Raw genomic sequence first — 144,179 nt, 5'->3', positions numbered from 1 at the left:
TTGTTCTCAGTATTTACAACCTACCTCCTTGGCTGTGTATGAAGCGGAAGTACTTGATGATGTCACTGCTTATCCAAGGCCTGAAACAACCTAGGAACAATATTGATGTATACCTAAGACCATTGATGGAAGATCTAAAAACATTATGGAACGAAGGGGCACAAATATGGGATGCGTACAAAAGAGAGAATTTCACGCTTTGGGCCCTGTTATTATGCATGATCAATGATTTGCCTGCACTACGTAACCTTTTGGGCTAGAGTAAATAAGTAGATACGGTGTGCCCTCATTGTTTAGATGGTACCGCGAGTATGTGGATGCCCCACTCGCGTAAAATAGTGTTCATGCGCCACCGTAGGTTCCTTAATAGGTATCACCCGTACCGCAACATGAAGGAACAATTAGACGGAACGAGGGAGTGAGATTTATGTCCAAGACACTATAGTGGTCAAGTGATGCACACTATAGTTAAATATCTAGATGTTGTGTTTGAAAAGGGGAGTAAAAAATCTAAGGATACATGTGGCATGTGGAAGAAGAGATCGATATTGTGGGAGCTACTGTATTGGAAGCACCTTGAAGTTCGCCACTGCATCAACGTCATGCATGTAGAGAAGAACATGTGCGAAAGCTTGGTTGGTCTTTTATTTAATATTTCAAGCAAGATGAAGGATTGCCTCAACACAAGGCTCGACTTGGTTGATCTGAAGATCAGGCTCCAGTTGGCACCTGAGCCCTCCAAAAAAGGTAGAACGAGGCTTCCTCCAGCCTGCTATAATCTGAAAAAGCCTAAGAGAACCGAACTATGCCGGTGCTTGCATGGTGTGAAAGTTCCATCCGGTTACTCCGCCAACATCTCGAAACTTGTTTTGATGCAAGATTTGAAATTAGTTGGCATGAAGTCCCATGATTGTCACATGTTGATGACACATTTGCTTCATGTTGCAATCCGAAATATCCAACTGACCTATCATCGAGACACAATCACCAAGCTATGTTACTTCTTCAACAAAATTTCTCAGAAGGTCAATGATCCCGAAGTACTTGATGTTTTATAGGATGATGTGGTGAAGACATTATGTCATCTTGAGATGTACTTTCCTCATCATTTTTTGATATCATGGTACATGTTATCGTTCACTTCGTGAGAGAGATAAAGATATGCGGCCCAGTATTCCTACATTAGATACTTGTTTGAGAGGTACATGGGAATTTTGAAGAAGTATGTATGGAATCGATCTCGTCCGGAGGGCAGCATCGTCTAAGGTTACACAACTGAAGAGGTAGTCAAGTTCTGCATCGATTACATGGAGCAGCTCATAACAATTGGTGTGCCCATGTCTCTCCATGAGGGGAGACTGGATGGGAAGGGGACCATAGGTAGAAAATCAATCATTGCTGACTTTGCCATGATATCTAAAGCCCATTTCACTATTTTGCAACACATGACTGTAGTATCCCCTCAAATCGACATGCATAAGGATGTGCTATGCAGAGAGAATCCATGTTGTACGGAGGCTTAGATCAGAAAACAGCACAACCACATATTCAACAACTGGTTGGTAGCGCGATTTAGTAATAATAGTTCAATAGAAGACAATATTGGCTGGTTAGCAAGATGGCCAAGTCACACAGTCATGACATTTGAAGCACACGACATAAATGGGTACACCTTTTATACCAGAGCACATGATAGTAAGAGCATGGTACAGAATAGCGGTGTGCGCATAGATGCCTTACAGGACAAACGTGGGGACTGTGCGTACTATGAGTACATAGAGGAGATTTGGGAACTCGACTATGTATGTTTCAAGATCCCCCTCCTTCGGTGCCGTTGGATCGCACTCTTAAGTGTTAAGGAAGACAAGTACGGAATGACTACTATCGACCTCGAACGTGCCGCATACAAAGATGAACCATTTGTACTCGCCAAGTAAGTTGTCTAGGTCTTTTATATGCAAGACCTGGCAAATCCAAAGCTTCACGTAGTCCTTCAGGGAAAAAGAAGGATTGTCGGAGTTGAGAATGTCGTGGACAAAGAAGAGTACAATCAATTTGATGAGCACCCTCTTGGAGATGGCATCGCCCTTAACAAAGAACAACTTGCGATCGGGGCCGCTTGCTATGTGTGCATCGATCATCAAGAAGGGCTGATTATTAAAGTTGTATGATGTTACTCGAATGTACTAATGAACCTATGTATTGCAATGTAATATGTAAAGATGAATTAGTTATGAATTTAATATTTAGGTTTAATATTAAAGTTATTTTTTTTTGGTTAGTTATAGTAACATGAATGATACCTACACCATGTGATAGTATAGATTTAATCATAAATTTACATACATTTTTTTTTCTCATTTGGATTTTGTATGGATTATTTATCAATTTTGCAAGTTTTAATGATTTGTCTGGAAAATCAATAATACAGACGGCTAGGTGTCGTATGTAATATTTATACATATGGTTTTTAATAAAAAGCCGTCTGTACTAATGATATTAGTATAGACGGCTCAGAGTTATAACCCGTCTGTACAATTTGTACATATGGCTTTTTATTAAAAGCCGTTTGCACTAATAATATTAATACATACGGCTAGGAGTAAAAAGCCATATGTACTAATACTCTATAAATACCGTTTCGTCTCCTCTCCACGCCGCACCAAGTTCTTTCCTTACAACCCTAGCTGCCTCGTCTCCGTGCTCCCCGGCGAACCTCCTCCCTCCCGGCGAACTCCCTCCCTGGCGGCCCTCCTCCCTCCCCGATGGCCCTCCCGGTGAACTCCCTCCCCGGGGGCTCCTCCATCACTGGCGTCTCCTCCATCCCCAGTGACCTCCCTCCCCAGTGGCTCCTCCATCCCCGGTGACCTCCCTCCCCGGTGGCTCTTCCACTCCCGGCGGCTCCTCCATCCCCGACGTCTCCTCCATCCCCAGCGCTCCTCCCCGGCTGGCCCCTCATCGATAACCTACCTCCCTGATCCTCTCTTCTTCAAGCACTCTCAAGTGTTTCATTGTGAGCTTTTCCTCTCCCTTCCTCTGGACAGTAAGTGGCTTGCAGATTATTGCTCTGTGATGAATGATTGTATTGAGGTTGGGCACAATATCTAAGTACAATAGTGTATAGTCCTGTGTATGGTAGCCCTAGATACTTGTGTTGGTGATATGGTCTGATATTTACTTGTGCACCGAGGAACATCTGTAGATGGCTATCAAAGGACTATCTGTTTTGTTTCCTGGTTGATTACTGTTGTGATTCAGAGGTAGTTTGCTATGTTGTTTCAGAATGCTTATATTGAGTTATCCCTTTAGCTTTGCTAGTCTCTACCTTTGGCTATTTAGGTTCAGTTTGTGCAATCTATTGGTCACAACAATATTATCCAGGGAGATTTTTGAACTGTGTCTAGGCTATTTCTTACTAGTTGAGAACTTAGATAATTGCCCGATCGATGATGTGTTCAACTGGACAATTAGGGTGCAGGACATCTAATGTCTTGGGGCCAATTGTCTGGAAATAAACTGAGAGCAATTTTAGTGAAGTTGTAGGACATCCTTAAGAATATTCAAATATCATTGTAGTAGGTAATTTTAGCCCTTACCATTGTTTTTAGTGAAGTTGTGAGTAAGCTTCAAGTTGATTACTAGTAAATGACCATATTTTGAAGTATCTTTCTATTTCATAATATGCACCGCTGGTTGTAGTAAAGTAGGCAATTTATCACCACAAAAGAAGTGTTGTCACGGGCAACTCAACAGAATAGTCTTCTACCATTTACGTGTTATGACTTTTAAAACACATATCTTGATTCCTTTTCTTTCCTCTATTTCTGTGAATAATCTTCTACCATTAGAACAAGTTCTTAATAACCATGTGACTTTTCCTATTTTGAAGATGGCGTATGGAGATGAACTTGAACTGCCTCTGGCCTCTTCTCCTCAACAGCAAGAAGGGTCACTGCTCAACAAGATGCGGAGGTCGCTTCTCAGGAGCAAACAGAAGAAACTCAGGCGCAGAAGCGAAAGCGAGGTGGCCGAGGTAAAAACCAAATGCCCGCGGGTCACTACACCATAACTCATGTAAATGAGGCAAGTGTGCCAACACAACCTCAACAAGCTCAGGTGGCATTCTGTAGAGCATGCGCCTCACTTGGATGGACACGGGTCAGGACAACCTACCCAAACTAGAAGGCCATGACGCAGAGTGAGAAAAGCTTCTTGTAGGAAACAATTAAAGCCCAATTTGACTTCCCTGAAGGATGCTCCTTGGTGGACGTGGCAAGACAGGCAATAGCCAAGATGGGCAAGGCATGGAAGACCTTCAAGAGCGAGCTGTATAATACATATGTGAAGCAGAATCTCGTCCTCAATAATATTGCTTATGGGTACTTGGCGGATCAATGGGTAGAGTTTGTGGTGAGGTGCCACTTGGATGAATTTGGACAGTAGAGTCAGGCTAATAAGGCGTGCCAGTTACGCAACACACACCCCTACAAGCTTGGCACTGGTGGGTACGCGTGCAAGGAGTTGGACTGGGACAAGGAGGATGGGCAGGCAGCTTGAGAGAACCGTTCCACACCATTTTCATAGATCCCAAAGAAACGGGCCCAGAACTGGTTTCGAGGAAGGGCAGTACGCTCGGCTGATGGTTCCGTCACCTTCAGGAAGCAAGAAACCGAGCAAGTGGCTCAAAGGATCCTACAACTTTCAGAAGAATCCACTCAAGGATCATTCCAACCATCTCGAGAAAAAGACATACTAACCTCGGCTCTGGGGAAAACAAAGAGCACCCAGGTTGCATGCGTGGCATAGGTGTTTCCGTTCCATGGAAGTTGGGATTTCCTTGATGACGTTGATTCATATAGGAAACAAAGGAGAAACAAAGTTGAGCGCGAAGCAGCTGAGCGTGAATGGATGAGAATGGAGATTGTCGCTGATGTCGAAGCAAGGATGAAAGAACAGATGGATATTCTTGCAGAAAGGATGGAACAATGGATCGAGGAGCAAGTACGGGCTATGAGGCAGCAGGATGCAGCCATGACACTTGAATCTCCACCAGCTCGGCACCGGAGCAGCTATGCATCTACACCAGATAACGCTCCAGATAACATATTCGATCAACATGACTTTCCTATTGGTGGATTTGAAGGTGACCCCCCCCCCTCGACGACATTCCAAAAGAGGTCCCAACCGAGAGATACCCCATCGACGATATAGAGGCAGCCACCAAGTGCAAGCTCCTACTGCCCACCACTGTTGGCTCCGATAACTTCATTGAGGTTGGCACAGGCTTGACGTTCCCATATGGCAGGGAACAAATAATTCACGGATTCCTGCTATAGCTTGGTTACGCTAGGGTGTCAGTGGACATGGTGTACAAGAATTGCACATCCCTCCCACTTCTTATTCCCCTAGAGGATGGCGTCAAGACACTTGGGGAGGCCGTCCACTCCTTCATCCAGTGGCCAAAGAAATTCATAACACTGGTTGCCCCTGCACCACCTCTGTAGCCTCTATCTCCAGTACGCGATAGTAGCGACTTCCCTTTTCGTCGTGCTCCGCCAAAGGTTAAATCTCCTTTTGCACCACATGAGCAATAAAAATTGTCCAGCAAATCTGGCAAACAGTCTGCCAAAATAGCACCTCCTGGAAAGCGCAGAGCCAGTAAATAGAAGGACAAGAGCAAGGAGGTAGAAGAAAAATCTCTATCAAACACCTACGTGGCAGGCCAACCGTTACTGAGCAAGAAAGTGTTAGAGTAATTGGGCTGGACAAGTATGATTTTGCACGACCTATACATGAAGAGGATCCATGAGGAGAAACATCTTTCTCCTCATGGTTTCAGCGCCAAGTACCAGCGGTAACATTTCCTGCAACCAGCTAGAACCTTCCTCGTAACCTTCGAGGATTTATTCCACCTCTACCGTCGTGACAAGCTGGACGTCGGTCTAATGAGATGTTGGGCATTATAAGTGTTATTAATCGCGGTCTATGCTTAATGAATCACCTAACTCATTGATATGCTCATTCATCTACATTACTCTTATGTGTAGACTTATGATTCAAGAAGCTAGGAGAGAGAATTCGAGAATTGGATTCCTCGACCCACAGGTCGTATGTGGGTCAACGATCACTTGGCCTCTGGGGGAGGTCGAGAAATACATCACGGAGGCTATGGTGGCTCTCTATGGATTGAAGGACCTTATTCTTTTACCGTACAACTACCGAGACCATTGGATGCTAGTTTGTATCTATACACACAATCAACACTGCATATACCTCGACTCGATGTACTACGACCCAGAGAGGTATTCAGATCTGATAGAGTTGTTGACAAGGGCGTTCACAAAGTATGTTTCGATGGATGGGCCACCAACATCAGTTCCCGGTAATAATTCCTCCGTCGTACATCAATTTACCGTTATAATATGCATTCCATAGAACTAAATTTACCATGTACAAATTTCTGCAGTGTCACAGGCAGCCGCAGGGCACCAACCTTTGTGGGTTCTATGTTGCCCAGTATATGCTGTAAATAATTGGTTCTAGTCCACCAGTATATCCGCCGGTTAGTGTAATTAAAGTATATTAAAATGCATTTTTCATCATTGTGCCTAACTATTTAAATTTTCTTCTACAGACATATAAATTTTCTACAAATAATCTCGTGAAGGACAGTATCACGTATATTAAAAAATAGCTCATCCATTTCATACATACGAAGATCATAAAGGAGAGCGGTGAATTTCATGATCCCAATAACTTTAAGAGCTAAGGCTTGTAATCTCAACAGAAGCCGGACAGTTCAATATATTGAAGATGTATTATAACTTTATGGCTAATGGTATAGAAAATGAAGCAAATGAACTCATTACTTCCTGTTAATCCAGTGTGCCGAAGCTAATTTGTTGGTTTATATATTGTCAAGCACGAGGTTGACTCAAGAATGAAGAATACTTTGTAAATGTTGTGAGGCTTTATAATATTGATATTTTACTTCTGTTTATGTGTATGACTTTGAATGATATGTGTGATATTGTGATATTTAATGAATGTCTACTGTGTGTATGGAGTTTGAATGCAAATGATAAATCTGTTGTTGTTTGAATGATACGTGTATGACATTTTACTGTTCTGTGTATGATGTGTCAGTCTACATTCAGTAATTTATAAATTCGTTACTATATATATGAATGTATAGATGGTTCTTGGAATACAACTATTTGTACAAATACTTTTTATAACAGCTTCTGTTCCATGTACAGACAGCTCGTTACTGGAGCCGTCTGTACTAGGGGAATATCACAGACGGCTCGATCGAGCCGTCTGTGATATTACATGGTAAAGATGGCTCGTTATCAGAGCCGTCTGTACTGGTACTAGATCACAGACAGCTCGAAGTTTTGAGCCGTCTGTGATATTCCCTTAGTACAGACTACTCCTGTAACGAGCCGTCTGTACAAACCTTTTGTACAGAAGGTTCAAAACCCGTCTGTACAAATTAGATTTATACAAACTCTTTTCTACAGATTGTTAAAAAAGCGTCTCGTATAGGGTTTTCGAACTATCTGTACAAATATTTTCTCTAGTGGTGTTTGCGTGCATGCAACACCACTATGCCATTCAATGGACCATTTTCTTGCTGATCTGCATGCAATAATTATTGGTTCCATAATGTGTAGGTTTTGGGGGAGAGAATTAATTAAGCTCTCTAAATGTGTGTGGGGGAGGGGGGGGGTCCAACTATCGATTTCAGCCGTAGGATCAAGGTATGTGGACGGTAAATATCGTTTGGATCTGCCACAACTTGTCTATTTTATAGGAGTATAAAAGTATAAATATAGATTATTGCAATGGTAATACACCATGGGTCACTTTACTATTATAGTCATATGGAAATACTAAATACTTTGCAGTGTGTAAGCTCCACACTCACGGAAGTTCTGACTACTTCGGAAGCCTACTGCCATGCTGGCAGCCCCATCAACGCCACACATGCTTGATTGCCCCAGCTGGCATGATTACGACTCATAGAGCATTTACAAACTGAGCTCATTGATCGGTTTGATAATTTTACAATATCTATGACATAGTTGCATTTGTCGTGCAAGTTATTGTACCTACGACACATTTCCCCCACAATAAAACGTACTTAATCGGGTTACAAACCCAAGCATTTACGACATCTAATACTTTGACCATGCTATTATTCCTGGACGGCCTTGTTCAACAAGCTTTCACGGATAGACCTCAATAATAGATCGGACACCAAGGACTGGTATAATTTTATAGTCCTTAAATCCAGCTTCGAAGAAAATCTTCTTCCATTCTTGCTCATCTCGTTCAACTCCATTGAACGCCATCATTAAGATATCAAACAAAACTTGTGTCTCTTTGTGCTTGACGTCCGACGGCCCTGATCCAACAACCATATCTATTATTATTACCTTTCCTCCAGCATCCCGTGGAGGGATGGCTTGCTTGCAATTTTTCAATATCTTGATGCACTCCTCATTGTCCCAGTCATGCAAAATCCACTGAAAAGAAGCAAGCATCAAATTAATCAGAAAATTACTAGAAATGGCTCTCTAGCTACCTTTCCATACAAACTACCTAATAGTCCAAGTTATTCTCGGCTTTGCATTTGATTGATTACTTGCGCGTTATAGGTACAGTGATGTCAATTGCATCATTACTTCGGAGAGTAAGAGGATCCGAATCCATCATACTTGTGTTAACTTGTATACTTCTTTCTGTACGTAACCGTACACCATCTATTATCAGTATGTCACTTTCCAATATCTGGAATTATTATTGTTCTTTTATTTGTCAAAAGTTGAAAATGAATTTTTTTTTATTTTTCGAGATTGCTAACTAGTAACGTGTTAGGTTTCCGAAAATTGTTGAACTAAGTTTTAGAAATTCTTTTTGGTTTTAGAAGTTGTTGAACTAGATTCAGAAATATTGTTGCGAGGAACTATATATGTTTCAGAAATTGTCGCCAGGTTTAACAAATTGTTGAAGTAGATTTCAAAACTTGTTGCCCGGTTTTCGGAATGTCATGGGAGTGCTTACTAGATGATTATCTTTCACCACATGGGGATCTACGGAACCATATGTTAGCAAGGTAATTAGGCAGTGACCTTCTTAAACAAGATAGTAGACATATCAAGACTAGAGTCTAAAAGAAACAAACGAACTAGACGATCAGTACCTTGAGGAAAACAGCATTTGCCGGTGGTATACTCTGGAACATGTCACCCGCGTTGAACTGCACGTTGCCATCAGATGGAGCTTGGGCAACAACGTGAGGGAGATCCAGCACGCTGCACTTCAAATGCGGGAATGCCGCCGCGATGGCGGTGGCAGCACTCCCAGATGGTCCGCCGCCGACGTCCACTAGCGAGTTTATCCCATGAAAGACCTCGCTGCACTCCTTCAGGACAATTGGCATAAGGAAGCGGGTGTCTGAGGCCATGGCGTCGTGTAGTGACTCGTTGATGAGAACAGCGTCGCTGTCAGACACATCCCAGATGGTTTCTCCTTGCGCCAGACCGAGCGCCGATAGATCCGGCGGCGCATCCTGTCGGAGCAATGTGCTCACGACCGTGCCGAGCGGGGATGCTAGCAAAGGACCGAGCATCATGCTCAGATGAGGCGTCAAGCTCGTCGAGCTCTCGTCGCTGAGGAGGAGGCGAGAGGCTGCCGTTAGCCTGTAGACAGCTTCGCACCCACCTGCAGACGATGCAGCTGGATGCTGGATGCTAAAGGTGCCTGAGACGGTGAGCGTGTTCATGAGGCGACGCAGGACGGGGAGCTTACTCTGGTTGAGATCAATCTTGGCGAGTATCTGGGGAAGGGTGGCGCTGCCGCCATGGTGGTGGATGGCGTCGGCGATGCCTAGGTCCAAGGCAACGGCCAGCACAAGTGACCTGATGTAGCCGAGGGAGTCGTGCCAGAGCTGAAGATGAGCTTGGAGCAAGTCCTGAGTGCTGTCCTCGGTGCGTGCCATTCTGTGTATCGTGGTGGTTATTTCTTCTTTGTGCTGGTTTGTGGCTGGATTTATAGGGTTTTGCTACGGTGCTAGCTGCCTAGCGCTCCATGTTACTACTAGTCTTTGCTCGGTAACCATTCTACTAGCTCTTTGCCTCTCCTTAACAAGGCATACTATGATTGAAAGTGCTCATGTGCAGTACGTGAGGCTACCACTCTACACGCCAACCTTATTTCAGCTAAAGGCGATAGTCAACCCTAATTTATCAGAACAGATGAAATATATGAACTGTTAGGATTTTAGTGGAAGTATCACCAGGATCATCAAGTCAAACACAAGATCAATACACAAGACACGATATTTTTTAACGAGGTTCGGCCAAGTTGCCTACATCCTCGGGGCATGACTACGGACACTCCTCCCCAACTGTTTCGTCTTGCCATGGTTACAACGGTGGTGCCTTCTATTTAAAGGCCCGGAATTAGAGTTCGACTACAACTCTAATCCTAGTCCCACCCAATTACAACTCAAGTCTATCTGTAACCTACCATGTACACATATTCGACACATATTCCAACAAACTCCACCTTGACGAATATGCACGCCAACTTGAGTCCGCCATGTGTGAACCTCTGTGTACCTAGACTTGAGCCGTCTATCTCTGCTGCTCATCCTGAACAGTCCGACGAGGATGCCTCGCCGCTAGGAACGTATTCCGTAAAATTTGCAGCTCCCACCTCCATGACTTTACCTTTCAGCTTGTATTGATGACCTCCCATTTTCTCACCTATCATTACAGTCTTGCCATCCTGCATCACATTCAAGGTCTTCTTATCTGACATCGCCTGATACAGCCAACCTTCTCCATGCAAAAATCCAAGCGATATTAGATTCTTCGTAAGTCCCGGCACATGCCGCATACCCTCAAGTAGCACTTCTTGTCCATCATACATCTTCAATTTGATATTGCCGACTCCCATAACACGGTAACCCGTGTCATCTCCCAAGCGAGCAAGACCAAAATCACCTTCAGAGTATGAAGAGAACCATTCCTTGTTTGATGTGTGCATGATATGAACTCGCAGAATCTAACAGCCATGCTTCACCACAAGACTTTTCACTTGATAGTACGAGAAGATCACCATCGCTATCCGAGTCATCTTTCTTAGAAATCACAATATTTGCCACGCCCTTCTTCAGTTCTGGACAATCTTTCCTTACATGTCCCCAATCCTTGCATTTATAGCACTGTGGCCCCTTCTTCTTCTTTTTCTTGTTAGTCTCCCTGCATCGATCACCTTTGACGAAAAAAGCATTTCCAACATTCCCCCATAATCTTGTTTTCTTCACGTTAGAGTAGCGTCGGGTGGTCATCCTCCTCTATAGCCATAAATAACGCCTTCTCCTGTTTCTTCGACTTCTCGCATTCCCACTGGAAGTGCCCATAATCATTGCACTTGTAGCACCTCACTTTAGCACCTCACTTTAGCCTTGTGCCCATTCTTTTTCTTGTTAGTCTCCCTGCATCGATCACCTTGTCGAATTTTTGATTCTTGTTGCCTCGTCCACCACTGTTGGAGGAACCTTCACCACCATCCTTTTGCTCCTTAGCCCTCCATTGGACTTTGGTGAGCAACACATGTTCAGCATTGATGTCGACATCATCGTCGTTGCCACGTAACCTTTCTTCGTACACCCGGAGCCTGCCGAAGACCTCCTTGACTGTCATGGTCTCAAGGTCACCGAATTGCTCGATTGAAGTGATGACCTGCAAGAACCTGTTTGGTGTGGCTCTAAGGATTTTCCTTACCACATACGAGTCCTTCATCTTATCACCGAGCCCACGAATCATGCTGACGATGGAATTCACCTTCATTGCAAAGTCATCGACCGATTCCGTGCTCTTCATTCGCAAGCCATCCAACTCTTCTCTGAGGGTTTGAACACGAGCATCCTTGATGCGTTTGGCACCTTGGTACATCATCTTGCTGCACTCACATGCCTCCTTTGAAGTTTCCTTCTCGGATACTTCCCACAGCGTCTCCTCTGGGATGCCTTGATAGATGGCGGCAAGCGCTCTTTGATCCTTCTTCATGTCCACATTTTCCTTTAGGTCATCGTGCTCGACAGCGTCCCAAATGCCTTGTGCACGTACGAACACCTTCATCTTGATCGCCCATATTATGTAGTTGCTCCTCGTGAGCATTGGATATTGTAGCGACACCAGTGAACTCTCTTTCGCCAGTGCTCCTAATCTAGACATCATCACCGATGTTGATTTGCTATCTCTGCTATCATTTGACCGCACACAACAGACCTCCTAACTTCTCCGAGTACGTATCTTCCGAGTACTTACAAACTTGCCAAGTAGTTAACCGAGTAAATCCGAGCTCGCTGAGTACTTAACCGAGTAATTCCGAGTTTCTTGACGAATTCCAGCTCTAATCTTCACCTAGGCTCTGATACCAATTATTAGTTTTGACATCCAGGATCGAATAATTATAAGAACATAAGAACACATGAGTTTCTGAGGCCACAAAAGCTTAGCCTTTGCATTTCCTCTTGATTCAAGCTCGCTGAGTACTTAACTAAGTACTTTTGAGCTTCTCGACCATATAACTTTATCGACTTTATTCTTATAGCCTTTCTCTTCTCCGAGACACATTATGAGGTGCCCCCCTCCCTTCATTATATAGCAGCCATGTACTAGACTCTGAATCCTACTCTGATACAATCATATTCCTACTCAGACTTTAATCCTAATCCTATTAGGATATTATTTTAACTTTGATATAGACTCTCATGCATACCAAAACTAAATCTACCATAAAACAAGATTAATTTCTAACAGTTTGAATGCCAGTGATTCCAGGGACGGAGAGACAGAGGGGCTATGAAGATCCTTGCCTCCCTCCCATTCCAACTGAAGGAAATTCTACGAGACCCTTCACTGAAAGACCCTTACGAGATACTGAGCCATCCCATCCTTCTCTGATCCAACGCCTAACACGTGCATCTAAGAGGAAGGAGGATGACATGTGGCATGCACAAGAAAGAATCTTTCTGTGAGATCGGGTCTTATACAATTTCCTTCCCACCCCAACCCCACACCCCTATTATACAATTGTTTGGTCATATACTTTAATACCAGATTATATATATATATATATATCTGTGTGTGTGTTTGTGTGTATATCACACCCTATCCAAACAGTAACCCACTCCTTGACATTGCCATGTACGAGCCATTCGTAAACAAGTTAATAGTCATCAAAACATATGAATGATACACGTATGTCGCAACCACCACCAAGTCAGCTAAGGTGATGATTGTACACTAACTGTAGCAGTCCAAGTTGATGCTATATACGGAATTGTTAATAATGGGTAGCATTTCACACGAAAGCACCAGCTCCCTTTTTTTTCCAAGCAACAATGTACTTGCAGCTTCTATTAATTCATGGCAGATGCTAGTTATACATAGCATCAAAATTAATCGGGAATACCCCTCACCGACAGACAATTGAGGTCGAGAAGTCTGACCAAGTCAACGAAATCTATATTATAGGTTCCAGTGCGAATTGCAAGCAGCAAGGCATGAAAAATCTACCACACGTTGTATCTATCATTGGCTAATATTGTGACAAGCACCTCTGCCTCTTACTGGCTCAATTTTTTTTACGTGGAAGATATGAGTAATTACTGAAAAGCTTAAACACTTCATATGGTGTCCTTAGAAGCACTACTATAGAACATTACATATGTAACGTACTATTATTATCGGTACGATATTAATTGATATTGAAAATGTATTAGTGCCGGTTTTTAAACTCCCGCGCACGAAAAACAGCTGAGAAAATAAGAACCGGTACTGATAGTTAGTGTCAGTGCCGGTTCCAGCTAGAATCAATACTGATAGTGATTGTATCAGTGCTAGTTCTAACCACGAACCGGTACTGATAATCAGTATCAGTGCCGGTTCTAGTTACGAACCGTTACAGATAATTGTTAGCATTATAGCTCATCTTAAAAAATTCATAACTTTTTCCTACGAAGTTGGATAGGGAAAAACTTTTTATAAAAATTATAGCTCTCGAGAGATCTACAATTTTGTAGTCGAATTTTTTTAATTTGAGGTTATTTAAATACCTAAATAATTATAATAAAGTTGCAGCAGTTGTCGATGACAGCTCATATTAAGAAACTTATAACTTTTTCACACAAAGTCGAATGTGGAAAAATTGCATATGAAAATTGTAGCCCTCGTTTAGATCTACAACTTTGTAGTTGATCACTTTTTTATTTGAGATTATTTAGATATCCAAATAGCTATTTAAATGTTCGGTCAGAAGATGTCAAAATAATTTATTTTGCTACTATACTCACGATCAGACGATAGCTGAGATGGTTAGAGGGGTCATGCGTACACATAGGCTGTGAGGTCTTGAGTTCGAGTCTTTGTTTCCTTATACGAGCGAATATTACGTGACTTTGTGAATATTATGTGTGGTCGAGTGGGCATCCTCTGGTCGTGAAAAAATAAATTTGGAATTTTTTTTATCTGAAAAACGTTGAATCGAGACCGACTATCAGTGTCAGTTTTTAGTAGTAAAGGGTTGTTTTAGTGTTTTGAATACCATATTTTGTTTTTCTTCATATATTAACATAGGATAAGATAAGATTAGTTACAATTGTTTGGCCATATACTTTTATATCCTGATTATATATCCGATTCGGGCAGTAACCCGCTCCTAGACATTGCCATAGATGAGCAAACTAACTGTAGCAGTCCAAATTGATGCTATATACGGAATTGTTAATAATGGGTAGCATTTCACACGAAAGCACCAGCTCCCTTTTTTTTCCAAGCAACAATGTACTTGCAGCTTCTATTAATTCATGGCAGATGCTAGTTATACATAGCATCAAATTTAATCGGGAATACCCCTCATCGACAGGCAATTGAGGTCGAGAAGTCTGACCAAGTCAACGAAATCTATATTTTAGGTTCCAGTGCGAATTGCAAGCAGCAAGGCATGAAAAATCTACCACACGTTGTATCTATCATTGGCTAATATTGTGACAAGCACCTCTGCCTCTTACTGGCTCAATTTTTTTCACGTGGAAGATATGAGTAATTACTAAAAAGCTTAAACACTTCATATGGTCTTCTTAGAAACACTGCTACAGAACATCATATATGTAGCATCCTATCAGTACCGGTTTGACAGTAATTAACATTAAAGATGTATCAATGCTGGTTCTTAAACTCCCGCGCACGAAAAACAGCTGAGGAGATAAGAACCGGCACTGATAGTCACTATCAGTGTTGGTTCTGACTGAAATCGACACTAATAGTGACTGTATTAGTGCCGGTTCTAGAAACGAACCATCAGTGCCGGTTCTAGCCACGAACCGCCACGGATAATTGTTACCATCATAGCTCATCTTAAAAAATTCATAACTTTTTTACACGAAGTTGGATGGGAAAAAACTTTTTATGACCTGCACACAAAAAGGCTCGGAAGATCCTCAACAGAACATTTGAAGTTTTTCATCGAAAATTAACTTTCTCCGATTTGCCTGAAATTTTTTTGAGACATAGTCCTTAATTTGAAAGTTAGTGTTGCACAGACGTTTCATCAATCCGAATTACCAAACTCACGATAAAAATATTTGAATTTGTGGTTTTCATCTTTATGGCTAAATATGTGGTTTTTTCAACAATTCCTACTAGTTTTACACTAGATCTAGCACTATAATTTGTGACCTTATGTGTGGTTCCTTCGACAGTCTTTATTGATTTATTTGTGTAGCTATATTTCTTCAAATAAAAAAGTGATCAACTATAAAATTGTAGATCTCGTCGAGAGCTATATTTTTCATATAAAGTTTTTCTCTATCCGATTTCGTGTGAAAAAGTTATAAATTTTTTAATGTGAGCTGTTATCAACCATTGCTGCGACATTATTATAATTATTTGAGCATTTAAATGACCTCAAATTAAAAAGTTTTCAACTATAAAGTTGTAGATCTCATTGAGGGCTATAATTTTCATCTCTATCCGACTTCGTGTGAAAAAGTTATGACTTTTTTAAGATGAGCTGTGACCGTGACTAGTATCAATGCCGGTTCGTGGCTAGAACCGGTACTGATACAGTCACTATCAGTGCTGGTTCATGGCTGGAACTGACACTGATGTATCAGTGCCGGTTCCAGCTAAGAACTGATATTAATAGTAACTATTAGTGCCAGTTCTTTACTCCTCAGTTGTTGTTCGCGCGCGTGAGTTTAAGAACTAGCACTGATACATCTTCAGTGCTGATTACTGTTGAACTGGTACTGATGGGGTGCTACATATGTGTTGTTCTGTAGTAGTGTTATTTATTAGTGGTCGATGATTATTGTTCTCCTTTATTATTTTTCTCATAATTGCCCATAATATTTCTATTGTAATTTAGATAATTATTCCTGACGGTAAAAAAAATAAGCGACTACAAAACACCAACAGTGTAATTCACATTACGAGACTGTATCATTTGAAAAATAATTAGTAAAATTGTCAGCGCAAATTGCGCGGCTAGATTTAAAACTACTATGGTTCATTGATGGACTCATATACCATTGTAGGAAAATTCATGGTTGCTCCTAATTTACATAATTGAGCTAAAATTGTCATGATAAATGATCAATAAACACCAATACGGTTAATGCTTTAGATTACCTAGTGTCCACGCATTACTTCTCGGACAATTGTGCAAGCTGCATTAACAAGCACTATCACTCAGAAAGATCCTATTCGCCCCAACTATGATATAACATCAATCTATGAGTTGAGGAGGGCCTCAGCGCAAGTAGCGCACGGGGCAGAGGGTGGGATTTTGCATGGAGAGCCTTAGCACGGGTGGCGCATGAGGCAAAGAGCGTTGCACTCAGGGCCACAATCGAGAGTGTGGTGTAGAGGGTGGGATTTGCATGGAGGGCCACAGCGCGAGCGGTGCATGGGGTGGAGTGGAGTTTTTACGCTCAACACACGGGGCTATGAGAGGTGCACGGGTAGTAGTTTTTTCATGGGAATCTTATCTGGGTGTCTTCGGACGATTTTGTAGGGCAATTGTTTTTTTAGCAGTCCTGGTAGGAGGGGAGGGAGGGGTGATACACGACGACATTCGTGCTTTATATTAGTAGAGATAAATCAATCCATGATGCACGACCACATTCTTGCTTTATATTAGTAGAGATAAACCAATCCTCATCCATGCAAACCAGCTGGCCAAATTTTCTGAATTTCTTGCACATGTATATTTGTATCCCATAAATTATTTCATCCCATGCAGAGGTTGACTCATATGTGTTCACATTTTCCTTCTAAATTTACTCTATTTTACCTCAAAGTGCATGCATCAACAACATTAGATATCAATTCCTTTTTTCGTCTTTTGTGTACATCACTACTACAAAAGCTAATTTTCGAGACACCTAGATTTTATTTCTACATGCGGTTCATAGGACCAACCGCCTGAGAAAGTGGCTGCATCCCCGTGCGGCTGAAGACCGCCTGTGAAAACTAATTTCCACAGGCGGTTCCTTATGTGAAGCGCCTATGGAAATAGCTCTATTTCCCCAAGTGGTTCACATAAGGAACCGCCTGTGAAAACACAGGTGTTTTCTTATGTGAATCGCTTGTGAAAATAGAGCTATTTCCACATGTGATTCGTCTCGAGGAGCATTCAGATAGGCTCTACTGTTGTCTGAACAGTAGAGCAGCTCAAGTGGTGGCGGATTTAGAAAATAGGGGGGAAGGTTTTATTTTTGAATTCCTTGGAAGAGCCAAATAAGGTATGTGTATCCCATCCCTAGCTTGTATTTTTTTTTAGGTTTAGATTTAGATTTAAGGCTAAATTAGGGTTTAAATGTGATCTAGAGATGCTCATGATTCTTGCAATTTAGATCATCAAATTAGCTCAAATTTGTTGCAATATTGATTTAATTGTGTAGATTCACATGATTTCTAGCATTATATTTTAAAAATGTAGCTAGAATTTGATGTTTTTTAGCCTTAGGAGGTTTAATCATGAATGGGGATTTTTTCTCTAGATCTAGATCTCTAGGGAGAGGGAGAGGGGGAGAGGGGAGAGAGAGTAATGAATTCACATTATTTTGAGCCATAAATTTACGCCAATATAGATTCAATTGCATAGACATATTATAATCATAACAAGCCGATTTTTTCCTTTTTTCAAAAAAATCTTTTTAATTCTGATTTTCAAATTAATTAATTGATGTATCTAATTTTGTGGTTGTAGTTAAAGATGGACGAGCATGGATGTACGATGCACCAAGATATGAAGAAATATACATCAAAGGACTCTCTGTTTTTATTGAAGTCACCAAGAAGGACGCTTTAACTAAGAAGACAAAGGAAATATAATGTCCATGTTCTGACTGCAAGAACCAGAAATTGTGGGACAAATCAAGCATAATCAAGTCACACTTGATCTTAAGAGGTTTTGTTGAGGATTACAAATGTTGGTCCAATCACGGCGAACAACGTACAAGCGAACCAAACGAAGACATTGCTGCTGATTAAGTGGATGGTGATGATGAGGGAGCAGTCGAAGGTGACACTGATGTTATGATAGATGATGATGCTGATTTTGATCTGGATGATGATGCTGATTTTGATCTGAAGGAAATGCTGCGCCACGCAGAACCGCATGTTTTAAGGGACACGAGAGGTTTAAATAATTTCGAGGCTTTACAGAAGGCATCGAAGGAACTTTTGTATGAGAAATCGAAGGGTTGTGGTAAGGAGTTTACGGTGTTGCATTCGGTGCTTGAACTTCTAAGGTTGAAGGCCAGCAATTGATGGTCCGACAAGAGTTTCTCGGATCTGTTGAGTCTCTTGGCAAACATGCTTCTGTGGCCTAACTCCTTGCCCACCACCACTTATCAGGCGAAGAAGCTTATCTGCCCGTTGTCATTGGATGTGCATAAAATACACGCGTGTCCGAACCACTGTATCCTCTACCGTAAAGAGTACGAAGCCTTGGATAGATATCCAGTGTGCAATGCGAGTCGGTACAAAAGGAATGATGATTGTGAGGACGAAGATGCTTCCGCCAACGCAAAGAAGAAGAAGGCTGGTCGTGACAATCTAGACACTTCTTCCAACGCGGAGAAGAAGGGAAGAAGTCCTGCGATGGTGATGTGGTACCTACAAGTGATCTCCCGCTTGCACCGTTTGTACTCAAACCCTAGGTACTCTGAACTAATCCGTTGGCATTCTGATATGCGCAAGAATGATGGAACTAAGCTTCGACACCCCGCTGATGCTAGGCAATGGAGAAAGTTCGATGCCATGTATCCAGAGTTCGCTGAAGAACCAAGGAATGTAAGGTTCGCATTGAGTACCGACGAAATGAATCCTTTCGGTGACATGAGCACCTCACATAGCACTTGGCCAGTGGTCATGGCCATCTACAACCTTCCTCCATGGCTATGCATGAAGCGGAAGTACCTTATACTATCCATTCTTATCCAAGGACCGAAACAACCTGGCAACGATATAGATGTGTTTCTGGAACCATTGATGGAAGATATGACGAAACTGTAGAACAAGGGGGTCCCGGTGTGGGATGAGTTCCGACGATAGTACTTCACGCTGAAAGCCATGATTTTTGTTACCATCAATGATTATCCCACCCTTTTTTTCCCGATAGGGACATGTTAAAGGGAAGTAAGGATGTGCAGTGTGCTTGGACAAAACCGCGTCTGTGTACCTTCCGTACTCGCAAAAGGTAGTGTACATGCGACACCGACGGTTCTTACTCAGAACTCACAGATACTGCAAAATGAAGAAACATTTTGATAACACGGTTGAGGAAGATACTGGCCCGAAACCTCACAGCGGGGCACTAGTGTTTCAAATGGTCAGTAGCATCAAGGTTGTTTTCGGGAAGCCGCCGAAGGGTAAAAAGAGGAAGAAAAGTGAGACGCTGACCAGCACACTGTGGAAGAAGATGCCGATTTTCTTTAAGTATTTGCCCTACTAGAAGGACTTGGACGTTCATCACAGCATCGATGTCATGCACGTTGAGAAGAATGTGTGTGATAGCATCCTTGGCCTCTTACTGGACATACCAGGCAAGACAAAAGATGGAATCAAGTCACGTAAGGACTTGGTGCATTTTGAAATCAGGTCAGAATTACACCCTGAAGACAGACCAAATGGGACACATTATCTTCCCCCGGCTAGCTACTCTCTGACACCTGAGGAGAAAAAGGCTCTGTGCAAGTGCTTACGTGGGGTGAGAGTCTCAGCTGGCTACTCATCCAACATTAAGAACCTAGTCTCGATGAAAGATTTGAAGCTAATCGGCATGAAGTCTCACGTTTGTCATGTGATGATGATGCAGATGCTCCCTATTGCAATCAGGGGTATGAAGCCAAGATACATAAAGGTGGTCATCACACGATTGTGTCACTTCTTCAACGTAATTGCTCAGAAGGTGATCGATGCTAAAAAACTGGGTGCTCTACATAGTTACTTGGTAGAGACTCTGTGCCAACTTGAGATGTGCTTCCCTCCATCCTTTTTCGATATCATGGTACACCTCTTGCGTGTTGCATCGATTACATAAAAGATTATAATCCGATTGGTGTACCTGTATCTCGACATAAGGGGAGGTTGTCTGGGAGAGGGATCAAAGGAAAGAAAAGATTCATCGATCATGATTACAAAGCAGTGGAAGAAGCACATTTCACCATCTTGTAGTAGATCCAGTTAGTGGCGTCGTACGTCGAGCAACACCTGAATGAGCTCTACACAAAAAATCAAGGCCGCTCGTATGATTGGATCTTAAAAGAGCACAAGCGTCGCTTCACCATATGCAAGAACCAAAACCTTCCGGATGGTGAATCTGTAGATAAAAAAATGTGAAAATATTGGCTTGTAGTCCATCAAGTTTAGTTACGTCATGGCAAGCGTATGACATTAATGGGTACACGTTTTATACCAAAGCAAAAGATAAGAAGAGCACGACCCAAAACAGCGGCGTTCGAACAGAAGCCTATGACACAACAGAGGAAAAGGTCACCTACTATGGGTTCATAGAAGAAATCTGGGAACTCAACTATGGAGTGAATCTGCAGATCCCCGTCTTTCGGTGCAAATGGGTCTAACACCCAAATGGCATGGCGGTGGACAACTACGGCTTCACAATTGTCGACCTCAGCATTGTAGGCCACAAAGATGACCCGTGGGTACTCGCTGATCACGTCGCACAAGTTTTCTATATAATCGACCCCGCGAATGAAAAGAAGCACGTAGTTGTTGCCAGAAAACAAAGAATTGTCGGAGTCGAGAATGTGGAGGATGAGGAAGAATACAATCAGTTCGACGACGTGCCACCTTTTGGAGATTCAGAAAAGATTAAACTTGTAGAAGCAACCCTCGATAGATCTGTGCTGCTGTACATGCGTCTGGATGGTGTAGGGAAAACAGTTCAAGGTAAATAGTGCCATGTTATGCGAATTATTTTCCAATGTGACAGAACCCTGAAATTTGTATAAAATTAGGATAAGGTTTAATTTGTATTGAGGACTTTTATGCATCATGTAAGAGAGAATTTGCTTTAATTTAGGGTATGTATATGCTTTAATTTAAGATGCTTTAATATGTAATAGAATAGTATTTTCCAAACAAGCAAAAATCATTTCACATGTTTCCACATGCGATTAACGTAAGAAACCGCCTGTAGAAATCATTTTCACAGGCGGTTTCTTAGGTAAACCGCTTGTGAAAATGGATTTTCACAGGCGGTTCCTTAAGACAACAGCCTGTGAAAATCCATTTCCATAGACGGCCTGTTTTGCGCCTGTGGAAATCGTTCATTTTCACAGGCCTTCGGTCGTAGACGGGTGCGCTAAACGCTTGTGAAAGGTGTTTCCATCCGCCTGTGTAGTAGTGTTGTGTAGTAGTGCATGCGATGACACTATACCATTCAATAGACCATTTTCTTACTAATCTGCATGCAATAATTATTGGCTCCACAATTTGTGGGTTTTAGGGGGAGAGAATTAATTAAGCTCCGTAAATGTGTGTGGGGGAGGGGGGTCTAAATATCGATTTCAGACGTAGGATCAGGTGTGTGGACGGTAAATGATCAGTCAGATCTACCACATATAACTTATCTATTTTATAGGAGTATAAAAGTATAGATATAGATATAGATTATTGCAATTATAATACACCATGGGCCACTTACTATTATAGTCGTATGGAAATACTAAATATTTTGCGTGTAGCTCCACACCCACTTAAGTGCTGACTACTTCGGAAGCCTACTGCCATGCTGGCAGCCCCATCAACGCCACACATGCTTGATTGCCCCAGCTGACATGATTATGACTCAAAGAGCATTTACAAACTGAGCTCATTGATCTGTTTGATAGTTTTACAATATCTATGGCATAGTTGCATTTGTCGTGCAAGTTAAGTATTGTACCAACGACACATTTCCCCCACAATAAAACGTCCTTAATCGGGTTACAAACTCAAGCATTTACAACTTCTAATACTTTGACCATGCTATTATTCCTGGACGGTACGTCTTGTTCAACAAGCTTTCACGGATAGACCTCAATAATCGATCGGACACCAAGGACTGGTATAATTTTATAGTCCTTAAATCCAGCTTCGAAGAAAATCTTCTTCCACTCTTGCTCATCTCGTTCAACTCCATTGAACGCCATCATTAAGATATCAAACAAAACTTGTGTCTCTTTGTGCTTGACGTCCGACGGCCCTGATCCAACAACCATGTCTATTATTATTACCTTTCCTCCAGCATCCCGTGGAGGGATGACTTGCTTGCAATTTTTCAATATCTTGATGCACTCCTCATTGTCCCAGTCATGCAAAATCCACTGAAAAGAAGCAAGCATCAAATTAATCAGAAAATTACTAGAAATGGCTCTCTAGCTACCTTTCCATACAAACTACCTAATAGTCCAAGTTATTCTCGGCTTTGCATTTGATTGATTACTTGCACGTTATAGGTACAGTGATGTCAATTGCATCATTACTTCGGAGAGTAAGAGGATCCGAATCCATCATACTTGTGTTAACTTGTATACTTCTTTCTGTACGTAACCGTACACCATCTATTATCAGTATGTCACTTTCCAATATCTGGAATTATTGTTCTTTTATTTGTCAAAAGTTGTAAATGGATTTTTTTTTTCGAGATTGCTAACTAGTAACGTGTTAGGTTTCCGAAAATTGTTGAACTAAGTTTTAGAAATTCATTTTGGTTTTAGAAGTTGTTGAACTAGATTCAGAAATATTGTTGCGAGGAACTATGTTTCAGAAATTGTCGCCAGGTTTTAACAAATTGTTGAAGTAGATTTCAAAACTTGTTGCCCGGTTTTCGGAATGTCGTGGGAGTGCTTACTAGATGATTATCTTTCACCACATGGGGATCTACGGAACCATATGTTAGCAAGGTAATTAGGCAGTGACCTTCTTAAACAAGATAGTAGACATATCAAGACAAGAGTCTAAAAGAAACAAACGAACTAGACGATCAGTACCTTGAGGAAAACAGCATTTGCCGGTGGTATACTCTGGAACATGTCACCCGCGTTGAACTGCACGTTGCCATCAGATGGAGCTTGGGCAACAACGTGAGGGAGATCCAGCACGCTGCACTTCAAATGCGGGAATGCCGCCGCGATGGCGGTAGCAGCACTCCCAGATGGTCCGCCGCCGACGTCCACTAGCGAGTTTATCCCATGAAAGACCTCGCTGCACTCCTTCAGGACAATTGGAATAAGGAAGCGGGTGTCTGAGGCCATGGCGTCGTGTAGTGACTCGTTGAGAACAGCGTCGTTGTTATCAGCCACATCCCAGATGGTTTCTCCTTGCGCCAGACCGAGCGCCGATAGATCCGGCGGCGCATCCTGTCGGAGCAATGTGCTCACGACCGTGCCGAGCGGGGATGCTAGCAAAGGACCGAGCATCATGCTCAGATGAGGCGTCAAGCTCGTCGAGCTCTCGTCGCTGAGGAGGAGGCGAGAGGCTGCCGTTAGCCTGTAGACAGCTTCGCACCCACCTGCAGACGATGCAGCTGGATGCTGGATGCTAAAGGTGCCTGAGACGGTGAGCGTGTTCATGAGGCGACGCAGGACGGGGAGCTTACTCTGGTTGAGATCAATCTTGGCGAGTATCTGGGGAAGGGTGGCGCTGCCGCCATGGTGGTGGATGGCGTCGGCGATGCCTAGGTCCAAGGCAACGGCCAGCACAAGTGACCTGATGTAGCCGAGGGAGTCGTGCCAGAGCTGAAGATGAGCTTGGAGCAAGTCCTGAGTGCTGTCCTCGGTGCGTGCCATTCTGTGTATCGTGGTGGTTATTTCTTCTTTGTGCTGGTTTGTGGCTGGATTTATAGGGTTTTGCTACGGTGCTAGCTGCCTAGCGCTCCATGTTACTACTAGTCTTTGCTCGGTAACCATTCTACTAGCTCTTTGCCTCTCCTTAACAAGGCATACTATGATTGAAAGTGCTCATGTGCAGTACGTGAGGCTACCACTCTACACGCCAACCTTATTTCAGCTAAAGGCGATAGTCAACCCTAATTTATCAGAACAGATGAAATATATGAACTGTTAGGATTTTAGTGGAAGTATCACCAGGATCATCAAGTCAAACACAAGATCAATACACAAGACACGATATTTTTTAACGAGGTTCGGCCAAGTTGCCTACATCCTCGGGGCATGACTACGGACACTCCTCCCCAACTGTTTCGTCTTGCCATGGTTACAACGGTGGTGCCTTCTATTTAAAGGCCCGGAATTAGAGTTCGACTACAACTCTAATCCTAGTCCCACCCAATTACAACTCAAGTCTATCTGTAACCTACCATGTACACATATTCGACACATATTCCAACAAACTCCACCTTGACGAATATGCACGCCAACTTGAGTCCGCCATGTGTGAACCTCTGTGTACCTAGACTTGAGCCGTCTATCTCTGCTGCTCATCCTGAACAGTCCGACGAGGATGCCTCGCCGCTAGGAACGTATTCCGTAAAATTTGCAGCTCCCACCTCCATGACTTTACCTTTCAGCTTGTATTGATGACCTCCCATTTTCTCACCTATCATTACAGTCTTGCCATCCTGCATCACATTCAAGGTCTTCTTATCTGACATCGCCTGATACAGCCAACCTTCTCCATGCAAAAATCCAAGCGATATTAGATTCTTCGTAAGTCCCGGCACATGCCGCATACCCTCAAGTAGCACTTCTTGTCCATCATACATCTTCAATTTGATATTGCCGACTCCCATAACACGGTAACCCGTGTCATCTCCCAAGCGAGCAAGACCAAAATCACCTTCAGAGTATGAAGAGAACCATTCCTTGTTTGATGTGTGCATGATATGAACTCGCAGAATCTAACAGCCATGCTTCACCACAAGACTTTTCACTTGATAGTACGAGAAGATCACCATCGCTATCCGAGTCATCTTTCTTAGAAATCACAATATTTGCCACGCCCTTCTTCAGTTCTGGACAATCTTTCCTTACATGTCCCCAATCCTTGCATTTATAGCACTGTGGCCCCTTCTTCTTCTTTTTCTTGTTAGTCTCCCTGCATCGATCACCTTTGACGAAAAAAGCATCTCCAGATGAACTCTCACCAGCATTATTCTTCCTCCTTTGTTCATGAGCAAACAACGCCGCAAGAATATCATCCACTTTGACTGCCTCTTTACCATACGTCAGTGTTGTTATCAAGTGCTCATAAGACCTTGGCAAGGAACACAGAAGAATAATCGTTTTGTCTTCATCATCAATTGTCACCTCCACCTTCATAAGATCAGCAACAACTTGATTAAAGACATTTACGTGCTCAGCAAGATCTGACCCCTCCTACATCTTCAGCCCATACAGTTTTTGCTTCAGATATAGCTTCCGAGTCAATGTCTTGGACATGAATTGATCATCTAATTTATCCCAAATCTTCTTAGGTGATGTTTCATCCATGACATGGTACATGATCTGATCGGAGAGACACAACCTTATTGTCGCCGCCACTTGTGCTTGCATCTCTTCCCACTTGTCATCATCTACCGTGACTGGCTTCTTATCGCTAAGAGCCTTCATGATCCCCTGCTGCGCCAGCAAGTCCTTCACTCTTATTTGCCAAAGCCCGAAGTTGCCAGTCCTGTCAAATCTCATCACCTCGAATTTGGATGCCATCGATGCCATCTGCTTGTTGCTGCAGACCGCCGAATCCCGCTCACATGTACTTCACGTGTGCTGAACGCGCCTCCGCACGCTCGTACCTGCGCCACGCGTGGACGCACCGCCACGCACACGCCGAACCATGCGTACGCCCGCCTCGTACACCGTCCGTGCACGATCTGCCGCTCTCAAGCCCTGTCGACAACCACGCCGCTTGCACACGACGAAATCAATCCGCTCGATCGCCACCCGCTGTTCACCGTCAACCACCACAAGCAATGGTTCACGAAGAGCCTGATTGCAAATCCCGTGATCCGTGAACTCCAAACCTCGGTTGCCTCTGCGTTCTGCGCTTCTTTTGCTGCACTTTGTTGCCTGGACCCCACGCCTCATATTTATGTGCAGCGGAGAGAACATTACGAATCCAACCAGAACTAGACTCCCAACCAACCAACCGTGACCGACTAGTACTGGAAAAGAGTTCGGATTTGATCCCGAACTGTATCGCTCAGCTTCATAAATTGAGTCGTCCGATCCCATCACTACCCGTGACTTCCCTTTTTTTTTATGCCGCCGAGAGCACCTCCTGCCCAGCCCGAGTGTTATCCACATCCTGCGCCCGCACGCCAGCAGCACCGGCCGACCAATCACATACACCTACATGCAGCCACAGCTAGCCCGCATCTGACCGAACTGATCTGGACTCCAATTTTTTATTCTCTCTCACGCATGCATGAACCAGGAGTCATTGGTTTTTCCCTTTTTTATTCTCTCTCACGTGTGACATGGCTCCCAGCATGCAAGATTCTGGCCCCAGCACATAACGTCAATGACCATGCAACATACATACTTGATTTTTTAATCCAAGTAATCCTAGCATGTATGACCGATGCATATGATGCATGCATCTTTTTTTGAATTACCGTGCCATACACATCTGACCGCATGCAAAACATGGGACCCACCTATCCACATGCAGCACGTGAACCTCCACCTGTTTCCTGTGTGTTTGTGGACTGCCGCTGCATTTTGCATTAACTCCTGTCTCCTGCGTGCTTCAGGATTTGCGCCCGATTCTGCCTTGCTGTGTGGCGCCGTCTCTGACCCGGACTCAGTCCCGTTGCATCACGTACTGTCCACAACTGCCCAAGCCAAACACGATTGCCTGGTCCGTCATGGCGCCGAACTCGCCACGCGCCTGGGCCGTGCCAAACTGCCTGGCTGTTGCTGCGCAACCCGTCCACAAGCACCCACGCTGCTTCACAATCCCGAACGTCTTTGCAACCTCCAAAGTCCACCATGACTTTCGCTACCGCTGTCGCTGCTCCACCTTGAGCAAACAACAGTCGCTCCGATCTAGATTGACCGCTCGTCAATCAGACCGTGAGTCGAAGCCGCCACCTTGTCCGCAACGTCTTCCAACCGCACCGTCGAATCTGGTCGTCACGTCTGACCGACCCCTATCGAGCAGCAGCCCCCAGCCGCTATTAACATGATCTCCACGTCTGGACGGATCCCCATTGATACAGCTCATCGGACGGTTCAAGCCACGCACGCTCGAAGTGTCCGAATCCACCGATCGAGTCGTCGATCGCCGCCATGCTCCACCTTGCACCGTCCTTCTACAGACCCGTGCAAGCTTTGCGCAGTGTGGAACATATCCTCGTACTTTTCCTTGATCTTTCTTCATAGCTCTGATACCACTTGTTAGGATTTTAGCGGAAGTATAACCAGGATTATCAAGCTAAACACAAGATCAACACACAAGACACGATGTTTTTTAACGAGGTTCGGCCAAGTTGTCTACATCATCGGGGCATGACTACGGGTGCTCCTCCCTAATTGTTTCGTCTTACCATGGTTACAACGGTGGTGCCTTCTATTTAAAGGCCCGGAATTAGAGTTCGACTACAACTCTAATCCTAGTCCCACCTAATTACAACTCAAGTCTATCTGTAACCTACCATGTACATATATTCGACACATATTCCAACATGAACAGCCTCAAACAATAAGGAAGATGATCAATACAAAGAAGCATAACAAGACACCAAAACACGTGGATTTGTTTACGCATTTCAGTATGCTACGTCTGTCAATGTTGAGCCCTACGGTGGCTTATCGGCACGAGGGTTTCTTTCTTTTTCACGAGTTAGAGTTACAATGATTCGGCCGTATAATTCTTTACCCTGGTTATATATCGACCCGACAGCTAGTCCTTGCTTTCCTGACATTGACCCTCTCCCTGACCACAACGTTTGTGTGTGTGTGTGTGTGTGTATATATATATATATATATATATATATATATATATATATATATATATATATATATATATATATATATATATATGTCTCAACCACCACCAAAATCAGTGAATTGAATGTGAACTATTATATCATGTTGATAAGGTGATATATGCACACTAACCGTAGCGCCAGAATATAAAAAACTGATGCTATATATGGAAGTGTTTAATGTACCATTTCACATGCAATGCGCCAGCTTTCATTTTGCTTATATTAATTTTTGACTTGATAGATACGCATTACATAAACAGATTAATTGGGAATCCTCCTCACCAATTACTACAGTCGGGTCGAACCCATTGTGGTAATGATTATCATAGTCGGTTTGAAGCTATAGAATTGAGTCAGATATAATCGCATTACTAGAGTTGTTTTAGGCCCAAAACCAACGGTGATGTTTGCTCTATTTCAAACGGTTCTGAACTAAAACTATCATCAGCTCTGTTGCCCATTTTCAGTCAGTTTTAGCCATCACCTGACCGAGATAAGGCATTATCATAATCGGTTCTTGGCTCAATGGTCATATTTGACAGCCCGACTATATAACCGATTGTTGGATAGCTGATACTACAGTATGTTTTTCAAAATGAACAATGATCACATTTTTTAAACTGATAGTGATCACATTTTTAGTATTAGTGCAGTGAGTTGCAATTTGCAAGCATCAATGCAGACATGAAAAATATACCACACGCCCTTGGCATCATTTGCTTACTATTGGGACAATCATCTCTACCTCTTAGCGACTCCAAATTTTTTCATTTAAAATATAAAATATGTAACTAAAAGATAGTCAACTAGTTGTATTTCTGTCCTGAAAGAGGATCTCATCTAGGCATATTTAAATTTTTAACCACCTCTAATTTATTGCCTAAACACTTCCGGCTGTCACCACATTACCTGTTATATATGTAGGTAGGTAACCGGCGATGCTATCGACAAATACAATAATCGTATATTTATAACTGTTACCTATATCACTAGTTTTTAATACGAGAAACCTTTCAGCCAATATTTTGGGTAGCTAATTATCTGGGAAAAATACCATTCTACAAATTTAAATGTTGCATTTACCACCCCAAAAGTCTAACTCCAGGAAAAATCTCCCATGAGGGTTCTTGGCCCATACCATGTCAGCATATTCTTCCATGATTTAACCTTGTGCGTTGCACATAGATTGTCAAGGTGGGAAGGGGGTAATATTGAGGGTATTAATCACCCATTAAAGCCCAACAGATAGATTATTTCATCTCAGTTCGCTCTACAAACTAAACCAAATGAGAAGTCTGGTTGGCCCTAATGTGTTGTTAAACCCTCTCAAATCTACTAAATAGGGATTAGAGGAGAAAGAAAGAGGGAGATACAAATATTCAAAGATCTAGCACCAATTCAAACTTCAAATTAACAAAATATTAGAGAGTCTCTAGTGGAACCGAAGAAAATCGTTAGAAATATCGCGCGGTACTATTAACTACTTTTCGGCCCGCACAACGGCTGCCAGCTAGCTTTATATAATAGATGTAAGTAATAAGTGACGGGTGATATGATCACCCGTCGCTTATTACTACTCATAAGTGATGGGTCATATTACGATCTGTCACTTATTACTGGATCAGGGAGACCCGTCACTTATGACTGGTGCTGGGAGAACCGTCACTTATGACCAGATTATAGGTGACGGTTTTAATCGTTACCCGTCACTTATGACTGGTGCCGAGAGAACCGTCACTTATGACCAGATTATAGGTGACGGTTTTAATCGTTACCTGTCACTTATGACTGGTGCCGGAAGAACCGTCACTTATAAACAGGTTATAGGTGACGGTTTTAATCGTTACCCGTCACTTATAGCATGTTATAGGTGATGGGTAATATTATTACCCGTCACCTATTACATGCTATAAGTGACGAGTATACACCCGGTCCTGACAAGAAGCGACATAAGTGACGGGTACTGTAATGACCCGTCATTAAATTATCTCTTTTATTCGTTTTTCACGTAGTGTATATTAACATAGGATAAGATAAGATTAGTTACAATTGTTTGGCCATATACTTTTATATCCTGATTATATATCAGATTCGGACAGTAACCCGCTCCGTGACATTGCCATATATGAGCAAACTAACTGTAGCAGTCCAAGTAGATGCTATATACGGAATTGTTAATAATGGGTAGCATTTCACACGAAAGCACCAGCTCCTTTTTTTTCCCAGCAACAATGTACTTGCAGCTTCTATTAATTCATGGCAGATGCTTAGTTATACATAGCATCAAAATTAATCGGGAATACCCCTCACCGACAGATAATTGAGGTTGAGAAGTCTGACCAAGTCAACGAAATCTATATTATAGGTTCCAGTGCGAATTGCAAGCAGCCAGGCATGAAAAATCTACCACACGTTGTATCTATCATTGGCTAATATTGTGACAAGCACCTCTGCCTCTTACTGACTCAATTTTTTTCACGTGGAAGATATAAGTAATTACTGAAAAGCTTAAACACTTCATATGGTGTTCTTATAAGCAATACTACAAAACATCACATATATAGTGTTCTATCAGTACCGTTCGATAGTAATTGACATTAAAGATGTATCAGTGCCAGTTCTTAAACTCTCCGCACGAAAAACAACTGAGAAGATATCACAATCAGTGTTGGTTCTTGCTGGAACCAGCACTGATAGTGACTGTATCAGTGCCGGTTCTAGATACGAACCATCAGTGCCGATTCTAACCACGAACCGGCACTTTTAATCAGTATGAGTGCCTGTTCTAGTTACGAACCGCCACGGATAATTGTTACTATCACAGCTCATCTTAAAAAATTCATAACTTTTTCACACAAAGTTGGATGGGGAAAAACTTTTAATGAAAATTATAGCTCTCGATGAGATCTACAATTTTGTAGTTGATTTTTTTTTTAATTTGAGGTCATTTAAATGCCCAAATAATTATAATAACGTTGCAGCAATTGTCGATAACAGCTCACATTAAAAAATTCATAACTTTTTCACAAAAAGTCGAATGTGGAAAACCTTCATATGAAAACTGTACCTCTCAACCAGATCTACAACTTTGTAGTTGATCATTTTTTTATTTGAGATTATTTAGATACCCAAATAGCTATTCAAATGTTCGGTCAGAAGATGTCAAAAGGATTTATTTTGCTACTATACTCACGAACGGACGATAGCTGAGATAGTTAGAGGGGTCATGCATACGCACAGGCTGTAAGGTCTTGAGTTCGAGTCTTTGTTGTCTTATGCGAGTGAATATTACGTGACTCTGTAAATATTAGGTGTGGTCGAGTGGGCAGTCTCTGACGCGAAAAAAAATTTGAAATTTTTTTCGGCCTGAAAAACGTTGAACCGAGACCAACTATCAGTGTTGGCTGGTAGCTCCAACCGGCACGGATAGTGACTGATAGCCAGTGACTATCAGTGTCGAGTAACTAGTGTCAGTTCAAAACCCATCACTGATGACGATTTTGAACCGCTACTGATAAGCTGTTTTGGTGTAGTAAAGAGAAGAATACAACTGCCACGGTTGGTGCTATATATCAGTCCAGAGCTTGCATATGATTGCATGGCGCACTGGGTCAGTCTAGAGCTTAGACCATCTCCAAACATATTCCCTTCATTTCGTTCACTTCCCGATTCCCTTTCTCGTTCCCATTCCCTTTATTTTCTCTCATCTCCAACAGCTTCCCTTGGAGGGGAATGGCGAAGGGGAAGGAGAGAGAATCCCGTCCTAAAAGGAATGACCTTGGGAATCCCTTCGTGATGGGGACCGTGAAGGGAAACCGTTGGAGCGCTGAAGGGAACGAAAATCCTTTCACGATGGAAGTTTCATCCTCGAAGAGAAACCATTGGAAGTAGTTTTATCATTGTATGGAACCTGTTTAACGTAATAATCGACATGAATGCTCTTGCTTTTAATGTAATCCCTGGTGGTTGCTACTTGCGCACACTACCATTAATTCATGATAGATATGTCAAACAGGAAAGCAATGAACAATGTAGCTTAGCAGTCTCGGCGAAGGGCGAGGTTCCCCCAACCAAACTATCATGTGTGTAGTTTTCTTTCATTCTTAACCTTTTAAAATCTTTGTGCGAGAGACACGGAACGTTCCTCTGTGAAGTTTGTGTTGGTTTTAACATCCAGGATCGAATAATTATAGGAACACAAGAATATAAGAACATACGAATTTTCGAGGCCACGATAGTTTAGCCTTTGCCTTTCCTCTTGATCCGAGCTCGCTGAGTACTTAACCGAGTACTTCTGAGCTTCTTGACCTTACAACTTGATCGACTTTAGTCTCATAGCCTTTCTCTTCTCCGAGACACATTATGAGGTCCCCTCTCCCATCATTATATAGGAGCCAAATACTAGACTCTGAATCCTACTCCGATACAATCCTATTTCTACTCAAACTCTAATCCTACTCCTATTAGGATACTATTTTAACTTTGACATGAACTCTCATGCATACCAAAACTAAACCTACCAGAAAAAAAGATTAATTTCCAACATTCCCCCTTAATCTTATTTTCTTCACGTTAGAGTAGCGTCGGGTGGTCATCCTCCTATGCAGCCATAAACAACGCCTTCTCCTATTTCTTCGACTTCTCGCATTCCCACTGTAAGTGCCCATAATCATTGCACTTGTAGCACCTCACTTTAGCCTTGTCGAATTTTCGATTCTTGCTGCCTCGTCCACCGCTGTTGGAGGAGCCATCACCACCATCCTTCTACTCCTTAGCCCTCCATTGGACTTTGGTGAGCAACACATGCTCAGCATTGATGTTGACATCGTCGTCGTTGCCACGCAATCTTTCTTCGTACGCCCGGAGCCTACCGAAGACCTCCTCAACTGTCATGGTCTCAAGGTCACCGAATTGCTCGATTGAAGCGACGACATGCAAGAACTTGTTTGGTGTGGCTCTGAGGATCTTCCTTACCACATACGAGTCCTCCATCTTGTCAATGTGCCCACGAATTGTGCTGACGATGGAATTCACCTTCATTGCGAAGTCATCGATCGATTCAGTGCTCATCATCCTGAAGCCATCCAACTCTTCTCTGAGGGTTTGAACACGATCATCCTTAACGCATTTGGCACCTTGGTACATCATCTTGCTGCACTCACATGCCTCCTTGGAAGTTTCCTTCTCGGATACTGCCCACATCGTCTCCTTTGGGATGCCTTGATAGATGGCGGCAAGTGCTCTTTGATCCTTCTTCATGTTCACATTTTCCTTCAGGTCATTGTGCTTGACAGTGTCCCAAACGCCTTGTGCACGCACGAACACCTTCATCTTGATCGCCCATATTATGTAGTTGCTCCTCATGAGCATTGGATAGTGTAGCGACACCAGTGAACTCTCTTTCTCTAGTGCTCCTGATCCAAACATCGTCACCGATGTTGATTTGCTACCTCTGCTATCCTTTGACCGCACACAATAAATTTCCTAGCTTCTCCGAGCACGTATCTTCCGAGTACTTACAAACTTGCCGAGTAGTTAACCGAGTAGATCCGAGCTCGCTGAGTACTTAATCGAGTACTTCCGAGCTTCTCGACAAATTCCAGCCCTAATCTTCACCTAGGCTCTGATACCAATTATTGGTTTTGACATCTAGGATCGAATAATTATAAGAACGCAAGAACACATGAGTTTCTGAGGCCACGACAGCTTAGCCTTTGCTTTTCCTATTGATCTGTGCTCGCTGAGTACTTAACTGAGTACTTCCGAGCTTCTCGACCATATAACTTGATCGACTTTATTCTCATAGCCTTTCTCTTCTTCGTGACATATTATGGGGTGCCCCCTCCCTTCATTATATAGGAGTCATGTACTAGACTCTGAATCCTACTCTGATACAATCATATTCCTACGCAGACTCTAATCTTACTCCTATTTAGATACTATTTTAACTTTGACATGGACTCTCAAGCATACCAAAACTAAACCTACCATAAAACAAGATTAATTTCTCACAGTTTGAACGCCATGATTCCAGGGATGGAGAGACAGAGGGGCTATGGAGATCCTTGCCTCCCCCATTCCAACTGAAGGAAATTCTATTAGATCCTTCACCGAAAGACCCTTACGAGATCCTAAACCATCCCGTCCTTCTCTGATCAACCGGCTGACATATGCAACTAAGATGAAGTAGGAGAACACGTGACGTGCACAAGAGAATCTTTCTGTGAGACCGAGTCTTATAAAATTTCCTTCCCACCTAACCCCACACCCCCATTATACAATTGTTTGGTCATATACTTTTATACCAGATTTTTTATATATATATGTATATGTGTGTTTGTATGTGTATATCCCATCCCATTCGAACAGTAGCCTACTCCTTGACATTGCCATATATGAGCCATTCATAAACAAGTTAATAGTCATCAAAACATATGAATGATACACGTATGTCGCAACCACCAACCAGAGTCAGCTAAGGTGATGATTGCATACTAACTGTAGCAGTCCAAGTTAATGCTATATACGGAATTCTTAATAATGGGTAGCATTTCACATGAAAGCACCAGCTCCTTTTTTTTTTCCAAACAACAATGTACTTGCAGCTTCTTATTAATTCATGGCAGATGCTAGTTATACATAGAATCAAAATTAATCGGGGATACCCCTCACCGACAGACAATTGAGGTCGAGAAGTCTGACCAAGTCGAAATCTATATTATAGGTTCCGGTGCGGATTGCAAGCAGCAAGGCATGAAAAATCTACCACACGTTGTATCTATCATTGGCTAATATTGTGACAAGCACCTCTGTACTGGCTCAATTTTTTTCACGTGGAAGATATGAGTAATTACTGAAAAGCTTAAACACTTCATATGGTCTTATTAGAAGCACTACTACAGAACATCATATATGTAGTATCCTATCAGTACCGGTTCGACAGTAATTGACATTGAAGATGTATCAGTGCTGATTTTTAAACTCTCGCATACGAAAAACAGCTGAGAAAATAAGAACCGGCACTGATAGTCACTATTAGTGTTGGTTTTGACTGAAACCGGTACTGATAGTGACTGTATCAGTATCAGTGCCGGTTCTAGTTACGAACCATCACGGATAATTGTTATCATTATAACTCATCTTAAAAAAAATCATAACTTTTTCCTACGAAGTTGGATGGGGAAAAACTTTTTATAAAAATTATAGCTCTCGAGAGATCTACAATTTTGTAGTAGAATTTTTTTAATTTCAGGTCATTTAAATGCCTAAATAATTATAATAAAGTTGCAGCAGTTGTCGATGACAGCTCACATTAAGAAATTCATAACTTTTTCACACAAAGTCGAATGTGAAAAAATTTCATATGAAAATTGTAGCCCTCGTTTAGATTTACAACTTTGTAGTTAATCACTTTTTTATTTGAGATTATTTAGATATCCAAATAGCTATTCAAATTTTCGGTCAGAAGATGTAAAAAGAATTTATTTTGCTACTATACTCACGATCAGACGATAGCTGAGATGGTTAGACGAGTCATGCGTACGCATAGGCTGTGAGGTCTTGAGTTTGAGTCTTTGTTGCCTTATGCGAACGAATATTACGTGACTTTGTAAATATTATGCGTGGATGAGTGGGTAGCCTCTGGTCGCGAAAAAATAAATTTGAAACTTTTATCGCACTGAAAAACGTTAAATCGAGACCGACTATTAGTGTCGGTTTTTAGTAGTAAAGGGTTGCTTTAGTGTTTTGAATACCATATTTTGTTTTTCTTCATATATTAACATAGGATAAGATAAGATTAGTTACAATTGTTTGGCCAGATACTTTTATATCCTGATTATATATCCGATTCGGGCAGTAACCCGCTCCTAGACATTGCCATAGATGAGCAAACTAACTGTAGCAGTCCAAAATGATGCTATATACGGAATTGTTAATAATGGGTTGCATTTCACACGAAAGCACCAGCTCCTTTTTTTTCCAAGCAAAAATGTACTTGCAGCTTCTATTAATTCATGGCAGATGCTAGTTATACATAGCATCAAAATTAATCGGGAATACCCCTCACCGACAGACTATTGAGGTCGAGAAGTCTGACCAAGTCAACGAAATCTATATTATAGGTTCCAGTGCGAATTGCAAGCAGCAAGGCATGAAAAATCTACCACACGTTGTATCTATCATTGGCTAATATTGTGACAAGCACCTCTGCCTCTTACTGGCTCAATTTTTTTCACGTGGAAGATATGTGTAATTACTGAAAAAGCTTACACTTCATATGGTGTTCTTAGAAACACTACTACAGAATATTATATTATATATATATATATATATAGCGTCATATCAGCACTGGTTCGACAGTAATTGATATTGAAGATATATCAGTGCCGGTTCTTAAACTTTTGCGTACGAAAAATAGTCACTGTCAGTGTTGGTTCTGGCTGGAACCGGCACTGATAGTGACTGTATCAGTGCCGATTCTAGACACGAACCATCATTGCTGGTTCTAGCTACGAACCGGCACTGATAATCAGTATCAGTGCCGATTCTAGTTACGAACCGTCACGGATAATTGTTACCATCATAGTTTATATTAAAAAATTCATAACTTTTCACACGAAGTTGGATGTGGAAAAACGTTTTATGAAAATTATAGCTCTCAATGAGATCTACAAATTTGTAGTTGATTTTTTTTTAATTTGAGGTAATTTAAATGTCCAAATAATTATAATAAAGTTATAGTAGTTGTCGATGACAGTTCATATTAAAAAATTCATAACTTTTTCACACAAAGTCGAATGTGAAAAAATTTTATATAAAAATTGTAGCTCTCGACCAGATCTACAACTTTGTAGTTGATCACTTTTTTATTTGAGATTATTTAGATATGCAAATAGCTACTCAAATGTTTGGTCAAAAGATGTCAAAATGATTTATTTTGCTACTATACTCACGATCCGATGATAGCTGAGATGGTTAGAGGGGTCATGCGTACGTACAGGCTGTGAGGTCTTGAGTTCGAGTCTTTGTTGCCTTATGCGAGCGAATATTACGTGACTTTGTGAATATTATGCGTGGTCGAGGGGACAGCCTCTGAGAGCGAAAAAAATAAATTTAAAACTTTTTTCGGTCTGAAAAACGTTGAATTGAGATCGGCTATCAGTGTCGGTTTTTAGTAGTGAAGGTTGTTTTAGTGCTTTGAATACCATATTTTGTTTTTCTTCATATATTAACGTAGGATAAGATATGATTAGTTACAATTGTTTGGCCATATACTTTTATATCCTGATTATATATCCGATTCGGACAGTAACCCGCTACTTGACATTGCCATATATGAGCAAACTAAATGTAGCAGTCCAAATTGATGCTATATACGGAATTGTTAATAATGGGTAGCATTTGACACGAAAGCACCAGCTCCCTTTTTTTCCCAGCAACAATGTACTTGCAGCTTCTATTCATTCATGGCAGATGCTAGTTATACATAGCATCAAAATTAATCGGGGATACCCCTCACCGACAGATAATTGAGGTCGAGAAGTCTGACCAAGTCAACGAAATCTATATTATAGGTTCCAGTGCGAATTGCAAGCAGCAAGGCATGAAAAATCTACCACACGTTGTATCTATCATTGGCTAATATTGTGACAAGCATCTCTGCCTCTTAATGACTCAAATTTTTTCACGTGGAAGATATGAGTAATTACTTAAAAGCTTAAACACCTCATATGGTGTTCTTAGAAGCACTACTACAGAACATCACATATGCGAGCGAATATTACGTGATTTTACGAACATTGGGTGTGGTCGGGTGGGTAGCCTTTGGTCGCAAAAAAAAAATTTGAAATTTTTTTCGACCTGAACAACGTTGAATCGAGACCGACTATCAGTGCTGTTTGGTAGCTTCAACAGGCACTGATTGTGATTTTCAGTACCGGTTCCATATCCGGGACTTATAGTCAGCGACTATCAGTGCCGAGTAATTAGTGTCGGTTCAAAAACCTGTCACTGATGACGATTTTGAATTAGCATTGATGAGCTGTTTTGGTGTAGTAAAGAGAAGAATACAACTGCCACAGTGGGTGCTATATATAAGAAAATTAGTTTGTACTCCCGGGGGTACACTATGATATACCACATAAATAAACTGGATATACTTCTTTATCACTATGAGTATACTTATATACTCATTCTAAGATGCTCCAATGTTCACTATGAGTATACTTATATACTCATTCTAAGATGCTCCAATGTAAACTACATGAAAAAACTGAAAACTTGAAAATGGCGAAGTACATATGCCCACGCACAAGTTCATTGTTTGTGACCACATTTCGATGCCCAATGGTCCAATATGTGGTAATTTCCCGGTGTGTGTGTTTGGCTTGAAACATATATAGTCCAGTAAATGTTGTTGATATGTTCAGGGTGTTATGTAGATCGAGGCACAAGCTCACAGCCGCATAGGTAAATTGATATGGTTACAATCTTAATCTCCTAGCCATTCTAATATCCAATTGTTGTACGATACTATGCTTTAAGATTAGATTAATTGGGTAGGGCAGTGGGGTAGGGTTATATAATTATATTAGGTATTAGTTGTGATGATGAATTGATGATGCCATAAAAAATCTAATTCTTTTTTGTTTCCAATTTCAATATACTTTGATAGCCTTTAGTCATTGACTTGTTTAGCCATGAAGAGGCTAAAGAAGAATAATAGCTTTTACAAGTCAGTTAATTCAACTTTTAGTTGTGTTGAAAATTCTAATGTGACCATTGATCACGCTATTGAACCGGACCAACTAGTGGATGTACAAATTCCTGATCAGAATACTTCTGTACCATCACAATGTCAACAAGTAAGAATTATAACTGCAATATTTGAGAATTGAGGGATTTAGGTAAACAACCTAAAATTTGGTAACTCCCTCTTAGGGAATAAGATGAAGCTATGTGACTTTATACATCCAAGGGCCTGTATCAACCAATCTTGATAATTGTTGTCAACGTTGGCGAGTTGAGCGCCCCTATATTCGATCCTTGGCTCCGCCCCTTGTTTTAGGAGCTTTGCTCTGCCTTTAATTGCTGCCATGCGGTGCCAACCATTCCTGATGAGGATAGTTAAATTTGGAATTGGGTCAAAGAAATACCATAAACTATATAGTCCCATGCTGCCTTTACTGCAACATTTCTGATCCATGTATACTGTATCCAAGTGGCCGCAATTTGACATCATGTCGATCTACTAATTAGTTAGCTGTTCTCTCATCGACTTGACGTTAATTTCCTAGCTCTAGTCTTAAGTGTGATTCCCGTTGCCGTGCCACGCTATGAAGCTATATTCTATAGCAATAGCGCATGCATGCGTCATGCATGACATACCGGTGCTCAAGTGCGCATGGTCATATAAAGAACCCCACCCTGGCCGGCTGGATCGAAGTCTATCAGAATTTGATCAGCTCAGAGCTGTCCTGTCCACCATACCAGCCGGCCGTCATGTCTCAGCAAGCTTGTCCACTGGCCTCCACGCAGTCGAGCTCTAGCCATGGCAATGGCCACGGCGATGCGGCAGCGGTGGCGGCCGCTCTTTCTGTCGCCGTTGGTGATCGCCGCAATGACAGGTAGACAACTAATTAACCACCAGGAGGACAGGAGTGTAAGTCAAGTTAGTAGGTCTCTACTTACGTTCTGCTTCTACTGATCAGTGGCGGACTTATAGGGTAATTTAGGTAGGTCTGAGACTATCTAAAATCTGATCTAAATTTTATTCAGTATGTGATCTAGTCCACAGTTCGTTCAAAACAAGAAAAAAAGTAAAAGTCTTATCGGGTGCCTACCTAACCCTATGGCACTTAGTCCGCCACTGCTACTGATCATGCTTACATTGTTAGAGAAAAATACTCACACTTTGAGCTCGATCCTCAAACGAATACGCCACAAAATTTATGGTCTTTCTTATGGTTATTTTCGAGTGGCCAGCCGTTATTGTTTTTTAGATTGATTACTCTCTAAATAAGCAATCAGAAGGGTGAATGATTGTAGAAGTTAAATTCAAATTTTATTGATTAACAATTCACTTTAATAAAAACCCTATTTAATCTCATATTCTACAAGCATATCTAAGCAGCTATGCTACCACGAGAATATCTAAACAACTATTAGCGACACATGCACATCATCTATGCGATTATGCTTAATCACTTTTTTTTTTGCCAATTTTATCACAAACCAAATTTTCATCACATATGATCTTACAGTTTTCTATTGGTATTTATTATTTCACATAGCCAACATTGTTTCTACTTTATTTTCAATACTTTCCAATAACAGTAATATATCAACGACAAAGGTTGTCAGCGAGGAGGTGAGACGATGGACATTGGAAAAGAATGGTTATCAGGAGCTTATTGCACCGTTGACCATACGTTAATAACTTAGGTTGTCCCACACTTGCTGGGCTTTAATTGTTGGTGTAATGTTTTCTTTTTTTTCACAAAGAATTAAACCCTATTTCCCTCCTCGTCATATGTAGGCCTGGGCGAGCCAGAAACTGTTAAAAGTTTGTTGTCCAAATTTTGTCAAAATAAGCTGTTGTTGATCTGATGGATGCATCAAAACTCATTAGTCAAACAATAATATATAGCACACATATGAACAAATCCTGCTCTGGCATACCTTCTCCTACGCACACACTTCTCTAACATTCACTATCTCTCTTCTCTCCGACCTATATCAGAGCGGCGAATGAAGCGCACAGTCCACCGCAGGTCAACAAGCTACGGCGGGAGCGGCGGGCCGATGGCCCTGCGTGTGTGCTGGCCGTCGGCACGGCGAACCCAGCGAACTGCATTCCGCAGGATAAGTTCACCGACTGGTTCTTCGAGGTCACCAAGAGCGATCATCTCACCCACCTGAAAGGAATCATGAAGAAAATATGTAAGATATATACACATTTTCATGTGATCAAAGGTTTATGTTCATTCGTAATTGCTCTCTTGTCTCGTGCTGCTCCCTCCGATCACACATATATACCATTTTAGTCTCCTCAATCATTTACTAAATATATGTTGTTCTAGGAATTTAACTTTTTAAGATAATTTTTCTCTACGTGTTCCAGATTTTAGTTTCATTGGTAACCCCGTAGTTATCAAATAATACTACTTCTCCATCGGTGTGGTGCATGGGGGAAATGAGAAAGTGTTTTCACAACGTTAATTGCGCACATTTACATGAGAGTAATTGAGAGTAGCACGCATGGTCATTCATCCTACTTATTTAATTATTGCGCTAATTTAAAATGTCATAAATCTATGATCGGAGTGACTATATCATAAATTATCACTCCGGTTGAAAGGTTTGACCCTCTAGATATATTATGGGTATGGTCCGTAAACCTGTTAGAAAACGACCGGCAAATACAGAACACATACATGGGAGTCACCGGTTTTACATCGAAAACTCATGTGGATACCAAAGGCGCACTAAGCCTATCTTCATATGCGGCTTACATCGTATAAAGACGAAATCAAATTCGCTCGGGGGCCTTTGGGCCCTCTGCTCTGTACAGATCCGGTCTCTCATCCAAATTTAAATGAATTTGGGTCATATATCAATAAAGACACGACTTTGATAGCCAAGTTGTATTCAGGGCCGTCCCGTAGAAATTGGAGGCCCTGTGCTAAACTTCTGAATCAGACTCTCAATTTAGCCTTTAAATTTAAATTTTTTATCTCTACTTTCATAAGATATGGAATAATTGAAGAAAATAAAAACGACATTCAAATGCACAAATACAAGAAAGAATAGCAGTAACCAGTAGTATTAGAAATTTATGAACCAAATCATAGTTAATTCAGACTATGCGTATAGGCAATAGAAAGCAACGAAACAATCTGATTAGAGTGGCTTTTATTTTTTATCTCTGATTAAGTATATACTTAAGCAAATTAATTAGGATTTAGAGGTCCCAATTATTTGGGGGCCCTGTGCAAGTGCCCATCCTGCCCCTGCTAGTGGACGGGCCTGGTTGTATTGCATTATTGTGTAGATCAAACATGAAAAATCTGGAGGAATGGAAAACAAACGCTCATCGCCACTGTCCAGGGAAAATCTTACCGGTAAATTTTATTTACCGGAGGTCACCGGTAAATCCGATTTCTCGAAGATATCAGATTTACCGGAGTTTTACCAAACAAATTCAAACAAATTTAAACAAAATTGAAACAAAATTTAAATAAACAAAATTCAAATATTACTGATAAGTGGTTTTTTACTGTGATCTAATCTTTTTGAAAATTTAAATAAACAAATTCAAAAAATTTACCGGTTTATTTTTTTTACCGGTACCCACCGGTAAACCCGGTAAACCGCCGGTTTTCGGCCGGTAAAGTAAACCCTGCCACTGTCTCGCCATGGATGCATGGCAGATATCTCCACTCAGCATGTTCTTGGGCACTCAAAACATTTCACTTTCATGTTCCAGGTGACAAGACAGAGGTCAAGAAACGCTACTTCCAAGTCACCGAGGATCTCGTCCGTGAACACCCGGAGTTCTTTGACCCTGATATCCCATCCATCAATACTAGGCTAGAAGTTGTTGCGGCGGCTCTGCCCGAGCTCGCTGCGAACGCCGCAGGGAAGGCCATCCGCAAGTGGGGACGCCCGACTGGTGACATCACCCACCTCGTCGTCAGCACCAGCTCCGACGCGCAAGTTCCCGGCGCCGACGTCCGCGTCGCTTCCCTCCTCGGGCTGAGCCCCACCGTGCAGCGCACCATGATCTACTTCCAGGGCTGCACCGGCGGTGCCAGCGCGCTCCGCGTCGCCAAGGATATCGCTGAAAACAACCGCGGCGCACGCGTCCTGGTCGCCTGCACCGACATACTCACCGTCATGGGCTGCCACGCCCCCGACGAGGCCCGCCCCGAGGGTTTCGTCGCCCACGCCATCTTCGGCGACGGCTCGGGCGCCGTCATCGTCGGGGCCGACCCCCAGACACCTGTCGAGCGCCCCGTCTTTGAGATGGTGTCTGCATCACAGGCCACGGTGCCGGGGACCGAGCGCGTCGTCACCGGCGACTTCGGCGCGACCGGCCTCAGCCCTCAGCTACAACCTCGCGCCGCATGAGGTGCCAGTGCTGGTCGGCGACAACATCGAGCGGTGCCTGGCCGCTGCCCTGGAGCCGCTCGGCATTGCCCGCGTGTAACACCCCGGGGACCAAAACAAGCCCGGAGGGTCACTAAGGCCAACCTACAAAATCTACCGAAAGCTGCGGGAAAATTTCAGCAGCACCTCCCCTAAAAGTGGAGGTATAACAGGCAACAACACCAGACAGAACAGATATAGAATATCACACTAGCAAACACAAATATCCTAGCAACGAGATACAAGCCTCGACCAAACAACTGAACCACCATCAAACTCATTATATACATTACAGGGCAAAAGACAAAATCTAACAGAGCATCAAGTTTAGCCCAAGAGAGAAGGTAAACGTGCAGGCGACGTGTAGCTACCCATCCCGCAAGCGATTGACACCTCAAAAGGAACCTGGAAAGAAAACACGGGTGAGATTCGAAAATCTCAGCAAGTGAAAGGTACTTTGCATAAGCTATTAGCCACAGATGAATGAGCTAACAATTCTAAATAGAAACTAGTAATGAAACAGACCGCCAACACTAGGAGAAATAATTATGACTAAGCAAGTCCAACGATAACATTAATCATTTAACATTCGGTTGGTATAAGCCTTCAGAGCCGCATATATATCTATATACAAGCTAATTAAAGGAAATAAGATTTGATGCAAATAACCCATTGAATTTCATAAGAAGACATAACCATGCACATGACATGCTCTCCTCACCCTTACCCCTCCTCGGGTAACGTAAGGGTGTGCACCGTACCCCTCCTCGGGTAACATACGGTACTGTACCGGTACGGTCGCGGCCAGAAGACGACGACAAACTTCCAATGCATGAGATGTATATGTATGACGTGCTTCAAGCATAACTATCATAACTTCCGGAATATGCTTGAGACTTCGAAATTAAACATTGCATAAAACAATAATGAACAACTGCATAATGGCATATCGTGCTTACTGCACTTCTTAAATCAATCATCGAGTAAACTTCTGGAAACGTAAACAACTTAGTAACCATCTCATCATCAGTTATTCAGATTCGATGAATGCATTGTAATTAAGGAATGTAGACAATCCAATAAGAGGTTAAAGCGTAGCCATTCACTACAATCACTTGTCTTTACCGACGATGAAGCCGGGCACTAGTCGTGACGTGAGGTTGCACCACCTGAACAAACACACCATTAGCACAACGACACCACAACGACGAAGTAGAAGAGGACGCACGCTAATACGCCAAAAGCACCTAAACCAATTACCGAAAAGGAATAACGTCAACGCCATCGGTACGCCTATATTTCGGAAAACTATACAGAAAACTGTATCACATGAAATATACTATTTCTAATTCAGAGTCGAACCAAAGCTCTCACTAATTAGACTTTACTCCGATGAACGAAAAGAATACTTTGACTCGGATATCGTATCTTCGAATCAATAACAATTATCGAAACGAAACAGACTATTGATCACATGAAATAATACGACAGGAATTGATTGATTTGATTTAATCCAACCACAAACGTCCAGAAATTACCGAGAAATCACCTGCGAAGGATTGACGACGAATCCGACGAAAATCCGAAATTTCCAATTTTTTTCCCTTTTCTTCTTTTTCTTTTTTTTTTCTTTCTCTTTCTTCCTTTTCTTACTGGCTTCTTCTTCCTGTGCTGGTTTTGCTTGCTTCTTCTCTGTCACTCGGTCAGTACACAGGGAGATCGGGAGACCACGGTGGCGCGCGGCAGCAACGCAGCAGCACAGCGCGACGGTGGCTCGGCAACGCGCGGCGCGCGCAGCAGGCGCGGTGGCACTCGGCGAGGCGCAGGGCGGCGCGCGGCAACGGCGACGGCACACGGCAACAGCGCGCGCACGCAGCAGCGGCGGCGGCGGCGCGCAGGCCGACGACGGCAGGCTGGGCTAGCCCGGCGGACGGCGAGCAGCACACACAGCGCACGACGGAGAGAGAGAGAGAGAGAGAGAGAGAGAGACGCGAGCACAAGAAGTGTCTGGATGGATCGAGCAATCCATCCGATACTTATCTTCCCTTTTTTTATATATATTTTTTTTAAACAACGAACGGTCTAAATTTATTGGGTTCGCTACGTGTCTCAAAGTGCCCGGAACGGACATATGAATAGCAAAATGGGTTCGTCTCGACGAGATGAACGCAACCACGGTCTCCGATCGTCCATACGAGCAACGGATCAAAAAGTCAATTTTTTGGTCAAATCTCTCTTTTTTTTCTCTCTAAAAAAAAATCCGGTATTACATTCTCCCCCCCTTAAAGGAATTCGTCCCCGAATTCTGCCACTCCGATTCTACGATAAGAGAGGGCAACAAAACATAAACGATGATAAGCAACAATACTCACCAGCTCCGAAGAGCTCGGGATACTTCTTTCGTACTTGATCCTCAAGTTCCCATGTTGCCTCACGTTCAGTCTGATTAGACCAAAGGACCTTCACATACTTGATGGTCCTCCTCCGCATGACTCGCTCAGATGAGTCCAAGATGCACACCGGATGACACTCCACGGTGAGATCCTGTTCCACCGTGATAGACTCCAAATCGATCTTATGCTCAGGGTCGCGGAGATATTTTCGTAGCATAGAAACATGAAACACATTATGCACTCCCCTCATCGAGTCCGGCAACTCCAGACGATAGGCCAAACTACCAACACGAGTCACAATCGGAAACGGACCAATGTACCGCGGGCTGAGCTTCCCGGTGGTACCAAAGCGAACAATGCCCCTGGTCGGCGATACCCTGAGAAGCACGAGATCTCCAACAGCAAACTCCAGATCACGACGTCTAATATCAGCATAGCTCTTCTGTCGGCTCTGAGCAGCCAACAGATTCTGGCGAATCTCCTGCACCTTTTCTGAGGTCTGCTGAACAAAGTCTGGACCAAGCAAAGATCTCTCACCCACCGCATTCCAACAAAGAGGAGAAACACACTTTCGGCCATATAAAGCCTCGAAAGGAGCCATCTTGATACTTGATTGAAAGCTGTTGTTGTAAGCAAACTCAACTAAAGCTTGATGGTCCTCCCAACTGCCCTTCCAAGACAACACGCAGGCACGCAACATATCTTCTAATGTCCGGATTGTCCGCTCTGACTGACCGTCTGTCTGAGGGTGGAAAGCTGTGCTAAGAGTGAGCTTCGTGCCCAAAGCACTCTGCAAGCTCTGCCAAAAGTGAGATACAAACTTGGAGTCCCGATCCGAAACAATTGACTTCGGCACTCCATGCAATCTAACCACTTCCCTAATATACAAGGGAGCCAAATCCTGCGCAGAGTTAGTCGTCTTCATGGGAATAAAGTGTGCGGACTTAGTAAGCCTGTCCACGACAACCCATATAGCGTCTCGACCACGAGGAGAGCGAGGCAAGCCAATCACAAAGTCCATTGTGACACACTCCCATTTCCACTCGGGAACTGGTAAAGGCTGCAACAAACCGGCAGACCGCTTATGCTCGGCCTTCACCTGCTGGCACACACCACAAGAAGCAACATACTTAGCAATGTCAACCCTCATACGCTTCCACCAAAAGAGCTGCTTCAGATCACGGTACATCTTAGTCTCACCCGGATGCACAGAGTATGGCGTACGGTGAGCCTCATGAAGGATATCTGCCTTCACCTCGGACTTCTGGGGCACACAAAGACGGCCTCTGAAACGAACTACACCATCCTTGTCTAAACTAAATTCACGGGACCGGCCCTCGGAGATCCTCTTCTTTACATTAGAAAGGAGTCGATCATGCTGCTGAGCCTCACGAACACGCTCGGGTATGGCAGTCTGAATGATCATTTGTGTCTCCTCTTGCGCAACACCGGCGAAACAAAAAGATATATGCATCCGCTCAAACTCTGAGATCAAAGACATCACCGTCCTAGGGACACCTGTCCTGCTTAAAGCATCAGCCACCACATTAGCCTTGCCTGGATGGTACTGAATCGCCAAATCATAATCCTTTATCAACTCTAGCCATCTACGTTGCCTCAAATTCAGCTCTCGCTGAGTGAAGATGTACTTGAGACTCTTATGATCGGTAAAGATGTCGCACGACTCCCCATAAAGGTAGTGCCTCTAAGTTTTCAATGCAAAGACAACCGCAGCTAATTCAAGATCATGAGTGGGATAATTCTGCTGATGGGACTTCAACTGCCTGGAAGCATAAGCGATGACACGGCCCTCCTGCATCAGCACACAACCCAAACCAATCCGGGAAGCATCTGTGTACACGGTGTAGCGCTTGCCACTCACGGGCAAAGAAAGAATAGGCGCATTAACCAACTTATTCTTTAACATCTGGAAGCATGCCTCACACTCATCAGTCCAAGTAAAAGGGATCCCCTTCTGAGTGAGCCTGGTCATTGGCTTAGCAATGATGGAGAAATCTTGCACGAAACGCCGATAATAGCCTGCGAGCCCGAGGAAACTTCTGACCTCAGTCACATTGATCGGCCTCCGCCATTTGACCACTGATGCAACATTCTTTGGGTCAACGGTGATACCATTCTCATTGATAACATGCCCAAGGAAACCCACTTCGGATAACCAAAAGGCACACTTCTTGAGTTTTGCATAAAACTGGTTCTTCCGAAGAGTATCCAATACCAAGCCAAGATGCACAGCGTGCTCCTCCTTAGTCTTCGAATAGACAAGGATATCATCGATGAAAACCACCACGAAGATATCAAGGTACTCATGAAACATCCTGTTCATTGCCTCCATAAAAGCAGCAGGAGCATTCGTTAGTCCAAAAGACATAACTACAAACTCGAAATGTCCATACCTCGTGCTGAAAGCCGTCTTCTCAATATCCTCCTCTCTGATCCGCAATTGATGATAACCCGACTGCAGATCAATTTTTGAGAATACCTTAGCACCTTTCAACTGATCAAAGAGAACCTCAATGCGAGGCATAGGATATTTGTTCTTAATGGTGACTTGATTAAGTGCCCGATAGTCCACACAAAGCCTCTTGGTGCCATCCTTCTTTTCCACAAACAAGACCGGAGCAGCCCAAGAAGATGTGCTCGGCCTAACAAAGCCCTTAGCCAGGAGCACATCTAGCTGCTTCTTCAACTCCACTTGCTCAACTGGAGCCATCCGGTACGGGGTCTTATAGATCGGCCTCGCACTAGGGACTAGCTCAATGCGACACATTGCTTCCCGCTCAGGTGGCAATCCTGGAAGTTCACTGGGAAAAATATCAGGGTACTAACAAACAACTGGAATATTCTCCAAGTGCGCCTCTGCTTCTGCACCATCAACGAACGACCAAAGAATACCAGATTTTAACATCTTACGATCTGGAAACATTTGGCACAGGAACGAGAGAGTGTGCTGGATAGCACTCCCCTGAAAGATCACCTCTCGTCCAGATGGCATCTGCAAGGTGATGGTCTTCCATGAACAATCGATCACTGCCCGGTACTGAGATAGCCAGTCCATGCCAAGAATGACATCGAATGGCTCCAAGGGAATCACCACCAGATTCACAACGAACTCCTCATCAGCTAAGGATACAAGACAGCCTGGACAGACCTTGCAACTAGAAATAAGGCCACGCGGTGAGTTAACCACCACGGCCTGATCAATTTCCTGCACAAGAAGACCAGCACGACCAGCAAAGCCCACAGAGACAAACGAGAAACTAGCGCCAGAGTCGAACAAAGCACTAGCATCAACAGAATCAACTGAAATGATACCTGTCACCACGTCACCGCGGTCCACACCCCCAACTACGGGCGCAGCGTAGACCCCAGGAGCAGCCTGTGACGAAGAAGTCCCCGCACCCGAACGTGTCGGTGCGGAACCCCACTGCGGTGGCACCGGGCCCAGCGGTGGGAAAAACTGGGGTACCCAGTAAACCCCGTGTGGAGGTGTAGGGGCAGCCGACGAAGCTGAAGAAGGCGCTGGTAGATACTGTGGGGTAGGAGGCGCAGCTAGCATCTGGACCGAGCCCCCAGAGCGCTGCCCTCCAGCTGAGGACGATACGGGCTCCCAACGCAGCTTGGAGTTGGGGTTCTCCCTACACACCACGTCCTTGTGGTTCTCCAGACCACACAAAGAGCACCTCCCACGCCAAGTGCACTCGCTGCGACGATGCGGATCACCACAACGGAAGCAGACCATGCCCGTGCCAGGCTTGGCAAAGGGGCGGGTCTGAGGCACACTCCCTCCTGGAGCACGCGACGGCCTAGAGCTGCCACGGTAGGGCTGGTAACGATGGCCTTTCCCCTTCCTCTGCATAGGGCCACTAGAATGGCCCCCTCTCTCCGTAGGGCCTCTGTACTGGTCTCCACTGGAAGTCTTACGGAGATCATCAGTGTAGCTAAACTGCAACTCTACACCAAGTGCCTGCTCCACCATCGAACGAAAGTCAGTGATAGGGAAGGCACCAAGTGTGTGGCGAATAGCAGGGCGAAGCCCCTGCCGGAAGCGTCGAGCCTTCTCCGCCTCATCGTGTGCCACATGGGGCACGAACCGAACAATCTGGTTGAAGCCAACCTCATACTCTGTCACTGACCTCCTGTCCTGAGTGAACTGTTCCAACTTGATATGCATCTTGTCGAGGAAAGCGGCAGGGTAGAACCGTCTCTCGTACTGGCGAGCAAACTCCTCCCAAGAAGGACTGCCCAATACCACGGACCTGGAAGCCAACACACTATCCCACCAAATCTGAGCCTCTCCCTTCAACAGCTGAGTCACAAAACGCACACTGTCCTGCATCCCTACCTCAAAAGCCTCAATTTGCTTCACCATATAGGCCAACCAATCCGCTGCCTGGATTGGACTGCCAGACCCATCGAAGCTGTCGAGCTTCAACCCGACACAGTCTCGCAGCATCATGCCACTGCCACGTCTAGCGGCAGTAGTCCTGGGCGCCATAGCGGTGTGACCAGCACCCGCAGCCTGACCCTGGCCCTGCCTAAGCGTCCTCATCACCACCTCTTGCATCTCTCTAATGGCAGCAACCAGGTCAACCTGACCTCCTCCCTCTGGCACGGACGACTCAGCCACCGACCGCGCATCGCCACCCCCTGGCGCCGCAGTGCGACCACGTCCTCCCTGCCCTCCACGACCAGATCGACGACCACGAACCTTTGGCGGCATCTACAAACCACACCCAAAAGCTCAGCATTCAACAACAACACTTAAGGAACAAATCAGCATAGAAACATATATAAACAGGCGCAAGCGATGAAAATATAACCAACCCTATCCTACAGGTGCATGTGTGTCAGTTTTAGAATTTAATTACCTAGGACCTAAAGCCTAGGCTCTGATACCAACTGTAACACCCCGGGGACCAAAACAAGCCCGGAGGGTCACTAAGGCCAACCTACAAAATCTGCCGAAAGCTGCGGGAAAATTTCAGCAACACCTCCCCTAAAAGTGGAGGTATAACAGGCAACAACACCAGACAGAACAGATATAGAATATCACACTAGCAAACACAAAGATCCTAGCAACGAGATACAAGCCTCGACCAAACAACTGAACCACCATCAAACTCATTATATACATTACAGGGCAAAAGACAAAATCTAACAGAGCATCAAGTTTAGCCCAAGAGAGAAGGTAAACGTGCAGGCGACGTGTAGCTACCCATCCCGCAAGCGATTGACACCTCAAAAGAAACCTGGAAAGAAAACACGGGTGAGATTCGAAAATCTCAGCAAGTGAAAGGTACTTTGCATAAGCTATTAGCCACAGATGAATGAGCTAACAATTCTAAATAGAAACTAGTAATGAAACAGACCGCCAACACTAGGAGAAATAATTATGACTAAGCAAGTCCAACGATAACATTAATCATTTAACATTCGGTTGGTATAAGCCTTCAGAGCCGCATATATATCTATATACAAGCTAATTAAAGGAAATAAGATTTGATGCAAATAACCCATTGAATTTCATAAGAAGACATAACCATGCACATGACATGCTCTCCTCACCCTTACCCCTCCTCGGGTAACGTAAGGGTGTGCACCGTACCCCTCCTCGGGTAACATACGGTACTGTACCGGTACGGTCGCGGCCAGAAGACGACGACAAACTTCCAATGCATGAGATGTATATGTATGACGTGCTTCAAGCATAACTATCATAACTTCCGGAATATGCTTGAGACTTCGAAATTAAACATTGCATAAAACAATAATGAACAACTGCATAATGGCATATCGTGCTTACTGCACTTCTTAAATCAATCATCGAGTAAACTTCTGGAAACGTAAACAACTTAGTAACCATCTCATCATCAGTTATTCAGATTCGATGAATGCATTGTAATTAAGGAATGTAGGCAATCCAATAAGAGGTTAAAGCGTAGCCATTCACTACAATCACTTGCCTTTACCGACGATGAAGCCGGGCACTAGTCGTGACGTGAGGTTGCACCACCTGAACAAACACACCATTAGCACAACGACACCACAACGACGAAGTAGAAGAGGACGCACGCTAATACGCCAAAAGCACCTAAACCAATTACCGAAAAGGAATAACGTCAACGCCATCGGTACGCCTATATTTCGGAAAACTATACAGAAAACTGTATCACATGAAATATACTATTTCTAATTCAGAGTCGAACCAAAGCTCTCACTAATTAGACTTTGCTCCGATGAACGAAAAGAATACTTCGACTCGGATATCGTATCTTCGAATCAATAACAATTATCGAAACGAAACAGACTATTGATCACATGAAATAATACGACAGGAATTGATTGATTTGATTTAATCCAACTACAAACGTCCAGAAATTACCGAGAAATCACCTGCGAAGGATTGACGACGAATCCGACGAAAATCTGAAATTTCCAATTTTTTTCCCTTTTCTTCTTTTTCTTTTTTTTCTTTCTCTTTCTTCCTTTTCTTACTGGCTTCTTCTTCCTGTGCTGGTTTTGCTTGCTTCTTCTCTGTCACTCGGTCAGTACACAGGGAGATCGGGAGACCACGGCGGCGCGCGGCAGCAACGCAGCAGCACAGCGCGACGGTGGCTCGGCAACGCGCGGCGCGCGCAGCAGGCGCGGTGGCACTCGGCGAGGCGTAGGGCGGCGCGCGGCAACGGCGACGGCACACGGCAACAGCGCGCGCACGCAGCAGCGGCGGCGGCGGCGCGCAGGCCGGCGACGGCAGGCTGGGCTAGCCCGGCGGACGGCGAGCAGCACACACAGCGCACGACGGGGAGAGAGAGAGAGAGAGACGCGAGCACAAGAAGTGTCTGGATGGATCGAGCAATCCATCCGATACTTATCTTCCCTTTTTTTATATATATTTTTTTTAAACAACGAACGGTCTAGATTTATTGGGTTCGCTACGGGTCTCAAAGTGCCCGGAACGGACATATGAATAGCAAAATGGGTTTGTCTCGACGAGATGAACGCAACCACAGTCTCCGATCGTCCATACGAGCAACGGATCAAAAAGTCAAATTTTTGGTCAAATCTCTCTTTTTTTTCTCTCTAAAAAAAATCCGGTATTACACCGCGGTGGGTGGAACAGCCTCTTCTGGGTGGTGCACCCGGGCAGCCCCCTGATCCTGAACAGCTTGGAGAAGGCTCTTCGGTTGGATCCCGGCAAGTTGGCGGCCAGCCGCCGGGTGCTCAGCGAATACGGGAACATGATGGGGCCGACCGTGATCTTCGTCCTCGATGAGGTAATGCGCCGCCGCCGTCAAGACGATGGGGAGGCAGGGGAGGGGCTCCGCGAGTGGGGAGTCATGGTGGGGCTCGGGCCGGGGTTCACCGTCGAGGTGATGGCCCTGCATGCATCCAGTAATTAAGTCCACGCCAGGGACCAAGAGTGCTTTATAGTGGGGAAAACTAGCACTGCCACTTGAGCTTAGCTAAAATATTCGCTACGTTCACTCCATTTTATCAATGACAGTCATAATAATTTATGTGGTTTCAACAATCAAATATCAACAGTTGGGGACAACCGCTTGGTGAGTTATGGGAGTACGCTACTGGAGTATTTGGGTTCAAAGTTCGAGACCTCGTGTTCACCTTTACATTTATGTTCGGTGTGTTGTGGATGAAGCATGCCCGTGCTTTACAAGTTCTGAGCATATGCTACTACAGACGCACTCCAATGTGTATGGTCTGTTGACTGTTTTATGTGTTCTTCCTTATAATCATAAATAAATAAATATGTTATATGTGTTTATGTGTTGTACTGTCAAGTTGTTTTGATTCAGAATGAACTGGACGTCGATATTTGTGTTACTTATTTAGTTAATTTATCTAGCTATACATAATGATACTCAGTTGGGAGTCGCTACCTTGAATATTTTATTAATCAATTTAATACACATAATGTAAATCTCGTCTGCATATCTCCTTCGGCTTCTGCATAGCCAAGGTCATGTCGAGTGCCTTCGCCAGCCGCCGGCGGTAAATCCTAATAACTAGTGACCATGGCCGCCGCTACCCACATGGATGTTGATGTGATCACGGCTAACCGAAGCCGAAACTTAAGGCATGACCCTCACACACACGTCCTAATCGGGGATGCAACCAATTCATGGTTACGGTCCCGTTTCATGCAACGCCACATAAATAGGGGGAGCCGACACCTCATGGGACCAATGTTCCCGTGAGGTTTGCCTCACCAACAATACCACAATTCCTAACCGATCTTACAAGATGCTGACAACGGTGCGAAGACCGCTGCCACTTCATCAACCTAGTCGACATCAATGTTGGTCATCGCATGTACTATGCCAAGCCTTACCGATCATTGTTGTTGTTCTTCCTCAATGGACCTTCAAGCCTAATGGTGTCTTCCAGTTCGGGTTAGTGCTCATGCTTCCGCAATTGAATAGGTGTTCAACTCTAAGGGCTAGTGACCATGACATCTAATTTAATTATTAGCAACTAACATTTGGCATCAGTGCCAACTAGCCCTAGATTGAACCCAATTAGCTCTCGGGTCAGAATGATTACTACTAGATAATGTCTATTAAAGGATTAATTACTTATTTTTAAGCTCTAATTTCTCAAGTTTTAGTACCAATTGTTGTTGGTTAATCACATTCTAGCCCTAATTAGTCTCTGTTAATGCTAATTTTTCAAATTTAGCTGCTAATTCAATGCGTTTTTGGCTCAGGTTAGCATTTAGAAGGAGGGGGGTTGGGGAATTTATGAAACCCTAAGGCAAACCCTAAAAAATTCCCCAATTTCCCCTCAAATTCGAAACCCTGAGAAAATTTCCCAATTATTCCCCTAAATGCCAAACCCTAGATCTAAAGGCGGTGGTATTACTTAAGGTTTTTCGTTCATGTTGTCGCCAATTGAACTCGCCAGAATTGTCGTGTTGTCTTTCCAGTGCATCCATCTCCTCAAGTCCTCATGGCCACCGCTGCACATCAGACATGTGCAGGATCCTCTAAAGCTCCGCTGGCACCACCTCAGACCTCCTTCTTCTTCATGTGTGTGTGCCATCACGAATCCCATTTTCGCCGTGCGTGCGACACTGCAAAGGCACCGCCGTGGATCCTCTCGACGGAACCGCATGTGACGGCGAGAAAGCCCATGGCAGCGCTGCTCCACCGCTTAGCTCCCGCCGTTACTCTCACCTCCTCACTCTTGAATGCAAGATTTTTTTCAAAGAATGAGAGAGTGAGTGAACTAGGCATTTGGATGCTGGTGATGTTTTGTTCAGGACAGGATCGTTGTGCGATGTCGGATTAGATTGGATAGCTGTCGTCATCATGTGTGGATGTAGGCCGGGCGAGTGTTTTTGGCCGTGCTCGCATTCGCTCAGGACAGCACAGGGGGAAACATCGTGGGCCGTACTTGTGTTCTCTGGGCTGAGCCACACAGAGGATTGTTGTGGGCTGAGCCAGTTGCCGGGTTTTGGGCTAGTTTTAAGGTCGGGCCGAATTTAGTTTTTGTGTCGAATTAAGTTTTCCAGTACATTTATGATGTTTAAGCCTATTTGCAATTTATGCAATGTTTTAATTAATGTTTGTTGCCTAATAATAATGTATTTTGTGCTAAGAAAATTATGTTAAATCTCTGATTAAAATAGAACCAACGAGAAATTTTAATTGGAGAATATTAATATTAATTTTGACATTATGTAGACTCATGGTTACATTCTAACCAATGTTTCTTATGATCATGTGTCATCCCATTAATTTTATTAAGTTCTTTTTCATTTTCTACCCAATGTGATACAAATTAGAACTGTAATTTTTATTAATCAGACCAACATAGAGTTAATTTCATACAAGGCATCATTTATGCAATATACTAATTATGCCCTATTTTATATTCAGCTGTGAACACTTCAAACATTGCCACCTCATACAATTGACTGCATTGAACAACTCATTGGGAAAAAAAATTCCTACTAGATAGTAAAGATTCAGGTTGTCCTTGGAGTTTTGGACCTAGACTATGCATTAAGGGTTCCTGCTCCCACTCCTACTGCTGGTGAGGATAGTTTTGATGATAAAATAAAAACTTATGAGGAAAATGCCAAAAAATGAGAGCGGTCTAACCGCATGTCTCTAATGATAATGAAGAGCTCAATCTCAGTGGGCAAATGGGAGCAATCCTCGAATCCGATAATGCTAAGAAGTACTTGACTTCAGTCGAGGAGCAATTCAAGGGCTCCTCAAAAGTTTATGCTAGTACTATGATTCAGAGGCTCTTGACTACTAAGTATGATAGGTCCAACAGCATAAGGGAACACATTATAATGATGACTAATATGATTGGTAAGCTCAAGGGTATGGATATGAAAATATCTGATCGTTTTGTAGTCTATTTCATTATGACCTCTCTATCTTTTGAGTAGACTCTCTAAAGGAAAAATGGACCATAAGTAATTTAATAGCCATGTGTGTCAAGGAGGAGGAAAGACTAAGGGTCGAGAAGAAATATTATGTGTATAATGTTGGCAGTCCTAGCAAGAGAAAGTTCCACGGGGGACTACAAATCCAAGAAGAAGCTGTACTTCTCGCCTAAGCCTGATAAGTCAGGACCTAAGGTTCCTAAGGCACCTGCTCCTTCTACTGCTCCTACTGCTTTTGGAGCACGTAATGGGAATGAATGTCACTTCTGTAAGAAAGAAGGACATTTTCAAAAGCATTGCCCTTGTTTTATGAAGTGGCTCACCAAGAAGGGTAATGATGTTGTTACATTTATTGATGAATTTTTTTTCTAATTTTTCTCTTAATTATTGATGGATTAACTCATGTGCCACTGTGCATGTTACCAATTCAATACAGGGATTCCTTACCGCAAGAACCCTATGAAAGGGGGAGCGAACTCTTAGAGTCGCTAATGGAAACGAAGCCAAAGTTGAAGCTGCTGGATCGCTACCATTAGTATTAGATAGCAACTTCATTCTTCATCTTAATAATGTAGTTTATATTCCTACCATGAGGAGTAATCTTATTTCAGTTTCATTATTGAAAAATGATGGTTATGAATGTAATTTAGAAATAGCGCATGCATGCGTCATGCATGACATACCGGTGCGCAAGTGCGCATGGCCATACAAAGAACCCCACCCTGGCCGGCTGGATCGAAGTCTATCAGAATTTGATCAGCTCAGAGCTGTCCTGTCCACCATCCCAGCCGGCCGTCATGTCTCAGCAAGCTTGTCCACTGGCATCCACGCAGTCGAGCTCTAGCCGTGGCAATGGCCACGGCGATGCGGCAGCGGTGGCGGCCGCTCTTTCTGTCGCCGTTGGTGATCGCCGCAATGACAGGTAGACAACTAATTAACCACCAGGAGGACAGGAGTGTAAGTCAAGTTAGTAGGTCTCTACTTACGTTCAGCTTCTACTGATCAGTGGCGGACTCAGGGTAATTTAGGTAGGTCTGAGACTATCCTAAAATCTGATCTAAATTTAATTCAGTATATAATCTAGTCCATAGTTCGTCCAAAAAAGAAAAAAGTAAAAGTCTTATCAGGTGCCTACCTAACCCTCTGGCACTTAGTCCGCCACTGCTACTTGCTACTGATCATACTTACATTGTTAGAGAAAAGTACTCACACTTTGAGCTCGATCCTCAAACGTATACGCCACAAAATTTATGGTCTTTCTTATGGTTATTTTCGAGTGGCCAGCTGTTATTGTTTTTTAGATTGATTACTCTCTAAATAAGCAATCAGAAGGGTGAATGATTGTAGAAGTTAAATTCAAATTTTATTGATTAACAATTCACTTTAATAAAAACACTATTTAATCTCGTATTCTACAAGCATATCTAAGTAACTATGCTACCACGAGCATATCTAAACAGTTATTAGCGACACATACACATCATCTATGCGATTATGCTAAATCACTTCTCTTTTTTTTGTCAATTTCATCACAAACCAAATTTTCATCACATATGATCTTACTGTTTTCTATTGGTATTTTTTATTTCACATAGCCAACATTGTTTCTACTTTATTTTCAATACTTTCCAATAACAGTAATATATCAACGACAAAGGTTGTCAGCGAGGTGGTGAGACGATGGACATTGGAAAAGAATGGTTATCAGGAGCTTATTGCACCGTTGGTCATACGTTAATAACTTAGGTTGTCCCACACTTGCTGGACTTTAATTGTTGGTGTAATGTTTTCTTCTTTTTTTTCACAAAGAATTAAACCCTATTTCCCTCCTCGTCATATGTAGGCCTGGGCGAGCCAGAAACTGTTAAAAGTTTGTTGTCCAAATTTTGTCAAAATAAGCTGTTGTTGATCTGATGGATGCATCAAAACTCATTAGTCAAACAATAATATATAGCACACATATGAACAAATCCTGCTCTGGCATACCTTCTCCTACGCACACACTTCTCTAACATTCACTATCTCTCTTCTCTCCGACCTATATCAGAGCGGCGAATGAAGCGCACAGTCCACCGCAGGTCAACAAGCTACGGCGGGAGCGGCGGGCCAATGGCCCTGCGTGTGTGCTGGCCGTCGGCACGGCGAACCCAGCGAACTGCATTCCGCAGGATAAGTTCACCGACTGGTTCTTCGAGGTCACCAAGAGCGATCATCTCACCCACCTGAAAGGAATCATGAAGAAAATATGTAAGATATATACACATTTTCATGTGATCAAAGGTTTATGTTCATTCGTAATTGCTCTCTTGTCTCGTGCTGCTCCCTCCGATCACACATATATACCATTTTAGTCTCCTCAATCATTTACTAAATATATGTTGTTCTAGGAATTTAACTTTTTAAGATAATTTTTCTCTACGTGTTCCAGATTTTAGTTTCATTGGTAATCCCTTAGTTATCAATTAATACTACTTCTCCATCGGTGTGGTGCATGGGAGAAATGAGAAAGTGTTTTCACAACGTTAATTGCGCACATTTACATGAGAGTTATTGAGAGTAGCACGCATGGTCATTCATCCTACCTATTTAATTATTGTGCTAATTTAAAATGTCATAAATCTATGATCGGAGTGACTATATCATAAATTATCACTCCGGTTGAAAGGTTTGACCCTCTAGATATATTATGGGTATGGTCCGTAAACCTATTAGAAAAAGACAGGCAAATACAGAACACATACATGGGAGTCACCGGTTTTACATCGAAAACTCATGTGGATACCAAAGGCGCACTAAGCCTATCTTCATATGCGGCTTAATTACATGGTATAAAGACGAAATCAAATTCGCTCCGGGGACTTTGGGCCCTCTGTTCTGTACAGATCCGGTCTCTCATCCAAATTTAAATGAATTTGGGTCATATATCAATAAAGACACGACTTTGATAGCCAAGTTCTATTTGCATTATTGTGTAGATCAAACATGAAAAATCTGGAGGAATGGAAAACAAACGCTGAGCGCCACTGTCTCGCCATGGATGCATGGCAGATATCTCCACTCAGCTTGTTCTTGGGCACTCAAAACATTTCACTTTCATGTTTCAGGTAACAAGGCAGAGGTCAAGAAACGCTACTTCCAAGTCACCGAGGATCTCGTCCGTGAACACCCGGAGTTCTTTGACCCTGATATCCCATCCATCAATACTAGGCTAGAAGTTGTTGCGGCGGCTCTGCCCGAGCTCGCTGCGGCCGCCGCAGGGAAGGCCATCCGCAAGTGGGGACGCCCGACTGCTGACATCACCCACCTCGTCGTCAGCACCAGCTCCGGCGCGCAAGTTCCCGGCGCCGACGTCCGGATCGCAAGTTCCTCGGGCTGAGCCCCACCGTGCAGCGCACCATGATCTACTTCCAGGGCTGCACCGGCGGTGCCAGCGCGCTCCGCGTCGCCAAGGATATCGCTGAAAACAACCGCGGCGCACGCGTCCTGGTCGCCTGCACCGACATACTCACCGTCATGGGCTGCCACGCCCCCGACGAGGCCCGCCCCGAGGGTTTCGTCGCCCACGCAATCTTCGGCGACGGCTCGGGCGCCGTCATCGTCGGGGCCGACCCCCAGACACCCGTCGAGCGCCCCGTCTTCGAGATGGTGTCTGCATCACAGGCCACGGTGCCGGGGACCGAGCGCGTCGTCACCGGCGACTTCGGCGCGACCGGCCTCAGCTACAACCTCGCGCCGCTTGAGGTGCCAGTGCTGGTCGGCGACAACATCGAGCGGTGCCTGGCCGCTGCCCTGGAGCCGCTCGGCGTTTCCCGCGGTGGGTGGAACAGCCTCTTCTGGGTGGTGCACCCGGGCAGCCCCCTGATCCTGAACAGCTTGGAGAAGGCTCTTCGGTTGGATCCCGGCAAGTTGGCGGCCAGCCGCCGGGTGCTCAGCGAATACGGGAACATGATGGGGCCGACCGTGATCTTCGTCCTCGATGAGGTAATGCGCCGCCGCCGTCAAGACGATGGGGAGGCAGGGGAGGGGCTCCGCGAGTGGGGAGTCATGGTGGGGCTCGGGCCGGGGTTCACCGTCGAGGTGATGGCCCTGCATGCATCCAGTAATTAAGTCCACGCCAGGGACCAAGAGTGCTTTATAGTGGGGAAAACTAGCACTGCCATTTGAGCTTAGCTAAAAATTTCGCTACGTTCACTCCATTTTATCAATGACAGTCATAATAATTTATGTGGTTTCAACAATCAAATATCAACAGTATTTTTACGTTATATAGTGGGGACAACCTCTTGGTGAGTTATGGGAGTACGCTACCGGAGTATTTGGGTTCAAAGTTCGAGACCTCGTGTTCACCTTTACATTTAGGTTCGGTGTGTTGTGGATGAAGCATGCCCGTGCTTTACGAGTTCTGAGCATATGCTACTAGAGACGCACTCCAATGTGTATGGTCTGTTGACTGCTTTATGTGTTCTTCCTTATAATCATAAATAAATATGTGTTGTGTGTTTATGTGCTGTACTGTCAAGTCGTTTTGATTCAGAATGAACTGGACGTCGATATTTGTGTTACTTATTCAGTTAATTTATCTAGCTATACATAATGATACTCAGTTGGGAGTCGCTACCTTGAATATTTTATTAATGAATTTAATACACATAATGCACATCTCCTCTGCATATCTCCTTCGGCTTCAGCAAGCCAAGGTCATGTCGAGTGCCTTCGCCGGCCGCCGGCGGTAAAGCCTAATAACTGGTGACAATGGTTGCCGCTGCCCACATGGATGTTAGTATGATCTCGGCTAACCGAAGCCGGACTTAAGGGAGGCATGACTCTCACCCACACGTCCTAATTGGGGACACAATCAACTCATGGTTACGGTCCTGTTTTGTGCCACGCTACATAAATAGGGGGAGCTGACACCTCATAGGACCAATGTTCCCGTGAGATTTGCCTCACCCCCAACACCACAATTCCTAACCGATCTTACAAGACGCTGACAACGGTGCGAAGACTGCCGCCGCTTCATCAACCCAGTCGACATCAATGTTGGTTATCGCACGTACTATACCAAGCCTTACTGATCCTTGTTGTTGTTGTTCCTCAACGGACCTTCAAGCCTAATGGTGTCTTCCAGTTTGGGTTAGTGCTCATGCTTCCGCAATTGAATAGGTGTTCAACTCTAAGGGCTAGTGACCATGACGTCTAATTTAATTATTAGCAACTAACATTTGGTATCACAGCCAACTAGCCCTAGATTGAACCCAATTAGCTCTCGGGTCGGAATGATTAGTAGTAGCTAATATCTATTAAAGGATTAATTACTTATTTTTAAGCTCTAATTTCTCAAGTTTTAGTACCAATTGTTGTTGGTTAATCACATTCTAGCCCTAATTAGTCTCTGTTAATGCTAATTTTTCAAATTTAGCTGCTAATTCAATGCATTTTTGGCTCAGGTTAGCATTTAGAAGGAGGGGGGTTGGGGAATTTATGAAACCCTAAGGCAAACCCTAAAAAGATTCCCCAATTTCCCCTCAAATTCGAAACCCTAAGAAAATTTCCCAATTGTTCCCCTAAATGCCAAACCCTAGATCTAAAGGTGGTGGTATTACTTAAGGTTTTTGGTTCATGTTGTCGCCAATTGAACTCACCAGAACTGTCGTGTTGTCTTTCCAGTGCATCCATCTCCTCAAGTCCTCATGGCCACCGCTACACATCAGATTTTCCAGTGCATCCATCTCCTCAAGTCCTCATGGCCACCACTGCACATCAGACATGTGCGGGATCCTCTAAAGCTCCGCTGGCACCGCCTCAAACCTCCTTCTTCTTCATGTGTGTGTGCCATCGCGAATCCCATTTTCGCCACGCGTGCGATGCTGCAAAGGCACCGCCGTGGATCCTTTCAATAGAACCGCATGTGACGGCGAGAAAGCCCACGACAACGCTGCTCCACCGCTCAGCTCCCGCCGTCACTCTCACCTCCTCACTCTTGAATGCAAGATTTTTTCAAAGAATGAGAGAGTGAGTGAACTAGGCATTTGGATGCTGGTGATGTTTTGTTTAGGACAGGATCGTTGTGCGATGTCGGATTAGATTGGATAGCTGTCGTCATCATGCGTGGATGTAGGCCGGGCAAGTGTTTTTGGCCGCGCTCACATTCGCTTAGGCCAGCACAGGGGGAAATATCGTGGGCCGTACTTGTGTTCTCTGGGCTGAGCCACACAAAGGATTGTTGTGGGCTGAGCTGGTTGCCGGGTTTTGGGCTAGTTTTAAGGTCGGGCCGAATTTAGTTTTTGTGCCGAATTAAGTTTTCCAGTACATTTATGATGTTTAAGCCTATTTGCAATTTATGCAATGTTTGAATTAATGTTTGTTGCCTAATAATAATGTATTTGTGCTAAGAAAATTATGTTAAATTTCTGATTAAAATAGAACCAACGAGAAATTTTAATTGGAGAATATTAATATTAATTTTGACATTATGTAGGCTCATGGTTACATTCTAACCAATGTTGCTTATGATCATGTGTCATCCCATTAATATTATTAAGTTCTTTTTCATTTTCTACCTAATGTGATACAAATTAGAACTGTAATTTTTATTAATCAGACCAACGTAGAGTTAATTTCATACAAGGCATCATTTATGCAATATACTAATTATGCCCTATTTTATATTCAGCTGTGAACACTTCAAACATTGCCACCTTGTACAATTGACTGCATTGAACAACTCACTGAGAAAAAAAAATTCCTACTAGATAGTAAAGATTCAGGTTGTCCTTGTAGGTTTGGACCTAGACTATACATTAAGGGTTCCTACTCCCACTCCTACTGTTGGTGAGGATAGTTTTGATGATAAAATAAAAACTTATGAGGAAAATACCAAAAAATGAGAGCGGTCTAACCGCATGTCTCTAATGATAATGAAGAGCTCAATCTCAGTGGGCAAATGGGAGCAATCCTCGAATCCGATAATGCTAAGAAGTACTTGGCTTCAATCGAGGAGCAATTCAAGGGCTTCTCAAAAGTTTATGCTAGCACTTTGATTCAGAGGCTCTTGACTACTAAGTATGATAGGTCCAGCAGCATAAGGGAACACATTATAATGATGAATAGTATGATTGGTAAGCTCAAGAGTATAGATATGAAAATATCTGATCGTTTTGTAGTCTATTTTTATGACCTCTCTATCTTTTGAGTAGACTCCTTTTAAGATCAACTATAATTCTCTGAAGGAAAAATGGACCATAAGTAATTTAATAGCCATGTGTGTCAAGGAGGAGGAAAGACTAAGGGTCGAGAAGAAATAATATGTGTATAATGTTGGCAGTCCTAGCAAGAGAAAGTTCCACGGGGGACTACAAATCCAAGAAGAAGTTGTATTTCTCGCCTAAGCCTGATAAGTCAGGACCTAGGGTTCCTAAGGCACCTGCTCCTTCTACTGCTCCTATTGCTTCTGGAGCACGTAATGGGAATGAATGTCACTTCTGTAAGAAAGAAGGACATTTTCAAAAGCATTGCCCTTCAAAAGCATTGCCCTTGTTTTCTGAAGTGGCTCTCCAAGAAGGGTAATGATGTTGTTACGTTTATTGATGAATTTTTTTTTCTGATTTGTCTCTTAATTCTTGATGGATTAACTCAGGTGCCACTGTGCATGTTACCAATTCAATACAGGGATTCCTTACCGCAAGAACCCTATAAAAGGGGGAGCGAAGTCTTAGAGTCGCTAATGGAAACGAAGCCAAAGTTGAAGCTGCTGGATCAATACCATTAGTATTAGATAGCGACTTCATTCTTTGTCTTAATAATGTAGTTTATGTTCCTACCATGAGGAGTAATCTTATTTCAGTTTCATTATTGAAAAATGATGGTTATGAATGTAATTTTAGAAACAACCGATGCATTATTGAACAAAGTTGAAGTGCAAAAGAAGTGCAAATGATGAGACTTTTTCAAAAATATGGCATTGTCGTTTGGGGAACATTTCAACGGGGGGTGGGGGGGTGGAACATCTCATTAAGGAAGAGATTCTCCGGCCATTAGACTTCACTGATTCGGACCACTGTATTGACTCAAATAAAGGAAAGTATGTAAAACAAATTAACAAGGTAGCCACTCAAGGCATAGGATTCTTAGAATCAAAACCATCCACTGATGGTTTTGATTCTTTTATCACATTCAATAATGATTTCTCCCATTATGGTTACATTTTTCCCAAAGGATCGATCTGAACCACTTGCTAAATTTAAGATATTTAGGGCTGAAGTAGAAAATCAGCACAATTTGAAGACTAAAGTGGCGAGATCAAACTGAGTGAGAGAATATTATGAGAGGCATACCCCTTATGGAAAAATTCCTAGCCCCTTTGCTAAGTTCCTTTAGGAAAATGGCATTGTAGTCCAATATTCTACACCTGGTAAGATACACAACCGTACACTTATGGATATGGTACGGAGCATGCTTAGCTATTCCAGTTTACTAGTTGGTATGTGGATTTAAGCACTTAAGATAGCCGCACATATACTTAATTGGGTTCCTAGTAAATTAGTGCCTAAAACACCTTATGAATTATGGACTGGGACGAAACTATGCTGAAGAAACTTAATTGTGTCGGGTTGTCCTATTGAAGCTAAGTTTTTTAATCCACATATTGGGAAATTAGATCCAAAATAGTAAGTTGCCATTTTATTGGGTACCCTGGAAGATCCAAGGGTTATTGCTTTTATTGTTCTGATCGGATCACTAAATTTGTAGAAACAAGACACGATGTGTTCTTAGAGAATGACAGAATCAGTGAGAACTTGGAGCCCAGAAAAATAGATCTTGAGAAGAAGTGGGTTTATGTCCTATTACCACTTATCCAAGAGACTTTTATTCCTGCACCTCAGGTGCTTGCACCTCTAGTAGAAAGTGTTGTTGTTGCACCCTCTATTGAGGACTTCGAAATTACTAATGTTGCACCTAATGATGAGCGTCGACAATGCCCTGTAGTAACTAATCATACAATATCTAATGAAGATATTAGGAGAACACAGCGGGACATGAGATCTGCATGAATGAATATATTAATGGCATAGGGAAGGTAGATGATCCCACCTCATATAAGGATGCCATAATGAGTGAACATTCACCAAAGTGGTTTCATGCCACGAAGGATGAAATACAGTCTATGAGCACTAATTATGTATGGGACTTAGTAGAAATTACTGATGGAGTCAAAATAGTAGGTTATAAATGGGTCTACGGAGTCAAAATAGTAGGTTATAAATGGGTCTACAAAACCTATCATGACTCTAAGAGAAACATCAAAAGGTTCAAAGAAAGGCTTGTAGAAAAAGGCTTCTCACAAAGAGAGGGGACTGACTATAATGATACCTTTTCGCTGTCTCAACTAAAGATTCATTTAGAATTGTTATGGAGCTTGTGACACATTATGATTTATATCTGCATTAGATGGATGTTAAAATAACATTCCTTAATGGTGACTTGCAAGAAAATGTTTATATGCCTCAATCGGAAGGTTTTGTCCTAAGAGACAGGGAGCATGTGGGATGTCAGACTTAAGAAATAAGTTTATGGACTAAGGTAAGCGTTTAGGCAATGGTACCTTAAGTTTAATAAGATCGTAAGAAATTTTGGTTTTAAGGAAAGAAGTGGACAATTGAATTTATGTTAAGTTTAAGGAGAGTAAATTCACAATTTTAGTACTTATGTCTATGACATCTTATTGACCAGCAGCGATAAGGATATAGTGTATGAGACCAAGAGGTTGCTTTCCTCTAATTTTGATACGAAGGATCTTTGTGATGCCTCTTACATTCTTGGCATTGGGATTACCGAGATAGGTCCAAAGGAATATTAGGTTTGTCACGAAGGGCGTACATTGACAGAGTACTAAAGAGATACAACATGCATAAGTGCTTTGACTCGCCTGCTCCTATCATTAAGGGTGATAAGTTTGGGACATTTCAATGTCCAAGGAACCAATTTGAAGCTGATCAGATGAAGGCAGTTCTTTATGCTTCAGCTATTGGAAGCACTATATATGCTCAAGTTTGTACACGCCCAGATTTAGCTTTTGTAATCAGGATCCTTGGTAGAAATCAATCAAATCTAGGACCAAACCATTGGAAAGCCGTTAAGAAAGTCTTGCATTATATGCAAGGCACTAAGCATTACATGCTCACATATAAGAACTCTAATACCCTTGAAGTTGTGGGTTATTTAGATGCAGATTTTGTATGTTGTGTAGATATTAAGAAATACACATCATGTCATATTTTCACCCTCGTTGGAGGAGCTATTTCGTGGAGAAGCTCTAAACAAATCCTTACGACGTCATCAATGATGCAAGCTAAATTTGTGTCATGCATGTTATGAGGCTACCGGGCGTATGGCTTGAGAACTTTATCTCAGGAATTAGAGTGGTAGACAACATCACTAAGCTACTCACTCTATATTGCAATAATCAGGCCGCAATTTTTCTATGCGAGTAACAACAAGTCAAATGGTGTTGTCAAACACATTGACATTAAGTATAATATTGTGAAAGATAGAATCCAATGTCAAACAATTAGTGTCAAGCATATAAGTACTAAGTCATTGCTTGCGGATCCTCTTACTAAAGGCTTACCACACATGGGTTAATAGGAAAGCATTTGATTCTAGATAAAAGGACCATAAATCAAACTAACTCCCATTAAGTATAATGAATTTTCATGTCAAGATAGAATAGTGCACTATAGGTATTGGGGTTACAATGACATTTCATTGGCCATTGCAACACATTACCTTGGTATGTTGTTTTGTTGAGAGTGGGCTTATGATGTTAGCCTTACGATCAAGGGGGGATGTTGGTGTTATCTTGGCTAACTAAAGCAAAAACTTAATGGAGGCATGAACCTCACACATGAGCCCTGATTAGGGGCGTAGCCAACTCATGGTTGCGGTCTCATTTTGTTCAATACCACATAAATAGGGGGAGCTAGCACCTCACGAGACCAACGTTTTTGTGAGGTTTGCCTCACAACAACACCCCAATTCCTAACCGATCTAACGAGGCATTGACGACAAAGCAAAAACTGCCATCGCTTCACCAACCACAACAATATCAACACTGGTCATCGCAAGCACTATGCCAAGCCGTACTGATCCTTGTCGATGTTCTACCTCGATGGACCTTCAAGTCTAATGGTGTAATCCAATTTGGGTTACTGCTCACGCTTGCTGACGATGGGTAATATAAAACTACCATATCTGGATATCTTAGGATTTCCTACATTCCCTGGGATATCTCTATCCCTAGGTGGGGAATCCCTGAACGTATGGAAACTACCTGCATATGCCCTGGATATCTCTTAAATAGGAAAGTTTATCTCCAACAATGATAAGGAAATACTACAGGAGTCATACGACGCTCCCCTATATATATGGAGCTAGGGGACCTTGTGGCGAACAAGTCCATTGAAGTCATTCAAGACTACAAGAGCTCTAAACCCTCAAGCCTTCTATAGTTTAGATCTGTATAGCAACTCTCCTTGACTACCTGCAAGGGAGCCCTCTGACTAAGTTTAGATCCATCTAGGCTAACCAGAACCCCCTTGCAATCAGTCTCGAATATTAATACAAGACCAACAGGACGTAGCGCTATTACCCTAAGGGACGCCTGAACCTGTATAAAATTATGTGTGTACTGTGTGATTCGTCTACTGGAAGCATCCCCTACTCTTTCTACAAGTTCATGAAATTGACGGTTCATCAATCATCGACAGTCAGCACCATCCGTGGGTTTCATAAAAAAGGCATTAAAACTTCTAGAAATGACATATCATTGGCTTCACCCAAACTTGCACCGAGGACCGGCTTCTCGAATGAGGGGTTCTACAAGAACTTCACACCCTTGACCAACAACGGGCCAGTGATTGACCGGGTGGACCTCGACAAAGATCTTACTAGCGAAGACTCTAATGATGAGGTAAGTAGTTTTTTGGATCAGTGCACCAAGGATTACAGCATCGAGTTGAAACCACTCAGTTGCCAAGACGACAGCGAGAGCGAAGTTTTCCGCAAATCGGGATCCTTCCCAGTGGCTTCTGACAAAATGGATTATCGAAGTACCTATCCGGAAAATTCCTCCTATAACAAATACATGATGTATCTAGACTGCCCCTCCGGTGGAGATTACCTCCGAAAAGTTTTCACCATTGGAGATGAGGATGCCGGTCTAGTCGATCATGATGATAACAATCCCACAAACACACGGATCCCCACTATTGGGGCTGTGCGAAACAATGGCCAACCTCTGCTGGTAACAACACCTCAGATCCCAAATACTAACGGTGTTAGGAATCTAACATCTCCTTACCATCAACAAGGGGCCCAATGCCTCAGATCTGCAATGGTGTAGAGGTTCCTCCTTCTAGAGGAGGCCCTCATACGTCCCCCTACTGCAGATCTAACTACCTCAGACAGTAAGGGCTAGGTTAACTCAGTGGCTGGTCTGGACAAGGAAGCTATCACCTGGGCTGAAAACTCTCATCTAGTTGTTGCCACGAATAGCTCTAATTGGGGAAAGTCTCACGATGACCCTTTCATGTGGTGACTCAGATTCAGAGAGACATAATCCCAGAACAAGACAGCTGGGAATATAACTGAGCGCCTAGCCACCGTGGGACCACACTGATCAAAGACCATCCCACCAATGATCTGTGCAAAGTCATCAATCGGCAAAGACACTCGAAAACCCTGAGGAGGAATCAACTGCTCCTCGTCAGTCTAATCAGAGGACTTCCCGGTGCCGCTCAAGTAGAAGCTGGGCAGATCTCTGACACCCGTAGGTAGAATGCTCGTGGCTACCTAGACAGAGCAAGGGGCCATCAACGGGTGCCAAGCCTTCCCTCTGGAATTGCGGAGGGTAAACTAGCCGGTGAGATTCAGGCCCGGGTCAATCAAGAAGTATAACGGGAATACTAATCATGTTGAATTCATCCAGATGTACACTATGGCCATCCAAGAGTCTCGTGGGGATGAAAAGGTGATGGCAAATTACCTCCCCACAGCCCTTGAAGCGGTAGCCAAGACCTGGCTGACCAACCTACCGACAGGGACAATCTACTCATGGGAGCAACTCTTCGATCTGTTCCAAGCCAACTTCTAGGGCACCTATGTTCACTTCGGCACGAAAAACCATCTCTGTCATAGTGAGAAGATGGAGAAGGAAACCTTGCGCGAGTTCGTTCACCGCTTCAGCAACACCCAAAACACAAGGTTAGGAGCTGATGATGTGTCGAAGATATCACCAAAAAGGAGCCCAAGATGGTCAAGGAACTCATGAAGATCATCGCTAAGGCAACCAAAGCTGAACAGGAGAGGGGCCAGGGCATAAAATGCCCTCAGCCTGGACTAGACAATGATGTGGAAAAAAAGCAAGCTCAAGAAGAACTTTGAGGGAGGTAAGGGCAAGAAACCAAAGCTAATGAAATTTTTACAGATCTTCCTGATACACAACCCGACAAGCTCTCTGGCTCATCCCAAGAAAAGAATTACAAGCCAGGCACTGGTGAACAAGATGGCAAGCCGTGGTGTGACATTCACCAGATCGATGGCCACAGCCTCCATCAGTGCCACATCTGGCAGAAGCTGGTCAAGGTCGAGATTGACAAGGCCAAAGGGAACAATACCTAGGTATGACCCAAAGTAGGGACTCCAGCGCTAGCAGCAGCGAGGATGACTTGGACCCGATGTCCTATCAGCCAGAGGAGAGAACTATCAACCACATGTTTGGTGGCTCCTTGTCCAACGAGTCCAAGCGGTAGTACAAGACAATAGCCCGAGAAGTCTTAGCTGTCATCCCCAAGGGTCGTCAGGCCATCAAATGGTCGAATGTCAAGATCTCCTTCAGCCAGAATGACTGCCTAGAAAACTTTGTATGGCCAATCCACTTCTTGATAGTGGTCGAGCCTATGATCAACAACTGCAAGGTCTCCCGAGTGCTTGTCGACGGAGGAAGTTCCCTAAACATCCTTTTTCACTAGCACACTCAAAGCAATGCAAATCTCCCAACCTACCATCAAGCCAGTTATGCAAGCCTTCCATGGCATAGTACCCAGATCTTCGGCCATGCCCATCGACCAGATATTGCTCCCCATTACCTTTGGGAAGCATGACAACTTTCGGATAGAAAAGATTATGTTCTATGTGGTTGATTTCGAGACGGCATATAATGTTATCATAGGACAACCAACCCTAGCCAAGTTTATGGATGTCACGCACTATGCCTACCAATATGTGAAGATCCTAGGACCCAATGGGGTCATTACCATCCAGTGTTGCCCCAAGGTAGGTCTTCGTTGTGGCAAGAGGAGTCTCAACATGGCATCTCAGCACCGACCCAACAAAGAATCCAAGAACTAAAGGATCAAGGCGAACAAGAAGCCTCTATAATAACCGCTACCATAGCACCCTCAGAAGCAAACCTGATAATCTGAGGATCTGGTTACACGACTAGTTCTGAGCCAATGTAATAGCATTGTGCTATCCCTGAAGTAATAGGGTCCCTACATATCGGTTTAATCTAGTTTGTGTCATTTAGGTTTAAGATGATAGGTCTACAATAATTCATGGAACGTCAATTAGCATTGTAAGTCCCATGTGTCAATTACGATCAACAACGGTAAGACCTCCCGAGTTCTTATCAATGGAGGGAGTTCCCTGAGCATCCTCTTTGCTAATGCGCTCGAAGGGATGAAGATCTCAAGGTCTACTATCAAACTAGTTACTCAAGCCTTTCACGGTATAATACCTAGATCTTCAGATACTCTCATTAGCCAGATATCGCTCCCTATTACCTTCGGAAAGCATGACAATTTCTGGATAGAAAAAAATTTGTTCAACGTGGTCAACTTCCAAACGGCATACAATGCCATCTTGGGAAGGTCTACTCTCGCCAAATCCATGGTAGTCATGCATTACACTTATTAGTGCGTGAAAATCCCGGGACCCGAGGGGGTCATCACCATCCATGGTTGTCCCATGGTAGTCTCCATTGCGACAAGCAAAGTCTCAACATGGCAGTTCAACACCAACAAAGTGAGGAAACCAAGAGCTCAAGGATCAAGGTGGATAAAAGCCTCAGTCATGACCGCGATCACAGTGTCTTGAGATGCAAACCCAAAAACCCGAGGGCTTGTCTCCACCACTAGTCTGAAGCTCATGAAACGAAGCCTACGCACCCCCAAAGTAATAAGGTCACTACTTATCGGCTTGACATAGTCTATGTCATTTAAGGTTAAGATTATAGGTCTACAAAGCACGTTGGTCGTCAATAAACTCTGTAAGTCCCAAGTGTAAGTGCTAAGAGTACCTTTCTCATAATAATAAAGATCATATTGCCTAAAAGAGGTTGATCGACTTCTTTTCTAGCCTTACTTGTCTTTCTGCGCATCATCATGCCCGACAATCGGGATAAGTCACTTCTCGGGTACTTCATACCTAATGCGCACCTGAGGCGGCAAAAAAAATTTCTTGACTCAAAATCAATATGAGCTCTCTTTGCATTATTACATTTTTATTATTTAAAGTGCCTATCTAGAATCCTTCTTTATGAGTAGACAATCAAGGGCTTAATAAGTACTAGGCGCTGGAAACCGAAAACAACATATTGTGTACCTTCTGAAAGCAGATTCTACCGAGAAGAGAAGGATCATTACGTTGTAAACCCAGGGTTGCAAAAAGGCTCCTTATCATGTTCCACGAGTGACTAGGGGCTTCGATAGCTCCCACTCAAGTGAACCGAAGGCCTATCATAATAAGTGCTCCGACTAGTGATCAACGCGTCCTGAACTAATCGAAGGAAAAAGCCAATAAGAGCAACTTCAACAGTTGCCTTATTTGCTTCCCTATAGTTAAAAGTAGGGAATATAGCACAGAAACTTACTTCCAGCAGCTTCCCCATCCGCTTCCCTATTCTCGTCCTCCCGTTTCCCAAATCTAGCAGACGAAAGATGTTCCCTATCTCGCCTCCTTCACATCTCACACATCGCCTCCTCCACCTCCCGCGCATGCACTGCCCCCCCCCCCCATCTATGGCACATGGCACCACGACGGGCAGGCGGCGCGGCTCGTCGGGTAGGAATAGGTGGGGTGGGTCGGCGAGCAAGCCAGAAGAAGAAGCGGCTCGACGGGCGGGGCGGCTCGACGAGTAGACAGGCAGGTGACGCGGCTCGGGAGGGAAGAGTCAGGGCGAGTCAGCCAGTAGTCCAGGAGGATGAGCGGCTCGATGGGTTGGGCTGGTCGGCGAGTAGACAAGAAGGTGGCGTGGCTCGATGGGCGGGAAGAGGCGGGGTGAGTCAGCGAGCAAGCCAGGAGGTAGAGCGGCTCGACGAGCAGACGGGCAGGCGGTGTGTCTTGACGGGCAAGAAGAGGCCCAATGGGTGGAGCGGCTCGGTGAGCGGGGCAGCTCGGCTTGTGAGCAGGCCGCTCGGTGGGCGAACAGGTGGGGCAGCTCGCTGGGCTGGGCTGGTCGGAGAGCAGGAGGGTAGGCGGCGTGGCTCGACGGCTGGGAAGGAGCGTGGTGGGTCGGTGAGCAGGCCTACAGGCTGTAGGCTGTAGCCAAGCGGGTCAGCGAGCACATTGTTGCGCGGGGCAGATGCTCTGTGAGATGTCTTGCTCCTTGTGCCTGCAATTCATCACCGAATTTGACACTAAAATTCTTCAATTGCTGAAGTAGTAAATTTGTAGCTTGTGAAGCATAGAAAATAGGGAGAACTACATTGTGAACTTGATGAATGAGAGCAACAATCTTGATGACCTTGAACTGTGTAGTCCAATTGGGAAGCAAGAGTCCCCGATTGAATTTGCATCTCCCCCATTAGAAAGAGTAAAAAAAGATCAACTCTAGTGAGAAGGAAGACGAGGCATTGGTGTTGGCATGGCAAAATACTAGTCTAGATGTAGTCCATGGCATGGCAAAAATTACGATGAGGCGGTGATAACTTGTACAAGGAAGGTCTAGATCATTTATGGGAAAAGAAGGTAGAGGCAGAGGCCATGAAAGAGAGGTTGGCAATTGAAGGGAGAGCCTATGAACTTGATAAAGAGAAGGATGCAATTGAGGCAAGAAAGCTTGAGGTAAAGAGTCAAGCAATAGAACTCAAGAGAATTAAGGAGGATGAGAGAATTATGCTTATGGATCTTAGTGGCATGACTGAGGCACAAAAACAATACTACATGAGCCTGCAGACTGAGATCTTTACTCGACGAGCCCGTACCTCTAGTTGAGTAGTTGTTATAATGTAATATTTTGCGAGCAATTATGTTTGACACTTATCTACTATCTTCTGTGAAAGTGCCAGGAACACTTGTTGTAATGTTTGTAATATTTTGTGAACTATCATGTGTGGCACTCATATGTTAGCTTTTGTGAAACCAACTGAAACAAACATATTAGGAATAGTTCCCATTATTACATATGCAGCATACAAGATCAATAAAATTACTAAAATAGCCCAACACGATTGCAATAAACTACATCCCACCATGATGTTGCCACATGTGCTCTACTAATTCTTCTTGTAGATGACAATGAGTCTACTTGTTTCTAATACTAAGATACAGGGGATGAGTTACAGGGAAGCTACTGGAGACTGAAGAGATATAGGACTGGAATCTTTTTGGGACATTCCCTATATAGGAGATATAGGGAATGTGATTTAAGGAAGCTACTGGAGTTGCTCTAAGAAGACCATGATATGTTGTCAAAAGAATCCAGCACAAAGTACTCGCATCAAGCGTAAAAAGTGTTTAAGTTTCCAACTAAATTAACAAAAACTAACCTGTGTTTTTACAAATGCAAATAAAAGAAAAGGAGAAAGACAATAGCATGGGTGCGTCCAAGAAGCCCATCTCATCCACGAAGGCTTTGGCCGCCCCTGCCACCTCTTCCACCCTCTGCACTGAGTGCTCCTATGACTCCTCCCCAAAGCCCTCCCGGAGAACATCAGCGTTGATCTCTAGGTAGTGGGCCTTCAAGATAGCCAAAGGAAAAGCCACTGCTTGCTCTGCGCTCTATGCAGACTGACTCGAGACGTGCTCAGCCACCTTCCCTCGGAGTCCCTCGAATGCCTCGACGAGTCTGGTCACCCAGGTAGCTAAACTGGTGGCGTCATCACTGCCGTCAACCTCCACCTGGATCTCGACCCCAACAAGCGCCTCCTGAAAGATGTTCAGGGCCATAACGAGTTGTTGACAGATGGCTAACATCTTGGCCTCCTCCTAAGCCACGACTTCTCAAGCAACTGAGAGTTGTACAGAATAGCATGGTAGGGTGGCAAGGTGGAAAGATGGAAAATTGAGAATTCCAGGAGGCATACCATTTATTTGGATTTCTAGTTCGGCAATTACCTTTTCCTTATCGGCAGCAAACACCTTCTCTGTCTCAGTGGCCGCCTGGGAAATTTGATGGCATAGCGCAGTGGCAACTTCTTCATGGGTGGCCACTCGGGCGTTCACCTTCTGGGACTCATCTCGGATTCTCTTTAGCCACATCGTGTACACCTCCAAGTTTTTAGGTTAGTGCCTATCATTTCATCAACTAAATGGTTATTTTGCAGGAAAACTCTTACCGTGTAAAAGGACAAGAAGATGTTGTCCAGATCATGACCGGGAGGACCTTCAATGATCACCCTCCGGGTCAGATTCCTAAGGAACCCGTGCACCAAGTTCACAAGAGGATTCTTGGGAGTCAGAAGATCAACTTCCTGGTCATTGGTGACTAACGTTGAGGGCTTGCTAACCCTCCCCACATCCCCTCCAGAGGAGATCATGACCAAGGCCTGTGAAGGCTGGGGCTTGGGAACTGCTGGTGGCGCTCCAAGAAGCCTGCAAATAAGAAAGGTCAAATATTGAACTCCTATTAACATAAAGAAAAGGTCTATGGGGCTTACATATGCCTGGACCATTTCTTGGCCAGGGAGGGCTTTGTTGGGATCAAGAAGGATGTCGCCCTCTTGAGGGCCTTATCAGGGGGTGATCCCATCAGTTCCTAAACCCGTAGGAGCTAAAGGAGCACCGCTCTGAGGGCTTTGGGTAAATTATCAACTTACCAAGGTCGAGGCCATAGCTCTAAGTGCTTGCATCATGACTTGCCCCCCAGCTGGCAAAGCCGACACCGGGTCAGCAAGAACAAGGGGAGTTGAAGTTGTTAGCATCGGTGGCCTAGGACCTCCTACCGGCCTAGAACCGCCCACCAACGAATTGGCCCCCGCATCGTCATCCCCCTCCATTTCTACTCCACAGGCAGGGGATAGCGCTCATGATGATGTAGCTGGGGGCCCCGCATTCTTGGCTTCTGGATCAGGCTGCCCACGCCCAGGAAGCTGTTCAAGCTCGTGACTACCATCAGCAGAGTGACGAATACTCAAAAAGAAAACTAAATAAAAAAACAAAGATGTCCCATGATACTTACTAACATGATCCTCCTTTGGGCATCGGGATCCATCTCCACAATGGGAACCGTGACCTTCTTGCGGCCAAGAGAAGGGATTGCCTTGAAAAGAATTTTGGACCTCTTCGTGGCGACCTCTGGTAAAAGCACTATGAGCTGGGGTAGTTCACTATGAATACTAACTTTGTAGTTCCTTTGAAAAAATGGCTACTCAGAATCGGGGAATACGTGTCTTATTTTCTTGGGCTGGATCCAATTCGACCCGAAATTGCCAAGCGCTGATAGTCCTCAACTTTAGAGGACTCAGGTGGCACCTGATGAAGTGCCTGGTAACATCATAGGTCATCAGACTCCTCTCCTTCAGGAGATAGATCTCTCCGATTAGGTTCCATCGAAGGGTGGTCATCACCGGCCCTTCCGTTCAGGCGGGCCTTGACAATAGTGTCAAGCCCTGATAAAGAAGCCCTTGCAAACTAGGTTGGCAGTAGAACCACTTCTTATGCCAACCTGACCAAGAGGACTTGACAACAAAGTCGATGTACTCCACCAACTTGCCTTCCCAGAATCGAAATCTAGTGCCACCAGCAACCTTGTTCTGAAGCCTCTTCAGGAGATAGAAGTACCGGAAGAGGTCGAGGGGTGGGAGAAAACCATGAAAGGCCTTACACAAATGTACGAAGCCACTCAACATGATGATGGAGTTATGATTGAGGTGAATGAGTTCCAAGCCGTAGAAATCAAGCATTTCATGGAAGAAATTAGAAGAGGGGAGCCAAAATCGCAACGAAATAAGTCGAAGACCACAGTGTTGAGGGTGTCCAGGAAGAAAGGGTGTATAATGATGGGCTTGTCTTTGACCTAGGCGAGATATAGCATTTCAGCTTGCGCACTCAAAGTAGTTCGCACTTTGAAGCCAACTAACGATTTCTTTTGTTTGTATATTTTTAATTTAAAAATTATAGAACTATGCAGTTGTTTTCAAATTTTGCACAAATAGCCTCCTCCCGCCCGTTCAGTGGATGTAAAGTAGAAATCACCCACTGAATGAGTAGGAAATTGACATGGATGCCAGTGTGGCCGGAGGGAGGGTAGCAGAGGCCCTTCCCACCTACTTGATGGGTGAGAAGTACCTCTCACTCATCCAATGGGTAGGAAGTGGCACAGGCCCCGTAGCACTGAACTCCCATCCTTCCGACAGGCGAAGAGTGGCATGGGCTCCGTAGCACCAGCCTCCCGCCCTTTGGAAGTGTGGGAAGTGGCAATTTTTTCTATTATTTGGAAAATGGACTGAGAATGAGGTACATTCTTTCCAATTATTTCGGTCTTTTCTTATTTATAGTCCCAGTTGTCTGTTCAAAAGTGCTTGATAGTGGTTTTGTTAAAAAGAAATTGTACATCGTATAAATTATGGTACTTCACTTTCATATTGTACGAGGAATTGAACTATTTTGAGGAATTCAAGTTTTATGAAGAGAAGAGTAGAACCTGACATTTTTATTCACATATAAACATGTAGAATTTATAACAAAGACCATGGTACATGATTTTAAATATTAGGATGTCAGGGATAGAACAAGGATTCTATTGCATGGAACTGGGATATTTCCCCTTCTCGCACATGCCACTTTGCACTCCTCTTCTTGGTGGCGCAGGAGAACCTAACACCTCTGAAGTAATTCCTTACGCCTGTGAAGTTCATCCTCCCATCTCTTTAATTCCTCCTCCCACCTTTGAAGCTCCTCAGTCTGCCACATGCATTTTTGTTCTCAACACTGACATTCCTCTTGCCACACCCGATGTGCATCCTGCCTCTAGCGTGGTACCTCCATCCTGATGATGTACTTCTATTTGGTTTCAGCCTCTCTGATCCATCCCCAATGTACGGCACTCTGACCACATCAATTCACTACTTGAAGTTACAAGGTTGTTGTTAATAAATGTGGTGCTAGGAGCATAGTTCAGAATATGGAATTGGCAGGTGTGAAAATAGTGGGAAAGAGGATCACACCATGAAATTAGGGCCAATTCTGGGACATATGAAGAACATCCTACCAAAGGTCTCCACATCGAAAGTGAACAGTACTGGTAATACTTGGTTGTTTCCATCTATTCCGATTGCAGTGACTATCTGACCCTTGTACTTGCTACTAAGAAATGTGTCATCGACGCAAAGGATAGGGCAGCAATGCATGAAAGCATCTATATAAGATCCGAAGGTAATGAATGTGTGCTACAGGACCAACATAGCAGACTTCTTTACTGAGGGGTAGTGGGCAATGTCATAGTAACTGCCAAGGTTTCTTTGATAGATGATATGAAGGAGACATGGGAGATTATCATGTGATGCTTCATACATCCCAAACCTTATCTCAATTGTTTGTCACTATGCCCTCCAAGCCTTGGCATAACTAATAGTGTAAAAATATTTCTCCTCATTTGCCCTAATTATAGATCTAGTTTCAAAGTTCAGGTTATCAATAATCTAGGCATACAGGACATTAGCAATAAAATTGGAGGACAAGTTTATGTGGTACCTCTCAAGTTCCTCCAACAGACAAGTGTGCTCTGTCACTATTGAGCACTCCCAGTAATCAACTCACTTCCCCTTAAAGGTGTGCACTTGCCACGGACAACCATCCTTCGCATACTTCACATCATACTCCCTCTTGCTAGACATGACAACCCTGAACTGCCTCCAAAGAGATGTTGCCCATTGAACCACAACATCCTTCACAACCTGGATGCTAGGGTACATAACCTCCTGTGCATCTTATTCTCACTGTACTTCCATGGCACATGGTAACTTTCACCCATGAGCTGGTTTGCAAAATCATGATTGTTCCACTCCGCAAGGACATGATCACCATCCTCATCGTCTGAGTTGTCATATTCTTTAGCTTAGTGGTACTCTAGATCCTTCGACTCCATCATTTCAACTATATCAGGGATGAGTTCTGCCTCATCAGCCATACATGTTGCTTGCATCGACAGAGCCAAGGTCTATCCAACATCATGTTCTTCCACCACATCTACCACTGTTTTGTCCTCCTCCACACATGTACTTGGTCCACCCTCTACTTCATCATGCAATTCTCCAACTCACTGCCTGAAGCTCGCTTGAGCAAGCATCACAAGTGACCAACCATGCTCAGTTCCTAGCTCCAAGTACTTCCTCCAACTAGAGGTTCCTTTGTATCGTGAATATCTCCAATAAAGAACCTTCACCAACAGGCCTTATTAATATGTTGATCTTCAGCTCATGTTGCACAGGGTCTAGTTTGAAACTCTACATTAACCAGTTGTACACTCCCTCAAATCTCATTTACCATGCTCTAGATATACCCTTGTCCATTGACTGAAATCTTAACAAATCTACCTCATTCAGACCATAAACAATCTCCCCATTTCCAAAGAAAATCTTGAAATACAACTTTTCTACCATTTTTTGCACACGATTGGCAAAAAAAACTATTATTTTGGCTTACAACAACTAAATCCAGGAAAAAAATACTAAACTATAAGTACTACATCTAAAATAAAAGTCCATAAAAAACTAACATCAAATGTTGTAACCATAAATACCACCATCAACTAATACTAACTATCAAATTATCGCTCTAATTTTTACTCTACCTTGCTCTAAAAACCTAGATTTGATAACAGTCCATAAAAAATAACTTCAAAAATTGCAACCGTAAATACCACCATCAATTTATACTAACTATCAAATTAGCAATCTAATTGTTCCTCTGCATACCTTGCTCTAAAAACCTAGATTTGATAACAACACAACTAATCTAACCTAGAACTGATGGCTCCCTATATCAAAACTAGATTTGATGGCTAACCTAACTATTTTGCAAAATAAAGTACCAAGATTAGGCTATTTATAGCTAACGAAGATCAAATCCGGCATGGCTTCACCGTTCCCCCTCTTCTCTACCTCCCCTCCTCTCCAGCATGGCTTCACTGCTCCCACTCTTCTCTCCCCTCTCTCCTCTCCTCTCCTCTCCTTTTCTTTTCTTTTCTTTCTCTCCTCTCCTCTCCTTTCTTTTCTAAACTGAGGAACAAATGGATGAGCGATGCCTCCACCGGGCGCATCTGTGCCTTTTAGATGCTGGAAAATTTGAAAAGATCTTTCATTTGTGAAGTGCCCTCCCCCATCACGCAACATATGATCTATACCATCTTCATCGCCGTTGCTGACGTCACCAACATGTCTACACTAGAAGCATATTCGGCGTCCACCGGCATATCGTTGTCTTTGTCTTCTTCGACCATGTTTTGCCCTTCCTATATAATCTCACATTCACCATGCTCGGTCCAACATGTATAGCCAGGCTTCAAACCCCTACAAATCAAGTATGAATGGATCTACTCTGTGCTAGAAAATTTCTTCTCGTTCTTGCATGGACAATATATGTAGTTTGACTTGTACTCCACGGTCATTCGCAGAAAAGCAGACATGCCATTAGTGAACTCTAGGGAGAGATGGTTTGCATCATACATACATCTTCTCTCCACATACAAATGAAATATACATCAAGTTACTAACCTTGAGCAATCTAAGGTAGTAAACTAACTACAAATGAAATGTACATCAAGTTACTAACCTTATAGAACCTAGAGCGCGTGGATTTCACCAAATTTTGAAGCCTACAAGTCGCCATAAATGGCCGACGTCGAGTAAAAATATATCTCCTCTTTGTTGTGCTTGGGCTTGGAGCATGGGCGACCATGTCCAATATATACTATACATATCAATGTTGGTTGTGAAAACAAAACCAACAGTGATAAAGAGCATATAACTGACGATTCGTAACACAAATCATCATTATTGGTTCATACCATGAACTGATAGTGATGTGTTTATCACTATCGGTTCCTAGCATAAACCAACAATGAAATATCATTGTTGGTTCGTAATACAAAATGGTACTGATAATGAGTATCACTATCAGTTCCAACAGACCCATTGATTGATTTGGCAGTTGGAGGTTATGAACCAACAGTGATATCTTATTAGTACCGGTTATAGGGAAGTCAGCACTGATAGCCAGTCGTCAATTGCTAGTTCTGTAGTAGTGCTTGCATCCACTCATCCCATCCAAGCTCTGGCAAGCTCACTAGTATAGTCAGGCTAGGGATTAGTTTGCAAGCAATCAGACCCGAAATGGTCCATCCAAAGCAAAGAACTAGGAAATGGAGAATGTCGCTCATGGGGAGGGCAGAGGTGGAGGGGAGTAACGGCCTCCAACTCTAAGAATTATTGGAGCTGGTCACCCCTAGCTCCAAAAATTTCTGGAGTTCTGGACAGATTGATGGTCTTTGATTGATGCATCTTGTTCTTATTTTGAACTAAAAATAGATATTTAAACAACTTTATTTTATCTTACAAGCGCTAAATTCTGCATGGATCTTGGAGCTGGAGCTCTGCCAAATAGACCTAAATTAAAGTAGCACACGCAAGCTAGAAAAAAAAAATCACATCGCAAAATTGTGGTTGTATTTCCTTATAGTTAGTAAAAAAAACCTTGATGATATGAATAGTGAATTCAAGCAATACATGTGGTGGCAATTAACACTGCAAGTTTTGCAAAAAAACCTAGATGTTACAGATTTACGCACTAGTCCATGAATCTTGAAAGGTACGGCACGACCGTAGATATCTAGTTACAAACTTACAATTGAACCGATGGTACAATTGTATTCTTAACATCGAGTCTAACAACGTAGCGAGCAAGTTGCATTATGTGTTCTTGAGCTCACCATATATCAACCGGAGAGGGGACCGAGTGCTTGCTTGACTAGTAGCCAGTGCCTACCTTTCTTAAGTGAACTTAGAACTTCTAACATATTTTAGGAAAAATTGTAAAAGGACACCTGCAATTTTAAGGGTTTGTAAAAAAACAAACAACTTCATTTTCTCCGATCTTCCACCTGCAACTCTAGGTGGTGGGGGTGTTTGTCAAAAAAACAAAAACTCTCTATGACCATTGACAGTATGATGTGGTGTTTGAATGACTTTCTAAGGTTGCTAAGGTAGCACAACGATATCTAGCTTCACTTCCGACATCTCGGGGACGATTTAAACCAGTCTAGCACTTCAATACTTTTGAGCATTTATCTCATTTCAGTATGCAAAACCAAAGTGGCGAATCAAATTTAATGGTTCAAAAGACTACAAGAAATCATTCTATAAACCACTATGTCATTTTGGAGGTCACACTGGCACCATATCATACGGTCAAAAAATAATAGGATGGTATTTGACATCAAATAAGAGTTGCAGGGGTTAACCGAAAAAACACAAGTTCTAGGGGTTTTAGACAAACCTTAAAAGTTGGTTTTTGTAATTTTCTTTTTTTCTTTAGAAACATGTATATCAATCCGAACTTGTTGGCATGCAAACGGCCCATAAGAGATAAATTTTCAAAATGCACCCACTCGCGCCAGTGGTAAATAGTCCATCTTCGCGTTCTTAGCTAGCAGCCACCCGCCACTGGCTTAGCTTCAAAATCCTATCCAATGGAGCACCTGCGGTCCATTAGAAACAAAACTATCAGAGGCCCACATCATTGGATAAGTGTTTTTTTTTTAGAAACCGGGTTATATTTCACACATATATATAAAGTATTACATTGCAGTGTTTAGTCTGTTAGAGGCATGGGCATGGCATAGAGCTATCTAACAGTGTTTCGAGCAGCAGCTATTTCCTATCTTTTATGATGACTGTCACAACCCGGCTTGCTACTATCATAGCCCAGAAGACATCAACTACACGGGTTGGGGCTTCTCGTGGGCCTTGTAATAGAGCTATCACCATTTGGTGAGGTTTCCTATAGAGAGTTTTTTTTATTTTTTATATTTTTTAATATTAATATTTAAGTAAATAGACTCTTATGGAAAGAATTACCGGAATAAGCGTCTACCACCCTCTAAAAGGACTGCAACCCTTTTAAAGGACAGTAAGCATACTACGATGGCATGGGTATCCCTTACCGCCCTCTTAGAGGGCGGTTAGTCCCCACCCCGTAACCCCTTTATTATCCTCTCAGAGGGTGGTTAGGGCTTACCATCCCCTGAGAGCGCGGGTAGGCCCCACCCCCGGGTGCACCGCAATGCACCGCTCGTACTGTTACTTACCGTCCTTTGAGAGGACAGTTAGGCCCCTTACCACCCTCTCAGGGGGCGATTAGTTCCCCCATCGCCCCCTCCCCCCACACATTATAAAAAGGCTAAAATTCAGCCAAAATAGCTATTTTAATCAAAAAAAAAAGAAAGAGAGGGGGAGGAGAGGAAAGGCAGGAAGAGAGGGGCCGGAGAGGAGAGGGAGGTTGTGCGGCGAAGCAAAGTGTTTTAGCAAGTGAACACACACCATATTTATACACCCGCAACAATACGATGAGCACATTAAGGTACATTCATCGTTATTACATGTCCCAGTTGTTTGTTATATTGCACTTCTAAGGCATGTTTATATTTTCATATGCTTTTTGTATACTAGGTATTCCCTCATGATGAAGAGTTGCTGAACAAACCCATCGATAACTTTTTAGGGCTACATCTGCTATTCGGTGACGGCTGCCTATCCGAACATAACTGGAGACGCAAAGGTGGTCATTCGAGATCTTCACGCCGTTACGAAAGAGACGGTGGGGTTCGAGCCACCATAAAAGAGGTGGTCGTTTGACAACCACCACAAAAGGACGTGCTTCTACCACTTTCGCCACAACCAAATGGGTTGGTTCCGACGATGATGAATTCGTGCTTACTGCTTAGATAACTCCACGCCATTACGAATCCTCTGATGACAGGGCAGATGACTGGGATCATAACTTTGATTATTTTCTCTATACACCAGCACCACATAGATCAAAATCCCTAAAATACGATTACCATTGGATGGCCCCGGAGATAAGGTACACACAACTTTAAGGGCCATTTCGTCCGTAATGTTTATGCTATTAATTGTTCTACTTGTTGAATTCAAGGTGGTTCTATCATTTTTAATCTATTAACTAAGTTGTTTACGTATATTAGATGTAGCCTATATGCTATTAGTAATGTTTATTCTATGTACGCATCTCATATACATATTCTATCTAAAATTTAGTGTGGTTTTATCATTTCACTTACATGTATTTATTTTATCTTCACTTAAATTTTTTCTAGGATTTTTGTTATTTTTATCTTACATAACTTCTGGTATTTTTAATTTTTATAAAAAAAAATTGGCCTAAACGTCACCTTAAATGATAGTAGGAGCGCTAACCGCCCTCTAAAAGGGTGGTAAGGATAGTGTGCATGGTAGGGGGGCTAACCGCCTCTTCAGAGGATGGCAGGGGCGGGGTATCGGATGGTGAGGCAAGGGTAGAGCATAACCGCCCTCTCAGAGGATGGTAAGGGATACCCGTGCCACTATGACATACTTACCGCCCTCTAAAAAGTCTGCAACCCTTTTAGAGGACTGTAGGTATCTATTCATGTAATTCTTTTCATCATAGGTCTATTTCTTTAAATATTAATATTAAAAAATGTAAAATAAAAACTCTCCTTTAGATAGATTGATTGACTGGAGTTCCAAGATCGGTCAACCCGCTCCGGCCCAAGGCAGCCCACCATTGACTGGGAGCGGCCCATTAGAGGAAAAGCAACTAGTTTTCTTTTTTCTTTCTTTTTCCTAATACTTGTAATTAATTCACTTTATATAGAATATAATTATGATTTTGTTCCTTTTATATTCATTCACAATTTAAAAGATTTGGTTCGATATTTTGAGAGAACTAGTTCAACAATTTGGAAGGACATGTTCAACATTTTTATGTGATTTCGTTGAAACACATTTCATATGCACTCAACTAAGATACTCTCATATTACTGTCAGCACTGCAGGGTTACAGTGATTCAAACTAGATATCTGATGCTAATGAGATATGTGATGCTATCTCATAGAGGTCTTACAAACTGACCATATTGACGAGGTCAACCATGAAAGTAGGACTCATAGCATTAAATACAACCACTATTGAAGTAAAATAGTTCTGTGAGCTCCCGATGGACTTGCCAGTAGTTGAAAAATTGATACCAACTATCCTTACGAATTGTGATAATTAAACGGTTATTGTCAAAGTGAATAATTCTAAGGACAACATGAAATCTTCACGACATATAAAGAAACAATTGAAACCTATCAGAAAATTAAGAAAGAGTGATAGCCTTAGATTATATCCAAACAGCTAAGGAGCTTGCAGATCCCTTTGCAAATAGATTATCACAGAATGTGATATATAATGTATCGAATGAGATGAGTATGAGACCTACTATAGAGGTAACCCAACCTATGTGATCGGAGATCCTATAAAATAGGATATGAAAAGAATAAGCTATTAGTTAATTGAAGGAAAGTACTTTACAACCTACTCCAAAGAAGATGCAATACTCTCGGAATCTCTAAGTTAGGTTGGCTACTACCTTAATGTGTTATATTGGCTTTAATTAACAAAAATATTGTCTTATTGAGTATTCTTGAAACAACACACCTATATGAGTCTAATTGTTAGTCGCAGTATGTGAGACTTGGGTAATCTCTAATAAGCTCATGAAGAGGCCAATGAGTACAACTTATATGCTTCACGGGAGGGTAGCCTACTGGCAGTCAAGTATTAGTTATGACTTTAAGTAAAACTTATTTGTACAAAACTTGCAATTTAAAGCATAGTCAATTGTCCAAGTTGTGAATAAGTGTAACTTAAAGCTCTAAGTGGATGTTCAACCCTAACAGATCTTCATCGAAACATTGGTATATTAAACTATATTAAGATAGACAAATCTACATGGGGATTTGAGACCTGGGGGGTGTTTGAATACTTATGGATTTGGCCCATTTTATTTTGTGAATAAATCTCATAGGCCTAATAAGCAAAGGGATGGTGTGGTGCTTAGTCTCATATTGCTAATGGAGGTGAAAGGAGACTAATTTAAAGAGAGTTATGTCCTCTATGTTCTCAGCACATATGGATGAGATGACTAAAAAAACACATGCACGCTTGCCTGCCTCGCCTTGCCTCGCTGGGTCAGGCCGTGCCGGTCCAGCACTAGGGAGCGGGTGCACATGGGGAGTATGATCGTGGCATGTCTCAACCTTTCGATCTTCCCTATATATACCTACAGACTGCCACCACAAAGAATACACATGAATTAGGGTTTTGTCCCCCTCTCTCTTTGTTGTGTCGCCATAAGTAAACTACTCTATCCCACTAAGCTAGCGTGCACTGATGATCGAGAGAGCAGATCTCTAAAACATATCATCATGTCTGCCATGTTGAGTGGTACTCTAATATTCCTATTATCGAGTATATTATAATGTTGCATGTGTAGTTCTGTTACATACATGTTTAGAATATACTCTTGCTGAATTACAATATTTATGTTCATGATTTATATAGAAATTTTTAAATGTTAATGTTAAAAATGTAAAAAAAAACTTTCCTATAGATAGGTTGATTGACTGGAGTTCCAAGATCGGTCAACCCGCTCCAGCCCAAGACAACCCACCATTGACTGGGAGCGGCCCATTAGAGGAAAAGCAACTAGTTTTATTTTTTCTTTCTTTTTCAAAATACTTGTAATTAATTCACTTTATATAGAATATAATTATGATTTTGTTCCTTTTATATTCATTCACAATTTAAAAGATTTGGTTCAATATTTTGAGAGAACTAGTTCAACAATTTGGAAGGACATGTTCAACATTTTTATGTGATTTGGTTGAAACACATTTCATATGTACTCAACTAAGATACTCTCATATTACTGGATACTCATCAGCACTGCAGGGTTACAGTGATTCAAACTAGATATCTGATGCTGATGAGATTAAGGCTACAAGTGGATATGTATATTCACTTTTTGCGGTGATGCTATCTCATGGAAGTCTTACAAACTGACCATATTGACGAGGTCAACCATGAAAGTAGGACTCATAGCATTAAATACAACCACTATTGAAGTAAAATAGTTCTGTGAGCTCCTGATGGACTTGCCAATAGTTGAAAAATTGATACCAACTATCCTTACGAATTGTGATAATCAAACGGTTATTGTCAAAGTGAACAATTCTAAGGACAACATGAAATCCTCACAATATGTAAAGAAACAATTAAAACCTATCATGAAATTGAGAAACTTTGGAGTGATAGCCTTGGGTTATATCCAAACAGCTAAGGACCTAGCTGATCCCTTTGCAAATAGATTATTATGGAATGCGATAGATAATGCATCGAATGAGATGAGTATGAGACCTATGTGAGTTATAATGTAGATGTAACCCAACCTATATGATCGGAGATCCTATGAAATAGGATATGAAAAGAATAAGCTATTAGTTAACTGAAGGAAAGTACTTTACAACCTACTCCAGAGAAGATGCAATACTCTCGAAATCTCTAAGTTAGGTTGGCTATTGCCTTAATATGTTATATTTGCTGTAATTAACAAAAATATTGTCCTATAGAGTATTCTTGAAATAATACACATATATGAGTCTGATTGTTAGTCGCAGTATGTGAGACTTGGGTAATCTCTAATAAGCTCATGAACAGGCCAATGAGTACAACTTTTATGCTCCACGGGAGGATAGTCCACTGGCAGCCAAGTATTAGTTATGACTTTAAGTAAAACTTATTTTTACAAAACTTGCAATTTAAAGCATATTCAATTGTTCAAGTTGTGAATGTTAAAGCTCTAAGTAGATGTTCAACCCTAACAGATCTTCATCGAAACATTGGTATAACAAATTGTATTAAGAATAGACAAATATACATGGAGATTTTAGACCTCGGGGGTTGTTAGAATACTTATGGGTTTGGCCCATTTTATATTGTGAATAATTCTTAATAAATCTCATAGGCCCAATAAGCAAAGGGATGGTGTGGTGCTTAGCCTCATATTGCTAGTGGAGGTGGAGGGAGACTAATTTAAAGAGAGTTATGTCCTCCATGCTCTCAGCACATATGGATGAGAGGACTAAAAAAATACATGCACGCTCGCTGGGTCAGGCCAGGCCGGTCCAGCACTAGGGCGCGGGTGCACACGGGGAGTTTGATCGTAGCATGTCTCAACCATGCGATCTACCCTATATATACCTACAGGTCGCCGCCACAAAGAATACACATGAACTAGGGTTTTGTCCCCCTCTCTCTTTGTTATGTCGCCACAAGTAGACTATTCTATCCCACTAAACCAGCATGCACCGATGATTAGGAGAGCATGTCTCCAAAACCCATCATCATGTCTATCATGCTGAGTGGTACTCTAATGTTCCTGTTATCGAGTATATTATAATGTTGCATGTGTAGTTCTATTATATACATGTTTAGAATATACTCTTACTGAATTACAATATTTATGTTTATGATTTATATAGAAATTTTTATCCAACAATTACAAAGAAAACATATATGCCCAAACCACTTTCCCATAGGTACCATGCCGCACACACATAATGGTAAATGGAGCGCAATGATTTGAACACTGATGGACAGAGTCTGTGCACTAACGCCTCCACTAACCAAAGCAACTTGCAGTTAAACATGTCATAATATTGAGAATTAACTGATCACATAACACATGCAAAACCCCTCTGGTTTGTCTCGACGATTCAAGAACAAATGACGACTAATGAGTAAATGACCAATTGACAAACAAATGATCAGTTTCAAATGTAATTGGACACTACAGTACAGTAAAAACGCACAACACAGTAAAAACATCACATCAGACATGCACATCAATTATCTACTTAATTCAGCGGTGCTTGTACGTACTCACGGCACGCGTTTCAGCTGGCGCTGGCGCCGTCGGCGTTGGCGTTGGCGCCGGCGTGGTTGGCTTCGACCTTGAACGGCTCCCAGTGCGGCACGCCGTCGCTGAAGAAGCGGCCGACGACGCGGGCCTCCAGGACGGCGATGGCGTCGGGGTGCTTGATGCAGCGCGACGTCTTGTACTGGTTCACCGACGAGCCGTGGGAGACGCAGAGGTCCATGAGCGCGTCGAAGGCCCCGGGGGACACCACGCGGATCTCCAGAGGCCCCACGGACCGATCGCGGCTCCGGCACCGCCGGTACACGGCGTCCAGCCCGGCCTCCACGGCGGCGCAGCACGACGCCATGATGCGGGCCACAGCGGCGTCGTCGTGGGACGGCAGTGGAGGGGTGAGCTCCCAGAAGAGGACGTAGTGGCCCGGGATGGAGGTGGTGTCGGCGTAGGCGGTGTACTCGGAGAGGATGGCGCCGCCGAGCGGGGCCAGGAGGCGCTTGGCGGCGGTGACAGCGCGGAGGAGGTCGTCCTCGGAGGTCTTGTCGGTGTCCACGCTGAGTACCACGTTGCGGCGGTGCACGAACCGGAACTGCGGCGCCGCGTTGTGGAAGCCCGACACCTGCAGGATGTCGCCCACGCGGTACCGGTACAGACCTGCGTTCAGATCAACGCACATGTCACGCCCCGACATAGAAACTGAAATCACTTGTAAGTGGGACTCGGACCGTAGCGTTCAAACTCAAACTGTCCTACGCAAAATGTTTGCAAAATTCCTACGAAATTCCTACGTTCTCGAGACTGAGCATAACCAGTATGTTTAGAGTTCCATGCAATTACACTAGCCAGGCATAGTTCATTGCATACACGACACACTCAGGAAAAAAAATTGAGTGAATTCGATGGCATTTTGGGCCGAGCTTTCAAAAAAAAGATGTGGATCCTACTTTTCTCCATATCCACTCGAGAAAAAAAAATTACCCCTATCAAATAAAAAGAAATTATATGAGACACCGAAGACCCTAATCTATATCATCCTTCACTGTCAAACTGGCAATTCCTGAATTTAGGGGAAATACACCTACTCCAGCATGAGGTACATAGTCCTGAATGACGTGCCCATTCAAATCCACTGCCTAACTAGAATAAAGCTATCGGTATCTCCTTGTCGGGTGAAAGTGAGTGTAATTTCAATGCAAAAATAAAAGGCTTAGCAGACAAGGTGATGGGGAGTCAAATACCCTATACCCAATTGGCCTAGTGGGAGGTCCCAAGCTATTGTGTTTAATTGCCCTCAAGAACTGTTCCAATCACCAAGTTCAAATTAGTTTAGTTTTTCAATATCCAAACTCAAGAAACATATATAATTAATAAAGTAACAAAATGTTTTCTATACATTTCCTTATTCCTTCAATATAAAAGGATGGTGTTATTCCTTCACATCTTCTGCGAGGCAATCTTGTATTTCACAGTCATTAATTTCCGTGAACTTATTACTTATTAATTAAAATTGAAATGAAAAGCAAAACTTACAATGGGTGGAAAGAAAGTTACTGTGATGTAAAGAAACCAAAGCCGTATAAAATATGCAGAGCACACTGTGGATGAGGAAAGCAAGACTCAGTTCTGTCCACCAACAAAGGAGCAGCAAGGAGACCGCAAAAGCCAAATAAAAACTAAAGAACTGGAAGAAAAAATAAAGAAAATGTAACAATATTTTCATGTAAAACAAACCTACACTTATCTTCGAAAAACAGACCATCATGCTAGTGTGGTATCGCATCCAAAAACAAATCACCCTGCTTTTTTACTTCACTTTCAGCCAGTGTTATTTGGATACTTGTATCTGTTTTTTTTTTCTGAAATGGGCACCTCGAATTCGAATAGGATTCTAACACTCATACCAGATTCTGAGTTGTATTTAGTATGTTAAAAAAAATTGCCGAGTCGGATACCTAAATCTGAGTCAGATTCTGACACCCGTGTCCGTATCCAGGTATCACTGCTTTTAGCTAAAATGGCAGCAGACATTTTCAGCCAAATGACTACCATGAATGTGCCTATAATTAAAATTTTGAATCTAGTTCAGTTCTCGTCGAATACACCAACAAGGGCCTATTCTATATGAATTTCAATAACCATTTGATCATCAAACTAAGGTGGTGTGGGCCGGTGCACATGCAACTCATCCTATTTTTCTTTCTCTGTCCTAGCAGGATTCGTGCTGTCAAACTTTCACAAGTTTGACCTTAGAGACAATTAAACTCCCTAAGATCGCGAAGGGGAAGGGGGAATATCGCCGATTGGCGGAAGATGGTCCCAATCCTCTCTTTCCATACGAACGGATTCTCCCCCGTCGCTCTCACAATTCCCTCTTCATCTACCAAATCAATAAGATCATATATAAAAAAGAATGGAGGAAGTATTTTTTTAATGGGTTTGAATTGTCACCTTGAGAGGCACTTAAGCCAATTTTTCCACACAAAAATCTCATAGGAACAAGAACTGAGATAGCTCGGTTGATGGGAGTTACGAAAGATTTGAGTTCTTTTTGTCTGACATTTGAGTGACTATTTTCTTTTCTATACAAAGATAGCTAGTTTTCCTCCTAGATGTTCGCAGAAACTTCACTAGAAAATCCGTAGTTCTGTGGCGTTTGGACGATTGGTTTCATCCAACGCTCGTACATAGTTCACATTTCACACGCTTCAATTGGGGCCTTAACCGTAGCAGTCGATCTAGTAATGGGATATAGCCACAATATTGTTGCTTTATTTCTCTTAAAAAAGTTGACTATGCAAAGCAAAATGAGTGTGCATTTGTAACAAGTGGAAAGTAAAATGTAGGAGGAACAAAGTTGATAAACTTTTTTAATTAAATAAATAAAGTTGTTTGTACTGCAGCCTCCCAAAATTGCTAAGTCGAGTGTCGCAAAGAAAAAATTCGCTCAATGTCAGCCGTTGATTTTTGAATCAGACGGCCCTGAAACGTATGCAGTTGTTGAGTTTGCAACAGCACATCTGCGTGAACTGAAAACTAGCTACAAAGAAAAGCATACAGAAGGTAATGGAGACGAGGAAGCAATGCAAGGAAGGCACACGGCTGCTCACCTGTGAACGTCGTGACAACGAGCTCGTAGTAGCCGCCGACCTCGACGTCGATGAGGTTCACCACCTTCCCCTCCCGGACCTCCTCGCTGTCCTTCTCCACCTTGATGAACTCGTAGTAGCACATGTTGGGCAGCAGCGTGTACGCCACGTCCTCTGGCTTGTCCAGCGGCCGGAGGTTGATCCCGAAGTAGGACTCCGACGACGCATACATCGTCGACACCAGAGGCAGGCCGTCGCCATAGAACTCCAGCAGCGGGATGTACTGCGCCATTGACCCCGTGACGATGACGTCGATGTACTTGGTCCTCGGCCATAGCCGCCGCACGATGCCCTGCCACGACCCGGCCGCGCACTCGGCGGCGATGGCGTCGGCGAGCGCCGGGACAGGATGCGCGACGACCCTGGCGACGGCCTCCCGGCAGGCCGGGTCAGTGACTCGCGCGTCGACACGACCAGCGCGGATGTCGTCGCAGAGCGCACGCCAGTGACCCTCGAGGAACTTGACGGCGCGGAGGAAGGCGGAGGCAAAGACGGCGCCGACGCGGAGCACCTCGCCGCGGCGGGCGAGGCCACAGAGCAGCTGCGCGTACATGCTCTGCGCGCTGTCCGGGCACAAGATAGCCTCGTTGGGGCTCGTGTACCGCGTGTACGGGCTGTCCGGCCGCTGCCGGAAATGGCCGCTCTTGTAGTAGCTCGTCAGCACCGGCCGCGCCACCAGCCCCGACGCCGTCGTGATCTCCGGCTTCACGAACAGAAGGTACATCCCCCTCCCCTCGTCTAGCCCTTCCACGTACCTGCATGCCGACATGCACGCAGCCCAGCAGTCAGTCGCACGTACGTGTGTCCCCTTGCGTGTGCGTGTACTTGTGCGCGTGCGTGCATGCCATGGAGACGTAGAGGGATGGCTAGGACTGACACTTACTTGTTCATGACGGGGACGAGGAGGTTGTAGAGGAAGGTCTTGCGGTCGAGCTCCTCCTCCGTCGACGGCATCAGCTTCGGCTGGCCGCCCGACGTGCCGGAGCTACGCTTGCACAGGACACCACCGCCGTGAGTGACTAAATTCCGATGGCGAGAAAAATGTGTGAGTGTGACAGGACGTACCGTACCTCGTGAGGAGCTCGGTGATGGGCTTGTAGGAGATAAGCGACGAGGGTCCGCCGTTGGAGATGCGCTCGATGTACGGCTTGATGTCCTCGTACTCCACGACCGGCACGCGCTCCTTGAACGCGGCGCCAAGCTCGCTGGTGTTGCGGCCCTCGACGTCGCCGAGGAAGCCGCGGAGGTAGTCCGTGCCTGCGTTCATGGCGAGGATCCTGTCGAGGACGCGCTGCTGCATGGCGCCGGAGTGGGTGGTCAGATCCTCGATGAGCTGCAGGCACGCCGGGCCGTCGTGCGGGTCGCAGGCCGGGATGAGCGGCGGCAGCGATGGCGGTTGAATTGCCGGCGAGGAGGAAGAGAGGTGGTGACCATGGTCATGGTCGGGCGCACGGGACGTGGACGTCGTCGTGGTTGACATTGTTAGATCCATGCATGTATGCACTCGCTGTTCCAGGACATGGAGCGACTTGTACTGCCTTACTGTTGTGGCAGAGGTGTCCTGCTCTTTCTCTCCGTGTCTTATATATACCTCTTGATACTTCTCTCTGTGTGTCTTGAGAGAGAGAGATGGTCCCTCTGTGTGGCTTGAGAGAGAGAGAGAGAGAGATGTTGTGTGTGATTTATTTCCCTTTTCTTTTTTCTGTGGTGCAATAATTTATGGGGAAGAGAGCACAAGGTAGTGTGCAATTTATTTGTGTCAAGGGCCTACACATGTGACCATGTCTTGGAGCTTGTGATTAGATGCATCTATTATGGGTAAAAGGTTCATATGGCTGCCTCTTTCCCTCGGTGTCCCTTTTATGTTGCTGTAATTGTTTGTGTTTTCCTTGGCAAATGGAGCCAAAATCCTTCTATCAGGTGAGTCACCTGATTCCAGTGAAAGATGCATCACTTCTATTCTTGTATGGACAGAATGTGAAAGGTACCAGCCTCTGTACTCCTGAGGATAGAGAATGCATCCACTTGTTCACACCTGTAGTTCACTTTGTTCTGATAAATTTGCATGAACTGAGTTCAGTTACTCCAAAGGCAACAGCTGTTGGAAAAATTAATGACAGTTTACCATACTGACAAAAGGGTAAATTTTAGCATATTGACAAAAGGTGTAATTGTTTGTGTTTTCCTTGGCAAATGGAGCCAAAATCCTTCTATCAGGTGAGTCACCTGATTTCAGTGAAAGATGCATCACTTCTATTCTTGTATGGACAGAATGTGAAAGGTACCAGCCTCTGTACTCCTGAGGATAGAGAATGCATCCACTTGTTCACACCTGTAGTTCACTTTGTTTTGATAAATTTGCATGAACTGAGTTCTGTTACTCCGAAGGCAACAGCTGTTGGAAAAATTAATGACAGTTTACCATACTGACAAAAGGGTAAATTTTAGCATATTGACAAAAGGTGAATAAAACTGAGGCTTCTTTAATTTTCAAGAAAAGCTAGCTAGGTCAACTGGTCAATCTGATCTTCTCCTGTATAAACACAGGAACATTATTTATGTTTAATTTATCTGTATATTTATCTAAAATTTTGAACTTGCTCTTCTTTAGCTGGCCTTCTGACACTACAGATTCTAGTGAGAAATAAGAAAGATTTTCTCTGATGCCCTTCCAAGTGTATAATAGTGGAGCCATTTGATTCCTTGACCAATCTGGGTCTGGAACTGTTACATTGATCAGCAATATCAATTTTTTTTGTTGGATAGCCATGTCGCCAAGAATACTGACCATGCTGTTAAGACTTGTTTATGTGATGATAATCTTGTAAACTGCTTTTATTCAGTTTCTTTTTTCCTGTTTCCTTGATTGGTGATCAGACGCCAAATCAACTTCTTAAGATTGCTGTCGACACAACAATCTGAACTGATCACAAACGAAGTTTGACTTTGACAGAAATATTTGCAGGCAAGAATTTAACCAGTTTAGTACCATTTCTGACCTTTCAGTGACCTGTTCTCTGGAGCTATTTTAATGCCTGAAATGTGTCTCTTCTTGTTGATGCTCTGTTGGCTAGCTGTTGTCAAGAAAGCATTTTAGCAGAATGTTAAGCTGACTTTTTGGGACATCTTAATTTTAGTAAAGGCTCAAGAGTAGAATGACACGCATGGCCAGTATCTTAGTCCTAGCTGTCTCAGTTTTGCTGGTGCTTAAATATGAACCCAATCATCCATGCCAACAAGTACATTCAAATCCCACTTTATCATTTAAAATATAAAATTATATATCAGAATGGGCTTAAACTATATGCTCCCTGCACTGTTGCGTCATTTGATAACTTCGGTTGATTCTTTATTCAGGAAATCTGTTAAATCAGATGTGAGGTGATTTATTTAGTCAGTGCAGGCTACTAAAAGATTTAACGAGATCACGAGGTCAGGTTTGCACCAGCTGTCCATCCAAACAAACTAAAACAATTGATCTGTGTGACATAAGAAAGATCTGGGATTGCTAGCTGATTTATTGTGTTTGTCATGTTAACCTGATCAAATTTACATAGCAATATGATTTTTTTTGTCATGTTTGCCTGATCAAACTGTTAGTAGGATGTTAATCCAAGACAGAGTTGTTAACATGTTTGGTTCAGATAACAAAAGCTACTGTGCTGCTGGCACTCAAACACACTGTATGATAAGATGTCCATGTCACTTGGTGCCCTAGTCGGCACTGAAATTGCCAGCCAATTGTTAGTCCAACTGGTTTGGCATTCAGGTTGGTAGCCAAACGTGGCCTATTTCGGGATGTTTAGGATGTAGTTCAAATTTGAACTGATTTCTGAAAATTCTTGAAGCAAAACCTGTCATCCAGACCCCGGTGGGGGGGGGGGCAACGTGGATTTTGTCTGTTTACGGTTTTTTTTCCTTTGGTCAGTGACCTTTTATCTTGTAAAGACTTATGGTAAGAATAACCAATTATCCTCACTACCACGAGTAGAAAGAATCAGCACCGAAACCACAAGTACAAAACAGACCTGACAAGATGATCCCACCGAGATCATGGCTAGATTGCGACCAAATTTGAAAATGTAGTGCGTATTCGCTATAAAACTCTAACCTGAAAGTGTGAGTTTTCTGACTTTAGGATCATTGAGGCGCCTTGAGTCGTGCCCGTTGCTTTTATATATCCAGATAAGTCTTTTCCATAACCAACCATCCAAGTGGGGATTTGCACAGATCTAGAATTTGTCTACTGCCAAATAGGTTATCTGTTTTCATATATCATAACCCTGCATGGCTGGACTCTTGGTGCTTACAAAGTGCCAACTAACATCAGCAAACTTTTTGCATATTGTGCATTCTGCAAATTGTTGCTTTTATTACCTGGTTAACTATAAATCAGATTTTTATTAATAAATAATCTCTCAGTAAAATAATTAGGACCCTACACTGCTCTGAGTTGCGTCTCAGTTGCAAAACAGGACATGATGGTTACCTGCACTGGAAACAGAGAACTAATAAATAGCTGGGCTAGTCCAAAGAAACATGCCATGTTTTTCAACTGTTTATTTATTTCTTAACAAGCCAATTCTCACAGTAATGGGACAAGACAGATTTGTTGTTTAGCGAATAAATCAATAAAATCTGGATCTGCTGGATTTAGTGGCTCAAATTAACCTGACTACCAGAGAAAAAAGCAAGAAAATATTATTTAAAGAAATTAAAGACAGGACCTGGATGAAAAATAGTAAATATGTAGTTGATATGGATTAATTTTGTAGGAGACAGACGATCCTTGAAAACGGCAGGAAAGGAGGAGGAAAACAAGGGAGAACATATCAGCTGTTCGAGAGGCAGCTGCTTTGATGTACTAAGTGCCAAAACAATGTATTAGTCACTACTCTTTCACACTCACAATACAGTCCACCATAAAACACACAATACACTGAGAATGGCAACAGTCATGTTTGGCATAACTGAAATTTATGGACTTTTTCTGAAAAGTTGCTTATAGATTTTGAGAAAAGTGGTTATCTTATGGACTTAATTTTTAGACTCTCATCACATTAGTTTTTCAGAAAAGTTGATCGCATGCAGCTTATCAGCTTTTAATTCATTTCACCGGAAGTCAACTTATCAGAAAAACCATAAGCCAGCAATAAGTTTGACATTTGTTTCAGTTTATTAACTTATCAGTTTTTTTGAAAAGCATAAGATACTGATAAGCAGAGATAAACAGGACCAACATCTATGGTCATGAAGTCCAGGAAGGAAAAGATAGCTAGCTGAAAGGATAATGATGTCGTCTAGAGTAGGGTGAATAGGCGTTTTACAAAAAATTCGTCCCCTTTTACCGTTAACCTAAACTTGCAGCGGAATATAAATAAACGGATTTTTCACAAGTGAAAAACCTAAATATGCTAGGCTCAACTAGTGCACAATCACCCTAAATAAGTATGGAAATTACAATTCTAAGGTGACAAAAATTATTCAATTCTAGCAGGAGATATACAATAAAGCTTAAATTGAAAAAGGCTGAAAACACTGTTCATATAACTGAAATTACTGTTTATCCGGAGTGTCCGGTATAGTCCGGATACTCCGGTGTGTACAGGTCCGGAAACTCCGATAAAATCCGGATTCTGTACAGAATTGAGCCCGAAACTGAATGTAAAGGATAGGTAGAGAGTTCTAGCTCAAACTAAGTGATGCCGTGTGTTCCCGGAGATGATTCCAAGTAGATCCACGGAGAACCTATACTCAAATACACACAAACAAGTAGATCGAGCAATATGCACAAAGATTTGAACAAGAACTCAAAAGTAAAGAAACAAGAGAGGAGACACAAGATTTGTTTCCCGAAGTTCGGATTCACCACCGTGAATCCCACGTCTCCGTTGAGGAAGCTCCAACGAGCCGGGTCTCTTTCAACCGCTTTCCTCGATCCACTCTTGATTTCTTCCCTTGCGGAGGCGAAATCGAGCCCTTCACAAACTTTCCCGCGGCTCACCACAAGCACGGGAGCTCACCGGCGACACCTAGCCGGCTAGGAGGCTTCACCTCCAAGAGTAACAAACGCTTCGAGAACTTCTTGTCAAGAACTCAAGTGCTCAAGATTGGATTTTAGCTCACTTGCACTCAATCTTCCAATCTCTCAACCCAACTCACTTTTCTTCTCAAATCACACACTAGAATGGAGTGGGATGGAGTTTTTTTGCTCTAAAAAGTGTTTCTTTCGTGCCCTTGCAGCAGCCCCAAAGGATGGGGTGGGTGGGGTATAAATAGCCCACTCCAAAGAACTAGTCGTTACTGTTCTGACACGCCTACCCCGGAGTATCCGGTGAACACTGGAGTATCCGGTCTCAATTCCAAAAATAGCGTCAGAACGGTCTCATAATGTGTCAGAACTAGTCGTTATGCTCTTTTCTGGACTTTTACCGGAGTATCCGGCCTACACCGGAGTCTCCGGTCGGCACTTAACACAGAAAACAGCCCCGGAGACTTCCCGGAGTCTCCGGCCACTCCAGGTACCGGAGTATCCGGACTTCACCGGAGTCTCCGGCCTTTCCAGGTACCGGAGTATCCGGCCTACACCGGAGTCTCCGGCCACAGCACAGCTGACCTCCGAAAAACGGCGATAACTTTTGATCCTGGAGTCCGATTTTGACGATTTTGGACTCTATGGAAAGATTATTCAGAGGGCTACACATCCCAACTGAATTCATGACCTAAAACACATATGATCAAACTAGAAACACTCCAAAACCTATTTTGGACACTTCCATACTTTCCGCTCCGGACTCTTAACAACAAACTCTCACTTTGGGTTTGGTTGGGAACTCTTGAGCACTGAGACGTGACAATTAGCTCATGTTGCATCCCTCTTAATAGTGCGGCATACCTAGACTCAATTTTAAAGATAAAACACATTTGAACCACTTTGAGCTTTTGAAAAATTTTCAAGTACCGCTTCTTTCTTTCAAACCTTGAGGGTTGCCAACTTTCATATATTCTTCACTCCATCTCTTCTTGATTCTTCATATAATTGATGTGAATCATCCATAACTTCCCATGGCCTCGCACGGTCCATCGGCGCAAAGCCTTTACTCGCTCTTCACCACCGCCTTGGTCCTTCGGCGCCAAGCCATTTGCTTGCCCTTCACCACGGATGGTCCATCGCAGCCGAGTCTTGCTTGCCCTTCACCGTCTTGCCATAGAAAACCACTGTGTATTCAACATCTTCAAGGAATTCATTTTATCAAATATGGAGTCTACTCTTGTTCTTCACTCTTGTCATATATGATTTCAATTCAACTTATTCCTTCTTATAGATCCAAAATCCAACTCACTCTCAAGCACAAAGCACATGGGTTAGTCCATAAAACCTAAATGACAACTTTTATACCTTAAGTTACTTGATCTCCACAAGTAACTTATTAGCCTTCATGCATATTGTCAATCTTCATATAGAACCTAACTCCACTCATTCTTAAACACATAGTACACGGGTTAGTCCATAAAACTCTATTGATAACTCATACCTTTAGTTACTTGATCTCCACAAGTAACTTAGCCTTTAAGCTTATTGCCAATCTTATTGAGCTTCTTCTTCTTCTTATGAGCATCACTAAAATCTCAATGACTTTTGATGCAATTCTTTGAACTCATGGCATTTCTCAAGGAATCCATGCTTCATCATTTATGCATCTCCTATGGAATAACCTAATAGCAATTCTCAATATGATTGTTAGTCCATATGCATTGTCATCACTTACCCGAGCATCACCTAGAGCTCATTCATCTTGATGCATTTTCAATCTCCCCATTTACCTAGAGCTCATGCATATCTCTCATCCATGCATCACCTATGGAACAACCTACTAACAAACTCAACACCATTGTTAATCCATAGGTATTATCATTAATTACCAAAACCACACATAGGGGCTAGATGCACTTTCACTAGCATAATAATAATAATAATAAGAAGAAGAAGAAGAAGAAGAAGATATATAGCCATGATGGATAATCATTTTAATTAGTTGATCAATCCCATTGAGATGGCTTGACCAGATGAGTGATGACACACAATGACTTGGTCAATGGTATCTTTTGACCCAAAAAAATGGATGTTGTGATTTGAGTGCCTTTATCACCACTTTTATCTTGTTGATTCTAACAAAAGTCAGTACTTACAAAATATTGATCCATTTCCTGTTGGTGGTGCAGTCCTTTTTACCTCATATAGGTAGCTCCAAATAGGCATCTTGGTGTAATCCAAAGTCCTCCATTCCCGACAAGACAAGAGACAGTGATTTGAATTTTGTCCGTGAAAATTACACCTGTAATAGAATATCTACAATTGGCTAGTACCTAGCTAGCTAGGTACTCTCAGGTGTAGCAAAAGGATGTGAGTTCATTATCTCCCTTAAACCAGTCCTCGTGTAAATGCCAAAGAGACATAATGATGTTGAGTGCATTCCAGCAAGTAACGGTTGATTAGAAATCCCAATAAATACCAAAACCTTCTAGAAAAAATATTAGGCCTTCTCTAGATTGTAGGATTTATTTTTGGAGGAATTTTGGATGAATGAAGTCCTAATGGACGATTTCTTTGGAACAAATGCTTCTGGTGACATGAGGTGAGAGCTCATTGAACTTGCTTTTGTCTCTTGCATGGGCCTTCGGTCCTTTCAATTTCCAAGAGAATTTTTGTGAAGCAACAATTTCTGTATTTTGCATCCACACAGGATTGCACTAGCATTCTATAGGTGTTTTATGTTTTCTGCATTCCAAAGGTGACCTGTGGTTTGGGTAATTTAGTTCAAGTTGTATCCATAAAAGATCATTGAAATCTTTTCATAAAACCAGAAAATGATCATCTGTTAGGACTGTGAATCTTTTGTGTGGATTTTCATTCATCAACACTGAAGACCAACTATATAGCAACTGAAGCAATCAAATCACCAAACCCAAAACTCCATGGTAAGCACCACATTATCATTTACAAGGCCAACAACCACTCAGAGGATCAAATATTATATCAAGCAAAGAAACAAGCCGCCCTTACGATGGCCCGTATAGCTTCTTGTGATAACCTCATTATACTCTATCGACATATGACACTAGAATAACAACTCTTAGGAAACCACTTGGCACTTCTGGTGGTGATATGTGATGATCCTTGACCAATGATAATAATGTTAACACCCACCGATGATGCATAAGATAGATAGACCACAGGACCACCACTAACTTTTCTCCTCGTTTGTAGAGATAATATTATGTGAAGTACAACAGTAAAACCTTGTCCTGAGGACCACAAGGCACTGGTGAGCTCACACCATCCCCTTGCCTCCCATTGGGACGCATTTGTATGGGTCTTAGCTATACTCAAAGCCGGATCAGTTAGAGAAAGATTGCAAAGTACAGGTGACCTTTTGGATCAAAGCCTTGCCTTGCACATCATGTATGCTGTCCTATTAGCCTTTTCAGTAACTGCTTAGTAGGCTGGTGGGTAGGCAGAATTTTAGGAATCAACGTTTGTGAAGAGATCCACTTTTTGTGAGGAACAACCGAAGAATTGTGAATTGGAGTGGATGATAAATCTTTCTGATATAGTACGGAGTATTAGGTAATTTTGCAATCAGTCTGACAGGGAAGCAACCCAATAACCCCACGGTATCATCTATCTTCTGACTGGTTAGAAACGTTGGAGGGTTTATAAACTCAAAATTCTTTTAAAAAGGAATTAAAATGGAACTTCACATGTGCAATTCAATTCAACATGTTCCTAAATTGACCAATTTTTGGAAAACCTGATCTGGTTCAGCATAGCCAGTATGCAGATTTCAGGCTATATATCCTGAACCTAGTACACACTGACTACACAGTCACACTAGTCAGTACTTCAGTTCTGCCTGAAACAAGTGTTAGGTGTCTCTGAAACTAATCATTTTGACAAGACGGGCACGGCAACGAAAGGGCGCCAGATCCAAGAAACGAGTGGTCCTAAAACTAACTAAAAGAATGCAGAGAAGAGAGCAAAACGCTGAAAAAGAAAAGATTACGAACAAGGCAACTTGTGCTTTATAGAACCCTACAAGATCACCATGGGGGACAGGCCACATGAGCTCAAGTGATGCCCTCCTACGATGCGCCTAAGCCTCACATGGCGCAATGCCCATAAACAAAACCCCTTTTCGCCCTAACCAAGGGTGGCCACTAAACTAGGCTCCTGAATTTCTCCCTCCAAGAAGCTGCACATGAGCTAGATCTGCTCATGGATCCTTTGATCTGCTTCCAATCCTGCATGATCACGCTGCTACCTCGCATAACCGCCTCGCCCGTGCCGACAAATCTTCAGTTGGGGAGCTGATGATGATCTGATGCAGCATCTGGGATAAATTTTGCTGCAGTCTAGAAAAATAATTCAGCCAGATGCCTGCTGAGATTCCAACTGCCTCGTCCTTGCTGCTGCAGCTCCTGATGATGCCTTGAGAATTTGTTTTTCTGCTGCATCGCTGCAGATGGCACATATGTTCAGGTGGGTGAGGAGGATGAGGGAGAATCCTTTGGCCTGAAAACTTGTGATCAAGACTTCAAGAGCGTGCTCTAGAGTTGTTATTGAGCTGGATTTCTGCAGTGCTAAATGCACAAGAATAATAAGTTGTATGCACATTAGGCTGGCAGCTTGGAATTTAATGCATCTGCTCCTATTGTCATGCATATGCTAGAGTGATATACATTGGGTGAACAGATCTAGAAAGCTCTCAGGTGCTTGTTTTCGTTTCTGTCATGTGCCCAAAATTCTCGGAGGAATGGTTTTATGTTTCTGAAATCTTGTTTTCAGAGACGACAGAGGCTGACGCTTGGATTGGACCACAAGCTCAATTTGTAGCCAGGCATGAATAAGTAGCTGAAGTAGCGCAAGTTCAATTATCACAAGAAAGGGGTATATTCCGTTGGAACCAAAATAGGAATGGACAATTTTCTGTGCATTCCATGTATCAAGGTATGGTCAACCATGATAGTGAAAGTAATCGCAATACAATCGACAGCGCAGTACACATACAGATATAGCCGGACTTCATGAAAATCAATCACACGGTTTATGGAATAGCACCGGTGAGATTTGCATGAGAGAGGCGGCAGACATTTAGACGCTAAACAAGGGAAGAGTCAGGCGCAAAACAAGGGAGGAATTTCAACCAATCAGAAGATCTTAACTAGATAGAATATGGTCTAACACTCCCTCACAGTCTGAACGGCAGTAAGTCGGACGTTGAGACTAGACCTGAACTCGGTGAAGAGAGACGACGGAAGACCTTTGGTGAAGATATCCACATACTGTGAGGAAGTAGGTACATGTAGCACACGTACAGCACCGGTGGCCACTTGTTCGCGGACGAAGTGAAGATCAATCTCAACATGCTTGGTGCGTTGATGTTGCGCATGATTCGTTGAGAGATACACCGCACTAACATTGTCACGGTAGACGATGGTGGCACACTGAAGAGGACAGTGAAGCTCTAGAAGAAACTGTCGTAGCCAAGTGGTCTCAGCAACAACGTTGGCAACCGCTCGATACTCGGCATCAGCGCTAGAATGGGACACAATATGTTGGCGCTTAGACCATATCCTAAAATGGAGCGACAAGTGTTCGGAAAGCCAACCCAGTTAGCATCGGAGTACGCAGCAAGGGATGTAGTGTCAGAGCGATGAAGCTGCAAACCATGGTCCAGAGTACCTCGAAGGTAGCGCAGGATGCGCTTGATTAAGGCAAATTGGGGCTCCTGAGGATCATGCATATGAAACAAACCTGCTTTACGGCATAAGTGACATCTGGTCGAGTGAAAGTGAGATACTATAATGCACCAGCAAGACCTTGGCAATGTGTAGGATCAGATACGGGCACACCATCAGAAGCTGATACATTGGAGCTGGTGTCAATAGGTGTTGTGCACGGCTTGCAATCAGACATACCAGCACGTTCAATGACATCAAAGATGTACTGGTGCTGTGATAAGAGCAAGCTATCACCATGGCGAGACACAGAAACTCCAAGGAAGTGATGTAATGGTCCTAGGTCCTTCATAGAAAACTCCTGCTTCAAGGCAAATATGACATGTCAAAGCAAAGGCACTGATGAGGCCATCAAAATTATGCCATCAACATATAGTAACAAGTAAGCCATGTCACTACCCTAGTGGTATCAGACTTAGCACCCGTGAAACCAAGAGATAATAAATGGGAGGCAAATTGGATGTACCATGCACACAAGGAGCCTATTTGAGACCATAGAGAGACTTGTTCAGGCGATATACATGATTGAGCTGAGCAGTGTCAACAAACCTAAACGGTTGAACACAATACACAGTCTTAGATAGAGTGCCATGGAGGGAAGCATTGTTCACATCAAGCTGATGAACGGGCTAGTCCCGGGAGAGAGCAACTGTGAGAACTGTCCTGATGGTCGCAGTTTTAACAACTGGAATGAACGTTTCTCCAAAATCAATGCCAGGGCATTGAGTGAATCCCCTAAGAACCTAGAGTGCCTTGTACTGAGCAAGAGAACCATCTGGATGGAGCTTATCGTTGAATACCCATTTTCTTGTAACAATATTGGCACCAGGAGGACATGGAACGAGGTCCCAAGTGTTATTGGCCTGCAATACAGAGAACTCTTCAATCATAGCACCACACCAATTAGGATCGGCGATAGTGCTATGATAAGTCTTGAGCAATGGTGAAATAGTTGCGGCCTGAAAGTTGAAGAACTGACGCAGCTGGCAAAATCCGGACTTGCCCCGAGTGACCATGGAGTGATCATTGGCCACATGATCAATCGGAATCGACACAGCTGGTACCGCCAGAAGCATCGGCTGCTTGTGCACCGCAAATGAGTGCACTGGAAGCGTCGACTGCTCAGGTGGCGTGGATGGCATTGTAGCTGCAGTGGGCACCCCCCCCCCAGGCCGTATGTAAGGACGAGCCAGCCACATCAGCGGGTGTAGAATTGCCAGCAATAGCCTGTGGCGAGCATCCCACAAGAGAGGCCAGACCAGCTCCACTGGCAATAGCCCATGGCGGGAGCCAATGGGGGTAGCAGAGCTGGTGTAGTGAGGAGCGCATTTCGTGAGAGAGTCCAGATTAGCTCCGCTGGCAACAACCTGTGGCGAGAGGCCAATGGGGGCAACGGGGCGAGCAGTGTCAGTGGTACCTACATGCAACCGGGTGCCAACAAGAAGCGGTGCATGGTTGAACTCTGAAACAAAATCAAAGTCATAGAATGAGGTGGAGCGATAGCCTCTGCGAAAGGAAAGGATGACTCATCAAAGGTAACATGACGAGAGATGATGATCCGATTAGTGGACAAGTCTAAACAACGGTAACCCTTGTGGTCATAAGGATAGCCGAGGAACACATAAAGGGAAGACTGTGGAGAGAGCTTGTGGGGGTTGGTCGCAAAGAGGTTGGGGTAGAATTTGCATTTGAAAACACAGAGATGTGAATAGTCAGGGTATACACCATAAAGGGCAAAGAATTGAGTGGAGAAGTCCAATGTTTTTGTGGGGTGGCGATTGAGCTTCAACCCAATAGCTAGTGGAAAGACTGGCCTGAAACAGAAGGGAACGGATGATGTTGTTGGTGTTGCGAATGATATTCTCGACCTGGCCATTTTGTGGAGAGGTTTGAGGGCATGACAAACGAATGGTGACGCCACGGGTGAGAAAGAAAGTTCGGGCGGTGGAGTTATCAAACTCGCACCCGTTATCGCACTAGATGCTCTTAATGGTGCAGACAAACTGAGTTGCTACGTAAGAGAAAAAGTTTGAAAGAGTGTGGAAGGTGTCGAATTTAAGGCAAAGAGGGAATTTCCACAAAAAATATGAGCAATCATTAAGAATAACAATATAATATTTGTATCCTAACACGCTGACAATGGGAGATGTCCAGAGATCACAATGTATCAAATCAAAATTCTTGGATGCATGAGAAGTGGAGGAAACAAAAGAAAGACGCACATGATGGCCAAGTTGGCAAGCATGACAGGGACTATCTGACGTGTCTTTATTACATGAAAAACCAAAGGATGAAGCTAGCTTAGAGAGAGCCTCATGACCGAGATGACCAAGGCGGTGATGCCAAAGTGCAGTAGATGTGCTAGTGACAGTGAGGGCGTGAGGCTAGGACACCGGCGCATAGAGAGGGCAGAGCTCCCCGGAACTATTGCACCTAACGATCACGTTCTTGGAGTTGAGGTCCTTCACAGAGAGACCATAAGGGTCAAATTCGATGGAACAATATTATCAGTAGTAAACTGCCTAACGAAAAATAGATATTTAATGATGTTGGGGGAAACATGAACATTATGAAGATGCAAGGGACCATGGGCGGTGGGAAAAGGCAACGACCCTATGGAGGTGACGGGGAGCAAAGACTTGTTGCCAACAATGATGTTAGACGGACAAGAAGAAGTGGGTGGATGGGAAACAAGAAGATTATCGAAATTTGCCATCATGTGAGAAGTGGCACCCGAATCCATATACCAGTATGTTGTCAGTGGAGGTTGGAGAGTCATCGTGTTGAACACGTTCGCCAACATGTTTTGATCCCATGACATCACCGATGGTGCGGGCGTCCACGTATGATGCAACCACTGAGGTGCTAGACTAGGGTACAGGGGTAGGCCCGAGACAATCGGTGTGCCGAATGCGCGCGGGTGGTATGATCGGCAATATGGGGGGTACACCGAACGGCGCGAGTGCACTCGGCGTGTCGCCTACAACCAGCGCATGTGGGTAGGCGACGGGACGCTGCTGAAGTCCAAACTGAGCGGTGGTTGGGCGCTAGTGGGGATCCGCAAAACTGGGCCACACCTGAAATGTCTTAATCAATGGATTGTACATGGAGGGCCAGCCGTAGTTTGCCGAGGCACCATCGTTACAATGGCCATGATGACAATTGTGACCATTGCCGCATGGAGCGGGCATGCCAGTGGGCGCGCCACTAGTGTTTGAGCGACCCTGGGGGCCATTGCCAGGAGGAGGCACCGGACCACCGTGGCCAGCGCCAGGGCCCTGACATGCTCCACTGAAAGGATCGAATGGCCCAAGAGGGGGGGAGGTGAATTGGGCGCTAATTAAAACTTCTACTGCTTTCTAAAATAAATAACAACCTTAGCCTAGATAAAGAAGAATGCAACTACGTGATTTAAACTAGGACAAGGCAACTAGACGAGCAAGATAACTAAGAGGGAAAACGGTAAAAAGAAAGACTTGCAAGAACCAAGATACTCAAAGTAAAATACGGGAATGTAAATAGTTGGAGAAGAGAACACCAATTTTTTCCCGAGGTTTCGAGAAGTTGGCACTTCCCCCTAGTCCTCGTTGGAGCATCCACCAAGGATGTAGCTCCCCCTTGAGTCACCAAGACTCAAGTGCTCCCTCTTGATTGCCCCTTCTCCATCTTCGGATTGGCGGGTATCAAACCAAGTACATCATCTCTTCCCGAGGCTCCCACAAGTCCTCCAAGAGCTCACCGAGAATACCTTCGATCACCAAGACCGTCTAGGTGTTGCCAACCACCAAGAGTAACAAGCTTCAAGCTTCACTTGACAAAGACAAAGCCTAGACAACAGCTAGATGCACACTTGTTACTCTCCAAGCACTAAAGAAGTCCTTAATCTTCAACTAAGAACTTGAGATTAAACACAAGTGCTCTCTCTTGCTTCTAAATGACACACCAAGTGTCTGAGCTGCTACAGGGTCACAAGAGCACCTGAGAAGTCCAAATGAGCGGGTATTTATAGGCTAAGGATCAAGAATTAGCCGTTGCCTAACAACCCAGAATTTTTCTTAACGCCGGAAGTTCCGGTGTGAATAACTCACTTCACATCGGAATATCCGGTGCTAATACCCCTGACAAAATAGCCGTTAACTGTTCCATTAGCCGTTAAAGCTCCGGCGTTTAATCCGGACTTACGCTAGATCATCCGGCGCATGGAAACGGGCCAGATGATAGTTTGCAACCTCTCTGTATAAATTCATCCGGTGATTACTCTTTTCTACGCCAGACCATCCGGCGCATTGAAACCGGCCAGACGATAGTTTGCAACCTCTCTGTATAAATTCATCCGGCGTTTACTCTTCACAACGCCGGACCATCCGACGTGGACTTCAACAATTTTTTGACTCAGAACTCTTAGGAAATTTCTCCGGTGAGTATACTCTTCATACAGAGGATCATCCGGTGAGTTGAATTTTCGCTGAATTTATCTAATTCAAACAATCTTGAGTTCTAACTTCTTGGACACTGAACCAAAAGCTTGTATGACCAACCTAGGCCTAGAAATTCACAAGTGTGCATCAACTATGTCTAGACTCACCTAGGTCAAGCTACAACTCTTAACCCCCCTTTATAGTACGGTCAAAAGACTAAAAAGAAATAGAACCTATACTACTCTAAGTGTCCTTCATCTCCTTGTAACACTTACAACTAGAAGATCCTTAATCTTCTTGTACCGGTCCTTTGATCGTCCATATAAGCGCTTAAAGGGCCAAGAGTATCAAGGCATCATTGTTAACTAAGTTTTTCTTTTTCTTTGATACTGCTCAAGACGCATACGTTAGTCACAATGATACGGTTGTCATTAATCACCGAAACTCTTACCTCTTACCTAGGGGCCTAGATGCTACAATCTCCCCCTTTTTGGTGATTGATGACAACACATACTAGAAGTAAAGATGTGAAATTGAAGAGCACCCTACCAAACTATGCAATCATCGGCATATATCAATTAAGCAAGAGAAAATGTTAGAATAAATAAGAATTATGCGCGCATGAAAGTAAACACAATGTAATGACAAGCGAAACACATCCATATAGAGAACCAAATAACTTGTCATTACATCAAAAACCATAAGATCCAATAATCCGAACTAAAACTACCCAAAAACCTAAGCTCCCCCTGAATCAAAAACTCACTAGACTCTCCAGCTACTCTCTCTCTCTACCAACTCCCCCTATCACTAGACTCTCCCCCTTTGGCATCGAAGCACCAAAAAGAGGAAACTAGGACATGACTAAGCAGCCGGAGCTGGAGGAGACTGAGGATCTAACGCTGCCGAAGAAGGGGCCACGACGAACTGAGAGCCGTCGATCTCGGAGTCTGAGCTGGATGGACTGTGCCCCACAGTTGCTATCACCTCATCAATCTGATGCTTCACTGACTGAAGGGTAGCATCTAGCTCATCAAGTGCAGGCTCAGTGACTGGTGGAGGCACGACTGGCTGCTGCTGCTCAGGAACTGACGGCTGTGGAGTATCCTCGAAGCGCAGAGGACCAGTGGGTAGAGGTGAAGTCAATGACGGTAACACTGGCCTCTGAGATGTCCTGACAGGCTCTAAGAGAACTCCGGTGGCCAAAAGAGCGGACAGTGGAAAGCTAGACTCCGGAGTACTGAGCAGACTAGTGCTGCCACCAGGGAGGGGACTGGGGACTGGAGCTGGTGCTGGCAACTGCTTCCCTGGCTGCTGGAGCAAATATGAGAATAGCCGAGTGTTGGTCTCCCTGTCGGCCAACAGAGCCTGCTGCTGCTGCTGAAGGGCTGCAAGCATGGCCTGCTGCTGCTGCTGGAGAGACTGGATAATCAGTGTCTACTGCTCCTGCTGGCGAACAAAATCAGCCTGATACTTCAACTGCCTCTCCTCCTGGGCTGCCTGCTGCTGAATGATCATCTGCTGCTGCTGCACCATCATCTGCTGCTGCTACTGCATCATCTGTTGCTGCTGCATCTACTGCAGGAACTGAGAAAACTCTGAAGACGGGGCAGCAGGAGGTGGCACTGGGGGGGTCATCTCAGGTGCTGAAGGAAAAGAGGCTGAAGGCTGTGCACCCTGAGTAGACCCGCCTGCCTCGTGATCGTGACATCGTGGGAGAGGTGGTAAGAACTCCTGGTCCGCAAAGTCTGAGTCACTATTAGAGGCTATGTCGAGGAACGCCTGTGGTAACTCAGCCTCGGCCTCTGCAAGGGCCTCATCCTCAGTAGCCACTCTCTCTCTATCCTCAGGTGGGATCTGCTCCTGAGCGTGAGCCATTGCTCGCTGACCACGACGTCTGTCAGTAGGGGGAGCTGGAGCATACACCTTGAAAGATCGAGCAGACTCGTAAGTCTCAAAGAACTCTGGGGGTCTGGTGGTCTGAGCAAGCAGGAAAGATATGATATGAGCATATGGTTGCTGTCTGACCATCGTCATCCCATCGGCGATCACATTCTCGATCTCACACAGAATGAAGTCCACAATATCAAACGGTTGGTGAGTGAAGATGGATAGAATCAGCCACTGCTGAAGGCTGGTGATCGACTCTGCGTTCCCAATCCTCGGTAGCAAGCTATGCCTCAGAGCATTATGAATGACTCGCACCTCTGGGATCAGCATATCTGGCAGTCTCCGAGAACCGGAACGGCGGCCTGAACAGAGGTCGGATCTGGTCATCAGTCGGGAAAATCCCTCCAGTCAGACCACGGCGAGGAGCGCTGGCTCCTGGATAGACAATCTCATGCAAACTCCTGTTAGACTCCTGCAGCCTCAAAGCCTCGAGAATGTCGGTCCTGTACAACCTCTGAAACTCTCCCTGGAACATGAACTGCACAAAAGATCTGTCCTCTGCGATCCAGGCTGTAGCATAGAATACTCTCACCCAGTCCTCAACATAGTGGTCTACATCTGTCAACAAATCAGTAAGGCCTGGGATCGAATCAAAATGGCACCTCACATCTGCTCCCCCTGTGGCTATCCCCATATATCTCTAGTTGAGCGTCTTGTGAACGCTCAAACTGACCTTCAGCTTCTGATATGAAACATAGAAACTCTCCTGCAAAAAGGTATGGAATCTCGGGTCTGCTCCCTCTTCTCTCTCCTCAGGAAACCACTCGTCAATAGGTACAAATCGCAGCTTCTTGACCTTTGGTGACTTGTAAGAAGTCAAGTCACGCAAACGTCTCTCTACCTGTGGCTAAGGCTCCCCTGACTGCTGCTCCTCCTCGGGCTCAGGCTCCTGACGAGCCCTCTTCCGGCTGTCTGATTGGCCGGAAGGCGTCGAGCTCACTCCTCTAGCAGAATGAGAGCGGATAGATCGACGTACAGGGGTAGCAGTGTCTCTGATCTGAAACCCCTACCCCTGCTGCTGCCTATTGTAGGCATCCACTGCTGCATTCGCTCTCTCCCACTCCTTCTCAGATGGAGTCCTCTTAGCCTTCTGAACCATCTTGCCCTTGCCCTTGTCAGTGCGCTCACGACCCATCTGAATAGATGAAAGATAATGCCGAGATGAGCGAACGCATTGAGTTTATGAGATTTTCAAGAAAAGAACCCTAAACGAACCCTAAGCATGTAAAATATGGGAAAATAAACGAACATGCTAGGATATGGATTATGATACAAGAGAATGGATCAATTTGGAGAGTATTTGAGCCTAATTTGAACAATTTGATGAAAAACAAGAAACTAAGGCAATATTGGATGATCTTTGACGAATTTAACAATTGAAGCTCAAAAATGATGAACATGTACTCAATTTATGATAATTGAAAGTCAATTGTCACAAATTTCAAGAATTTGACTCAGATTTGCATGAATTTGGATGAAATTTACTTGAATTTGCGTGGATTTGCATGAATTTGACCAAAATTAGCACAAATCGATGAACATGTACTCAATGCATGGCAATGAGTGGGAATTCAAGCTAATGAAACAAAGTTTGCCTTAGTTTGGATCAAAATTTGAAAGAAATTAGAATGAATTTTGTTGAATTTGATCTAGGGTTTGGCATTTGTTTGAAATTTGAGTTGAAATTGTTGCTCACCACTCCTTAATGGGTGTAGAGGCCGGCGGTGAGGGAGGAGTGTGAGGGAGACCGGCCAGCGACGGTGGATTGCGGCGGCGCAGAGGGGAGTAGCCGGCGCAGAGGAAGAAGGCTGCGTCAGGGACTCGGGCTGCAGTGGAGAGAGAGAGAGAGAGAGAGAGGGCGGCGCGGCGACGGCGGCGCTCAGGGCGGCGGTGCTTATGAGCGGGTATTTATAGGCTAAGGATCAAGAATTAGCTGTTGCCTAACAACCCAGAATTTTTCTTAACGCCGGAAGTTCCGGTGTGAATAACTCACTTCACATTGGAATATCCAGTGCTAATACCCCTGAAAAAATAGCCGTTAATTGTTCCATTAGCCGTTAAAGCTCCGGCGTTTAATCCGGACTTACGCCGGATCATCCGGCGCATGGAAACGGGCCAGATGATAGTTTGCAACCTCTCTGTATAAATTCATCCGGTGATTACTCTTTTCTACGCCGGACCATCCGGCGCATTGAAACCGGCCAGACGATAGTTTGCAACCTCTCTGTATAAATTCATCCGGCGTTTACTCTTCACAACGCCGGACCATCTGGCGTGGACTTCAACAATTTTTCGACTCAGAACTCTTAGGAAATTGCTCCAGTGAGTATACTCTTCATATAGAGGATCATCCGGTGAGTTGAATTTTCGCTGAATTTATCTAATTCAAACAATCTTGAGTTCTAACTTCTTGGGCACTGAACCAAAAGCTTGTATGACCAACCTAGGTCTAGAAATTCACAAGTGTGCGTCAACTATGTCTAGACTCACCTAGGTCAAGCTACAACTCTTAACCCCCCCTTTATAGTACGGTCAAAAGACTAAAAAGAAATAGAACCTATACTACTCTAAGTGTCCTTCATCTCCTTGTGACACTTAGAACTAGAAGATCCTTAATCTTCTTGTACCGGTCCTTTGATCGTCCATATAAGCGCTTAAAGGGCCAAGAGTATCAAGGCATCATTGTTAACTAAGTTTTTCTTTTTCTTTGATACTGCTCAAGATGCATACGTTAGTCACAATGATACGGTTGTCATTAATCACCGAAACTCTTACCTCTTACCTAGGGGCCTAGATGCTACAGCCACTACCGCCGGTAGAGGGGGCACCTGGGGCAGAGGGAACAGTGGCAACGAGGATGGTCGAAGAAGGGCCTGGCTTGGACGCCATGATGAGTTCCTCTAGCAGCAGATCGAAGCGAACGTCGATGTAGGATGGAAATGGCTTTTGGCGCTTGAGGAGGGCGACCATATAGGCAAACTTGTCATTGAGGCCGCGAAGAATGAACAAGATGAGCATACGGTCTTGAATCAGCTCGTCGATATCACCCAATGCATCTGCCATTCCTTTAAGCTTGTGGCAATAATCTGAAATTGACAAATCACCTTGGACGAATGTACGAAATTGAGCATCGAGGTGGAGAGCACGTGTCTCCTTGTTGCCGATGAATTGATCTTCAAGGTCCATCTAGACAGTGCGGGCGATGGAGACGGGTGTCATAATGACCTCAAGCAACTCGGTGGATATGGTGCCGTAGAGCTATGACCGCATGGTGCAACCCATCTGATGCCAATGGACATCATTGGTGTCAACCTCAGCGTCGGCGAGGACGTGATCGGAGAGATCGTATCGGGTGAGTGTGTTGAGGAAGAGGCCGCACCACTTGCTGTAGTTTGGGGATGCAAGGTTGAGAACGATGGGAACGAGTGCCTTGATGTTGAGGACGTCGACGGCCTGCACGTGGATCACGGCAGTCGCGGCCTAGGCCTATGCCACGACATAGGTTCAGTGTGCCTTCTCCTCTTGGCGAGCACGTTCAGCAGCCTGGCATAGACGCTCAGCCTAGGCGGCGTTGATCATGGTGTCAGCCATGGGAGCAGGTAGTGATGGCCGGCGGCATGGGAATAGGTGGCGGCGCACTAGAGTTGGAGGGAGGGCAGAAGAAGGATCGTAGGAGTGAACTAGTCTCGTGATACCATGATAGCGAAAGTAATCGCAATACAATCGACGGTGCAATGCACGTATAGATATAGCCAGACTTCATGCAAATCAATTACACGGTTTATGAAATAGCACCACTGAGATTTGCATGAGAGAGGCGGCATGCATTTAGGCACTAAACAAGGGAAGAATCAAGCGCTAAACAAGGGAGGAATGTCAACCAATTGGGAAACCAATCAAAAGATCTTAACTAGATAGAATATCATCTAACAAACCAAAACATTCCTTTTGCACATAAAAATATGTGGAAACTCAAACTACCCCTAAAAATCAAGATATTTATATGGTTCCTTCGTAAGGGATTAATCTTAACTAAGGATAATCTAACAAAGAAAAATTAGAAGGGCAACGAGAAATGTTATTTTTGTCATTGCAATAAGAATATTCAACATATATTCTTTGAATGCCACTATGCTAGATCTATTTGGCGATTATTCCAAATAACAGCAAGTTTAAGTCCACCTAATAGCATTTCTCATATGTTAAAGAAACTATCTTGATTGGGGTTGCAACGCTATGTTAGTTTTTATAGCTTTGTCGGAATGATATTGTTTTTGATAGAGCAAACAACCGTACTTTTTTACAGGATTTTTTCAGAGGCGTATATTTGCTATACTTTTGGACGCTGCAGCATGAAGAGGAATAGATGGAGGCCCGTGCGGCATGTCACTGGTTGGAGGTCATTACTATAGAACTATGTTGGTTGCAGCGCTACGTTGGTTTTTACGACTTTGTCAGAATGATATTGTTTATTACAAAGCAAAGTACCATATTTTTTTATATGATATTTTTAGAGGCACATATTGGCTACGGTTTTGAACACTGCTGTAGCATGAAGAGGAAATGATGAGGTCTTTACAGCATGTCACTCATTGAAGGTCATTACTATGGAGCTATTCGTGACGCAGGGATGGAAATTTCAATTTAATACTAAGCTATGTCGTACTTAGATTACCCCAATCATATTTTCTTCATTTCATTCCCTTTCTGATTCCTTTCTCTATTTTTATTCTCTTTATTTCCTCTCAGCTTCAACAGCTTCCTTTCGAGGGAAATCGCGAAGAGAACGGAGAGAGAATCCCGTCCTGAAAGGAATGACCCTGGGAATCCTATCGTGAAGAGAATCGTGAAGGGAAACCATTGGAACGCTGAAGGGAACGGAAATCCCTTCACGACGGAAATCTCCCCCGCGAAGGGAAGCTGTTGGGTTCGGTCTTAAAACTATTGTCAACCATTTCCTAGTTTGTTTCTCCATTTCCTTTATTATGTCAGCTCATTGCTGAATAAATGTAATAAGAACCAGGCTGCGTATATCACCACGACGTACGTAGAGACTGGAAACAATTTTCATTATAAAAAAAAGCTCAATTTGAGCCCGGCTGCAACGTGAGAGTTTTGTGCTCCATTGAACCTCTGAAGCTGGGCTTCACGGTGACAGGAATCGGGCTGGACGATGCAAACGGACTGGGTCGCGTGGCCAGGAGCTCTGGATTTCGCATACGAAGGAGGTTGGCACCCCGGACGGGCGTGGTGCTCGACGGCATGATCTGGCGACGGACTTGCTCTCGGTGACTCGGTGCCCGAAGTGAACTCTTCTTGCATCACCAATTAGCATTGGCTTTCCTCGTTTTGGTCTGCACGACCATGTCCATGATACCGATCGGCCGGCAAAACAAGCGAGCCACCAACAGGGCAGCGACGGCGAGCACCAGCAGCGAGGGAAGGACGCGCACGTACAATAACACAGCGCCGGTCGGGGGGCAGCGCACGCGGGGACGACGACGCTGAAGCCCGAAGCGGTAACCGCGGGGCAGGTGGCAACTGCGAGGCAGGGAGAAGCAAGAGATCCTAATTGCACGTGACGTTGTCACTGACAAATGGATCGACTTTGTGACATATGAGCTAACTGAATTCGATCCACGTGTCAGTGGTGACTTCATGCATGTAGTTACGTCGGAGGAAGCCCTAAAGATGGTAACGTACCCATGTGTCCGTGGGTAAGAAATTTGATATGTGCGGGTTTAGGTTTCAATGTTTGTCCATAGGTATAGGTATAGATTTGATCCTAAATTTGATAGGTAGAAGGTCATGGGTAAAAAAAAAAGTATACATGTGTTTTGGATCTATAAACTCACTCTAATTATTTTACACGTAGATCTAAAATGTCACTAGGTATATAAATTATGAGCTTAAGTATATAAATACGTCTAGCTACCTATAAACCTGTGGGTATAAGATGTCCGTGGGTGATGAACATGGATAACATTTTTTATCTGTGATGGATAAAGTATATGTATAAATTTAGTATAAACTCATAGGTACATATCTGAGTAGCCTCTACCCGTAGGCATTTTACCTGTTGGCATCTTTGCAGGAACCCGGCTCTGGGACCAAGCGGGAGCCGAGCGAGTGCGGACAGTAGAAGCGTTCCCGGCAGCAGGCCCAGTGGAGGTCAGCCGGCCCAGTAAGGAAACGAAGCACGTAGCAACAAGCCGGCCCATGTGATTATCACGAACAATTGCGACAGCATAACATATCCACGTCTTCGATCCCCACAGAGCTTATCGAGTCCCTTCACGTATTCTGGACACTGACGTGTGGGACCTACATTAAAATTTTGGAAAAACTGTGTCCAAGGGCTACAAGATCACAAGGGCGTCTTCACCGTCCTGGGTCATGGACTGGACTGGACTGGACTAGGGCTTGTATGATTTGTTGCCACCGTTTGTCACATATTTGACATGCAAGTTTATCCACATGTGGCAAGCGTTTGGTTTAATGCCATACTCTAAAGTTTCGCTAGAAGTATCTCACTATTCATAATTTAAGATTAGCTTAAAATCTTTTAGAGTGCATGAATTGATTTTTCTTTTTTGCAATTATAAGATGGCACACACTATTACTCATATACATCACACTTAAACATCCACGAGTATATCTTTATCACACACCTATAAATAATATTGCTAAATGCATTTGAGTGTATGAAAATCATAGGCAGAACCCTGATACCGAATCGATTCGATTCTCGGGGAAGATAATTACGCAATTCCAAAGGAAGCCAGCCAGCCAGCCGGTGGTCTAGCGCTGTGATCAGTTGGCGCCTTCCGGAGCTCACCTCACAGCACGCCAAGTGGCGAGGGCGTCCAGAGGAAAGGGATAGCGAGCGAAGGGTCACCATGAACGCCACGCAGCTTCCACACTGCCAGTCCCCCCAGCTCAGCTTCAACACCTCTTTCGCACCGAGAGGAAAAAGGAGAAAAAGCAACGCTTGCAAGCTTGCCGCCACCAATCACTTCTCCCTCCCTCTTATCTCCTCACCTTCCCCCTCTGTTATCGCTCTGCTTCTCTGCTTGCCGTGTACTCGTCCGGTTCCTGCACGAGTCAGACGCAGAAGTTGCAGCCTGCAGCGATGGCCCTGCAGGCCCCGACGTCGTCTCTGCTGCGCGCGCCGGCGACGCCGTCGTCGGACCGGTCCGCGCGGCTCCGGTCGTCGTTCTGCGCGCCGTGGTCGGTGCGGCTGCCGGCGCCGTCGCCGTCGCGCCTTCGGCTTGCCACGGCCGCCACGGCGGCGCGGATCACGATGCGCGTCGCGTCCAAGCAGTCCTACATCTGCCGTGACTGCGGGTGAGTTGCTCGCTTTGCTTTTGGTGCTCCTCACTTCTCAGTGGTGTACTCTGTAATTCAGCTGAGCATGAAGCTCAGGTTTGTCTGAACTGTGATGTTGTGTTCGTGCCCTGTGTTTGCCTCTGTGCTGCAGCTACATCTACAGCGACAGGACGCCGTTTGAGAAGCAGCCTGACAAATACTTCTGCCCCGGTGAGAACAAACTCTCTCAAGTCCTGTCGCGATTCTTCTTCTCCTTTTCTTTTTAATCCTTTTTTTCACTTGATCAAGAATAAATGGATGATTTGAGATTAAAAAGATTGACCATTTGATTACGATACCGTTCATATCAATGAAATGTGAGACCATCTGTGAGACCATTTGAGTCAATGACCATAGGCCAAATAAACGAAGCTATTTTTAGCGGGGGCAAAAAATCAATTGGCTCGATCAATGCCACAAGCTAGAACTCCTGTCAATCCATGATTCAATGGCAACAAGTTAACAAGGAACATACAAATGGAGTAGGATTGTAGGAACAGAAACTTGAAGCACAATGCAATGTTTGTGCAGCTATAACTAACAAGTATCTGTGGAAGAACTACATAACTTTTGCCGTGAGTGAGCCTGTGACTTGGTGTCTCATGTAGCCAGGTGCCACATTATTATTGTTCACCTTTCCTTTTCCCTTCTTGAAGATTAGGCCACGAAATGTGGCATTCACTTTTGTATCGTTTGATTGATGATGCGCACTCTAAGGAATTTGAAAAACAATAACATGTAAAATATAGAGCATTTTTTTTATATAAAAGCATTAACCTTTAATGTAAGCCTAGCATTGTTCTTAATTATTTGTCTCTAAAAACAATGCATGTAAGTATCTATGACTGCCCACATGAAAAAAGATACTCCTTTCCAATGGCTGAACAATTATATTGCTCTCCATTGATGATCCAGTTTGCGGAGCTCCGAAGAGAAGGTTCAGGGCGTACCAGCCGGCGGTGTCCAAGAATGCAAACGCCACCGACGTCCGGAAGGCGAGGAAGGAGCAGCTGAAGAAGGACGAAGCCATCGGGTAATTAACCAAAATTCAGACACACAAAAGGATGTCGAAGAAAAACACATTGAAATAAATTTAACTTTTTTCGCACTGTTGTTAATTCGTTAGTGTAGGAGTTAAATAATCAACTAACACGAAGTAAAATTGCCTAATTACTTATTTTGCAGGCAAGCCTTGCCGATCGCCATCGTCGTCGGGATCATTGCCCTGGCCGGCCTGTATTTCTACCTGAACAATTCCTACAATTAGATGAAGGAATACAAGAGAGGATGATCAATCGGTGGAGGGGGACAGTAATCGTTTAAGTTTTGCCGGTGTTTTTGTCGTTGCAAATGTGGTGCAATGTTGCATACTACTAGAGCTCCAAGATACATTACTGAAAATTTAAACGTGTGAACTGTCAACTGCAAGAGATAAATCATATGTGAGCTCAACAAACCGCACTGTCTCGGCAAGCTTTCCACGGTGTACCTGGTTCAAAAGTTTTCTCTCTTCAGCTGTACGCTGTGTCAAACGAGTGTCTAATGCTATTTCACAATGAAAAGCAAACAGGAAAAAAACAGCTGTATTGTCCGGACACCCGAGTCTTAAAAGTTTTTGCTAAATCAGCACTCTCCAAATTTTTTTGCAAAGTTGGACACTCGAATCGGAGTCACATTCTGACACCCATGTCTGTGACTTAGGTGACACTGGCTTTGACCAATCCATATTTATGGATGCATGTAAATGCCAATATATGTATTTGGATCCAGTAATCATTCATGGTCACTTTCCAATTAAAATGTGTTAGTGTATGTTGGGAAATGGACAACAAACAAAGCAATCAATTCACCCCTCGTCTTGTGACGTGTAGGAAGCTAGGACAGATGCAACAAATAAGTTGCAATGCAATTATCTACAAATATATACAACTGGTACATGAATTTACTAGGAAAAAAAAGCTCCTAAGCTCAAGATGAAAAAACTTTTTAGGTCCTATTTATTTAAACTTATACTAATAGAAGCTAAAAGAACAAACAAACATACGGCATCTCAAAAGCCACCTCTCCTCTATACTACCATAAGTTAGAAGGCACAACCAGGCCATGGGATCTTGTCAGGCTTTTGTGGGATGAAGAAATGAGAAGAGGCCTCGACTTCAAAGAAATTACGCACCTCTGTCATCCGATAAATAAGTTGGCTTCTCCTGTTCGCATCAATCCTCATCCATTCCAGCGTTCTCTCCTGGCTGGCTCGTTCCCCAGTCTTGTCCCTAGTCTTGTTGTATTCTACTCTTCCACATGTGCTAGACATGGAAGCCAGTTCTGTCGAGCCAGAGTCTATTGTGGACAGACGGCTGGTGAAGAAAGGAGGGCATGCAGCGCCGTAGGTGCTCATGAAATGGACAAATTTGCCGATTGAATCTTCCACTTGAGAGGATTTGTATGCTGTGATGGAAAGGTTTCCTCGCTCTGTTGCTTGGGGACAAGCATCCTCTGCAAGGGGGCCGGGGGGGGACAACCGAGTGACGGTGAACAGTAGATTCAGACACGCTGAAGCGGGCAAGTAACAGACCGGGAAATCGGTTGGTGAGTTGGCGTTAGCCGGATGATGTGTGTGACTATCGTATCAGCCAGATTTGACGTCCCCATAGCCAACGGTGGTTGGATCCCACTTCTGAGACTTGGAGCCTCGACGGTACCCCTCGTCGGCGGCAACTATTTGGTGATTAGGGATCCGTATCCTCTGATTTTGCTCAAGCAAAATCAGTGATGCTACAGTAACGTAACTTTGGTCAGCTCTCGGCTGTTAGATCGCGAGCGGATGGACAGGGCTGAGCGCTGCAGTACCCATGCTACAGTATTTCGCTATAGTTCCTATTCATGTAGCACTGGCTTGATGATGTTTGTGTGGAAAATGCCGTACAATTCCTATTCATATAGCAGTTCTGGTTCATGTTCTTCCTCATTAGCAAATCTACCATTCGAATGCACCTATGCTGTGTACAATTCATCTTGTGATTGTTTTGATGGGTTATTGTTTTCGCATTATGATGAAACAGAGAGCAAACCCAGTTATTGTTTGCTAATTTGCATGTGATGAAATGCAGTGCATGCACAGCTTGAATGTCAGCGGCTTGTCCAGGGAACAATTTTGCATGATGTAGCAATTTTACATCCAGTTTACCACAACTGTTTTTTTCTTTTCTTTTCCTATTTTGTATGAAATAATGATGCTTTTGTGCCAGTTAATGCTTCTCATAAATCGTAATAGTAGGGTAGTACCGTTGTGTCATTTTCTGCATTTCCATAGGTGCATTCATTGTAAAGCACACAAGTATATTTCTTTGAATGATAGACCCTTTGATAATTTACATTTTTAGTATAATTAGGGTCAATCAACTTCATATAAGGTCTAAATGTAGTAGTTACACATACACAAAGACCTCAAATGTCAATTATCTGTGGAAAAATAATAATAATAATAGTCATTAAAAAAGTTTTGTAAGGTAAAATATACATCAGAATAGTCAGGGGCATTACGCACATTGCACACTTAATTCAGCTCAAAAGCTATTAGCTAGATCATAAAAAAGCAAAGTTGTCAAACAGTCACAACATTTATAGAAACAACTTTTGGAAAAAATGGCATCTCCAAGACCTAAAGCGAGAAACAACTTTTAGAAAAGACTAAGTCCAAACAAACAAGCCTAAGCCTTTCTAGAAGCGATCTCAACCACTGATTTGCATAAATCAATATTTCACAAGCACTGAGCTTGCTAGTCCGTTGATGGGCTCCTTCATCAACCACCTTCACCTTGGGGCGGGGGGCCTTAGCCCACATGAAGTACTCTTTGCTCTTTGGATCAATTGTTATAACCAACATTATAGTTAGGAAAAAAATTAGTGGATAATATATAAAAATATCTATATTGAAAAATAGGATAATATGTGTCTCTAGGACTATATGTCATAGGGATACCGATGATATTTTTTAACTTAAATGACTTTGGTGATGGTACTTTTCAAATTCACCCTTATAGTTGAGTTTAGGAAACATAAATAGCATGTCAAATTGAAATGTGCAGTTCACAAACTACATTCACAACCATCTGCGTCATAGTTATAGATGCCGTTTAAGAAACCTCATCTATAGGTAGGAAAATGGACTGAAATTATTGGATTAATAGATTTGCAGTATCTTAACAATCAGAACTGTGAATATTCCATCATCCAAACTAAGCTTTCTCCGAACCCAACCCACACCTAGACGACCAAATATGTGACAAACACTTCTTACCTTACAGATGTCTGTACGTAATTAGTTAGTGATGAGTCATAGCTAAACATGTGTTGTGTGAGAGTGTGTGGCAGGCAGTAAGATACGCCACACCATGATTAATCAAAGCTTAATTACCCTATCAAATCCGGAATTAACCAAGAGACCGCTCGTGCCGCCACTCACGAAAAGGCGCGCATCTCTCCCTGTCTCTTCTCGACGCATCGTCGCCTTCCCTCTTCCCGCGACCCGACGCCATCCGATCCCTCGCCTCGGTTCCACGGCTCGAATCAAATCCAATCCCGGTCGGCCCTTCTATGCACTGCGCCGGCCGCCGCCCGGGCCATTGATGGAGGAGGAGGGGCGGCCAGCGACGGCGGCGGCGGCGGCGATGGAGAAGAACGAGAAGAAGGACGGGGTGGTGAAGGAGGTGATACGGCTCGAGCGGGAGTCCGTCATCCCCATCCTCAAGCCCAAGCTCGTCACGAAGCTCGCCTACCTCATCGGTATCTATACCGTCCTCGATCTCCCGCCTGCTGTTTCTTGGTTTGGCTTGGTTCCGGTTCGATCCTGCTTCGGTTGCGCGGGCATTTGCCGTGGAGGGATTGGATCGCCGGCGGGGTCACGGAGGCGTCGAGTTTCTTTGGAAATGGGAGACGAAATCAAAAAAAAAAAAATTGTGCAATTCTGAGGGCGGCGGTGCTCGTATTATGAATTTGTCATTGCGTCACCGGCAATCTTATCTCTATACAGCATCGCATTCTCTGATCATTGGTAGTTTCTTTTCTTTTTTCCCTTTGCATCGCGACGACACCGGCCCTAGAGAAGCTAACTGGAGTCTTGTGAATAGGAGAAAGATGCGCATACTCTAGTAGCTTTGGGAGACTCATTCGTTAATTGGTCCGAATTTTATCCGAATTTTACTTAACTGCTGTGGAAAAAAGGGCCATTGGTTTTATTCTTTCCGGTTCCGTTTGTCACGGTTGTGGTAAGTTCTTGAAACATGGTGTGAATCTTAGGGTGCATTTGGCAACAAGAAAAGTTTCGGGATTCTGGCTAGAATTAGAGGAATCCTTGCCAAATGGTGCTTTTGGCAAGTCATTTCAATTCAAAACGGGAGAACCATTTTTTTTACATTGTGAGAGAGAAACAAGCAAAATGTGGTTTCAAAATGTGGTTTCTTCCGTTTATGAATCACTTCCTCCTCATTTACAACTGACATCCTCTCTCAAGAATTAGAATCCATTCAACTAGCCAAACGATGGCACGAAGTGGTTCTGATTCATCAAATAAACGTTTTCAAGGATAAATTATAACCAAAATGTTTCTAAGAGAATCTGGAACCTTACCAAACAAAACAGACCCAATATTTGTCTTGTTTTTGGAGTAGTAATTGCAGTCACTCCTATATGTTCTTATGTGGATGAGCCCCCGGTTTCGATTAGTAAAACCAGGAGGTACAAGTGTTTATAACAAGTTCAGAAAGCGAAACATCACGAAACAGCAATGCTCACATTACACAGCCAAACTAGGTATCTGAAGTCTAGAACGAGCACCAAGCTAAAAACTATAAACGTTACATCTAGCAAAATATCCTCCAAAATGCACTCGCAGCATTTTGTAATGAAGGAACAGTGTCTTGTTTGTTTAGATTTTGGCATTTATGTTTTATAACAATAACCAGGTACTTTTTTAGTTTTTGGGTGATATGTAATGCGATCCTTTCGTTACTGTCTCTCACTAAAAAACTGTCAATTTCTGCTAATACTTGTATGGGCTATAGATATGAGAATTTTGCACGATCTTAGTTATCTGCCGATCTTCAATAATTATTTTAGATTGAACAATTATTTTTTACTTTTTTCTATTTCTAAAAAGAGTCGAAGTTGGTTTTATTCTCTCTATTTGTGAAATTCTGATATCAGAAAAAAAAATCGAACTGAGATGGTGTGATTTGATTTGCCTTGCCATAATTAACACATGCTCTGGATTTACTCTTCAGAGCGTGACAACGACCGTGCCGAGTTCAGGAAGCTATGTAGGAGGGCGGAGTACACTATTCGCGCTTGGTATCTTCTGCAATTTGAGGATCTAATAGTTCGTACCTCTTTTTTTATTCAGTTATAACAGTCCAAGTTGGCCAAGTTTCTTTCAGCTAAATGTTTGCACTGTCATGCAGCAATTGTACGCCTTATTTGATCCTGTTTATGGTGAGAAGAGCTTGGAACAGCAGAGCATGACATCTGATGAGATAGAAACTCTTGAACTCAATTTCTTAACTTACCTTTTTAAGGTTGGCCCACTATGTATTCCTTTTCATACTATTGAGTATGATATTTGGAATTTTATACAAGAATAACTTATACTCCCTCTGTTCCGAAATACAATTCGTGGTCTTAAATAGATAATGGAAAAGAGCAACTTCAAGTTGTTATCTGACGAAGAGTATGAGGTAGCCCAGTCTGGTCAGTATCTTTTGAATCTTCCCATCAAAGTTGATGAATCCAAGGTATGAAGTTACTTTTGTAAATAAAAAAAATCATTATGTATGCTGACACAGCAATCTACTTCACTTTTCAACTAGCAATTTGAACAATTTTAGGTTGACAACAAGTTGTTGGCAAGGCACTTTAAAGAGCACCCGCATGATAATCTACCAGCATTCGTTGATAAGGTATTTGCCATTTCCTGTAGTTCATTCTGCTGGTCTTCTTTCCTCCTTAAACTGTACAAATACTTCTTTTACGCCGATGATTCATGAACAGAATGGCACATATAAAAAAAACCAGAAAATGTAAATGGGAGAAACTGGCACGTTTGCTCTAATTATTTCATAAATTGTCTTTCCTTGGTACCCATTGCTCACGAGGACATCCAGGTTAGCATGCCCCTGCTTTTTTCTTTATTTTGAGTTCTGCATAGTATTTTATATCTTATTTTCGCACCAACCACACCTTTTGCAGTATATTATCTTCCGTCGGGGCATTGGAATTGATCGGACAACTGACTACTTCTTCATGGAGAAAGTGGATGTCATCATATCTCGAGTATGGAGGTCATTTCTCAGAGTCACAAGGTATGACATCACAATATCATTTATTTTTTATTTTTTGAGCTAAACTGAACGGTTTTCCCTTTGATAATACATCATATCAATGCAATGTTGTTTTAATATCAGGATTGATAGATTATTCTCGAAGAAACAAGTAGCATCAAAAAAGGACACAAAGAAGACTGACGAAATTAATGAGGAAGCAGAAGAACCAGACCTCTATGTTGGGCGCATTCGACTAGACAAAATGGAGCTGAGGTTGTAGATTAGACCTTGGCTTGCCTTCACTGGAATTGGTAAACTAAAGTTGAACTTATTATCTAATGTGTTATTCCTTTTTTGTGGCAGCATAAAGAATCTATTAAGAAAAATGACAATTCAAGAGCCTACATTTGAAAGGATGATCGTGGTGTATAGGTAGGTAATTCTTTGTGAATTGTCATTTTATTTAGCCTTCTTAAATCGTGAAGCAATCTCTTATCTTCAGAGTTGACACTCTGACGGAGTTGCTTATTCTGATCATAACACTACAGGAGGGCTAGCACAGAAAGTAAGCCAGATCGAGGAATATTTGTTAAGCACTTCAAGCACATTCCGATGGCCGATATGGAATTAGTTCTGGTAATATTTATATAGGGTACTGGAAATATTCCTAAAATGTACTTCTCAGCAATTTTTGGCAGGTTCTGTTTATTCTCCTATATCTAACACCAGTATTTGTGCTGTAGCCAGAGAAGAAGAACCCTAGTTTAACACCAATGGATTGGGTTAAATTTCTTATTTCTGCTGTTATTGGTTTGGTACGTTGCTGATGTTTTCAATGTTTTTTTTTTCTCGCATACACAGGAGAGTTGCGCATCTTTATATTAAGACGGAAAAAATAGAGTCTTATACAACGACCCATGCTGGGTCAGGATGCAGTGAGCAAATAGAAGCTCATACACAAACTAAGCAACCGACCTAGCATCAAAGCTATGTAACGTAGCCTAAGATTCGGCGCCGTTCCAAGAGGGTGGACAGGTCCTTCGCTCTGGCGTTGCACCATCGTTCGGCTTCCTCCCAAATGATCACAACTATGCCGTCGGTTGATACTCTCCGCTTGTTAAAGATGATGTCATTATGCGAGAGCCAGATGCGCCAGCTTGTGAGGAGAATCAAGGAGTCCATACCTCTGCTTATATCGGAAGCCGATCATGTCCAAGTGTGCATCCACCAAACCATGAAGGAGGCATCTTGAGCAGGGGCATGGCCACCCAGGACCCGCCACCATATTTCGTGCGCCAGTGGACAATGCAAAAGCAAGTGGTCGATAGTCTCGGCTTCCTGCGAGCAATGTGTGCATGAATCATCTGCTTGTAGCCCGCGCCGTCACCTTCTAGCAGCATTCTATAAGCGATCATGAATCATGAGCCAACTGAAGAATTTAACCTTCGAAGGCGCCCAGGACTTCCAGACCAACCGGGCCTCTTCGCATCGAATAGAACCCAGGAACATCTGGCGATAGGCCGAGGGAGCCGAGTATATGCCAGAAGAGGACCATTTCCAGATTACGCGGTCTTCTCCGGTGCCCAAGTTGAACGACTGCAACTATGACTAGAGCTGCACTTATTGGCGTAAGGCCGTAATTGAAAGTGGGCCGGAGATGTCCCGAATCCATCTTCGGTTGAACAACGCCTCTCTAACTAATCTGCCTCTTGCCGAAAGAGCGACGCAAACAAACAGGTCCGGAGCCAGGCATCGAATGGAACATCCGTGGAGCCATGCATCGGTCCAGAAGAAGGTGTGCACCTCGTTCCCAATCTCAAAACTGGTTGAGGCGTCAAAGAAAGCAGAGACCACCCTCTCATGGTGCATCGGTAAGATCGCCCAAGCCCTGGAGCGGTCTGACTGCTGCCACCATAGCCAACGCAGGCGTAATGCCAGGCCTGCCAGGCGTAGGTCCTGTATCCCCAAGCCGCCATACGATAGAGGCCAGCAAACCTTAAGCCAAGCGACGGCTTTGTGGCCACCAGACGAGTGTTGCCTGCCGGACCAGAAGAACGCCTTTCTGATGCTATCTTTTTCCTTGAGGACGCAAGGTGGCACGGCAATGGAGATTAGGACATGCAGAGGAGACGAAGACAACACAGATTTGACCAGTGTTGCACGCCCTGGCCTAGAGATTAGTTTGGCCTACCAGATTGGAAGCTTGGCAGCAACTTGGTCAACCAAAGGCTAGAGGTGACACCTGCGGAGACGTCCCACAGTGAGGGGGGCGCCTAGATACCGAACTGGGAAAGAAGACAGGCCACACGTGAGGTTGTCGTTGATAATCTCGACATGTTCATCGCCACAATAGATTGGAACCGCCTCACACTTGTTTAAATTAGTTCTCAGACCTGATGCCGAGCCAAAGAACTGCATCAGAGCCAAATGAGATCGGATATCCTGGGGGGTCGGCGGCATGAAGATAATTGCATCGTCGGCATAAAGAGAACATCGATGAATGATAGAGTCATGCCCCCATAGAGTCAAGGATTCCAGCTTCTCCCGCCTTGGACAAAAGATGCGGGAGTATGTCCATAACCAGCACGAACAAAAAGGGGGAAAGAGAATCCCCTTGTCGCAGCCCTGGGCGTGCCTGATGACCGGCCCTGGGATGGAGTTAAGCAGAATTCTGGTAAACGATGAGCTGAGAATAGCCTCAATCCAGCTGCACCATCTAGGTCCAAAACCCCAAGCCCGAAGCACCTCTAGGAGTAGTGCCCAATTTACGGAATCAAAGGCCTTAGCGATATCCAACTTAAACAAAATCTTATGCCTCTTCAATCTCTTGAGGAGCCTCGCAGTGCAGTGAACAAATTTGAAGTTATCATGAATCGAGCGACTGCGTATGAAAGCACATTGGCATTTCGAGATCAAAGAGTTCAGGTGTGGAGAAAACCGGATAGACATGGCTTTGGTGATAAGCTTGCCAATGCTATAGATGAGACTGATGGGGCGGTAGTCCGACGACGCAGAGGCTTCATCCTTCTTTGGCAATAGTGTGACAAAGGCATTATTAAGACCATGCAACCCTCTGCGATCACCGAGCCCGAAAGCAGAGATGGCAAGAGTAATGTCTTCCTTTGATGATTGGTCAAGCGGCATTGTAAAATTCCGCCGTGAACCCGTCCGGTCCGGGGGCTTTGTTGAGGGGGAGACGCCTGATAGCCTGAAGAATTTCATCCTCATTGAATGGTGCATCCAACGTTTGCAGGTCCAAAGGCAAAATGCCAAGCTGTGTAAGATCCAAGGAGGACTCCCTTGGAGAGGCGCTGCCTAGGATTAAGTTGAAATGATTGTACAACGTCTCCTATATGGCCGAGTGGGAGGAGATCGGACCATGTGGCGTGGACAAAGAGTGATAGTATTCTTCCTCGCTCAGAAGGAGGCGAACGAATGGAAGAGCCTAGAGTTGGCATCTCCGTCCCGTAGCCAACTAATCCTAGAGCGACTTCAAGCAATGGAGCGCTCAAGGGAAGCCAAGCCTAGACAATAAATTTGAGTTATTTCCGCAGGTCGACCTCGGTAGCAGAGAGGTTCCTGGAGTCCTAGGCGGCATCAAGACGACAAACCCCCTCCCTCGCAACCAGAAGTTGCTCTCTAATGTTACCAATATGCAAGGTGCTCCACCGTTGGAGTGCCTTGGCCGTGCGCCTCGGTAGAATGTCAAGCCGGATAAGCGACGGTTTGGCAAGTTCAAAGCTTGTGAGAACCCAGCCGTTCTGAACAGCTTCGAGGAATCTAGGCAACTTCGTCCAAAAAGCTTCGAACTAGAATCGTCGCTTTCGCGGAGTACCAACGGACAACGAAAGCAGGAAAGGGTAGTGATCGGAACAATTAGTGGATAAAGCTTGAAGGTAGCTTTTGGGGAATGTCATGTCCCATTCTGTAGACACCAACGCCCTATCAAGCTGAACCAGGGTTGGGGAGGACCTCTCATTGGACTAGGTATAGCGATGACCAAAGAGATGGAGGTCCTTGAGCTCCTGCCCTGAGATGAAGCGACGAAAATGGGCAATAGAGCGTCTGCTATGGTTGGTATTGTTCTTGTCCTTGGTTGCCGCGATCATGTTGAAGTTGCCTATTATGATCCAAGGCCCTTGCAACGATGCTCAGACAGTGGCAAGCTCAGAGAGGAAAGAGTCCTTAAGGCTTTCGTCGTTAGGGCCGTACACAGCCGACAAGGAGCCGTCATTTGGCGATGAGATCTAGACACTGACCGAGAATCTCAGGACCTGAACTGCTATCAACGCAAACGGCTAATGAGCTGCTACAATCACACCACCCCTGGTGTTGGAAGCTGGCAAGCAGGAAAATCCCGAGACTTCAGAGCCACAAATTTCATTGACTAAGAAAGGAAAGACAACATCCAGCTTGGTTTCAAGCAAACAAACAACTTTGGCGTTATGGTCGGAAATCATGGTACGGACAACATCTTGGCGGGCTTTATAATTTAACCCACAGACATTCCAACTAATAATATTGAAATTATCCATATGAATAAACAACAACTTCCAACAGCATCAATCATGTCAGTGACACCTCCATGGCTACAGGTGCCGCGGCCGGCAAACCGTATCCAGGGAAGAGTTCCCTTATTGCTTGTATGTGCTGTTCCGACAAAGGCTCTTCAAACAGGCAGAGGTATACCTGATGGAGGGTGGGCGAGAGAACCTCACCATCCTTCACGAGACACAGGCGGCGCATCAGCAGGAACTCCCCTCTTTTGGATGGTCGCACTGACGAGAGGCACGACCGTGCAGCCAACCGACTGCTCCTTCAGGGAGCTTGAACTAAGTTCTGCACTTTTAGCCGCCGGCGAGAGGGGGATGCTAATGGTGCAGGAATCTCCTTCGTTAGCATATGGATGAAAGAGCCGAGTGCCGAATTTGCCAAGTTGGACGAAGCATCGACCAGAGTAGCTCCGAAGGCTTTATTGGTGTCCGCTCGGCGCCACTGCCTAGAAGCATTGTTGGGTGTCCGACAACAGCCACAACGCCTTAGCTGAGACCCAGACCGACGTGACACACCACGTAGCCCATGGCGCGTGGGCGGGCAGCTTGCTTGACCTATGGCAAGGGACCCAGGTGAGGAGGAGATCAAGCCCATCAGGGAAGGATCCAGGCCCGTCATGGGCCTAGGTGGCGATGGTTGAATGGGTAGAATGACGATGTGCACTGGAGAGCTGCCCGCAGCCGTAGCGTGACGTCGGCGTCGTGAGTAGACCAACCTAACGTGTCGAGTTGGCAGATGCACGAATCTGCCATGGTTGGGCGACCGGGAGCAGGAGCGATGTTCGTCATACATGGGGTCATACAGGGGCAAGGTCAGAGGGAGGTATGGGCACCACGAAGGAATCCGCTGTCTCGGCCCGTGATCCACCGAAAGCTGTCAGCACGCCGCATGTGAGCGTAGGTTGGGACGGCAAAGTGGATCGCTCCTCGGAAGATGAGCCCCATAGTGAACCAAAGCGGATCGGCACGGACGCCGAGGCTGAAGGTAGAACGTTGGGCGCCCAATGGACGCCGAGAGCACGCCCGTGGACCGGCCCCCCGCGCTCGTGGCCGTGGAATCTTGAAGCGGCAGGAACTTAAGTCTTCTCCCTGGAGGAAGACCGTCCCGCCCAACACCATTGGCAGGCCGGCCCTCAGAATCGCCGTCCTCACCGCTAGAAGACGTGGAGCCACCGTCGCTGGAGGAGGAAGGAACCTGGAACACTGCCTGAGAGACAAGCCGGATGGAAACGACATATGAAAGGACCCTTGTCTCCATGATATATGGTGGAAGATTGTCGAAGAGCAGTTGCATATCCTGATCGTCGTGACAAACGACACTGCATGGCTCTGACACTTGCAAGACAACATCGCTGGAGACGCTCTTCGAGCGATCACACCACGCAACAACGCGTAGGGCAGAAAGGTTCGCCCGTTCCGCTAGTGCAGCGTCGTCCTCGAGCCTCTCGACCCAACAATGGTGGCCGAGGAGTTGTTGAGCAGTGGATATTGACCAGGTGTGGGGGGGGCACACCTTTGAGGGAGACAACAACGCGGTGGGCAAGAACCGCGCCGGACATGTAAGCCAGACGTGTCCACGGTTTGAAGAACCAGCGGGTACCAGCCGGTAAGGGAGTGCTGCTAGCAGCGAGGATGGTGTCCCGCGTGCCCTGCGAATGGCAAATGACGATGAAATTGTCCAGGTGGAAGCAGGAGACCCTGAACTCATCACCCGGCACACCGAAGGCTTCGGAGATGACGTCGGTCAGATCGCAAGGTAGGAGATCACGCCTGGCACGATCAGCATAAGCCAGCAGTGCCCAACGGAGACGATTCTCTTCCACGGCAAAGGCATCACACCAAGGCACAATGCAGCGCTGTAGAGCCGGAGGGACAACAATCTCCTTGTAGGAGATCTGCGGAGAAGCGACGAGCAAGGCTCACAGGATAGAGCCAGGTGGTGTCACCCCAAGTGCAGCCGAGCCAGAGGGAATGGAGCCTGCCCGGGAAGATTGATGGTTGCCGGGAAGACTAATTGAATCAGATGGTGTGCTGGAGCAGGCCTCCGAACCAACCGGCGTTGAGCCCGCCAAGGAAGAGACGCAGCAGAACTGACGATGACCGGACCCCATCGAACCGGAAGAGCTGCCTCGTGGCCGCTTGCAGTCCTTGACATGGTGCTGGAACCCCCTACATCGGAAACACCTCAGCGGTGCGTCCAGGACAGGCAGTTCAAACAACGACCATTGAGGTTAACCGGCAGACTTCGCTTCGTGGGAGCAACAATAGGCGGTGCACTGTCTCCCGCTTACGCCGACGCTAGCCTGTAACTAAGGTCCATCCATCGTCCGCAGGTAGAGACGAGTTGACGAGGAACAGAGGCACCCTTGAAGAAACAACAACACCAAGGCCGAGGTGAGCCCTGGGAGGTGGAGCCGCTCTGGAGGCGGCCATGAAGCCGGAAGGAGGAGCACAACGGGGAGGAGCACAACTGGGCGGAGGACGGTGCACATCGTCGTTTAGGACTACCTTCCCTTTCTGCTTGGAAGATAGCTTGGCCACGACATGGATCGGTGCGGCGAGCAAAGGAGAGCGCTCGACCAAGGAGGTGGAGAGGGGGGAGTCGTGGAGCCAATGTTGGACTTTCGACCTGCCCACCGAAGATGCGCCGGGGTGGAAGGCAGGTGCGAAAGGAGAGGGGTGAGAGAGGCACCAGAGAAGGGGCAAAGTTGGTGGCGGCCCCCCGGGAGACGGCGGCGACCCTGGGATGGTGGACGCCGGGCTCGGGGTGAGCGTCAACGATCGGGAAGGAGGGGGGGGGGAGCGACATCCTCTCGCATAATCTTCGCTTCACAAATTTAGGGGGGGGGGGGACCCTGTTGAGTCTTGTAGTGCTAGTACTGCTTCCATCTCTCTAAGCACAGGTCATATGCTTTCGATGTTAAACATGCTAGTACTTAGTTACCTTCAACCATCTGAATAGTGTTTTCCTTTCAGGTCACTCTAATAAGTTCTCTTGAAATGCCAAAGGCTGACATATGGGTTGTCGCGGCTATCTTGTCTGGTGTGATTGGATACTGTGCGAAGATCTACTTCACGTAAGTGAGTTAAATTATAATACCTCATAAGAAGAATTTGTTTTGTTACGTGTCATTTCATAAGTCTCACTAATGTATGTCTGAAGGTAAGCGCCTGAAGAAATAGTTCGGTTTACCAATATGGTCAATGTCCTGGTACTGCACGATATATGATAAATTTATATCTTTGTAAATAGATTCGAAACAAATATGGTCGCATACCAAAATTTGATTACAAAGTCGATGTATGATAAGCAGCTTGATAGTGGGAAAGGAACACTTCTTCACTTGTGTGATGATGTGATCCAGCAAGAAGTATGCAACCCTCACTCAGTCCTTGCTAATTTTAACTTGACTTGGTTTGTGCCTCTGATGTATCTGAAACTTATTTTCAGGTGAAGGAGGTTATCGTTTCTTACTATATTTTGATGGAGCAAGGGAAGGCAACTGTACAGGTAAGCATGTCTACACGCTGCTAACTTTTCTATTATTTACAACTATCCATAGTTTTCTGTTGCTTCTAGCGACATTCATGCTACCTCTTGTGCAATCATATTCTTGTACCGTATTTTTCATTCTTGTGCAAGTGTACTTTTCTTGTACTCTAATCAAATAGATTTTCCTCCTTTTTTACCTGAAACTGGACTGCTGAAAGTAACTAAGTTATCCAAATTTCTCTGTAGCACCACAGTTCGTGCCTTCCATTATTTAATTTAGTTTGTTCCTGTGTGTGTGTGTTTGTGTGTGTTGTACTGGAGAAAAACCTCATGTAACAGCCTTACAGGCTGTTGGATATTAGCATCAAACTGTACTGTATATTTTACAGAAATCCAGTTGCTGTTCAGGCAAAATTCACCATCTTAGTAGGCTTCTTACTGAACTTCTAGAGGGCCCTTACCCAACTTATATTAAAGTTTAAAAAGGAAGTTGCAGTTACTTATATGTTGTCAAGACTGTTTGACAAATAAGCTCGCTGACTTAACTGTATTTTATTTATCCTCCAGGACCTTGATTTACGTTGTGAACAGCTCATCAAAGAAGAGTTTGGTGTGGAGTGCAACTTTGATGTTGTGGATGCTGTAAAGAAGCTGGAAAAGCTTGGTATTGTTTCTCGGGTAAGTTCTTTTTATTTTAATTCCTGCAAACTTCTTGGCAAAATAGCATATCTACTGAGTTGTCCTATGAGTAACTTTAAAGCAAACTCATGCAAATCTTCAATAACAAAAGTGTATGTCCAGACCAGTTCATATTTATCTAATCATTGACCCTTGGTCCATTCCAAATTTCTTGATTCTTACAACAATTCTGTACTCAGGACTCAATCGGGAGGATCTTGTGTGCTCCTCTGAAGCGTGCAAATGAGATTATCGGGACGACTACCGAAGAATTGGTGATGCGAGCCCAGAAAGCAGGTTCATAGGTTACAGAATATGCAAAAGTAATATTCCCTTATTTTTCCAAAGATTTAGCACTGCAAGGCCCGTTTGTTCGCCTTAAAAGATTGTCCTCTCTTCTGTGCAGTTTTTCTGGTGTATGATAATCTCAAATGTATGTCTTGTTATTCTTTCATTCATTAATTATTTGTAAGAATGATCATTTTTTCAGTGATATGTACATCACAGGATTAGCATGGACAAGACCATTGCTTGTGCACTTTGCTGTGCTTACTGTTTCCACTGCACAAATTTGTTCCTTCCTGACTACTTTCACAGTTTCACACCAGCCTTATGATATATCATATATAGAAACATTTGAATCATGGCAAATTTAAATTCTGAAAATTTGCTCCTGCTGAGGTTTGTGTAATTATGAACAACTTCAGATAGCCGAAGTGTTTTTCAGATAGAGCATTACCATTAAATTCAAGGATATCCCGTAGAATCAATACTCTGAGATTTACTGAAATTAAATTCAAGTTTTCTGATACAGTGACATCGACCTAGTATATGTATAATCCTGTTTATACTGAACTCAAATAATCCCTTTGAGACCTACCAGAGCTTCGAAACTACGAAGGCAACAACATTAAAGTTTCAATTCTTACATTGCTACATTCTAAATTGCACTTAGCTACAGAAATTTCAGTCTCAGACTATCATGTCAACATAAATGTTATTCAGTTATCAATTGAGAACTAGTCAGTAATTAACAAAAAAGAAAAGTTTCTTATCTAGTGTAACACAACTCGTCATTAACAACAAGCTATTCAAAATGTAAGACTACTCATCAAGTCATCAGTCAGGATTGTTTGCACCAATCCTCACAGAAATTTCACCATTCTTCTTTATAAACAAACTATTATTTTATAATATATGTTAATAGCCTTCAAAAAATACAGAACTTTCAAAACTGATGGAAATTAACCAAAGGAAATATGTTTCCGACTTTCTGAAAATGGCGTTCATTCTCCACATTTTCAATAATTATGCCACCATTAACAAACGAACAATACATAACACATTTGCCACAGTAAACTGAGGTTAAGACCCTAACCTGGAACTGCCACGAACAGAACGAAGAGATCCATTGGTTGTCACTAAGAGTACGAAAAATATGCTCTATCACTCCAACAAAAGTCCACACGTATCGGACATGCCAGCCACAGTTTGATTTATTCTACACAACCACCATATAAGAATAAGGGGGAAAGGGACATGAGTGCATTTAGGACATAAAATTGTCATCCCTGTTTCATGCAGCTCTTCACTGATTTCCGTACTTTGGTCCATCTTTGCCTCTCTTTATGTCATCCCATCCTCTCACCCATGGCTGACCTGGTGTTGATCGGGTTTCGGGAGAAGCATGCTTGTTCAGGTTTTCTGTGATCTTCGATTTGATGGCACCAAACACCTATTTGAACATGAATTGTTCATTAAAGAAGGCTGTTTTCTTTTTAAAAAGAAAAAAACACAAGGGGCAGAAGAATAGTTGTTATATAGCATACAGGATTAGAATTCAAATCCTCTGGTGGCTGCTCCTGACCAGTAAGCCATTTCCACAAATCTGGGTTTTCCTGAAGAGTCAAGACAGTTCTGGAATTAGAACCAATATGCAAATTTGAAACAGTACTCAAGGAAAAGGAATTCATTGATGACTACAGGGCCAGAAGGCTCAATGGCATCAGCTATGGCAATTATCTTTCAAGTGTCCTTATACTACACATAAAAGACCTATGTAGGTTTTGGTTGCACATCTTTCTACAGAGTGGTATTTGTCTTCTGACCTATTATCTCCAATGTTTGAATGGAATTTTATGGATAGATATTTGCATGTATCTCCTATAGTATACTGTTTCATGCTAGTAGGGTCATACTAGCACATTGGGGATTAAAACACTGGACTGCATGAAAGAAGCTCAGTGAGATAAGGAAGTGGGTGCATGAGTTTTCCATGAGCTTACGGCTTACAATGGATCTACCAAAGTGGAAGTAAAGATCAACTAGTAATGAGCATACCCTACATGTGAGGGTCCTGAAAGCTTCTATCTGAACAGGAAACATATTTTGTATCAGCTGGGAAAGGCAAAAGAATGGTGTCATCTGGAAACACATCTCATATTTTTTAAACTACCATTATCCAGTGAAAGAACTAAGATTAGCACTTCAGATCAACAGGGATTTCTAGAAACCATTATAAAGGCTGTAATTAGTAATGTATCTTATCTTATTAACCTAGACATGCACTCATTGACAAACAGTTTGCTTAAGCAGATTTATACTGCACACAACTAGCTATTCTGGGTATGAGGCTCACTTCATATTGGAATGCTGCCATTACAAGCTTCACATCTTGAGCAATCCACCGAAGACCTTTCATCACCAAACCTATTGTTGACCTGTACAGACTACAGGTAATCTAATAGAGTGCTTTAAGACCAATTGTCTGGGTCAAGGGCAACACTGATGGGGCTATCAAGGAGGCTTTAGTTGATCACTTGGTGGCACTGGTCCCAAGACAACTGAAGCAATACTATAGTATCAAGTTATGAAATTGGCAAGAGACTAGGAAGCAATGTCTACTGTTTGGTCGGGGACTGCTCTTCATTATCTGAATTCTGAAGCAATACCATTATCCCAAGACAATTGAAGCAATAACATTATCTGTTTGGTAGAGGACTGCTCTTCATTTTAATAAATCTGAATAAGCATGATAAACTAGGAATGGAAAATTAACACAAAGCTTAAATAATCACGTGCCATTTAATCAACCTGAACCTCTTTCTAGTTCCATTATCTAAGAAAAACTTCTTCCTAGTTCCAAAAGCATGATGACCTCTAGAAAGAAAAGAACATAGCCTAGAAAATTTGACATCAGCAATCGCAACTCCTAGTGTTTCTGACATAGAAATATAGCCTGAAGATATATTCGAATGAAAATAAGACTGGTACATTTTTTAACAAAAAACTTGGAGGACCTAGAATTTGATTTGAGCATCTAAAAGCAATCAACTTTCGTTATTCTTGTAGACAGTTGGTGTATAATTTTTACAAGGAATAAAAGTTACAGGACAACAAAGAAGAACTATCAGACGACGAAATTACTGGAGCTACAGAAAGGAGGAGGGATTGGTCGGGTCCAGGAGGGAGGGCTTACGAGGTCGAGGACTTGCAGGAGTGCGCGGATGTTGGCCTCTTCCATGGCGTGTACATGCTGCTCGACCCAGCTTCCGAGCACCAGGTCCAGCTCCAGGAACCCCCTCTGCTTGCTCCGGTACACCAACCTGCACAGCCCCGTACGCGGGCGCTAAGACGTCAAGAAAGGGGAAACAACAAAACCACAATCAAGGACCTTTACTGGGGCAGGATCCGCGTGCGCGCACCTGTTTACGAGGCGGCGGCGGCTCTCGTCGGAGGAGAGGTCGATGGGGGTGGCCGCGTTCTGCTGGGACGCGGTGGTGGCGGTGAAGGCGGAGAGGAGGCGGTGGGCGGAGGAGAGGGCAGGCGAGGGGGCGGTGGAGGGCGAGGGGAGGACGCGGCGGAGGTGGAGCGCGCGGCGGAGGAGCGTGGCCGCCATGGCAGCCGCTCGGAGAGGAGAGGGAGAGGTTGATGGGAAAGAGAAGGGGACGGGCGACGTGGCTGACGGGTGGGCCCGCACCGCGTTCCTTTATGAGATAATTGTCGATTTGCTACTTGAAAAAATCATAATCCCTTTCGTATCATTTCTTAATTTTTTCTTTTCCTATATGTATAGTCATCGTAACTGAAGTGATGGCAGTAGCATACAGGAGATGAATGTCATCACCTCTATTATAACGGCAATGTAGAAGATGAAAAAAAATTAAATGGTGGTATAGAAATAACTATAATTTTTTTAATAATATATTAAAAAGTTTATTAATATTCAGCGGCACATAGAGAATTATCTCTCGCTTTATAGAGCGGTAAGGGAAATGATGAAGATTGTAATTTTTTTTTTCCCGAAAGCGTGCAAAGCACGCACTTCATTAAGAGGAAGACAGAGAGTTTAGTGAACCACAACACAATATCAGCCGGTGAAGGCCACCATCGGCATGGAAAGATAAAAATAAGGCCATTTTGCAACGCAGGATTTAAAAAATAAAAAATGATCAGGTTAATGCCTGCACGTGCATGTTATAAACATTGGCACGCACAGCTATTTTTGGTAAATTTGGTTCGAATGCTTACCTCTTACCATTTTTAGGTTGCTAATACACAATTTTTAGTATCCGGATTCTGTGATCATGCTTTAACACATGAAAAAAAACAAAGCAAAAAATTTGATAGAACTCTGTATGTTCTTAACCTTTTCAAGCTAGCTATATAACTAAATAAGCATTTTTTAAAAAGATTGTAAGCAAATCAGTAAGGATTCAAAAAGCAAAAATAGAATATGCGAAAGAAAATCAGATAGATCTATTCCATATTTTCATATTGTTAGAATTTGGGGAGTAAATTCTACAAAATCAAATATGAGAGCAAAAATCGTTGAAAAATCTCAGAGCAAATTGTTACCTATTTGCATGCAAATTCATACAATTTGGAAAACAAATTATTGTATATACGAAAGCATTTTCTATGTAAATTGGGGAGCATATAGTGTAAAAAGCAAATCGGTGAAAATCATAAGCAATTTATTGCGTCTCTGCAAGCAGATCAATGCAATCCTTAGGCAACTCACTATATATTTGCAATCCAATCTAGACAGAAGGGAGAAAAAATTTCAAAGAAAAGTTACAGAGCTAACCCTGAGTGGAGGAGGTCATCTTAGATGACTGTGAGCTCAATCCCGCATGGAAGAGCCCCGCATGAATGAGGAGAAGCTCGATCCCATGGGATTGAAAAAATCAAATCTGAGAGCAAAAATAGTTGAAAATTCTCAGGAGCAAATTGTTGCTTGTTTGCATGCAAATTCATACAATTTGGAAAGCAAATTATTGCATATATGCAAGATTTTTTCTGTGTAAATTGGGAAGCAAAAGGCAAATCGTGGAAATTATAAACAATTTATTGCATCTCTACAAGCATATCAATGAAATCCTTGAGGCAACTCGCTACATATTTGCAACCCAATCTAGATAGATGGGAGAAAAGTTTCAAAGAAAAGTTGCAGAGCTCACCTCCGCATGGAGGAGGTCATCCTAGATGATTGGTAGCTCAATCCCGCATAGAAGAACCCCACATGAATGAGGAGAAGCTCGATCCCATGGGGGGAGCCCGACTCCGGTAATAAGGAGTTGATCTCGCGTGGAGAGGCTCGATCCCAATGGTGAGGTACTCGGATCTGACGACGAGCAGGTCGATCTCTCACATAGGAACCTGATCCTAATGATTAGGAGCCAATCCTCCTTGGAGGAGCTCGATCCTGAGAGCGACCTCCTCGATTCCGCACGGAGTAGCTCGGATCCTCTTCGTGGATCAACTATGCCTTCCTCTTCACCACAATGAAACCCTATACGGTGAGCAAAAGCTTGCCTCTAGAAAGATCTGATGGAGAGAGGTAGAGCAGGAAGGAACGTGTGAATGGAGAGAGTGACGCAATGTGTGTGAATGGAGGAAGATGATGTGTGAGGGGCCACGTTAACATCATTAGGAAAACGAAAGCCCACCTGGTCAACCTTTTCGATCAAAGCTTGCCATCATCCGATGGTAGGCGGAGTGTGAGTGAGGAACCGTCCAAACAATATTCTAATTAATCATCAGAAGGATCATTATTCATAATCATAACCTCAATGATTAACCATAATACCATCCTGGTAGTCCCATCACGTGTTTTATGTCCAAGATCGGAACACATGCCTTTCCAACATGTACATCACAACATAGCTTAAAAAAGAGCGAGTAATTAAAGTTAGATTACAAGTTCTTAAGCATGCAACCATTTGCAACAGTTTTACACAAAGAAAAACTACGCAGCGGAAGATTAAAACCTTAACGACAACAAAAGGAGAGTGGAGTCATATGCCCTTAGGCTCCACCCCAAAAGCTACGCCTCACCAGAGTAGGATGTACTACTCTTGCCCACCACCTGCATCGGCGGGCACAAAGTAGCCAAACACCGTATCACCCTCACCAGCAGAATCTGAAAGCATAAGCATGAGTACGAAGGTACTCGCAAGACTTAATCCATATAGAGCACATATACATAGCTCGACTCTAAGGATTATGCATTGAGCTGTTAGCAAGAGTAGGCCACAAGGTTAAGTAAAATATATACAGTAAGTAACCTAGACACATATGTGTGAGCATCTATCCTTAACTCAAAAATAACTACCTTTCTACCCTATAAACCACAACTTGAACATGTATGTATAGAAACCATAGTATCTCATCAACAAAAATCTACCAATCATTTTCATCATACCATGACCTTATCCCACATTCGTAAACTCTACGACCGATACAAATGAAATAATAGCATGCTCATGACCGAGAGCATGGCAATTCGAATTGTTCTTACACCCTGCAAGGGTACAACTTTACCCACACGACTCGAGGACCATTCGACTTGTGCTATTCATGAAAGTACACACAAGAGGGTACTCGAGTTAACCTTTCTCATACCCGGAACCACCCACTTGCAATGCCCCTATGGCATCGGGGTTACCGCGAGAGTGTCCCGGACACCTCCGGCTCCCGCCACCTTACTTCTCATTTTCTTTGTTCTCGGTACAACGTATGATAATCGGCTTACCTTATCATTAGATCAACATGTGGTGAGTATGGAAAGTGCTAGAGCCAACTGTACCGACGGACGGCCTTTGTCGGAGGATTAACTCCAGTCGCAGGGATCCCGAGAGACCCCTTTTTAGAGATTCGACTGGAGGAATGATCCTGAGTCTATTCGTCGGAGAAATAAATGGGAGTGAATGCAACGGCCGGTGGTGGTGGAATGGCCTAGTGCAGAAAGAAGTAAATGCACCAGAATTTAGACAGGTTCGGGCCGCACAGGGGCGTAACACCCTACTCCTGTATGGATACTATAAATACTCTGAGGAAGTCCCTCAAGGATGTTGCTGGTTACAAAAATGTTTATCTATCTTAGAGCCTGAGGCTCTTTGTTCTTCAGCCTGTCTCATGCTGCTCACTTCTCAGCCGTGTTCTTCTGAGTTTAAGGATCTATTCCCGATGTTTCCTTCTGTGCCGCCGGCTGCTTTAAATACCCGCCGGCAGCAACGTGCCCCGAACGGGAGGGGGGCACGAGTTCTGAGACGCCATAAATGAAAAGGGCGTCATCATTTCCTCTGGGCGAAGTGATCGAGGGTGGAAAATGCGGCACACGCCCGGTCATCCGTCACCATAAATGCCCTGGCAACGGGTGCCGTGGAGAGGGCCCACCGGGCAGCTGCAGAGCGGCCCGGCGTGCCCGCCCTGTCTTGTTCCCCTGCCACAGCAGCGCGGCAGACGAAACGCCTCGGCACTTACGACGTTATCCCGAGACGGGCCGGATGGCACGGGACGGGACCCGTGCAATTAATAACCCCACGCATCTCTGCCAGAACGTGGCAGGAACTGACGCTGAGCGCGGCGGGAGCAGTTGGAGGTGACAGGCCATGCAACGCTCTTTAAATGAGGCCTTGGGCCTTTGACTGGCTGACACCTCATCGGTGGGCCCCTCGGGGGTCTCTGCCAGGGGGCTTTCTTGTCCTCGAGGAACCGAGTGCTCGGGGATATTGTTCACCTCCCCGGGCACTCTTGTACGGATCCTCGGGGAACCGAGTGCTCGGGGGCTGCTGCACGCAGCCCCGAGCCCCGAGCACTCTCTCCCAGAACTTCCTTTGGTGGGTCCTCGGGATACTTGGGTGCCCAGGGGCCACCGCCGGCGGCCCCGGGCACGTTTCTCCCGGTACTTAGCTCTCCTAGTCGTCGGGGGACTAGGGTGCTCGGGGGTCACCGTACACCTTCCCGAACACTTCCTTCCCGGTACTTAGATTTTATAGATCATCGGGGAACTGGGGTACTCGGGGGCCACCGGCTGTGGCCCCGGGCGCCCTCTCCCGGGACTCAATCTTTCTTACCTCGCGGGAGAGACTCCGCGGGATGACGCCATGTGGCGGATGGCTGGCCTGGCCTCAGAATTTGGGGACCCCCGGTTCCTGATACACCGACAGCCTTAAACGATGCAAGCGGTCTATGGTATCCGGGCTCCTCTCCCGAACTACTCAGAGGACTCCTCCTAGGCAGAAGATACCCCTAACACCGCCCACATCTCGCCTCAATCTCACATCTCAACCATTCATCTCAACCTCATTTTTGTATCTGTGAACAATGATTAAGCTCTAAGCTTGCGAATAATGGCAGTACCGTTGCTCGACTTCTACCGAGGACCTAAGCATTGCTAAGCATTTCGAATAAACCTTGAAGCTAGACAACAACTATATCAGCAAGGCTACAATAATAAGAATTCATCAATAAGTCAAGGTAGAGATAATGTATTAACATAGGTTCTACCCATATCAGCCTGACACTAGACTCAACACATACAAACATACATAAGGTATAATTTATCAATTTAGACTCCATTTAATTTGAACAAAGGGTGCAGTATGCTTAAATACTTGCCTTTCTGCTATGGGGTTTGCCCGATACTTTCCGAACAAAACTCGCAGAAGTGGTGTGCCTCGGTGTCACCCTCGATCACACTCGTGTCACGCTCCGGACCTTCGTTCGCTTAAAGAAGAACGCGTGCAATGATGAGCATGAAGGAGTTGCAATGCTTCATGACATGAGTTTTAAAGCATTAACAATTTCCTTAACTTTACTTATTGTTAAACATTTACTATTTTCTGGATTAATTAAGCTTAAAACAAATCTTAGCCCTAATTAGAAAATTAACTATGCTTAGCATGAGTGTTCATATTTTTTAATGAATAGGGCATAAATTAAAAAGATTTAAAAAATTGATTTCATCAATTTTGGAGCTACCAATAATTAATTATGGATTAATGAAGATCAAACCCGTTTTATTAACCCATGAAATTTAAGTACATATTTCATAGCTCCCAGTATTTTTAACATGTAGATTATGCTCATACAAACCCAACAAAATTGGTTTCACTATTTTTGGATCAATATTCTATTTTCTATGTATTTTAGAAGGTTTCAGCCGATTTAACAATGCAACTAATAATCTAATTCGCATTTATCGATTAAATCCGAATATTAAATGGGCCAAAAAAAATTTCTACCTGGCTTCAGTTAGCCACAGAGGCTGACCGCGGGCCCGGCTGGTTTGACCTCAGTCAAAATCGACCCGCGCCCAGGTCGGCTACAGCGGCAGCGCTGGAGCGATCCGCCGGCGACGAACGGCGGCGAACTCCGGCCAGCCAAGGGTATCTACAACAACAGAACGACACGGGGAACCCACTGGAGACACATGCAATCGACGACAATGGCCAGACGGCGGCCAACGGCGGTGCACATTGAAGTCAGCATGGTGGCAGCTCGGTTCACCTCGTCGACGGATAGACGGCGATGCAATCGAGCCGGATGAGGGCAGCTACAACTTCTACGATGATGTGCGGACCCAACGGTGTGGCTAGACGGTGATGGGCCCAATGGAAATCAAGCCGGCGGCGAGCGCCATGGCAAGGCGGCGGCTGGTTCTCGCGGAGAGACGCGCTGGCGTCGAGCGGGAGCAAAAGCGGCACGTGCAAAAGGTTGAAACAGTCGTGTGGGAGCTCACCGAGCCACGAGATTTGAAGGTGGAGCAGCGAAGAGGCGGCTCGATGGAGAGGCGCGGAAGGAGGCGCCGGCGTTGGGGAAGACGGCGCGGGGAGCTTAATTCTGGCGGGGAAGGGATGGATTTGCGTGAGGAACCTCACCAAGGAGGTCCTAGCTTCCTTCTATGTGCTCCACGGGGCTCGGGTCTGGCTGGACTGGTCACGGGCGTGGCGGATTTAGGCAGTGGTGAATGTACTTAAAAGTGTCTAGAGGGGGGGGGGTGAATAGGTTTTTTTGAAAATTAAAACTAATCAGCGAATGAAACAGATGCCGGATACTCTGGTGAAGGTCGGATACTCCGGTTTGTCCGGAGTATCCGGTCTAGTCCGGAGTCTCCGGTCTATACAGGATCTCGGGAACAACTAAGAATTAATGAGAACAGCTAGAGTCTAAAAGGTGATACTAAATCTACTTAACAGCATAAAGCTTAAACAGCAATAGACACTAGCAAGATGATCACTAAGACGAATTGTATGAAAAATCTCAAAGCTACACAATAAAATAAATTACACAAATGAAGACACAAGGGATTATCCCGAAGTTCGGCCACCTCACAAAGAAGTACCTACGTCTCCGTTGAGGAGCTCACAAAGAGTCGGGTCTTCTCCAACCC

At 43.9% G+C, this 144,179-nt stretch overlaps 6 protein-coding genes, 1 long non-coding RNA gene and 2 pseudogenes across 10 annotated transcripts; 4 read left to right on the top strand and 5 right to left on the bottom strand.

Moving 5' to 3' along the window:
- Positions 1–8,092: 8,092 nt before the first annotated feature.
- Positions 8,093–10,006, bottom strand: LOC133887068 (5-pentadecatrienyl resorcinol O-methyltransferase-like). Its single transcript, XM_062326979.1, has 2 exons — positions 9,209–10,006; positions 8,093–8,531 (listed from the first exon to the last, which is right to left on the bottom strand). The coding sequence occupies exons 1-2, from the start codon at positions 10,004–10,006 to the stop codon at positions 8,232–8,234; spliced, it is 1,098 nt and encodes a 365-aa protein (XP_062182963.1). The 3' UTR covers positions 8,093–8,231.
- A 12,612-nt stretch (positions 10,007–22,618) lies between these two features.
- On the bottom strand, positions 22,619–24,382 carry LOC133887080 (5-pentadecatrienyl resorcinol O-methyltransferase-like). The gene is made up of 2 exons (XM_062326995.1): positions 23,585–24,382; positions 22,619–22,918 (listed from the first exon to the last, which is right to left on the bottom strand). Exons 1-2 carry the CDS (start codon positions 24,380–24,382, stop codon positions 22,619–22,621), a joined length of 1,098 nt encoding a protein of 365 aa, XP_062182979.1.
- A 15,620-nt stretch (positions 24,383–40,002) lies between these two features.
- On the top strand, positions 40,003–53,796 carry LOC133887196 (bisdemethoxycurcumin synthase-like; annotated as a pseudogene).
- On the bottom strand, positions 43,957–45,689 carry LOC133887197 (uncharacterized). Its single transcript, XR_009903532.1, has 3 exons — positions 45,245–45,689; positions 44,821–44,864; positions 43,957–44,100 (listed from the first exon to the last, which is right to left on the bottom strand). It is a non-coding gene; the product is annotated as an uncharacterized LOC133887197 (long non-coding RNA).
- Positions 53,797–56,776: 2,980 nt separating the features above from the next.
- Positions 56,777–60,798, top strand: LOC133887382 (bisdemethoxycurcumin synthase-like; annotated as a pseudogene).
- Positions 60,799–82,388: 21,590 nt separating this feature from the next.
- On the bottom strand, positions 82,389–93,502 carry LOC133886888 (probable indole-3-acetic acid-amido synthetase GH3.13). 3 transcript variants are annotated; one of them, XM_062326794.1, is made up of 5 exons: positions 93,000–93,502; positions 92,813–92,914; positions 91,891–92,684; positions 88,792–89,437; positions 82,389–82,501 (listed from the first exon to the last, which is right to left on the bottom strand). In XM_062326794.1, the coding sequence occupies exons 1-4, from the start codon at positions 93,419–93,421 to the stop codon at positions 88,806–88,808; spliced, it is 1,950 nt and encodes a 649-aa protein (XP_062182778.1). In that variant the 5' UTR covers positions 93,422–93,502; the 3' UTR covers positions 82,389–82,501; positions 88,792–88,805. The 3 variants fall into 3 exon arrangements, with proteins under 3 accessions (XP_062182778.1, XP_062182777.1, XP_062182779.1); XM_062326793.1 differs by lacking the exon at positions 82,389–82,501 and having other exon boundaries at positions 88,569–89,437; positions 93,000–93,501; XM_062326795.1 differs by lacking the exon at positions 82,389–82,501 and having other exon boundaries at positions 88,569–89,437; positions 92,995–93,363.
- Positions 93,503–117,021: 23,519 nt separating this feature from the next.
- Positions 117,022–118,920, top strand: LOC133887215 (uncharacterized). The gene is made up of 4 exons (XM_062327165.1): positions 117,022–117,443; positions 117,577–117,635; positions 118,380–118,497; positions 118,650–118,920. Exons 1-4 carry the CDS (start codon positions 117,229–117,231, stop codon positions 118,729–118,731), a joined length of 474 nt encoding a protein of 157 aa, XP_062183149.1. The 5' UTR covers positions 117,022–117,228; the 3' UTR covers positions 118,732–118,920.
- Positions 118,921–121,855: 2,935 nt separating this feature from the next.
- LOC133886413 (uncharacterized) lies at positions 121,856–134,049 on the top strand. The gene is made up of 15 exons (XM_062326126.1): positions 121,856–122,246; positions 123,743–123,837; positions 123,920–124,033; positions 124,145–124,249; positions 124,343–124,414; positions 124,704–124,816; positions 124,919–125,050; positions 125,141–125,209; positions 125,326–125,413; positions 125,521–125,592; positions 132,307–132,407; positions 132,584–132,701; positions 132,782–132,841; positions 133,391–133,501; positions 133,702–134,049. Exons 1-15 carry the CDS (start codon positions 121,856–121,858, stop codon positions 133,804–133,806), a joined length of 1,746 nt encoding a protein of 581 aa, XP_062182110.1. The 3' UTR covers positions 133,807–134,049.
- A 722-nt stretch (positions 134,050–134,771) lies between these two features.
- On the bottom strand, positions 134,772–137,490 carry LOC133887446 (succinate dehydrogenase assembly factor 2, mitochondrial-like). Of its 2 annotated transcripts, XM_062327402.1 has the most exons (5): positions 137,206–137,490; positions 136,980–137,106; positions 135,842–135,871; positions 135,331–135,399; positions 134,772–135,236 (listed from the first exon to the last, which is right to left on the bottom strand). In XM_062327402.1, exons 1-5 carry the CDS (start codon positions 137,397–137,399, stop codon positions 135,090–135,092), a joined length of 567 nt encoding a protein of 188 aa, XP_062183386.1. In that variant the 5' UTR covers positions 137,400–137,490; the 3' UTR covers positions 134,772–135,089. The 2 variants fall into 2 exon arrangements, with proteins under 2 accessions (XP_062183386.1, XP_062183387.1); XM_062327403.1 differs by lacking the exon at positions 135,842–135,871 and having other exon boundaries at positions 137,206–137,489.
- Positions 137,491–144,179: the final 6,689 nt, after the last annotated feature.

The sequence above is a fragment of the Phragmites australis genome, chromosome 12 (assembly GCF_958298935.1).
Source record: "Phragmites australis chromosome 12, lpPhrAust1.1, whole genome shotgun sequence".
NCBI classification, from domain to species: Eukaryota; Viridiplantae; Streptophyta; class Magnoliopsida; order Poales; family Poaceae; genus Phragmites; species Phragmites australis.
The sequence above is the reverse complement of the archived record's forward strand: the minus strand, read 5'-3'. Positions and strand labels throughout refer to the sequence as shown.

Excerpts from the sequence above, each read along its gene's own strand:
- LOC133887080 (XM_062326995.1), bottom strand. The coding sequence starts at position 24,382 with ATGGCACGCACCGAGGACAGCACTCAGGACTTGCTCCAAGCTCATCTT. Across the intron at positions 22,919-23,584 it reads CAAATGCTGTTTTCCTCAAG|TGGATTTTGCATGACTGGGA; the intron begins GTACTGATCGTC and ends GCTTCTTTTCAG.
- LOC133886413 (XM_062326126.1), top strand. The coding sequence starts at position 121,856 with ATGATTAATCAAAGCTTAATTACCCTATCAAATCCGGAATTAACCAAG. Across the intron at positions 125,051-125,140 it reads CTAGACAAAATGGAGCTGAG|CATAAAGAATCTATTAAGAA; the intron begins GTTGTAGATTAG and ends TTTTTGTGGCAG. Across the intron at positions 125,414-125,520 it reads CCGATATGGAATTAGTTCTG|CCAGAGAAGAAGAACCCTAG; the intron begins GTAATATTTATA and ends TTTGTGCTGTAG.
- LOC133887215 (XM_062327165.1), top strand. The coding sequence starts at position 117,229 with ATGGCCCTGCAGGCCCCGACGTCGTCTCTGCTGCGCGCGCCGGCGACG. Across the intron at positions 117,444-117,576 it reads TACATCTGCCGTGACTGCGG|CTACATCTACAGCGACAGGA; the intron begins GTGAGTTGCTCG and ends TCTGTGCTGCAG. Across the intron at positions 117,636-118,379 it reads TGACAAATACTTCTGCCCCG|TTTGCGGAGCTCCGAAGAGA; the intron begins GTGAGAACAAAC and ends TTGATGATCCAG.
- LOC133887068 (XM_062326979.1), bottom strand. The coding sequence starts at position 10,006 with ATGGCACGCACCGAGGACAGCACTCAGGACTTGCTCCAAGCTCATCTT. Across the intron at positions 8,532-9,208 it reads CAAATGCTGTTTTCCTCAAG|TGGATTTTGCATGACTGGGA; the intron begins GTACTGATCGTC and ends GCTTCTTTTCAG.
- LOC133886888 (XM_062326794.1), bottom strand. The coding sequence starts at position 93,421 with ATGGATCTAACAATGTCAACCACGACGACGTCCACGTCCCGTGCGCCC. Across the intron at positions 92,915-92,999 it reads ATCACCGAGCTCCTCACGAG|CTCCGGCACGTCGGGCGGCC; the intron begins GTACGGTACGTC and ends GTGCAAGCGTAG. Across the intron at positions 92,685-92,812 it reads CTCGTCCCCGTCATGAACAA|GTACGTGGAAGGGCTAGACG; the intron begins GTAAGTGTCAGT and ends GTCGGCATGCAG.
- LOC133887446 (XM_062327402.1), bottom strand. The coding sequence starts at position 137,399 with ATGGCGGCCACGCTCCTCCGCCGCGCGCTCCACCTCCGCCGCGTCCTC. Across the intron at positions 135,872-136,979 it reads TCCTGCAAGTCCTCGACCTC|ATAGAAGCTTTCAGGACCCT; the intron begins GTAAGCCCTCCC and ends TTTCCTGTTCAG. Across the intron at positions 135,237-135,330 it reads AGGATTTGAATTCTAATCCT|GTGTTTGGTGCCATCAAATC; the intron begins GTATGCTATATA and ends ATGTTCAAATAG.